Source organism: Pan troglodytes, chromosome 20, assembly GCF_028858775.2.
Source record: "Pan troglodytes isolate AG18354 chromosome 20, NHGRI_mPanTro3-v2.0_pri, whole genome shotgun sequence".
Classification (NCBI taxonomy): Eukaryota; Metazoa; Chordata; class Mammalia; order Primates; family Hominidae; genus Pan; species Pan troglodytes.
This window is the reverse complement of record NC_072418.2, coordinates 26,388,910-26,533,088: the sequence shown is the minus strand read 5'-3', so window position 1 is coordinate 26,533,088 and position 144,179 is coordinate 26,388,910. Positions and strand designations below refer to the sequence as shown.

Below are 144,179 nucleotides of genomic sequence, written 5' to 3'. Positions count from 1 at the left end.
GGCCATTGAGGTCCAGGAGGCTAACTGTCTCTTGGACACTTGTGTGGACTTCTCAGTCTTATTCTCCTGTCCTGGACAACTGTCCTCCAGATGTGTCACTATCCAAGGGGTCCTAGGACAGACAGTCACTGGATACTTCTCCCAGCCACTAAGTTGTGACTGGGGAACTTGACTCTTTTCACAAGCCTTTTTAATTATGCCTGAAAGCCCCACACCTTTGTTAGGGAGAGACATCCTAGCAAAAGCAGGAGCCATTATACACTAGAATTAAGAGAATGAAAAAGGGTAAATATATATACAAACTTTATGCTTAGCTAGACCTCCATGCCCACACAGCAATATGGAAAGGGAATTCCTAACTTCCAAAGGAACACCTATCAAACATCAGGAAGCCATTAGGCCCCAAAATTCTCCTTACCTCTGAGTCTACTTCCTCCGATCCCTGCCTAAAGATAATTTTATGGGGAAGGGGATTTGGTTGTGTCTCTCTAGGTGACAATCAGGTGCCTATGTGGGTGCCCACCAAATATCTGAAGATCTATCATAAGCCACAGCATCTAGTGGACCCACATGTACAGTGAGAATTGAAGGTTTGAAAAGTCTCGATTTGCTTTCTCTATACCTTCTGTTAATCAGAAAAAGCCTGTTTCTCATTATCAGTGGCCTCCTGGCTATAGCCACAAAATTTTTGCTTCTGTTTCAGTAGATTTACTAACATGGGGGTGAGGGTATGCTTTTGTTTTTGCAGGAGATGAACAAACCATGTGGACACCCTCAAGATGTGTACGACCATGGAATGGGAGACTGGAGGGACACATGGATACCAACCATGGAACGGGTTTCCCCAGTACGAGCCATGAGACAATCGAATCTGAATGAGAAGATGGAATGAGGACCGACCAGAGTCATGATGCTTAATGGACCAATGCTTTCTGACTCAGCTCCTCTCTGTCGTGAATACAAGAAATGCTAATAGTTAGGCAGGAATATCATCACCTCTATTCAGCATGAAGTTACAGAAGATGGACCTTCATCCTTCTGCAACCCCTAGGATTAAGGGTCCTTTTGTAAAAGGGAAAGGGGAGCTATATGGCAAGCATTCAAACCAGAGCGACTCCAGTTTGAATAAAGGCTAAGAAAAATAAAGCTGGATCACCCACCGTCAATTAAGGACTGCAAAGCCTGCAATCGCCTTGCTCAATTAAAAGAGGGCACTTTTTATGCTAGTAATAATGATAGCTAGTAATAATGATACCTTCTCTTTTACAAAAAAGATAAGGGGGCATGTTGGGAAAAAGCTGTGTTGGGAGGGAAACTGAGACAGGGCTTGCATAATGTCCTCTGGAATGTGTCTAGACTTGCTGGCTCCTTGCTTCTAGCCTTCCTAGGCCCCTATTCCCATTATCTCAAGTAGCAGAACATGTTCCATATAAATGCTAAACCGTCACAGCTGTAGATCATGTGCCTGCTCTTTTGACCCCCACATTCTCACCATCTGTTTCTTTGCTGGATTACCAAAAAATACCATGGGCTCCCAGAGCTCAGGGCCTTTGCAGCCTCCATGATAATGATGGCCCCCTGGTGTCCCACTTTTTTCTCTTTGTCTTTTTCTCAATCCTTTGACTCCCCCGGACTTTGTCACCCCGACGATGTGGTGTTGGGTCTGATCACCCCAACATAAAGTTTGGCCTTTTTGTATGGGAGAGGAATGGAGGATGCCGGGATGCAGGTTCAGGAAGGTGACCCATGGAAGTGATATTTGAGCTAATATCTGAAGGATGAGTGACAGGAGGAAAAAGAATGCTTCAGAGAACAGCGTGGATGCTGGTGCCTCAGTGAGATTGGAATGCTGGATTAAGCAATGCATATGAACAGGGAATGTTTCCTACTCTTTAAAGAGTTATGTATATGCTTTCCATGATTTTAGCTATTTCTCTACTTGTAATGTGTTTTAGTTGGTTAAAAATTATGTATGGCATGGATGAAGCAAGAAAAGTACTTATGTAACTAGAAACCAATGTTACATTTTTACCTATGAAAATAATTAAATGGCTTTCTCCTATTTTCCTTCTTTCCTTTTATTGATACTAAAATGCAAAGGAAAGATTTCTTGTAGATGGCTTGAGCTTTTGAATGATTTTCAGATGAGATGTACACCTACATGTTAAGAGCGTTGAAGTTTGTGTTTGATTTACGGATGCTTTATCTGTTTGACCAGTAAGCCTAGGATTCATGAGAAGAGACTTTGGGTAGGAACAAAGCTAGGACTGTCACAATGGCTTAAGCACATCAGAGCAGTTCTGATGCTACTTAGGAGCATCGAAACTCCTTTCATGGCCAGATTTTTCACCTCATTTCTTAATTGAAACCCCATAAAGAACATGAGTGGTCTTGTGATACCCTTCATGTCTTAGAGTTATATCAATATTTTGCTTCACCAGTAATCCGTGAAAATAAAGTTTAGTAAACAGAAGTTGCTGTTTATCTACTGTATACTAGGATCTTGGCTAGATCTGTCAGTGCCCAAGAAAAAGATTTATTTTACCCCTCTCACAAAGAGTTAAATTTATTTCCACAGAGTGTTTGTCTAGCCAGTATTTAAATACTTCTGATGACAGACATGCTCCCTACCCCTAGGTAGTTCTTGGCTTTCTACTATATTAATTAACTTTTTTAAAATGGCAAAGCATTTTTGAAACAAAATAGACAGTGATGTGTTTTCTGCTGAGTTGGTTCATTCTAGAAGCTGGAGTGCAGGCATGCTGTTCTGTGCTTTATGCAACTCGGGGAGACAGTGTGAAATCTGACCCCCAGAGAGTTCCATCAGGGCATTCCTCAACTACTCAGTGAGTGGCCATCTCCTACATTAAGATTTCTGCTCCTGAGAAAAAATATCAGTCTCTCTTGGATGCACTGCCGTCCTCTTCTGTGTGAGTTGGGCCACCATCTTCTAAGACAATCTCACATGAAAGTCTTATTGGGATGCTCATTTTGTGTAATGCTTGTCTCTGATGTCATCCACATGACTCACCAAAATCTCAGGTGAGCCCCACTGTTCTCCAAAGATGGTTGTCTTGCATGGTATCAATTCTGACAGATGTAACCTGAACATCTCTTTGGGCCCCAGGTAGCACTGGTTTCTCTATTTTGGGGAAACCATAATTTTTCATTTCTTGCTTGGAAGCATAGATATTTCTGTATTACCACAACCATAAATATCATTAGGACAGACATCACACTTTATTCCTTTTCTGTATGGGATAAGATAAACTGAACAGAAAGAAATAAAACTTTTAAAAGCCCTCCCTACTCCTCACTTTTTAAAATTGAAATAGCTTGGTGAAGAGATGCTGGGTGGAATACTTGTAAAACTAAGCTTAAGAATGTTTTTTGGAAATTTAAATCTTAAGGTACTCTACAAATAACTCAGAGTTTTTTTCACCTCACTGTGACAGAAGTATATGTGTGCATTTAGGAATCTAATTACAAGTTATTGTAAATATATCTTACCAGATAATTACCTTGTTGTGAATATCCAAAATTGGAATAGTATGTTCAGAACCAATTTGTGGTGACAAGTATATATAAGCCAACTTTTGAATAAGCTATTCATAGCTACTTATTTTGGAGAGTGCTGGGTAGTGGTGACCATACATGATCTTTGTTGGGTGATGTAGGTTTTCTTAAATATTTGTATATTTGCACTGTTGTAGTGTTGCTTCCTCAAGGCCCTGTTGTGTTAAGTTTTCTATGCTTTGGGGTATGAGCATGTCTTACATATGGCTGTCTTCTGGATATGTTACACCATCTATTGTGGTAAGATTAAGTGAATGAAAGTTGAATATACTTTCTGTGAAGTCCCTGTGGAAATTAATGAAATAAGTTAATAAAGAAATACATGTCTGAAATTTGAGTTTACTTCAGAGAAATTAAAAATTGTATCAGGTAAGCCAGGCCATGTGATGTGTCTTAAGGGTGTCTATAATATGCCTGTTCTTTGTGTGCTCAAAGCCAGTGTCATCTTGCTAATAATGTGAGATTGAGATATATGCTGTAAAGTTACTTTTTCCTCAGGAAAGTGGATGCTCTGCCTTAGAATGAGACAGTGTGTGGGCATGTTTTCTTTTCTTGTGACAATAAGTGCTGAAAATAGGGTAGTCACTCATCTTCTCAGTTTCTCATTGACTTTGTTTTAAGCAGTGCTAGATATAGATGTGGTGAACATGGCTGACTGTGTTCTGAAGCTTGCTTATGCCTTTGTTCCTCTGTTCCGCACTGGAGAGCAGATGGTGTGTAGTCATGTATCTGTTTTGTGTTATGCTAAGAAAAAGGGAGAAGTATCAGTGTACTGGAGAAGTGGAGTGGTTAACACTAGTCAAATTCTTATGTTCAGAGATTATTATTTGTTGGGAACAGGCCTCCCAAAATCTGGCCATAAACTCGCCCCAAAACTGGCCATAAATAAAATCTTTGCAGCACTGTGACATGTACATGATGGCCATAATGCCCATGCTGGGAGGTTGTGCATTTACCAGAATGAGGGCAAGGAACACCTGGCCCACCCAGGGTGGAAAACCATTTAAAGCCATCCACAGAGACTAGGAGGAGGGAGAAGAAGCTGGAAAACTGCCTTCTAACTAACTGGCTGATCCCATAATGCATCGTTAAGTGGCCATCTTAAGCCTCATCCTACATCTGGCAGATTCTGTAGCTGGTTCTGTAAAGGTTGGTGGAATGGCAGGTCAGTCTATCATGCTACCCTGCCACTACAATGGAGCTGTCACATCCATGTGCTGGAATAGAGGCGCATGTTCTTTATTCACATGCCGAAATAGCATTGTCTGGACCAATGGAACCCACGTCACCTATCGGAAGGACACACACTATAAGCTATTGGGGGACCTTTCAAGGGATGTCCCTTTGACTATAGAAAATACAGCTGTGTCTGACAGTGGCTTATATTGTTGCCATGTTGAGCACAGTGGGTGGTTCAATGACATGAAAATCACTCTATCATTGGAGATTGTGCCACCCAGGGTCACAACTACACCAATTGTCACAACTGTTCCAACCACCACTACTGTTTGAACGAGCATCACTGTTCCAATGACAAGAACTGTTCCAACGACAATGAGTGTTCCAACAACTAGTGTTCCAACGACAACAACGGTTCCAACGACAAAGACTGTTCCAACAACAACGAGCGTTTCAATGAAAACAAGTGTTCCAATGACAACAATGGTCTCTACCTTTGTTCCTCCAACGCCATTGCCCACGCAGAACCATGAATCAGTAGCCACTTCACCATCTTCATCTCAGCCAGCAGAAACCCACCCTATGACACTTCAGGGAGAAATAAGGACACAACCCACCAGCTCACCATTGCACTCTTTCACAACAGATGGGAATGACACCATGACAGAGTCTTCAGATGGCCTTTGGAATAACAATCAAACTCAACTGTCCCCAGCATATAGTCCACAGGTGGTCAACACCACTAAAGGAATCTGTGCTGGAGTCAGTATTTCTGTCTTGGTGCTTCTTGCTCTTTTGGGTGTCATCATTGCCAAAAAGTATTTCTTCAAAAAGGAGATTCAACAACTAAGTGTTTCATTTAGCAGTCTTCAAATTAAAGCTTTGCAAAATGCAGTTAAAAAGGAAGTCCAAGCAGAAGACAATATCTACATTGAGAATAATGTTTATGCCATGGACTAAGACCCAGTGGTGCTCTTTGAGAGTTTACGCCCATGACTGCAGAAGACTGAACAGGTATCAGCACATCAGATGTCTTTTAGACTCCAAGACAATTTTTCTGTTTCAGTTTCATCTGGCATTCCAACATGTCAGTGATACTGGGTAGAGTAACTCTCCCACTCCAAACTGTGTATAGTCAACCTCATCATTAATGTAGTCCTAATTTGTTTTGCTAAAACTGGCTCAGTCCTTCTGATCATTGCAGAGTTTTCTCTCAAACATGAACACTTTAGAATTGTATGTTCTCTTTAGACCCCATAAATCCTCTATCCATCAAAGAGAATAGTCCCTGGAAACATAGCAAATGAACTTCTATCTTGGCCATCAAAGCTGTCCAGAAGAGGGGAATCTGTCTCCAAAATCAGCAAATCCAATGTGAGACTTCATTTGGAAGCATTGCATGATTATCTCTTGTTTCTATATACTTCCAAATGTTGCATTTCCTATGTTTTCCAAAGGTTTCAAATCGTGGGTTTTTATTTCCTCTATGGGGAAACAAAGTGAGTATAATTCACTCTAACAGGTTTAGCTGTTTTCTCATGACTCTGGAAATGTGATGCATTAAGTACTGGATCTCTGAATTGGGGTAGTTATTTTACCAGTTAAAAGAGGCTACAATAGTATGGAACACATAGACACCAGGGGAAGAAAATCATTTGCCAGGTGATTCAACATATTTATGCATTATTATTTTTTTTTGAGATGGAGCTTTGCTCTTGTTGCCCAGGCTGGATTGCAATGGTGAAATCTCATCTCACTGTAACCTCCACCTCCCGGGTTCAAGCGATTCTCCTGCCTCAGCCTCACGAGCTGGGATTACAGGTGTCTGCCACTATGCTCAGCTAATTTTTTGTATTTTTTTGGTAGAGACAGGGTTTCACCATGTTGGACAGAATGATCTCGAACCCCTGACCTCAGGTGATCCAGTTGCCTTGGCCTTCCAGGGTGCTGGGATTACAGGCATGAGCCACCACGCCCTGTCCATTTATGCAATTTGTATTACATGTGTGTCATGGTGCTAAGCATTTAAACAACCATCAGTATTTCTGAACAAATTTTTAGAACCAAGAAGGTCAGAAATAAAAGAGAGGGAAAAAAAAGGCTGCAGTAGGGAAAAGGCTGCCTTTTCTGACTTATAAGTTACATTGCAGATATAAGTGTTTGAAACTCACTAGTTTTGACCCAAATTCTAAATCGTCTCCAAACCACTTTTATGTTTAAAATTGATTTGGAGGCTAGTGCCGTGACTCATGCCTGTAATCCCAGCACTTTGGGAAGCCAAGGTGGGCAGATAGCTTGAGCCCAGAAATTTGAGACCAGCCTGGGCAACTTGGCAAGACCCCATCTCTATTAAGAAAAAAATTTAAGAAAAAAAAAGAAAGATAAAATTGTTTTGGAAAGGCAAATTGTCCTTCTCATATCTAGTCAATTCCTGTAATTTTTTTTATAATTCAATTAGACTTATTGTAAGGATATCTTTAATCAGTACAAAAATATATAAAAAACAATTATACTAAACCAGCATAATTGTTTAGAAGTATATATTTGCCAGCCAGGCATGGTGGCTTATGCTCTAATCCCAGCACTTTGGAAGGCTGAGGCGGGTGGATCACTAGAGGTCAGGAGTTTGAGACCAGCCTGACCAACATGGAGAAACCCCGTCTCTACTAAGCATAGATTTGCAAGAGCTAGATTTGTCAGAAAAGAAATATTTCTACATGAACAGTTAAGGCTGGGTATTAATTTCAATTTCAGTTTGAAAAAACTCTGAAATAATTCATGGTTGAGGTTCAGAGCTACCCATACCATAGTTGTCTGGGGTAACAGGATGCTTGCTTTCAGAGGAAAACGTTTGTTTTCATTTTTGTTTTTTTGAGATGTAGTTTTGCTCTTGTCAGGCTGAAATGCAATGGCACAATCTTGGCTCACTGCAACCTCCGCCTCCTGGGTTCAAGTGATTCTCCTGCCTCAGCCTCCTGAGTAGCTGGGATTACAGATGCCCACCACCACACCCAGCTTATTTTTTATTTTTAGTGGAGACGGGGTTTCACCATGTTGGCCAGGCTGGGGTCCAACTCCTGACCTCAGGAGAGCCACCTGCCTTGACCTCCCAAAAGTGTTGGGATTACAGGCATGAGCCACTGCACCCAGCCAGAGGCAACATTTTTTAACACCGTTATCATTCTAGGAAATTTATAGGTCCTTTGAAGGAAAATTCTGTGGGCAAATGAGATTATGATACATGGTATTTCAGTTTTCCCAAATGTGGCTGGCCCGATCTGGTCAAAAATTTTATTTGTTTTAAACTATAGTGTCTTTTTTTCTTAAATTTGAGGCAACACGCACAAAACTGGAGATTTGAAATTAAAGCCAAGATTTATAGCTTCTCTGGAAAGACCCAGCAAGATTGGGCTGGATTGCTATGTGACCAGGCTTCCATTAGATGGGGATGCATCCTCTAATCCCCAAGTCCTTACTTTCCCTTGCATGCTCACCTTTGTTACCTGCTTGAAACTTGTGGGACTTTTAACTTTATGGCACCTGCTCTATACTCTGGATCCTTCCTGGGGATTTATGATGCATAATAAAGACTCTGGGAATCTGGTTAGCTTTGCTTAACACAACATATCCAAAACTTGTTTGAATGCATGAGCACAGTCACTAGTAGCATTCTGTGAAGTACAATGTATGGGGGCTTAGGAGTTTAGGGTAGTATACAGGATTGGGAATAGGACTTGAGTCTAATACTAACTCTTAGCAGTTACACTGGATGACATTAGAGCGAATGGTTCTTTATGTCTACATTTTCTTCATCTGTTAGATGTAATAATTTCCATATCAACTATGATGTAAAGTGGTAATTCCAATGAAATGTTACATGTGGGAAGTCTTTGAAATGTAAAAAAACACTGCAGATACTGAAGCAGTTCAGAGAATTAAAAAACACTATGAAAACACAGCTTGGTAAATAATTTTTTTTTCTTTTGAGACAGAGTCTGGTTCTGTCATCCAGGCTAGAATGTAGTGGCACAACCTTGGCTCACTGCAACCTCCGCCTCCCGGGCTCAAGCAGTTCTCCTGCCTCAGCCTCCTGAGTAGCTGGGATAGCCACCATGTCCACTTACTTTTTGTATTTTTAGTAGAGACAGGGTTCCACCATGTTGCCCAGGGTGGTCTTGAACTCCTGACCTCAAGTGATCTGCCTGCCTCAACCTCCCAAAGTATTGGAATTGCAGGTGTAAGCCACCATGCCCGGCCAGGGCTTAGTAAATAATTTCAGTGGTGTTACACCTATAAGTCTCTTGCTGTATGGTATCTTCTAAAATAACATTTCTTTTTTGAAACAGTTGATATTGGGTAATTTGTCCATCATCATATACTGTAGAAAAAAATTGGCAAGTGAAAGGGAGAATAGGTAAGAAGGAAGAAAGGGGAGGAATTTAGTGAATATGAATTATTTTCCTTTAAATATATTAGTCTTGTAGATCACACTGAGTTTTTTAAATTATTATTTAAGATTTTGTTGAGATTCCATTACCTACAATCAGTCTTGGGACATTAGAACACTGGTATAATTAAGACTGTATGTTTAAATTGAGAAATTTTGCACAACTTTAACAAGTAGCAGAACTAATCGTTCACTGATGGCTTTAGAGATGAAATAATATTGTGAATACATGAAACTGTGAGGGACTCTTCGTGGTTGTCTAGGTTTATTTGTATGCATACTCATTAATAAAATTTTTCTGTCTCTTAAAAAAAACCCCACAAACAACAGCATGAGCAATCTGTGCCTTAAGGACATGCTCCTGCTGCAGATAACTAGCCCAACCCATCTCTTTATTTTGACCCATCCCTTCATTTCCCATAAGGGATACTTTTAGTTAATCTAATATCTATAGAAACAATGCTAATGATTGGCTTGCTGTTAATAAATATGTGGGTAAATCTCTGTTCGAGGCTTTCAGCTCTGAAGGCTGTGAGACCCCTGATTTCCCACTTCACACCTTCTGTTTGTGTGTCTTTAATTCCTCTAGCACTGCTGGGTTAGGGTCTCCCTGACAGAGCTGGTCTCAGTAATTATTTATTTCATTATTATCTTTACCATAAATGGAATTTTGTAAGGGCTCATTTGCCCAACTTGTCTCTAGGAATTCCGATAGCAGCTTGGGCTGTCTCTTGTGTCTCTTCAGAAAACTAAATAAACATAAATCCAGTCCTAAACACCAGAAACTATGACATGCTTATATTACAAATGAATCTGTCTAGAGTACTTTTAAATTAGTTTAACCTACAGCATTCAAGTTGCAGACAAACTTTGGTGAAAAGCATTTCTTATCCAGGTTTTCCTGTATTTGCATTAAATCAAATAAACCAGAAGTTAAGTATTTCTTTCTCTTCTACCTGTGCTAGACCTGTTAATCCATAGGACTCCAGTCTGACAAGTCAACAATCAAGTTTTACTTTAATTTTCACCCTTTGTTGGTTGTTAGTTTTTATACATAGAAACACACTCAGCTTGTTGGTTGTTAGCTTTTATACATAGAAACACACTCAGCTTGATAGCAGTAGGAGCAAATGTCATCAGATCTAACAATTACTGAGAGCTAGCTACCAGCATCCTAATTTTTCCTTATGCATCATCTTTTTCATTCATCACAATTCTTTGACAGAGAGGTGTAGATGTAATTATTATCCTCAGGATTCAGATGAGGATATAAAGACCCAGAGAGGCAACCAGCTATTAGAACTCAAACTATTAAGTTTGTCTCCAGGGCTGTGCTCCTGACCCGTGCCAGACTACCTACCATAGAGACATGATCCATTCACCAAACAAATACTAACTGAAAAACTCCTGTGTTCAGAGTCCTCCCTATTAGGCACATCAAGGGAAGATTGGCACACCAAGGAAAAAGTGTAAGTAAGTGTGCCAGGACAGGGGTCTGGTTTCCAGAATTAAATTACAGCTTACCTATTGAACAACTCATTTTAGCTAATATTTGACCACATAAGTTAGACCTTCCCTTCTGTGATGGTCAGGAATGGTGTTTTGTAGAGTGAGGGGCTTGCAGAGGTCATATTAGTACACGAACTGACTGATGGGGATTTCTGTGCCCTTAAAGAAGGGGAGTTCAAAAAGACACTAAAGCAGAAAGCTGGCAGACTGAGACCCAGTGGGAAAGTAGAGTGAAACCCTGAACAAATCCTGCTGAGGATGAAATGTTTACCATGTTCTCATTGAAAAGGATAGCATGTGGAAGAGAGGTGGTCTTTCACATGGTGGGAGATATTCTAGAAGCGAAAAAGGGTGGGCATGGACTCTATGATTCTGCTAGTCCTCTGTGTGGTGAGTAATGGGGGGCTTTCTTATCTCTTGAAACCTTCCTTGTGGACACCCACTTTTAACCTCACTGAAAGTGCTGAGCCCTGTTCAAAGACTCATATGAAGCCTATTTTTGAAGAGATTTTGAAACTAAACTCATAACTGTTTGGGAAATTAAGTTGTGCTTTGGGCAGGGTCAATGCCTTAAGAACAGCTCTACTGTTGTTTCATAACAGGTTACTGTTATTTTACATAATATGGAAACTCAAGGTTTTGCCTCAGAATTTGCATAGAGTGATCCTAAGAGGTTCATAATATGTGATATGAGCCAAGTAAGGGCAAAAATTGAATTGACTTGATTACTAATCGAATCTAAAAACTTGAAGATCAGGCCAGGAACAGTGGCTCACGTCCGTAATCCCAGCACTTTGGGAGGCTGAGGCAGGTGGATCACGAGGTCAGGAGATCAAGACCATCCTGGCTAACACGGTGAAACCTGGTCTCTACTAAAAATACTAAAAAATTAGCCAGGCGTTATGGCAGGCGCCTGTAGTCCCAGCTATTCAGGAGGCTAAGGCAGGAGAATTGGCGTGGGCGAACCTTGCAGTGAGCCAAGATCGCACCACTGCACTCCAGCCTGGGCAACAAAGCGAGATTCCATCTTAAAAAAAAAACAACAACAAAAAAAACACTTGTCCAAGTTCAAGTGTCATACCCTCTGGGAGGTATTATTTCTTTGTTGTTTTGCTTTTTAAGAAGGAGGAGCCACATGTACTGGAGGACAGTGAGAGGAAGACCTTCTGTCTCCTTTGAGTGTGGGTGAGATGGGGTCACCAGTGTGCCTAGTTTCTTTTATGAGGGTGGCTGAGCAAGTTATGAAATTGGCAGGTCTTGCATTGTGATAGACACTTGAGGGTCTGTTTCCTGTTTCTTCCAATTTGTGGATAAGGAATATTTTGAAACCAGTAATAAATACAGAATTGAAGTTATGCATGCTACCAGCTCAATTTTAACTGACTTATCTTCTGTATTTGCTACTAGTATTATTATCATTGTTATTTTTCTCATGACATTGGAGAGTTTCAGCAAAACAATAGTGGAAAGTAATCTGGATTAGTAGATCAGCATTCTGGCTCCTTTCTTGTCTCATCTGTTGAAGATCACTATCAGCAAGCTTCCATTGGGAACCATTTCTTGACACCTACACCTGATACCAGGCTCTAGAACTGCAAAGATGGATATAATATGGTTCCAGTTCTAAAATTCACCAGTGCCTTACAACCAGCAAGAACAAGTGGAGAACTGGCAAGTGAGAAGTTGTAGTAGAGAGTAAAGGTGATACTCACAAATGTGCAGGTTTTCCATGTGGAGAAGAAGAATGTGGGAAAAGAAAAATGTACATCTAGGCAAAAAAGCAGTTTAAGTACAGGACATGAAGTATAAAAATATGAGGCTTATTTGAGGACAGGGTAGGACAAGAAGTGGAGTTTGACAAAAGAATATACTTTGGGAGTGTCGTATAGATTTGGGATGTTAAGAGATGTTGGCCTTAGAAACATGGATGGGGGCTCAGCTTTGCAGGCTGTTATGAACGACCAAATGTTTTGGAGCAGGGCTGCAATGTGAGCAGCTCTGTGTTTCACAGAGAATACTGCTAACCTTTTAGAAAGTTTAAGCTTGAAAAAATACAAGGTGTTCAGCAAAGTGCAGTGCAAACTTGGAATTTGGTACCCTCTTTGATAGAATACATTTTCTCTTTTTAAAAAGAGACTTTTCACCCCAGAATGTATAGGCTGCCTTCCTACACATGGTTAAATAATAATGGAAAGGTGAGAACATTTATTTTCCCCAAATCAAATTTAATTAGACAGTGTTTAAACTTCCCTAATTGTGTATTACTAATTGGTACATATTTAAACTAAGAGTAGACATCTTTAGAAGGGAGGAACTCCTTTTCTGTCAAAAGCATTGAAGATGGACTCTGGGAGCTGAATGAAGATACATGTAAAATAATTTTAGACAACTTATTACTATAATGTGGATAGCAAAAGCTTATATAAATCAGTAAAGAGTTAAATAATTTAATAGCAAAATAAGCAGAAGGCATGACTAGGCAATTCAAAAAGTAGTACACTAAACATATATAAAAACAAGTTACCTAATACTTACTGAAATTCATATTAAAATAATGAGATGTCGCCAAGCGCGGTGGCTCATACCTGTAATCCCAGTACTTTGGGAGGCCAAGGTCAGGAATTTGAGACTACCCTGGCCAACATGATGTAAACCTGTCTCTACTAGAAATACAAAAATTGGCCAGGCGTGGTGGCACACACCTATAATCACAGCTACTAGGGATGCTGAGACAGGAGAATTGCTTGAGCCCGGGAGACAGAGGTTTCAGTGAGCCGAGATCATGCCACTACACTCCAGCCTGGCCAACAGAGCGAGACTCTATCTCAAAAATAAATAAATAAATAAATAAATAAATAAATAAATAATGAGATGCCATTTTTTCACATACCAAAATGGAAAATATTCTTTAAAACAGCATATTCCATTAAACTATTCATAAATAGTTAGTGTAGGGTAACAAGACCTTTCCTAACACTGTTACTGGAAGTATAATTTGATGTCATATTCATATATGGCAGTTTTTGCACTGTGCATCAGTGGTCTTTAAAATGTGCTATATTGAGGGAGGAGCCAAGATGGCCGAATAGGAACAGCTCTGGTCTACAGCTCCCAGCGTGAGCGACGCAGAAGACGGGTGATTTCTGCATTTCCATCTGAGGTACCGGGTTCATCTCACTAGGGAGTGCCAGACAGTGGGCGCAGGTCAGTGGGTGCGCGTACCGTGCGCGAGCCGAAGCAGGGCGAGGCATTGCCTCACCTGGGAAGCGCAACGGGTCAGGGAGTTCCCTTTCCGAGTCAAAGAAAGGGGTGACGGACGCACCTGGAAAACTCGGGTCACTCCCACCCGAATATTGCGCGTTTCAGACCGGCTTAAAAAACGGCGCACCACGAGACTATATCCCACACCTGGCTCGGAGGGTCCTACGCCCTCGGAATCTCGCTGATTGCTAGCACAGCAGTCTGAGATCAAACTGCAAGGCGGCAGCGAGGCTGGGGGAGGGGCGCCCGCCATTGCCCAGGCTTGATTAGGTAAACAAAGCAGCCAGGAAGCTCGAACTGGGTGGAGCCCACCACAGCTCAAGGAGGCCTGCCTGCCTCTGTAGGCTCCACCTCTGGGGGCAGGGCACAGACAAACAAAAAGACAGCAGTAACCTCTGCAGACTTAAATGTCCCTGTCTGACAGCTTTGAAGAGAGCAGTGGTTCTCCCAGCACGCAGCTGGAGATCTGAGAACGGGCAGACTGCCTCCTCAAGTGGGTCCCTAACCCCTGACCCCCGAGCAGCCTAACTGGGAGGCACCCCCCAGCAGGGGCACACTGACACCTCACACGGCAGGGTATTCCAACAGACCTGCAGCTGAGGGTCCTGTCTGTTAGAAGGAAAACTAACAAACAGAAAGGACATCCACACCGAAAACCCATCTGTACATCACCATCATCAAAGACCAAAAGTAGATAAAACCACAAAGATGGGGAGAAAACAGAACAGAAAAACAGGAAACTCTAAAATGCAGAGCGCCTCTCCTCCTCCAAAGGAACGCAGTTCCTCACCAGCAACGGAACAAAGCTGGATGGAGAATGATTTTGACGAGCTGAGAGAAGAAGGCTTCAGACGATCAAATTACTCTGAGCTACGGGAGGACATTCAAACCAAAGGCAAAGAAGTTGAAAACTTTGAAAAAAATTTAGAAGAATGTATAACTAGAATAACCAATACAGAGAAGTGCTTAAAGGAGCTGATGGAGCTGAAAACCAAGGCTCGAGAACTACGTGAAGAATGCAGAAGCCTCAGGAGCCGATGCGATCAACTGGAAGAAAGGGTATCAGCAATGGAAGATGAAATGAATGAAACGAAGCGAGAAGGGAAGTCTAGAGAAAAAAGAATAAAAAGAAATGAGCAAAGCCTCCAAGAAATATGGGACTATGTGAAAAGACCAAATCTACGTCTGATTGGTGTACCTGAAAGTGATGCGGAGAATGAAACCAAGTTGGAAAACACTCTGCAGGATATTATCCAGGAGAACTTCCCCAATCTAGCAAGGCAGGCCAACGTTCAGATTCAGGAAATACAGAGAACGCCACAAAGATACTCCTCGAGAAGAGCAACTCCAAGACACATAATTGTCAGATTCACCAAAGTTGAAATGAAGGAAAAAATGTTAAGGGCAGCCAGACAGAAAGGTCGGGTTACCCTCAAAGGGAAGCCCATCAGACTAACAGCGGATCTCTCGGCAGAAACCCTACAAGCCAGAAGAGAGTGGGGGCCAATATTCAACATTCTTAAAGAAAAGAATTTTCAACCCAGAATTTCATATCCAGCCAAACTAAGCTTCATAAGTGAAGGAGAAATAAAACACTTTACAGACAAGCAAATGCTGAGAGATTTTGTCACCACCAGGCCTGCCCTAAAAGAGCTCCTGAAGGAAGCGCTAAATATGGAAAGGAACAACCGGTACCAGCCACTGCAAAATCATGCCAAAATGTAAAGACCATCAAGACTAGGAAGAAACTGCATCAACTAACGAGCAAAATCACCAGCTAACATCATAATGACAGGATCAAATTCACACATAACAATATTAACTTTAAATGTAAATGGACTAAATTCTCCAATTAAAAGACACAGACTGGCAAGTTGGATAAAGAGTCAAGACCCATCAGTGTGCTGTATTCAGGAAACCCATCTCACGTGCAGAGACACACATAGGCTCAAAATAAAAGGATGGAGGAAGATCTACCAAGAAAATGGAAAACAAAAAAAGGCAGGGGTTGCAATCCTAGTCTCTGATAAAACAGACTTTAAACCAACAAAGATCAAAAGAGACAAAGAAGGCCATTACATAATGGTAAAGGGATCAATTCAACAAGAGGAGCTAACTATCCTAAATATTTATGCACCCAATACAGGAGCACCCAGATTCATAAAGCAAGTCCTGAGTGACCTACAAAGAGACTTAGACTCCCACACATTAATAATGAGAGACTTTAACACCCCACTGTCAACATTAGACAGATCAACGAGACAGAAAGTCAACAAGGATACCCAGGAATTGAACTCAGCTCTGCACCAAGCGGACCTAATAGACATCTACAGAACTCTCCACCCCAAATCAACAGAATATACATTTTTTTCAGCACCACACCACACCTATTCCAAAATTGACCACATAGTTGGAAGTAAAGCTCTCCTCAGCAAATGTAAAAGAACAGAAATTATAACAAACTATCTCTCAGACCACAGTGCAATCAAACTAGAACTCAGGATTAAGAATCTCACTCAAAGCCGCTCAACTACATGGAAACTGAACAACCTGCTCCTGAATGACTGCTGGGTACATAACGAAATGAAGGCAGAAATAAAGATGTTCTTTGAAACCAACGAGAACAAAGACACAACATACCAGAATCTCTGGGACGCATTCAAAGCAGTGTGCAGAGGGAAATTTATAGCACTAAATGCCCACAAGAGAAAGCAGGAAAGATCCAAAATTGACACCCTAACATCACAATTAAAAGAACTAGAAAAGCAAGAGCAAACACATTCAAAAGCTAGCAGAAGGCAAGAAATAACTAAAATCAGAGCAGAACTGAAGGAAATACAGACACAAAAAACCCTTCAAAAAATTAATGAATCCAGGAGCTGGTTTTTTGAAAGGATCAACAAAATTGATAGACCACTAGCAAGACTAATAAAGAAAAAAAGAGAGAAGAATCAAATAGACGCAATAAAAAATGATAAAGGGGATATCACCACCGATCCCACAGAAATACAAACTACCATCAGAGAATACTACAAACACCTCTACGCAAATAAACTAGAAAATCTAGAAGAAATGGATACATTCCTCGACACATACACTCTCCCAAGACTAAACCAGGAAGAAGTTGAATCTCTGAATAGACCAATAACAGGAGCTGAAATTGTGGCAATAATCAATAGTTTACCAACCAAAAAGAGTCCAGGACCAGATGGATTCACAGCCGAATTCTACCAGAGGTACAAGGAGGAACTGGTACCATTCCTTCTGAAACTATTCCAATCAATAGAAAAAGAGGGAATCGTCCCTAACTCATTTTATGAGGCCAGCATCATTCTGATACCAAAGCCTGGCAGAGACACAACCAAAAAAGAGAATTTTAGACCAATATCCTTGATGAACATTGATGCAAAAATCCTCAATAAAATACTGGCAAACCAAATCCAGCAGCACATCAAAAAGCTTATCCACCATGATCAAGTGGGCTTCATCCCCGGGATGCAAGGCTGGTTCAACATACGCAAATCAATAAATGTAATCCAGCATATAAACAGAGCCAAAGACAAAAACCACATGATTATCTCAATAGATGCAGAAAAAGCCTTTGACAAAATTCAACAACCCTTCATGCTAAAAACTCTCAATAAATTAGGTATTGATGGGACATATTTCAAAATAATAAGAGCTATCTATGACAAACCCACAGCCAATATCATACTGAATGGGCAAAAACTGGAAGCATTCCCTTTGAAAACTGGCACAAGACAGGGATGCCCTCTCTCACCGCTCCTATTCAACATAGTGTTGGAAGTTCTGGCCAGGGCAATCAGGCAGGAGAAGGAAATAAAGGGTATTCAATTAGGAAAAGAGGAAGTCAAATTGTCCCTGTTTGCAGACGACATGATTGTTTATCTAGAAAACCCCATCGTCCCAGCCCAAAATCTCCTTAAGCTGATAAGCAACTTCAGCAAAGTCTCAGGATACAAAATCAATGTACAAAAATCACAAGCATTCTTATACACCAACAACAGACAGAGAGCCAAATCATGAGTGAACTCCCATTCACAATTGCTTCAAAGAGAATAAAATACCTAGGAATCCAACTTACAAGGGATGTGAAGCACCTCTTCAAGGAGAACTACAAACCACTGCACAAGGAAATAAAAGAGGATACAAACAAATGGAAGAACATTCCTTGCTCATGGGTAGGAAGAATCAATATCGTGAAAATGGCCATACTGCCCAAGGTAATTTACAGATTCAATGCCATCCCCATCAAGCTACCAATGACTTTCTTCACAGAATTGGAAAAAACTACTTCAAAGTTCATATGGAAACAAAAGAGAGCCCGCATCGCCAAGTCAATCCTAAGCCAAAAGAACAAAGCTGGAGGCATCACACTACCTGACTTCAAACTATACTACAAGGCTACAGTAACCAAAACAGCATGGTACTGGTACCAAAACAGAAATATAGATCAATGGAACAGAACAGAGCCCTCGGAAATAACGCCGCTTACCTACAACTATCTGATCTTTGACAAACCTGAGAAAAACAAGCAATGGGGAAAGGATTCCCTATTTAATAAATGGTGCTGGGAAAACTGGCTAGCCATATGTAGAAAGCTGAAACTGGATCCCTTCCTTACACCTTATACAAAAATCAATTCAAGATGGATTAAAGATTTAAACGTTAGACCTAAAACCATAAAAACCCTAGAAGAAAACCTAGGCATTACCATTCAGGACATAGGCATGGGCAAGGACTTCATGTCCAAAACACCAAAAGCAATGGCAACAAAAGACAAAATTGACAAATGGGATCTAATTAAACTAAAGAGCTTCTGCACAGCAAAAGAAACTACCATCAGAGTGAATAGGCAACCTACAACATGGGAGAAAATTTTCGCAACCTACTCATCTGACAAAGGGCTAATATCCAGAATCTACAGTGAACTCAAACAAATTTACAAGAAAAAAACAAACAACCCCATCAAAAATTGGGCGAAGGACATGAACAGGCACTTCTCAAAAGAAGACATTTATGCAGGCAAAAAACACATGAAAAAATGCTCATCATCACTGGCCATCAGAGAAATGCAAATCAAAACCACTATGAGATATCATCTCACCCCAGTTAGAATGGTGATCATTAAAAAGTCAGGAAACAACAGGTGCTGGAGAGGATGTGGAGAAATAGGAACACTTTTACACTGTTGGTGGGACTGTAAACTAGTTCAACCATTGTGGAAGTCAGTGTGGCGATTCCTCAGGGATCTAGAACTAGAAATACCATTTGACCCAGCCATCCCATTACTGGGTATATACCCAAATGACTATAAATCATGCTGCTATAAAGACACATGCACACGTATGTTTATTGCGGCATTATTCACAATAGCAAAGACTTGGAACCAACCCAAATGTCCAACAATGATAGACTGGATTAAGAAAATGTGGCACATATACACCATGGAATACTATGCAGCCATAAAAAATGATGAGTTCATATCCTTTGTAGGGACATGGATGAAATTGGAAACCATCATTCTCAGTAAACTATCGCAAGAACCAAAAAGCAAACACCGCATATTCTCACTCATAGGTGGGAATTGAACAATGAGATCACATGGACACAGGAAGGGGAATATCATACTCTGGGGACTGTGGTGGGGAGGGGGGAGGGGGGAGGGATAGCATTGGGAGATATACCTAATGCTAGATGACGAGTTAGTGGGTGCAGCGCACCAGCATGGCACATGTATACATATGTAACTAACCTGCACAATGTGCACATATACCCTAAAACTTAAAGTATAATAAAAAATAAAAATAAAAAAAAAAAAATAAAAAATAAAAAAAAATAAAAATAAAATAAATAAATAAATAAATAATAAAAAATAAAATGTGCTATATTTTGCCATGCACGGTGTCTCCCGCCTGCAATCCCAGCACTTTGGGAGGTCAAGTCAGGTGGATTACAAGGTCAGGAGATCAAGACCATCCTGGCTAACACGATGAAACCGTGTCTCTACTAAAAATAGAAAACATTAGCCAGACGTGGCGGCACGCGCCTGTACTCCCAGCTACTCAGGAGGCAGAGACAGTAGAATCGCTTGAACCAGGGAGGTGGAGGTTGCAGTAAGCTGAGATCACGCCACTGCACTCCAGCCTGGGTGACAGAGTGAGACTCCATCTCAAAAAAAAAGTGCTATATTTATTAATAAAGCAATTTTAATAAATTAATGAGTTTTAACATACTGAAGTGGCATCACCTGTGTGGGGTAAAGACCCGAGGTTCGTCATCTCATGCCAAGGAAATCAGTGCATGGACACACAAGAAGGTGGTTTAAGAGCAGTGGTTTAATAGGCAAAAGAAAGAGAAAGGAGAATAGCCTTCTCTTCTGAGAAAGAGCAGTGCCTCTCAGTGGGACTTCCAGCCTGCAGCGAAGCACAATGGATTTTACACACTGGCTTCAGGAGCAGGTGGCTGCTTTACATAGGGCCCAAACATTGGTTGGATCAGGTTTGAAAGTTTACACAGCCGAGGCGGGCAGCTGAGAAGGTCAAATAGGAAAAGCTCTGGACTACAGCTCCCAGCATGAGTGACACAGAAGACAGGTGATTTCTGCATTTCCATCTGAGGTACTGGGTTCACCTCACTAGAGAGTGCCAGACAGTGGGCGCAGGACAGTGGGTTCAGCGCGCCATGTGCAATCTGAAGCAGGGCAAGGCATTGCCTCACTCAGGAAGCACAAGGGGTCAGGGACTTCCCTTTCCAAGTCAAAGAAAGGGGTGACAGATGGCACCTGGAAAGTCGGGTCACTCCCACCCTAACACTGCGCTTTTCCAACAGGCTTAAAAATGGCAAACCAGCAGATTATATCCTGCACCTGGCTCGGAGGGTCCTACGCCCACGGAGTCTCGCTGATTGCTAGCACAGCAGTCTGAGATCAAACTGCAAGGTGGCAGCGAGGCTGGGGGAGGGGCGCCCGCCATTGCCCAGGCTTGCTTAGGTAAACAAAGCAGACGGGAAGATCCAACTGGGTGGAGCCCACCAAAGCTCAAGGAGGCCTGCCTGCCTCTGTAGACTCCACCTCTAGGGGCAGGGCACAGACAAACAAAAAGACAGCAGTAACTTCTGCAGACTTAAATATCCCGGTCTGACAGCTTTGAAGAGAGCAGTGGTTCTCCTAGCATGCAGCTGGAGATCTGAGAACAGGCAGACTGCCTCCTCAAGTGGGTCCCTGACCCCTGAACCCCAAGCAGCCTAACTGGGAGGCACCTCCCAGTAGGGGCAGACTCACACCTCACACAGCCGGGTACTCCTCCGAGACAAAATTTCCAGAAGAATGATCAGACAGTAGCATTCGCAGTTCACAAAAATCAGCTGTTCTGCAGCCATCGCTGCTGATACCCAGGCAAAAAGAGTCTGGAGTGAACCTCTAGAAAACTCCAACAGATCTGCAGCTGAGGGTCCTGCCTGTTAGAAGGAAAACTAACAAACAGAAAGGACATACACACCAAAAACCCATCTGTACAACACCATTATCAAAGACCAAAAGAAGATAAAACCACAAAGATGCGAAAAAAAACAGAGCAGAAAAACTGGAAACTCTAAAAAGCAGAGGGCCTCTCCTCCTCCAAAGGAACGCAGTTCCTCACCAGCAATGAAACAAAGCTGGACAGAGAATGACTCTCATGAGTTGAGAGAAGAAGGCTTCAGATGATCAAACTACTCCGAGCTACAGGAGGAAATTCAAACCAAAGGCAAAGAAGTTAAAAACTTTGAAAAAAATTTAGATGAATGTACAACTAGAATAACCGATACAGAGAAGTGCTTAAAGGAGCTAATGGAGCTGAAAGCCAAGGCTCGAGAACTACGTGAAGAATGCAGAAGCCTCAGGAACCGATGCAATCAACTGGAAGAAAGGGTATCAGTGATGGAAGATGAAATGAATGAAATGAAGCGAGAAGGGAAGTTGAGAGAAAAAAGAATAAAAAGAAATGAAAAAAGCCTCCAAGAAATATGGGACTATGTGAAAAGACCAAATCTGCGTCTGATTGGTGTACCTGAAAGTGATGGGGAGAATGGAACCAAGTTGGAAAACACTCTGCAGGATATTATCCAGGAGAACTTCCCCAATCAAGTAAGGCAGGCCAACATTCAGATTCAGGAAATACAGAGAACGCCACAAAGATACTCCTCGAGAAGAGCAACTCCAAGACACATACTTGTCAGATTCACCAAAGTTGAAATGAAGGAAAAAATGTTAAGGACAGCCAGAGAGAAAGGTCAGATTAGCCACAAAGGGAAGCCCATCAGACTAACAGCGGACCTGTCGGCAGAAACTCTACAAGCCAGAAGAGAGTGGGGGCCAATATTCAACATTCTTAAAGAAAAGAATTTTCAACCCAGAATTTCATATCCAGCCAAACTAAGCTTCATAAGTGAAGGAGAAATAAAACACTTTACAGACAAGCAAATGCTGAGAGATTTGGTCACCACCAGGCCAGCCCCAAAAGAGCTCCTGAAGGAAGCACTAAACATGGAAAGGAACAACCGGTATCAGCCACTGCAAAATCACACCAAATTGTAAAGACTGTCAAAGCTACAAAGACACTGCATCAACTAACGAGCAAAATAACCAGCTAACATCATAATCACAGGATCAAATTCACACATAAAAACATTAATTTTAAATGTAAACGGACTAAATGCTCCAATTAAAAGACACAGACTGGCAAATTGGATAAAGAGTCAAGACCCATCAGTGTGCTGTATTCAGGAAACCCATCTCATGTGCAGAGACACACATAGGCTCAAAATAAAAGGATGGAGGAAGATCTACCAAGAAAATGGAAAACAAAAAAAGGCAGGAGTTGCAATCCTAGTCTCTGATAAAACAGACTTTAAACCAACAAAGATCAAAAGAGACAAAGAAGGCCATTACATAATGGGAAAGGAATCAATTCAACAAGAAGAGCTAACTATCCTAAATATATATGCACCCAATACAGGAGCACCCAGATTCATAAAACAAGTCTGGAGAGACCTACAAAGAGACTTTGACTCCCACAATATAATAATGGGAGACGTTAACACCCCATTGTCAACATTAGACAGATCAATGAGACAGAAAGTTAACAAGGATACCCAGGAATTGAACTCAGCTCTGCACCAAGTGTATCTAATAGACATCTACAGAACTCTCCACCCCAAATCAACAGAATATACATTTTTTTCAGCACCACACCACACCTATCCCAAAATTGGCCACATAGTTGGAAGTAAAGCTCTCTTCAGCAAATGTAAAAGAACGGAAATTATAACAAACTGTCTCTCAGACCACAGTGCAATCAAACTAGAACTCAGGATTAAGAAACTCACTCAAAACCACTCAACTACATGGAAACCGAACAACCTGCTCCTGAATGACTACTGGGTACATAACGAAATGAAGGCAGAAATAAAGATGTTCTTTGAAACCAACGAGAACAACGACACAACATACCAGAATCTCTGGGACACATTCAAAGCAGTGTGTAGAGGGAAATTTATAGCACTAAATGCCCACAAGAAAAAGCAAGAAATATCAAAAATTGACGGCCTAATATCACAATGGAAAGAACTAGAAAAGCAAGAGCAAACACATTCAAAAGCTAGCAGAAGGCAAGAAATAACTAAAATCAGAGCAGAACTGAAGGAAATAGAGATACAAAAAACCCTTCAAAAAAATTAAAGAATCCAGGAGCTGGTTTTTTTGAAAGGATCAACAAAATTGATAGACCGCTAGCAAGACTACTAAAGAAGAAAAGAGAGAAGAATCAAATAGATGCAATAAAAAATGATAAAGGGGATATCAACACCGATTCCACAGAAATACAAACTACCATCAGAGAATACTACAAACACCTCTATGCAAATAAACTAGAAATCTAGAAGAAATGGATAAATGTAGAAGAAAATCTAGAAGAAATGGATAAATTCCTCGACACATACACCCTCCCAAGACTAAACCAGGAAGAAGTTGAATCTCTGAATAGACCAATAACAGGCTCTGAAATTGTGGCAATAATCAACAGCTTACCAACAAAAAGAGTCCAGGACCACATGGATTCACAGCCGAATTCTACCACAGGTACAAGGAAGAACTGGTACCATTCTTTCTGAAACTATTCCAATCAATAGAAAAAGAGGGAATCCTCCCTAACTCATTTTATGAGGCCAGCATCATCCTGATACCAAAGCCGGGCAGAGACACAACCAAAAAAGAGAATTTTAGACAAATATTCTTGATGAACATAAATGAAAAAATCCTCAATAAAATACTGGCAAACCGAATCCAGCAGCACATCAAAAAGCTTATCCACCATGATCAAGTGGGCTTCATCCCCGGAATGCAAGGCTGGCTCAATATACACAAATCAATAAATGTAATCCAGCATATAAACAGAACCAAAGACAAAAACCACATGATTATCTCAATAGCTGCAGACAAGGCCTTTGACAAAATTCAACAACACTTCATGCTAAAAACTCTCAATAAATTAGGTATTGATGGGACATATCTCAAAATAATAAGAGCTATCTATGACAAACCCACAGCCAATATCATACTGAATGGGCAAAAACTGGAAGCATTCCCTTTGAAAACTGGCACAAGACAGGGATGCCCTCTCTCAACACTCCTATTCAACATAGTGTTGGAAGTTCTGGCCAGGGCAATTAGGCAGGAGAAGGAAATAAAGGGTATTCAATTAGGAAAAGAGGAAGTCAAATTGTCCCTGTTTGCAGATGACATGATTGTATATCTAGAAAACCCCATTGTCTCAGCCCAAAATCTCCTTACGCTGATAAGCAACTTCAGCAATGTCTCAGGATACAAAATCAATGTACAAAAATCACAAGCATTCTTATACACCAACAACAGACAGAGAGCCAAATCATGAGTGAACTCCCATTCACAATTGCTTCAAAGAGAATAAAATACCTAGGAATCCAACTTACAAGGGACGTGAAGGACCTCTTCAAGGAGAACTACAAACCACTGCTCAATGAAATAAAGGAGGATACAAAGAAAGGGAAGAACATTCCATGCTCATGGGTAGGAAGAATCAATATCATGAAAATGGCCATACTGCCCAAGGCAATTTATAGATTCAATGCCAACCCCATCAAGCTACCAATGACTTTCTTCACAGAATTGGAAAAAACGACTTTAAAGTTCATATGGAACCAAAAAAGAGCCCACATCGCCAAGTCAATCCTAAGCCAAAAGAACAAAGCTGGAGGCATCATGCTACCTGACTTCATACTATACTACAAGGCTACAGTAACCAAAACAGCATTGTACTGGTACCAAAACAGAGATATAAATCAATGGAACAGAACAGAGCCCTCAGAAATAATGTCACATAGCTACAACTATCTGATCTTTGGCAAACCTGAGAAAAATAAGCAATGGGGAAAGGATTCCCTGTTTAATAAATGGTGCTGGGAAAACTGGCTAGCCATATGTAGAAAGCTGAAACTGGATCCCTTCCTTACACCTTGTACAAAAATCAATTCAAGATGGATTAAAGACTTTAACGTTAGACCTAAAACCATAAAAACCCTAGAAGAAAACCTAGGCATTACCATTCAGGACATAGGCATGGGCAAGGACTTCATGTCTAAAACACCAAAAGCAATGGCAATAAAAGACAAAATTGAGAAATGGGATCTAATGAAACTAAAGAGCTTCTGCACAGCTAAAGAAATTACCATCAGAGTCAACAAGCAACCTACAAAATGGGAGAAAATTTTCGCAACCTACTCATCTGACAAAAGGCTAATATCCAGAATCTACAATGAACTCAAACAAATTTACAAGAAAAAAACAACCCCATCAAAAAGTGGGCAAAGGACGTGAACAGACACTTCTCAAAAGAAGACATTTATGCAGCCAAAAGACACATGAAAAAATGCTCACCATCACTGGCCATCAGAGAAATGCAAATCAAAACCACAGTGAGATACCATCTCACACCAGTTAGAATGGTGATCATTAAAAAGTCAGGAAACAACAGGTGCTGGAGAGGATGTGGAGAAATAGGAACACTTTTACACTGTTGGTGGGACTGTAAACTAGTTCAACCATTGTGGAAGTCAGTGTGGCGATTCCTCAGGGATCTAGAACTAGAAATACCATTTGACCCAGCCATCCCATTACTGGGTATATACCCAAAGGACTATAAATCATGCTGCTATAAAGACACATGCACACGTATGTTTATTGTGGCACTATTCACAATAGCAACGACTTGGAACCAGCCCAAATGTCCAACAATGATAGACTGGATTAAGAAAATGTGGCACATATACACCATGGAATACTATGCAGCCATCAAAAATGATGAGTTCATGTCCTTTGTAGGGACATGGATGAAATTGGAAATCATCATTCTCAGTAAACTATCGCAAGAACAAAAAACCAAACACCACATGTTCTCATTCATAGGTGGAAATTGAACAATGAGAACACATGGACACAAGAAGGGGAACATCAAACTCTGGGGACTGTTGTGGCTTGGGGGAGGGGGAAGGGATAGCATTAGGAGATATACCTAATGCTAAATAACAAGTTAATGGGTGCAGCACACCAGCATGGCACATGTATACATATGTAACTAACCTGCACATTGTGCACATGTACCCTAAAAGTTAAAGTATAATAATAAAATAAAATAAAATAAAGTTTACACAGCACACAAGGAAGCTGGCTGCTCCACCCTAATCTTCTATTAAGCAAATGGAGCATTTGCCAGCACCCTGTTGCCTGCTTCTTACTGTACATGTGGTTAACAAGGAAATGGGAAGAGGGAGTCACCATTTTAAACATGTGCCGTCCCCATTTAGCCCCTTTTCCTATTGGCACAGCTGCCGACATTTATTCATGCAAGCTTTCAGCTTGCTTATCGATGTTTGGAGCTTGATTTTACAGGCTGTTCTTTGTTAAAAAAAGAAATAATTTGTGGGCTGCTTTTTATTAAAAGGAAAGCTTTACGAAGGACTTTCTTGCCCTCACTCACTATCTGCCTAAATAATTTCTTTTTAACTGCTGTATCAATAATAATGTCATGGGAAACATTTATGATGTATTTGTATGTATGAATAAGCAAGATAGCAAACTCTAGTTGTTCTTTTTAATTTATTTTTACAAAAGTGTTGTGTACAAATGTAATTTAGTTACATGCATAGACTGCATAGTGGCGAAGTCAGGGCTTTTAGGGTATCCATCACTCAAATAATTTACATTATAACCCTTAAGTAATTTCTCATTATCCAGCACCCACCCTACCTTCTCACCCTTTTACTTCAGGTTTGCTGGGCCTCAATGACAAATAAAACAAAGATAAATTAATTGTTTTCTGGGAGTTAGAATTAAAAATCAACCTAAGAGGAAAGATGACTCCTAAGCCAAAATTTGTGATATATATATATATATATATATATATGTGTGTGTGTGTATATATACACACACACACACAGAAACATGTTTGTGTGTGTGTGTGTGTGTGTGTGTGTGTGTTTGCTTATACTCAAGAAACTTATCCAGTCTTTCCCTCTGCACAAACCCAAAATTAAAGCCAAATGGCTCTATGCGATAAACATCATGGTAATAACTTCAAAAAAAAAAAAAAAGCTTCCTCCAGTGAATGTAAATTCAAAAAAAGAAACAACTGTTTCTCCAGATGTGCAGAAATCAATATAAAGACACATAAAGACAGAGAAAACACAGAAAAGCAAGGTTTATGACACTTTCAAAGGAACACAATAATTCTCCAGTATTCCAAGAAAAAAAAAATCATTGAAAGGACTTTAAAAGACTTTTAAAAGGCTTCAAAATATAGATTTTAAAGAAGCTCAGAGATGCAAAAGAAATCTAAAAACCAATACAAAAATAAATAAATAAATTTAGAGTATGAATGGGAAATGTGCCAAGGAGATAAATATTTTTTAAAAGAAACCAAAACAAAATTATGGAACTGAAAGATTTACTGAAGGAAAAAGAAAATACATTCAATGATCCAATAGTAGACTGAAAAGGCATAATCAGAATTTTCAGACATTTAAATGGGTCTTTTAAAATAATCTATTCAGACAAAACTAAGAAGAATTTTTAAAAACGAACGAAAACTTTGAGATGTTTCTGACTACAGAAAGTGACTAAACATAAAAATTATCAGTGTTTCTTAGAAAGAAAAAAACATGAAAAAGTTTAGAAAACCTATTTAAGAAAATAAATGATGAAAACTTTCCAAGTCTAGCAATAGAATTAGACATACATATACAGGAAGCTCAGCAATCACCAGTAAAATAAATTGCAAAACAGACTTCATCATGGCACATGATAATCAGAATTTCTAAAGTCGAAATGAAATAACTAATTATAAAATCAGCAAAAGAAAAGCATCTAGTCATTTATAAAGAAAACCACATCAGACTAAAAGCACACTTCTCAACAGAAACTTTACTGGCCAGAAGATAATGGAATGGCACTTAGAGAGTGTTGAAATAAAAGTGCCAGCCAAAAATTTTACATCAAGGTAAATTAACCTTCACAAATGAAGAAGAAATAGTCTTACCCTGACAAGTAAATGCTGGGGAAACTAATTACCACTAGACTGGGTCTATAAAAGATGTCAGGGATTTCTTTTTTTTTTTTTTTTTTTTTTTCTGAGACTGTTTTGCTCTTGTTGCCCAGGCTGGAGTGCAATGGCACAATCTCGGCTCACTGCAACCTCTGCCTTCCAGGTTCAAGTGATTCTCCTGCCTCAGCCTCCCAAGTAGCTGAAAGTACAGGCACCCGCCACCTCACCCAGCTAATTTTTGTATTTTTAGTAGAGACGGAGTTTCACCATGTTGGCCAGGCTAGTCTCAAACTCCTGACCTCAGGTGATCAACCCACCTCAGTCTCCCAAAGTGCTGAGATTTCAGGCATGAGCCATTGTGCCAGGCCGGTACTTCTAATAGAAAAACAAAAGATTGATATTCACCATCATTAAAACATATAAAAGTATAAAACTAACAGGTCTTATAAAACAAAAGAGAAAAAGAAATAAATCAAATCACAACATGACAGAATTTTATTAAACCAGGAAGATAGATGAAAAAAAAACAAAATAATTAACATTATGATAGTAACAAAACCTACATGTTAATATTAATATTAACCATGGCCGGGTGAGGTGGCTCACACCTTTTGGAGGCCGAGGGTGGATCACCTGAGATCAGGAGTTTGAGACCAGCCTGGCCAACACTGTGAAAACCCATCGCTACTAAAAATACAAAAAATTAGCTGGGCATGGTGGTGGGCACTTGTAATCACCGCTACTCAATAGGCTGAGGCAGGAGAATCACTTGAACTTGGGAGGCAGAGGTGGCAGTGAGCCAAGATCGCACCATTGCACTCCAACCTGAGCAACAAGAACGAGACTCCATCTCAAAAAATAAAAAGAAAAAGAAAGAAAAAATTAACCTTGAATATAAATTAATTAAATCCTTCATCAAAATGTATAGATTTATGATATGAATAAGAAAAAATGGTCCAACTCTATGGTGCCTACAAGAATCTCATCTTACTTGTAAGACACATATAGATTAAAAATAAGGGAGGAAAGATATCAACAGAAACAGAAACCAAAAGCAAAGAGGAGTATCTGTATGTATATCAAACACTTTAAATAAAAAGTGACAACAAAAAGGGTAAAGAAGGTAATCATCCAATAATAAAGAAATCTTTTCAGCAAAAGGATATAACAATTCTAAATATCTATGCACCCAACATCAAAGCACCCAGATTTTAAATAGAAATATTATTAAACCTATAGAAAGAGATAGTAACACAATGATAGTGGAGAAATTCAACATTCTACTCACAGCATCAGAGAGACCGTTGAGATAGGAAATTGGCAAATCAACAAAGTACCCCCATAAATCACAATTGTATCAACTACCTACTTAGATCACAGGAGAATAAAACTACAAATCAATATCAAGAGAAATTTCAGAAACTATAAATTTACAAAGAATTTAAACAACATACTCCTGAACAGTCACGGTGTAAATGAAGTAATTAAGATGTCCGGCCAGGGGTGGTGGCTCACAGCTGCAATCCCAGCACTTTGGGAGGCTGAGGCAGGTGGATCACCTGAGGTCAGGAGTTTGAGACTAGCCTGGGCAACATGGCAAGCCCCATCTCTACAAAAAATACATATTAAAAAAGCTAGATGTGGTGGTGCACACCTACACTCTTAGCCACTCGGGAGGCTGAAATAAAAAGATCGCTTTAGCCTGGAAGGCAGAGGTTGCAGTGAGCCAAGATTGTGCTACTACACTCCAGCCTGGGTGACAGAGTAAAACCCATCTCAAAAAGAAAATTAAAATGAAAATTTTAAAATTGTGGGAAAAAAGATGGAAATAGAAACGCAATATAATAAAACCTGTGAGATATGCAAATATAGTACAAAGAGAGCAGTTTATAGCCTAAATGCCTGCATCAAAATAGTAGAAAGCTTACATATTAAGGACTTGACATCACACTTCAAGGAACTAGAAAATTAATAACAAACCAAATTCCAAGTTACAAGAAAAAAAAAACAAAAATCAGAACAGAACCAAATGAATTTAAGACCAAAACCAATAAAAACGATCAACAGAATAGTTGATTTTTCAAAAAGACAAAATTGATAAATTGCTAGCTAGCTTAATCAAAAACAGAAGACAGATCTAAATAAACAATCAGAAGTGAAAGAACAGACATTTCAATGGATACAACAGTAACACAAACCAATAATGAGTAGCATGATTGAGGCAGTAATAAAAAGTCTTGAAAAAGAAAAGCTCGGGAGTAGATAAACGGACAGCCAAATTCTACCAAATGCACTAAGAATAATAATCCTCCTGAAACTCTTCCCAAAAATTCAGGATAATGAAATTCTTCCTAAGTCACTCTGAGGTATCACCTTGATACCAAAACTAGTCAAGAACACACACAAAAAAAACTATTATTATGTTATTATTATAAAAAATAGATAAATGGGATTCAAACTAAAATGTTTAGGCACAGCAAGAAAAATAATCAACAGGGTAAATAGGCAACCTACAGAATAAAAGAACATATTTGCGAACTATGTGCCAACATGTAACTAATATTCAGAATTTACAAATAATTCAAACAACTCAAAAATGTCATAATAAAAAAAGGATTCCATTGAAAATAGGCAAATAACATTACTAAGCATTTTTCAATAAAGAATACAAATAGCCAACATGCATATGAAAAAAAAACTCAATCTCAACTAAAAATAGAGCTACCATTTGATTCAGAGATCTCATCATTGGGTATCTACCCAAGAAAAATCATTTATTATATGAAAATGATATCTGGGCCAGGTGCGGTGGTTCACGCCTGTAATCCCAGCACTTTGGGAGGCCAAGGTGGGCGGATCACGAGCTCAGGAGATCGAGACCACCCGGGCCAACACGGTGAAACCCCATCTCTACTAAAAATACAAAACATTAGCCGGGCATGGTGGCGGGCGTCTGTAGTCCCAGCTACTCGGGAGGCTGAGGCAAGAGAATGGCGTGAACCTGGGAGTTGGAGCCTGCAGCGAGCCGAGATCGAGCCACTGCACTCCAGCCTGGGCGACAGAACAAGACTCCGACTCAAAAAAAAAAAAAAATGCTACTATACTTGCATGTTTACTGCAGCATGCTCACAATAGCAAACAATATATACAAGAAAAGTTTAATATTAAAAATATATAGGAAATTCAAAGTAGAGGCAAGTATAATAAAAACAATTATAATCCACCTGAAAAATGGTCAAAAGACTGAAAAAATATTTTGCCAACAAATATATACAAATGACCAATAGATATATAAAAACGTGCTCAATATCACCTACCAACAGGCAATTGCAAATGAAAACAATGAGGAACTACCATTTCAAATCTGTTAGGATTGCTAATATCAAAATGAAAAAATAGAAAAATAACAAGTAACATCTGTCATTAATGTTCCTAAGATTTCTGAAACAAATCTTAATATCACCACTGCTCTCACACATTTCAGACATGATGGGAAAAGAAAACTTAAGAAATAATCTTATATGCAGCTCCTCAAAAATAATCAAGAGGCGTTCTTATATCCCCCCAAAGCAATGGAACAACAGGAATAACATGTGATACCTCATAAGCCATAAAGAGGACCTTAGCTCTCACAAGACCCTCAAAGGAAAATCACTAAGTAGGAAGTGGAGCCCTTAGAGAATTTAAGGGTATGGAACAAAAGATGCTCCTATTTGAGAGCTAGAGAAAAAAATGACTTTCTAGGAAATATTTCCATTGAAGCAGAGCAACACATACCACATTTTAAGGTCTGGAATTCTTTGACCTTTGTACCTCTTGTCTTTGTTATCTGCCTCATTCATGCTTAGCTATCTGAGTATTTGACTACTGTCTCATATCTCTTCACATTCCAGGGCTCTTTTATTTGCTTAAAGCAGGAGATCAGATCAATGTTAGAGACATCAAGGCCTGTTTTGTTAGAAAAAAAGTAATATGACTTGCTGGGATTCTCCAGTTACCAACCTAGTACTCTGTTCAGTAGAGAGGAGAGAATATTATGAAGGATTCTAGAATTTTAATTCCAAAATACTGTTTTCTGACAGAAACTTTAGAATATTTAGGTTAAAATATTTAATATGTATTTTAGTTTTCTGGATCCTTAGTTCTACTATTCAATACTATTGAATTTAAAATTGGTGATGAATATTGGATTTTAATACTTGGGGAAAATACTTTATGCCACTGAATGTCTAGAATTATCATTAATCTAGAGTGAAAGATACAGTTTAGCTCAAGAAAGGGGAAGTTTCCTGTTAAGATATAACATCTTGAAAATTTTCTTTTCTATTCCAATAACTTCAAGTTTTCCTTAATTTTATTGATCTAAAAATAATTTATGCATAGCAAAAACTCCCAAAATCATTCTACAAAGGGATAAAATAGAAGCTTTAAGGTATATTAGGAAAACTGGGGAAAAATTATTCTCACCTAAAGAAAGCAGGTTTCTGTAGTTCTCTAACACCGCATCTCTATATAAATTTCACTGAGCAGGATTCAGACACACCCACTCCTCCTGAGAGAATTCTATGGCCACAGCCTTGAATATTAACATCTTCTAAAAAACCCCAAACACCCACACATATTTAGAAAGTGGCCATAGGCAGAATTGTTAATTTTACTCTAGGTGTTTGAGAGTTAAGAGAACTGGCTCTGTTTTACATGAGACTGAAATTATCCAGTAAAATATTATTTAATAGAGAAAGCTTCTCTAATGTATTCCGTCATTCTGAGGAAAGAGAATAAGATCCACAAAACCAGGGTAGGTACTATACTTTTCTGATGATACAGCATAAAATGTATGGCACAAACACAAGCATATACAGTTTTGAGTGCCATATTTACATTATACAGAGTAAACTGTGTATAGTTCCCATATGGAGAAGTCACAGGACATTAGAAATTACCTCTCAAATTTTAATGCATACATCAATAAACTAGAGATTTTGTTAAAATATGTATTCTAACTCAACAGATCTGGGATGAGACCTGAGTTACTGCATTGCTAACAAACTGACCAATGATGTCAATGATTCTAGCTTAAGGAAAATACTTTTTAAAACATATAGTAAGTGACTGAACCTGGGTTTTATCCCACTGTATATGACCAGTAAAAAAAAGATGACACCCTTCATTTTCCAAAGCAACGTATAAACAAAGATAAACTATTAAGAAAAGGAATGTAAGAAAAATGGATGTGCTGTGGTCAAGAATAGGCCGAGGTAAACATCTGGTTCAGCATGACTCAGTGAGTTTGGAGCACACATGCACAATTCTACTCATTATGTAACCTGGTTGTGTAAGATCATACTTGGCTCTCAGCCACTATTATGTGTTAGGAGTACACAGAAAGGTGGACAGGAGAGGGAGAGAGAGTAAAGCTGCTGACCCTGTACACAGGGCTCATGACCAGGCTTGTGACCATAGAGAGAATAAAGCCATGCCAAAACTCCCCACCAATCCTCGATTGTTTTTCCAGCAACCCACCACTCACCCACAGACTCCCGTCAGACCTCAGCTTGGACTGGAACCTGATACTTGGTGTAACAGGGGAGCTTTCAGATTAAATGTGATTGTTTATTCACATTAGTCAGAAAGTCTCTCCAAAGTAATTGTGAATAATACAGTTTTTATGAAGTAACTTTAGAGTGAAGAAATCCTGGCTGGGAGTGGTGGCTCACACCTGTAATGCCTGCACATTGGGAGGCCAAGGCAGAGGGATCATGATGTCAAAAGTTCAAGACCAGCCTGGCCAACATGGTGAACCCCATCTTTACTAAAAAATACAATAATTAGCTGAGCGTGGTGTCTCATGCCTGTAATCCCAGCTACTCAGGAGGCTGAGGCAGGAGAACCACTTGAACCCAGGAGGCAGAGGTTGCAGTGAGCTGAGACCGTGCCATTGCACTCCAGCTCTGGATGACAGAGCAAGACTCCATCTCGGGGAAGGGGGAAGAAGTCTTTCAGAAAACACATTAACCAAGTGAATAAAATTAATGGGACAGATTGGTATCATGTGCTGATACATATAGGATGATGCAACATGACTTCGGTGAAATTACTGGCCAAAAAACGTAAATCATAATCAGAATCTAATTATGAAAACATGTTTTATGTAAAGTTCAAGCCACATGTTGCCCATGTTTTGTAATTTCTAATAGTGTATTTAAATACTCTCTGTAGCATTCTAGAAGTCACATTTCTTTGAATTACTTCCTTTGCATATCTTTCTAATTATTCCAGGCTACCCATTCTTTTTCTTTTCTGGGGGGGGATGGAGTCTACTCTGTCACACAGGCTGGTGTGTAATGGCACAATCTTGGCTCACGGCAACTTCCGCCTCCTGGGTTCAAGTAATTCTCCTGCCTGTCTCCCAAGTAGCTAGGACTACAGGTACACACCACCTTGCCCAGCTAATTTTGTGTGTGTGTGTGTTTTTTTTTTTTATTGGAAAATGTTTTCCAGATTTATTGCTTGTGTGTGTGTTTTTAGTAGATACAGGGTTTCACCATGCTGCTCAAGCTGGTCTTGAACTCCTGACATCATGATCCACCCACTTCGGCCACCCAAAGTGCTGGGATTACAAGTGTGAGCCACCGTGCCCAGCCTAATTCTATCCTTTTGTTGTTTTGTTTTGAGATGGAGTCTTGCTCTGTCACCAGGCTGGAGTGCAGTGGCGTGATCTCATCTTCTCATCTCACTGCAACCTCTGTCTTTCAGTTTCAAGTGATACTCCTGCCTCAGTCTTTTGAGTAGCTGGAGTTACAGGTACATGCCAACAAGCCCAGCTAATTTTTTATTTTTAGCAGAAATGGGGTTTCACCATGTTGGCCAGGATGGTCTCGATCTCCTGACCTCGTGATCCACCCGCCTCGGCCTCCCAAACTGCTAGGATTACAGGCATGAGCCACCGCACCCGGCCAATTCCATCCTTTTTAAGTGTGCATTTAAAAATTATATTCTTCATAGAGCTGATGGAGCATTCAGATGGAACCTAAACAGTGCACTTTTCTCCCTCACTGATATCTGAGGACCCAGCACCATACCCAATAAGAATGTTTTATATTCCCACCTGCCCAGGCTGACCTGTCAACATAGGGAATACTTCCAATATTTCAGCATATAAACTCAAGATGAGTATTATTTGTGATATGTAAGAAGCCTGGATGGAGAGAATAAAGACAAGTCTCTGATATATAGGGGAGAATTATTTTAAAGAAGTCCTTTCACTGTCATGAGAAGAAAAGGGAAAAGGTAGTTGAAATAATCTTCTTAGGCAAAAGCATCAGAAGTAGAAATGTAAATGACTGCAATTCTAAACACATGACATTCTAAAAGAAAATGTGGACACTGTTTTTACCTGGGACACACTTATCTGAGAATCTTGAGAATGTGTCTTTAAAGGCATCAGGACAGACCCTCTGAAGGAAGCAGACTGCTACTGCAGGACCCTGGAGACACTCCAAATACTGTGAGTGCCCCAAATGCAGAAGTGAGAAAGGGAGACCCTCCTCTCCCAAACACGCACCCCCACTGGAGAAGCTGAAAGTCTGTTTGTGGGATAATTTCCTGACTACCTGGAGCTGCATCAAATTAGAGCCAAGCTGAGTGAAATACAGGGGTGGAGCAGGCAGCAGGGAGGCCCTGGGGGCTTGATAAATCCCCAAGCAGCCCATTCCTGCCTGGCACCACAGGGATCCTTCAGGAGGGAGGACAGAGGAGCAGGGGTAAAATTCCAAGTGGAAAAAGACTTCCTTAGCTGAACTTTGTAACAATTTGAACGGGCCAAGAAGCCTCCTGCCCAGAACTCAGGGAAAGGCGCGAATCTGACTTGCAGACTTCACAGGCGGGGAAGAACTAAAGCCCTTTTTTTTCCTGCAACTGGAAGGCAGAAAGCCTTGAGCAATTTTCAAGCCCAACTAGCCTTCCACCTGGAAACAGACTTGGGGTTGTTGTGGGGTACACAGTGGGAGTGAGAATGGCCCTCTGGTTTGCATGGGAGCTGAGTGAGGCCTGTGACTACTCGCTTTCCTCCACTTCCTTGACACTCTGTGTGGCTCAGCAGAGACAGCTATAATTCTCCTAGGTACACAACTCCAGTGACCTGGGACTCTCACCTGCATCCCCTACACCAACCACAGCAAGACCTGCCCAAGGAGAGTCTGAACTCAGACACGACCAGTGCCCCCTGCACCCAATGGTCCTTCCCTATCTGCCCTGGTAGGGGAAAACAAAGGACATATAATGTTGGGAGTCCTAAGGCCCCACCCACCACCAGTCCCTCTGCACACTACTACAGCTGATGCTTTCTAGAAGTGCTACCTCCTGGCAGGAGGCCCACTAGCAAAAATAAATACATACATAAAGCATTAAACGATCAAAACTAAGGACTCCCACAGAGGCCACTGCACCCTTCACCACCTCCACTGGAACAGGCACTGGTATCCATGGCTGAGAGATCCACAGTCGATTTACATCACAGGACTCTGCAGACAACCCCAAGTATCAGCCTGGAGCAGGGAAGACTCACTGGGTGGCTAGACCCAGAAGAGAGACACCAATCACTACAGTTCAGCTCACGGAAAGCCACATCCACAGAAAAAGGGAACACCCTGTGGGTCAAAAAATCTAAACAGCTTTCAGCCATAGACCTTCCCTCTGACAAAGCCTACCCAAATGAGAAGGAACAGAAAAGCAAACCTGGTAATATGACAAAACAACGTTCATCAACACCCCCCAAAAAAATTACACTAGTTCACCAGCAACAGAACCAAACCAAGAAGAAATCCCTGATTTATCTGAAAAAAAGAAGTCAGGAGGTTAGTTATTAAGCTAATCAGGGAGAGATGGGAGAAAGGCAAAGCCCAACACAAGGAAATACAAAAAATCATACAAGAAGTGAAGGGCAAAATATTCAATGAAATAGATAGCTTAAAAAAAAAAATTCAGGAAACATTGGACACACTTTTAGAAATGTGAAATGATCAGGAAATTCTCAGCAATAAAAATTAACAAGTAGAAGAAGAAATTCTGAGCTCAAAGACAAGGTATTTGAATTAACCCAATCCAACAAAGACAAAACAGAATAAGAAAATATAAACAAAGCCTCCAGGGAGTCTGGAATTATGTTAAATGACCAAACCTAAGAATAATTGGTGTTCCTGAGGAAGAAAACAATTCTAAAAGCTTGGAAAACATATTTGAGGGAATAATCAAGTAAAACTTCTCTGGCCTTACCTAGACATACAAATATAAGAAGCACGAAGAACACCTGGGAAATTCATAGCAAAAAGATCTTCACCTTAGCACATTGTGATCAGGTTATCCAAAGTTAAGACAAAAACATCTTAAGAGCTGTGAGACAGAAGAACCAGGTAACCTATAAAGGAACACCTATCAGATTAACAGCAGATTTCTCAGCAGAAACCTTACAAGTTAGAAGGGATTGGGGCCCCACCTACAGCCTCCTCAAACAAAACAATTATCAGTCAAGAATTTTGCATCCAGTGAAACTAAGCATTATATATAAGGAAAGATACAGTCATTTTCAGACAAACAAATGCTGAGAGAATTCACCATTAACAAGCCCCTAATACAAAAATGCCAAAAGAAACCTTAAATCATAAAACAAATCCTGAAAACACAACCAAACAGAATCTCTTTACAGCATAAATCAAACAGGATTTATAAAACACAAATACAAGATAAAAAACAAAAATGAAAAACCAAAAAAAAAGGCCAGGTGTGGTGGCTCATACCTGTAATCTCAGCACTTTGGGAGGCCAAGGCGGGCAGATCACAAGGTCAGGAGTTCAAGACCAGCCTGGTCAATATGGTGCATCCCCGTCTCTACTAAATACACAAAAATTAGCCACGCGTGGTGGTGGGCACCTCTACTCCCAGCTACCTGGGAGGCTGAGGCAGGAGAATCGCTTGAACCTGGAAGGGGGAGGTTGCAGTGAACCAAGATGGCGCCACTGCACTCCAGCCTGGGTGACAGAGTGAGATTCCATCTCAAAAACAAACAAACAAAAAAAAACAGAAAAAAAAAACCACAAAACAAAAAAAAACACCAAAGTATGCAGGCAACAAAGAGCATAATGAATGCAATGGCACCTCACATTTCAATAGTAACATTGAAAGTAAATGGCCTAAATGCTCCACTTAAAAGACACAGAACTGCAGAATGGATAAGAACTAACCAATCAACTATCTGCTATCTTCAGGAGACTCACCTAACACATAAGGACTCACATAAACTTAAAGTAAAGGGGTGGAAAAAGGAGTTTCATGCAAATGGACACCAAAAACAAGCAGGGGTACCTATTCTTATATCAGACAAAACAAACTTTAAAGCAACGGTGGTTAAAAGAGACAAAGAGGGACATTATATAACGGTAAATGGCTGGTCCAACAGGAAAACATCCCAACCCTAAAGATATATCCACCTAATACTGGAGGACCCAAATTTATAAAAACAATTGCTAATAGACCTAAGAAATGAGATAGACAGCAACACTATAATAGTGGGGAACTTCAACTCCACTGACAGCACTAGACAGGCCATCAAGACAGAAAGTCGACAAAGAAAGAGTGGATTTAAACCATACCTTGGAAAAAAATGGACTTAACAGATATATACAAAACATTTCATTCAACAACTGCAGAACACACATTCTCCTCAACAGCACATGGAACTTTCTCCAAGACAGATCATATGATAGGTCATAATACGAGCCTCAAAACATTTAAGAAAACTGAAACTATATCAAGCACTCTCTCAGACCACAGTGGAATAAAACTGGACATCAACTCCCAAAGAAAACTTCAAAGCCGTGCAAATATATGGAAATTAAATAAGCTGCTCCTGAATAAGCATTGGGGCAAAAACCAAATCAATATGAAAATTAAAAAATTCTTCAAACAGAATGACAATAATGACACAACCTATCAAAACCTCTGGCATACAGCTAAGGTGGTGCTAACAGGAAAGTTCATAGCCCTAAATGCCTACATCAAAAAGTCTGAAAGAGTACAAACAGAAAATCTAAGGTCACACCACAAGAAACTAGAGAAACAAGAACAAACCAAACCCAAACCCAGCAAAAAAAGAAAATAACCAAGATCAGAGCAGAACTAACTGAAATTGAAACAAAAAAATACAAGAGATAAATGAAACAAAAAGCTGCTTCTTTGAAAATATAAATAAAATTTATAGACCATTAGCAAGATTAACCAAGAAAAGAGAGAAAATCCAAATAACCTCACTGAGAAATGAAACAGGAAATATTACAACTGACACCACTGAAATACAAAAAAATCATTCAAGGCTACTATGAACACCTTTACACACATAAACTAGAAAACCTAGAAGAGAAGAATAAATTCCTGTAAAAATACAACCCTCCTAGCTTAAATCAGGAAGAATTAGATACCCTGAACAGACCAATAACAAGCAGTGAGATTAAAATGGTAATTTAAAAAATTACCAATAAAATGTCCAGGACCAGACGGATTCACAGAATTCTACCAGACATTCAAAGAACTGGTACCAATCTTTTTGACACTATTCCACCAGATAGAGAAAGAAGGAGCCCTCCCTAATTCATTCTATGAAGCCAGCATCACCCTAGAATCAAAATCAGGAAAAGACACAACTAAGAAAGAAAACTGCAGGCAAATATCCTTGACAAACATTGATGCTAAAATCCTTAAAAAAATACTAGCTAACTGAATCCAGCAACATGTCAAAAAGATAATCCACTATGATAAAGTGGGTTTCATACCAGGGATGCAGGGATGGTTTGACACACAAGTCAACAAATGTGATACACCACATAAATCGAATTGAAAACAAAAATCACATGATCATCTCAATAGACACAGAAAAAGCATTTGACAAAATCCAGCATCCCTTTGAAAGTAAAACTCTCAGCTTGGCCGGGCACTCGGTGGCTCACGCCTGTAATCCCAGCACTTTGGGAGGCTAAGTCAGGCAGATCACCTGAGGTCAGGAGTTCAAGACCAGTCTGACCAATATGATGAAACCTCATCTCTACTAAAAGTACAAAAATTAGCCAGGCATGGTGACATGTGCCTGTAATCTCAGCTACTTGGGAGGCTGACACAGGAGAATCGTTTGAACCCGGGAGGCGGAGGTTGTGGTGAGCCAAGATCCTGCCATTGCACTCCAGCCTGGGCAACAAGAGCAAAACTCTGTAAAAAAAAAAAAAAAAAAAAAAAAAAAAAAAAAAAAAAAAAAAAAAAAAAAAAAAAACACCTCTCAGCAAAGTTGGCATACAAGGAACAGCTTAATTTAATAAAAGCTGTCTACAACAAACCCACAGCCAACATAATACTGAATGAGGAAAAGTTGAAAGCATTCTCTCTGAGAATGGGAAAAAGACTAGGATGCCAACTCTCACCACTCCTCCCCAAAATATTCCTGGACGTCCTCCAGAGCTATCAGAACAGAGAAAGAAATAAAGGGCATCCAAGTCAGTAAACAAGAAGTCAAACTGTCCCTGTTTGCTGATGATATGATAATTTACCTTGAAAACCCTACGGACTCCTCCAGAAGGCTCCTACAACCAATCAAAGAATTCAGCAGTTTCTGGATACAAGATTAATGTACACAAATCAGTAGCTCTTTTATTCACCAACAGCAACCAAATGGAGAATTAAATCAAGAACTCCCCTTTTACAATAGCTGGAAAAAAACAAAAAAAAGTTAGGAATACACCTAATGAAGGAGTCAAAAGACCTCTAAAAGGAAAACTACAAAACACTACTGAAAGAAATCATAGATGACACAAACAAATGGAAACACATCCCATGCTCAAGGATGGGTAGAATCAATATTGTGAAAATGACCCTACTGCCAAAAGCAATCTACAAATTCAGCACAATTCCCATCAAAATACTACCATCACTCTTCACAGAGTTAGAAAAAAAAATTCTAAAAACCATATGGAACCAAAAAAGAGCCCACAGAGCCAAAGAAAGACTAAGCAAAAAGAACAAGTCTGGAGGCACCACACTACCTGATTTCAAACTATACTATAAAACCATAGTCACCAAAACAGCGTGGTACTGGTATAAAAATAGACACATAGACCAATGGCAGAGAACCCAGAAATAAACTGAAATAATTACAGCCAAGTGATCTTCAAAAAAGTAAACAAAAACATAAAGTGGGGAAAAGACACCCTTTTCAACAATTGGTACTGGGATGGTAGCCACATGTAGGAGAATAAAACCAGATCCTCATCTCTCACCTTATAAAAAAAATCAACTCAAGATGGATTAAGGACTTAAACCTAAGACCTGAAACTCTAAAAATTCTGGAAGATAACAATGGAAAAACCCTTCCAGGCACTGGCTAGGCAAAAATTTCATGACCAAAAACCCAAAAGCAAATGCAGTATAAACAAAGATAAATAGCTGGGACCTAATTAAAGAGCTTTTGCATGGCAAAAGGAACAGTAAGCAGAGTAAACAGACAACTCACAGAGTGGGAGGAAATCTTCACAATCTATACATCTGATAAAGGACTAATATCCAGAATCTACAAGGAACTCAAACAAATCAGTAAGAAAAAAAAAAAAAACATCAAAAACTGTGCTAAGGACATGAATAGACAATTTTCTAAAGAAGATATACAAATGGACAATAAACATAAGAAAAATGCTCAACATCACTAATGATCGGGGAAATGAAAATCAAAACCACAATGCAATACCACCTTATTCTTGCAAGAAAGGTCATAATCAAAAGATCAAAAAACTGTAGATGTTGTCATGGATGTGGTGATTAGGGAACACTTTGTAAAAAGTAAAGTAGAGGTTCCTCTTCAAAGATTTCCCCCCCACCCCCATCTAGTTAGGAATAAATTGTAACTTTTCTTAGAGACAAAATTTATTCAAAGACCTGTGCTCCTAAATATTTGCCCTGGCATGCTTATACTGGTCCAAGCAAGCATTAGGTCATAGCCTGTTCCTCTTCCTTATTTAAAAGTGGTTTTACCTTTCTCAGCATTCCACAAGTTACTTACTCCTTTCTCTGTTCTTCTTTACCTTTGCCTCTTTTAAAAAGTTCTAAGATGCTAGCCAATTGGGATAAATACAGAATGTGAGGTCCCATTCTAGCCAATGGAAACCAGACACAGCAGTAGGGTGGATGCATCAGGTTATAAATGACCCTGTCTCCTTTATTCATTGTACTCCCGTGGCAAAACTGCTGATGAGTGTATACTTTCTGCAGGAAGTAAAAATGGCCTTACTAAATAAATTAAATTTATGTTCAAGTGCTATTTCTTTATGGCACTGAGGAACAAACATTTCGAACAACTTCTACACTGCTGGTGGGAATGTAAACTAGTACAGCTGCTATGAAAAACAGTGTGGATATTCCTTAAAGAACTAAAAGTAGAACTACCATTTGATCCAGCAATCCCACTACTGGGTATCTATCCAAGAAAAACTAGTAATTATTTGAAAAAGATACTTGCACATGCATGTTTCTAGCAGCACAATTCACAACTAAAAAGTCATAGAACCAAGTGAAATGCCCATCAATCAACGAGTGGATACACACACACACACACACACACAGGAATACTACTCAGCCACAAAAAGGAATGAATTAACAGCATTTGCAATGACCTGGATGAGACTGGAGACTGTTATTCTAAGTGAAGTAACTCAGGAATAGAAAACCAAACATCATATGTTCTCACTGATATGTGGGAAATACGCTATGAGGACACAAAAGCACAAGAATTATACAATGAACTTTGGGGACTTGAGGGGAAGAGTGGGAGTGGGGAGGGATAAAAGACAACTTATATGGTGAAGTGTATCCTGCTTGGATGATGGGTGCACCAGGATCTCACAGGTCACCACTTAAGAACTTACTCATCTAACCAAACACCACGTGTACCCCAATAGCTTATGGAACAATAAAATTAAAAAAAAATATTCTTATAATTACAGACCAGCTCACATAATGAATACTTCAAAGACTATTACACAGGCTGGGCGTGGTGGCTCACGCCTGTAATCCCAGCACTTTCAGAGGCCAAGGTGGGTGGATCACCTAAGGTCAGTTGAAGACCAGCCTGACCAACATGGTGAAACCTCATCTCTACTAAAAATACAAAAATTAGCTGGGTGTGGTGGTGGGCACCTGTAATCCCAGCTACTTGGGAGGCTGAGGCAGGAGAATTGCTTGAACCTAAAAGGCAGAGGTTACAGTGAGCCAAGATCACACTATTGAACTTCAGCCTGGGTGACAGAGCAGGACTCCATCTCAAAAATAAATAAATAAATAAATAAACAAACAAATAATTAACAAACAAAAAAAGAAAGTTATGAGTCTAGCATGAGTACCAGTCAAGTTAAAACACAGAATTTGCATGTGGAGATTCTGAATCATAAGCACAAAGACTGTACAGTAATAAATTCAATACAAAGCAAATAGCATAGATTTGGTTTCAGCATTTTTGAAAATTTTTGTTTTCTAGTAAATTAGACACCTTATTAAAATAATTTATTTTGTTCGAGTATTTCTTTTTGCTGCTAAAAATAGTTTCAAACTTATACTCACACAAACATACTCCATAATTTATTTACACCTAAGGTTTATCTTTAATAGAAGTATATATTTAATTTTATGTAAATCAATTCTAAGAGTCCATATGTGCTTGCAGGCAAAGGTCACATATTCAAAGAAAAATATATTAAAATTTTTAAAAATATTTATTCAGAACTCAGAAATGTATGGATTTTACATGTTTGTATAAAATTTTTTATTATGACCATAAAAATGACCCTGTAATAACATTGTAAATTTAAAAATAACTAAAAGTGTACAATTGAATTGCTTGTAATAAAAAGAATAAATGCTAGAGGTAATGGATATCTCATTTCCTCTAATGTGATTATTATATAGAGTATGCCTGCATCAAAATATACCATATATGGCATACATATATACACATATTATGTATCCACAAAAATTAAGAAAAATAAATTTAAATGTGAAAATAAGAATAAAAATTTAACCTATAGGAACAATATTCTTTAACTTATTGGCAATTTAAAGCCACTGGCAAAAAAGATTGCTAGAGATGTCAGTCCATTATCTTACCAAATAGTGTATTGTTACCATCTTTTACCTACATCCTTGAGTAAGGGAATAGGTTAAAGTTAGTGGCATAAGAACACTTCATTGAATTCACAATAGTATTTAATATGTTAAAAATGTTGAATTGAAAAGCTAAGTTCACGCATAATTTATAATTTAAAAATAGACTGCATATTATTTCATAGAAGTTCAATTAATAAAATAACATATGACTAACTTAATTTTAACTAAAATTAAGAATGCTTTTCATTCATAATAATGCAGAGGAATATTATTCTGAACACCTACCTCATGCATCACTCAATATTACAAGTTAACCACAAAGAGCCTCTCTACCTAAATTTTCCTCATGCATCTTACATTTTAATGTCCTTATCTTTTCATAGAAAAGGTCATAAATAATGCCTAACTAATAAAAAAGAATCTCATGTCTTTTATGCAGCAACAATTAGTCACATGCTTTCACATATGAATACACAGCAATGATGAAACAGCATGAATTTAAGAGTTGAACACATTATTCTTTTTTAAAAATCTGTATTTTCAAAAAAAAGTACTTCGAATGTAATTATAACCCTCCAAAAAATATGCTACTTTTTAAAGTTATATACAAATGTTTAGACAAATTTTAGTTTGTATTATTTTCTATACTCAGCACTCTGATTTAGTGTAATGTCTAAAGCTTGAGTGCCCTAGATATTTCTACTGTGAATTATTCCCTGATATTTACATAGACTTAATTTTGGATTGAATATCTTTCATATTTAATGTATCTGCAAAAATATATTTTAGTATGAACACTTCGGTGTTTTATAATTTGTAGTTTTTGAAAAAATGTTTTTCCAAATTCATTATACTTGCAGGGTTTTCTTAAACTCCCTGATGTTCAACAAAATTTTAACAACTGCCTGAGGGTTTTTCTCTAGTATAAAATGTGTACAATAAGATCTGTGGTACAAGTAAAGATATTACAATCCTCTTCATATGTGTAATGTTTTTTCAAAATAAATGCTCTTCTATACTTTAAAGACATACTTTCTGACAGATCTTCTGAGAGTAATTAGAATTTTAATGCTTTTATTTACTATGAACTCTACAATTTTGAGTAAGATGTGAGCAGGTATTCAGGTATTAACGGCTTTTTTACTTTGCCTATATTTGTACATTTCTTCTCAAGTATAAATGCTTTCCTGTGCAATAGGGTGTGAGCATTGTCGAAGCTTGGCCGCACTGTTCACACTGGTAGTTTTCTCCAGTATGAATTATCTTACCTACAATCAAGTGTGACAATCCTTTAAAGGCTTTTTCACATTCTTCACATTTCTAGGATTTTTCAGCAGAATGATTTTCTTTAAAGTTTTAGGTACTGTCAAAAGCATTAGTGCCTCTCTCAGGTTTGTAGTTTCTCTCCAGTAGGAATAATCTTATATCTATTAAGAATTGAGGGTTTTCTTAGGCTTTGGCACATTATTCATACTTGTAGGATTTCTCTCCAATGAGTTATCTTATCTGTGGTGAGGTGCGAGGACCGATTAAAGGCTTTGCCAAATTTTTCCCATTTGTAGGGTTGCTCTCCAGTATGAATTCTCTTATGTTTAGTTAGGGTTGAGGACCAGAAAAATGCTTTGCCACATTCTTCACATTTGTAGGGTTTTACTCCAGTATGAATTACCTTATGTTTAGTAAAAGTTGAAGACCGGTTAAAAGATTTGCCACATTCTTCACATTTATAGGGTTTCTCTCCAGTATGAATTCTCTTATGGTTAGTAAGGATTGAAGACTGCTTAAAGGCTTTGCCACATTTTTCACATTTGTAGGGTTTCTCTTCAGTATGAATTATCTTATGTTTAGTAAGAGTTGAGGACCAGTTAAAGGCTTTGCCACATTCTTCACATTTGTAGGGTTTCTCTCCAGTATGAATTATCTTATGTGTAGTAAGGGTTGAGGATTGGCTAAAAGATTTGCCACATTCTTCACATTTGTAGGGTTTCTCTCCAGTGTGCATCCTCTTATGTCTAGTTAGGGTTGAGGACCATATAAATGCCTTGCCACATTCTTCACATTTGTAGGGTTTCTCTCTAGTATGAATTCTCTTATGTTTAGTAAGGGTTGAGGACCAGATAAATGCTTTGCCACATTCTTCACACTTGTAAGGTTTCTCTCCAGTATGAATTATCTTATGTGTAGTAAGATTTGAAGATCGATTAAAACCTTTGCCGCATTCTTCACATTTGTAGAGTTTCTCTCCAACATGAATTATTTTATGTGTAGTAAGAGTTGAGAGTTGCTTAAAAGCTTTGCCACATTCTAAGCATTTGTAGCGTTTCTCTCCAGTATGAATTATCTTATGTGTAGTAAGGGTTGAGGACTGGCTAAAAGCTTTGCCACATTCTTCACATTTGTAGGGTCTCTCTCCAGTGTGCATCCTCTTATGTCTAGTTAGTGTTGAGGACCATATAAATGCTTTGCCACATTCTTCACACTTGTAGGGTTTCTTTCTAGTATGAATTTTCTTATGCTCAGTAAGGGTTGAGGACCAGATAAATGCTTTGCCACATTCTTCACACTTGTAATGTTTCTCTCCAGCATGAATTATCTTATGTGTAGTAAGATTTGAGGATCGATTAAAAGCTTCACCACATTCTTCACATTTGTAGAGTTTCTCTCCAGCATGAATTATTTCATGTGTAGTAAGGGTTGAGAGTTGTTTAGGAGATTTGTTATATTCTTCACATTTGTAAGGTCTCTCTTCAGTATAAATTTTCCTATGATTAGTAAGGGTTGAGGACCAATTAAAGGTTTTTCCACATTCTTTACATTTGTAGGACTTCTCTCTATGATAAATGCTTTTGTGTTGGGTTTTATGTGAAAGCATGCAAAATAATTTGACACATTTTTTACATTTGAAAGATTTCTTTTCAGTATGTCTTATCTTAGGTCTGTTTGAATTTAAAAATTTATAGAAGACTTTCAAATATTTATCACATTGAAATACTTTGCTCTGGGCAGTTGTGAAACACTGGTTAAGTCCATTATAACCTTCTTTGTTCACCTTATACTCATCCACACTTTTACAGCCTTTTCTTAACTGTAAATTCTCATGTCCATATTTTCCATATCTTCTCAGTGTTGCTTTTTGAAAAGAATCTTCCATGCCCTGCTCTGGCCAAAGGTCTTGAGCAAAATGAGGACACATATCTGAAAAAAAAAATAAAAATAAATAAATTACTCCACTTACTAGACTCACATGAATATAGTTTAAAAATCTTACCTATAAAATTATACAAACTACATAGACAAGATGGCATTGCAAAATACCACAGGCTCTAATTCTTTCATAGACATAAATGTAACAAAAACATACAGACCAAAATACATCTGTGGAAGATTCATAAATGATTTAAGTGTGTGCAGTGTCCCAGGTGAGCACAATGCAAAAAAACACACAGAAGAAAAAGAAAAGTCTGTTAAATTTACTCAGTACGTCTTTTCCTGTTTCCCACTATACCATAGTGTCTTTACAAGTAAATTGCCAACTCTTGGTTTCTGTTTTAAAAGAAAGGTAAAATACTGGCACAATCATTGCCATTTCTGGCTTTTAGGGTTTTTTCCTGACACTGGTTTCTGTCTCTCATGACATAAAGTACTGAAAGAAATGGTGGTATATTTTGGAATGAGAGTTTGAGTCTGCTGAGACCAAAGAAAAATGTTACAGCAGCAGAGAGACTGCAGTACCACAGAAATGGAAAAGGTGTAGCAAGTGATGATGCTACAAATTAACATGAGTAATCTCTCTTAACTAAATAATAAAAATAAAATTTCAGACAACACATATCCTAAGAACATGTTTAAGAAACTCTCATAATCACCAGTAAAGACAATTGTTTTCAGAATATGCCATGACAAAGCTACATTATAAGATTTTGACAAGTAGCTTTTTTTAATGTCTAAATCTCAATCAAGGATTATAATATATACAAAATAGGGCAATACAATCCCACCAAAAATATCACAAAATTTTCTGAAAGAAACCATAAAAAAGATGTATACATTAATTTTAATAATTGGTAATAAACTGAATAATACTGATTAAAATGGGAACAGAAACAACTATGGAAAATCAGAAAAATGACAAGAATAAAAAATATTTAAGATATCAAAAAACAGAAATTGTGGAGATAAAATATACACAAAAAAACTGACAGATCCTAAAAGTAAAAAAAAAAAAAAAAAAGATGTAAAAATAAAAAAGCTCAACAAACAAACTAGAATAACAAAAAGATATTTATAACAAACACATACATAAGCACAATTTCAAAAGTCACAGACAAAAAGATTACCTTTGAAGCTGCCAGATAAAACTGATGTGCCAGGTCAGGCACAGTGGCTCACACCTGTAATCCAGGCACTTTGGGAGGCCAAGGTGGGCCGATCACCTGAGGTCAGGAGTTCAAGACCAACCTGACCAACATGGCGAAACCCCATCTCTACTAAAACTATAAAAATTAGCCAGGCATGGTGGTGCATGCCTGTAATCCCAGCTACTCAGGAGGCTGAGGCTGAAGAACCACTTGAACCCAGGAAGTGGAGCTTGCAGTGAGCTCAGGTCACACCACTATACTCAAGCCTGGCTGGAGGATACAGTGACACTCTTGTTTCCAAAAAAAAAGAAAAAGAAAAAGAAAAAAAGTGATGTGCCATTTACAAACATAATCTTATGAGATAGTCAGTGAACTGTTAACAGAAATTTTGCAGGCCATAAGGGAACTGTGTGATGTAGTCATGAAAAAAATTGTGAAAAAAAAAAGGTTTAATTAATTGAGAATAATACCATCAGCGAATCTGTCCTGCCAAATAAAAAAAGTAAAAACCTTCCAAAGTAACCAAATTCTAAAAAAGTATATTGGAAATGCATATGCCCTACATATAAAAGGTGCTGAAAACAGTTCCTTCTACTGAAAATAACATGATTCCAATAAAAACACAGAATCATATAAAAATACATGATTTTCTGGGAAAAATATGCAAATACACAAAAGTCAAATTTCTTAGCATTACCCTAGTGGTGCAGAAAACATTTTTAATTATTCTCTGAAATTTGAAGGATAAAAGCATAGAAAACATTTTAAATATTCATTAATGAATATACAATATAAAAAGATATAATTAACAACATCAATGACAAATTTGAGGGAAGGTATAATAAGAACAAATTTTTGTATGCAACTTAAGTTTATTTACCAGATTAAAATATGCTGTTGTATCTTTTAGAGGTTATATGTAACCCCCAATGTACCACAAAAATATTTGTATAAATACACAAAACAAAATAAGTCAAAGCCTATCAATACAAATATCAAAAAGACACAAAGAAAGATGGAAAGAGAATAAAAGACAAAGATGCAAGAATCAAATAAAATACTTAATAAAATAACAGTAAGTCTTTCTATTTCAGAAAATTATTTAAATACATATAAAATTAACTTTTAAATTGAGACATACTTTCAATAAATAGTTTTATTAAAATATTTTAAAAACTGAGATTCATCTTGCCTTTCTACAAGAGTCAGTTGAAATCTAATGATAAAAAAAGACTGGAAGAGGCAGGAAGAAAGTAGACATTCCATGCAAATATTAATCAAATGAGAGCAGAAACAGTCAAAATAATCTTACACAAGCTACATCTTAAGTCAAAAATTATAATATTTTATAAAATGTACTTTAAATTTAAACTCCAAAGAAACAAAGGACATCAAAAAATAATAGATTCATTCACTGGGAACCTATGAAAAATTTGTGTATATTTGTGTGTGTGTATGTGTTTGTGCACGCACGCAGGTGTGTGTGTGTGTGTCTCACATTAGGGTTCCAAATATATAAAACAAATATTGACAGAATGGAAGAAACACATACAAAGCAATACAATTATAGCAAGATATTTTAATACCACACTTTCTGTAATAAAAATAAAACAAGAAAGAATGTTAATAAGGGAACAGACTACTTAAAGGCAGTATAAAACAATTATTCCAAACAGAGTTATGGAGAACACTCCTCAACAACATCAGAATACACCTCTTTCTCAATAGCTCATACATTTTACTTGATAAACCACATCTTAAGCCAAAAAGGAAGTCTTACCAAAATTTTTAAAAGTAAACTTCTATGAACTACTTTCTATGAGTAAAATGGAGTACGAGTATAAAACAATAAGACAGAAAAACTGAAAAATTTACAAATACATAGAAATTAAACAACACACCCTTGAGTGTGCTTTTAAACAAAGGTTGAAATAATTAATATTGTGAAAAGGTCCATCCAGCTCAATGCAACAGACAGACTTAATGCAATGTTTTTCAAATTCCTCACTGCATTTTTGAAGAAACAGGAACAGCAACCACAAAAGTATATAGAATCTCAAGAGACAATAAAGTACCCAACAATCTTCAAAAAATAAAAGGAACAATGCTGGAGGCATTAAAGTTCTTGATTAAATCACATTACAAAGCTACAGAATTAAAACAATTTGGTATGAGTATAAAGGTGAAAAAGTAGACTAATAAAATAGAATGCAGCACATATATAAACTTTCACATACATGGTCATATAAGGAGTCATTTACATAGTGATAATTATTCCAGCATTGTTACTGTAAGCCAATAGGTAAAAGCAAGGCAGATTTCTTTCACCAAATCATTCAGTAGATATAATTTGAAATATAAAAATTCTGAAATATCACTCGGTCTTCAAAAAGCAGGAAATATTGTACGAACTATAAAGATAAGTGTTGATGGCATTATGTAAAATGAAATGAGCCAGCCACAAAACGACAGATTGTATGAAATATATGAAGGAGTTACACTCTTAGAAACAAAGAACAGACTGGTGTTTGCAAAGTGCCATAAAACAGAAAAAATTGGGGCCAGGCATGGTGGTTCACACCTGTAATCTGAGCACTTTGAGAGACCCAAGCGGGTGGATCACCTAAGGTCAGGAGTTTAAAACCAGCCTGGCCAACATGGTGAAACCCCATCTCTAATAAAAATACAAAAATTAGCCAGGCATGATGGCGGGCACCTGTAATCTGAGCTACTAAGGAGGCTGAGGCATGAGAATCAATTGAACCTAGGAGGTGGAGGTTGCACTGTGCTGAGATGGTGCCACTGCACTTCAGCCTGGGTGACAGAGCAAGACTCCACCTCAAAAAAGAAAAAAAACAAGAAAAAAGTGGTAGTCAGTATGTATTAAGATTTAGCTTTGCAAGATAAAAACATTCTAGCAATATGTTGCATGACAATGTCAAGATAATTAGTGTGACTTAACCGAATATTTAAAAATATTTTGTGGTAAATTTGTTATTTTTTTGACAAGTAAAAATAATAATACCCAAAAGAGATACAGAGTTATGAGAGTTTTAAATTATATTCAAATCCAAAAGTGTTTCTCCCACACAAAAATCATATAGATTCATAAATAGGATGTTGAAATTACAAGAATTTTATAACTACTCATCTACACAGGATTAGAAAACCATTCACAACAAACTTATACAACAAATATACAAAAAACAAACAAAAAAAAACCAAGGGTAGCCTGGTGCGGTGGCTCACACCTTTAATCCCAGCACTTTGGGAGGCTGAAGAGGGTGGATCATGAGGTCAGGAGTTCGAGACCAGCCCGGCCAACATGGTAAACTCTGTCTCTACTAAAAATACAAGAATTATCCAGGCGTGGTAGTGGGCACCTGTAATCCCAGCTAATTGGAAGGCTGAGGCAGGAAAATCACTTGAACCTGGAAGGCGGAGGTTGCAGTGAGCCGAGATCGTGCCACTGCACTCCAGCCTGGTCAAGAAGAGCAAAACTCTGTCTCAAAAAAAAAAATTAAAAAAAGATAACATTTATACAGGCAAACAAACATAGATATAATTCTACTGGAAAAAGACATATGGCTGATTCATATTTGATTTTGCTCCACAGGGTCTTAAATTGTACAAAGTTAAATATTGTCGTGCACAATTATGATATATACTAAAAAATCAAAACACAAATATCAGATGTATGGTGGCATACGCTAGAATATATAACACAAAAATATAAAATTGCAAAACAAAATTAAAACATGGAATGTAAAACTTATTAGATACCATCAAGTAGATCAATATATCCATTAAGGGAATCTTAGAAGAAGAATATGGGGAAAAAAAAACAATACAGTGGTTACTTGAAGATAAAAGGTGAGAACTTCCCAAATTTTGATGTAGTAAAACAAAAAAAAAAAATTGTAACCAAGAATATTTGATTTAAATTTATTTCCCTTTAAAAATAGGATGAAAACTAAAAATCTCCAAAATACAAGTTGAGGGACTTCATCACCACTAGCACAGTTCTACAAAAAAATGCTACATGATGGCCAGGCACTGTGGCTCATGCCTGCAGTTTTAAGAGGCCAAAGCTTGTCACAACACTAAAGACCAGGAGATTCAGATCAGCCTGAATAATACAGCGAGACTCTGCATATAAAAAAAAGAAATGGGAGGTCAGGAGATTGAGACCATCCTGGTTAACATGGAGAAACCCCGTCTCTACTAAAAATACACAAAAAAACAAAATTAGCCGGGCATGGTGGCAGCCGCGTATAGTTCCAGCTACTCGGGAGGCTGAGGCAGGAAAATGGCGTGAACCCGGGAGGCAGAGCTTGCAGTGAGCTGAGATTGTGCCACTGCACTCCAGCCTGGGTGACAGAGCAAGACTCCATCTCAACAACAACAACAACAACAAAGAAATGCTAAAATGAGTCAATTTTATTTAAAAATAAAATAATACTGGACAGCATCATAAAACCATATATAAAAATAAAGCTCTCTATTGAATGTAAATATACAAATGTAGAAATCTTTACTATCATAATGATGATGCATAAAACCCTTAAAGCTCTTCTGTAGAATATTTAAAACAATAAAAATCTGCATAAATGTTAATACACAAAATAATTTTTATATTAATAAACTGAAAAATACAGAGGTATAATTTTTATATTCAACTGAAGTTGTCATGAGATTAAAATATATTTTTAAGTTTTAGATGTTTTATGTAAACTCCATTTTTAAGATGATGTGGTTTGGCCATGTCCCAACCCAAGTCTCATCTTTAATTCCCATATGTTGTGGGAGGGATGCAGTAGGAGGTAATTGAATCATGGGGGCAGATGTTTTCTGTGCTGTTCTCATGATAGAGAATAAGTCTCATGAAAGCAGAAGGCTTTATAAGGCAGTTTTCCTGCGCAAGCTCTTTCGTCTGCCACCATGTGAGACATGCCTTTTACTTTCCACCATGATTGTGATGACTCCTCAGTCACATGAAACTGTGACCAATAAACCTCTTTCTTTTGTAAATTGCCCAGTCTCAGGTATGTCTTTATCAGCAGCATGAAAACAGACTAATATACAAGAGGATTATGACGATAATATTTATAGAAAGTATGCAAAACAAAATTTAAAAAATAATTGAAGCATGTCACTACACAATTAAAATAAGGCAATAAAACAGTAAATAATAAAAAACATACGACTCAAACACATAAAACAATAGCAATAAAACTAGTAATTTCATTTTAAGAAATAATTTTAAATATAAATTAAACTACTTAATAAAAAGAAATGTAATCTCAGGACTTTGGGAGGTTAAAGTGGGGTGATCACTGTATCTCAGAAGTTTGAGACCAACCTCAGCAATGCGGCAAAATCTTGTCTCAACCAAAAATACAAAAAAACTGGGAGGACATGAAGCTACACACTTGTAACCCAGCTACCTGAGAGGCTGCAATCAGAGAATCTTCTAAGTTTGGGAGGTTGAGGCTGCAGTGAGCCATGATCACAACACTGCAAACCAGCCTGGTTGAGAGAGTGAGACCCTATCTCAAGAACAAACAAATAAGGCCGGGAATGGTGGCTCACACATGTAATCCCAGCACTTTGGGAGGCTTAGGCAGGTGGATCACCTGAGGTCAGGGTTTTGAGACCAGCCTAGCCAATATGGTGAAACCCCTTCTCTACTAAAAATGCAAAAATTCGCCAGGCATGGTCGCATACACCTGTAGTCCCAGCTGCTTGGGAGGCTGAGACAGGAGAATCGCTTGAACCTAGGAGGCAGAGGTTGCAATGAGCCGAGATTGTGTCACTGCACTCTGGCCTGGGTGACAGAGTGAGACTTCATCTCAAAAAAAATAAAAAATAAAATAATAAAGTTTATTTCCTTAAACCATATGTGGAAAAATCTTTTAATTAGACATAAGAAGATAACTTTTTTTGTTTTTGGAGTCAGAGTCTCGTTCCGTTGCCAAGGATGGAGTGCGGTGGCATGCTCTCCAATCACTCCAATCTCTTGTCTCCTGGATTTAAGTTATTCTCCTTCCTCAGCCTCCCGAGTAGCCTGGGTTTACACGCACCCACCACCATGCCTGGCTAATTTTTTGTATTTTTAGTAGAAATGAGGTTTCACCATATTGGTCAGGCTGGTCTCAAACTTCTGACCTCATGATCCACCCCACTCAGCCCCCCAAAGTGCTAGGATTATAGGTGTGAGGTGCCATTCCAGGCCAGATAACTTCTTCATCATTTAAAAATATATAGGGGAAACACATGACAATAATCTTGGCGCCATTTTCTTAGCTACAACATTAAATGCATAAGCACCAAAGAAAAAAGCAAAAATTTAACTATACTACACTTCCAAATTTCTGCATATGTAAGTAAACATTTAATAGAGGGATAAGGCCTCCTAGAAAATGGGTGAAAATATTTACAAATCACATGTGATAGGAGTCAATATTCAAAAAATAGAAACGACTTTTAAAACTAAATAAATTTGAATGAATTTATTTACAAATAGGAAAATAATTGAAATACATTTTCATCGAAAAACACAAACAAAAAATTTGAAAGGACATAAAAAATTTCTAATTTATACAGAAATGCATAAAAATCACAATGAAAAAGAAAATCCGTCACATCCATTTAAATGACCACTATCAATTTTTTAAAAACACCTAATCTGTTGATAATGCAGTAAAACCCTTGGCCAAGTGAGGTGGCTCACGCCTGTAATCCCAGCACTTTGGGAGGCTGATGCGGGCAGATTTCGAGGTCAGGAGTTCAAGACCAGCCTGACCAACATGGTGAAACCCCATCTGTACTAAAAATACAAAAATTAGCCAGATGTGGTGGCACGTGCCTGTAATCCCAGTTACTAAGGAGGCTGAGACAGGAGAATCGCTTGAAACCCAGGAGGCAGAGGTTGCAGTGAGTCAAGATTGTGCCACTGAGCTCCAGCCTGGGTGACAAAGGGAGACTCCATTTCAAAAAAAAAAAAAGAAAAGAAAAAAAAGAAACCCATGTGCATTGTTGGTAGAAAACAAGGATGCACATATTATTTTATAATGTTATAAATGTACTTCAAATAACTAAAAATAAAATTATCAAATACAGCAATTACATTTATGAATCTATATCTAAAATATGCAACAAAAGACCTTGAAGACATGTATGATAGAATGGAATATTATTCAGCTTTAAAAAAAATCTTGAGCAGCCCAGATGGCCAAATAGGAACAGCTCCGGTCTACAGCTCCCAGCGTGAGTGATGCAGAAGATGGGTGATTTCTGCATTTCCATCCGAGGTACCAGGTTCATCTCACTAGGGAGTGCCAGACAGTGGGTGCAGGACAGTGGGGGCAGCAAAGCGTGGAAGAGCCGAAGCAGGGCTAGGCATTACCTCACTCAGGAAATGCAAGGGGTCAGGGAGTTCCCTTTCCTAGTCAAAGAAAGGGGTGACAGACGGCATCTGGAAAGTCAGGTCACTCCCACCCTAATACTGTGCTTTTCCGACGGGCTTAAATAACAGCACAACAGCAGATTATATCCTGCACCTGGCTTGGAGGGTCCTACGCCCACGGAGTCTCGCTGATTGCTAGCACAGCAGTCTGAGATCAAACTGCAAGGTGGCAGCGAGGCTGGGGGAGGGGCGCCTGCCATTGCCCAGGCTTGCTTAGGTAAACAAAGCAGCCAGGAAGCTCCAACTGGGTGGAGGCCACCACAGCTCAAGGAGGCCTGCCTGCCTCTGTAGGCTCCACCTCTGGGGGCAGGGCATAGACAAACAAAAAGACAGCAGTAACCTCTGCAGACTTAAATATCCCTGTCTAACAGCTTTGAAGAGAGCAGTGGTTCTCCCAACACACAGCTGGAGATCTGAGAACAGGCAGACAGAATACTGGCAAACTGAATCCAGCAGCACATCAAAAAGCTTATCCACCATGATCAAGTGGGTTTCATCCCTGGGATGCAAGGCTGGCTCAACATACACAAATAAATAAATGTAATCCAACATATAAACAGAACCAAAGACAAAAACCACCTGATTATATAATAGATGCAGAAAAGGCCTTTGACAAAATTCAACAACCATTCATGCTAAAAACTCTCAATGAATTAGGTATTGATGGGATGTATCTCAAAATACTAAGAGCTATCTATGCCAAACCCACAGCCAATATCATACTGAATGGGCAAAAACTGGAAGCATTCCCTTTGAAAACTGGCACAAGACAGGGATGCCCTCTCTCAACACTCCTATTCAACATAGTGTTGGAAGTTCTGGCCAGGGCAATTAGGCCGGAGAAGGAAATAAAGGGTATTCAATTAGGAAAAGAGGAACCCAAATTGTCCCTGTTTGCAGATGACATGATTGTATATCTAGAAAACCCCATTGTCTCAGCCCAAAATCTCCTTCAGCTGATTAGAAACTTCAGCAATGTCTCAGGATACAAAATCAATGTACAACAATCACAAGCATTCTTATACACCAATAACAGACAGAGAGCCAAATCATGAGTGAACTCCCATTCATAATTGCTTCAAAGAGAATAAAATACCTAGGAATCCAACTTACAACGGACATGAAGGACCTCTTCAAGGAGAACTACAAACCACTGCTCAATGAAATAAAAGAGGATACAAACAAATGGAAGAACATTCCATGCTCATGGGTAGGAAGAATCAATATCGTGAAAAATGGCCATACTGCCCAAGGTAATTTATAGATTCAATGCCATCCCCATCAAGCTACCAATGACTTTCTTCACAGAACTGGAAAAAACTACTTTAAAGTTCATATGGAACCAAAAAAGAGCCCGCATCACCAAGTCAATCCTAAGCCAAAAGAACAAAGCTGGAGGCATCATGCTACCTGACTTCAAACTACACTACAAGGCTACAGTAACCAAAACAGCATGGTACTGGTACCAAAACAGAGATATAGATCAATGGAACAGAACAGAGCCCTCAGAAAGAACGCCACATATCTACAACTATCTGATCTTTGACAAACCTGAGAAAAACAAGCAATGGGGAAAGGATTCCCTATTTAATAAATGGTGCTGGGAAAGCTGGCTAGCCATATGTAGAAAGCTGAAACTGGATCCCTTCCTTACACCTTGTACAAAAATCAATTCAAGATGCATTAAAGACTTTAACGTTAGACCTAAAACCATAAAAACCCTAGAAGAAAACCTAGGCATTACCATTCCGGACATAGGCATGGGCAAGGACTTTATGTCTAAAACACCAAAAGCAATGGGAACAAAAGCCAAAATTGAGAAATGGGATCTAATTAAACTAAAGAGCTTCTGCACAGCAAAAGAAACTACCATCAGAGTCAACAGGCAACCTACAAAATGGGAGAAAATTTTCGCAACCTACTCATCTGACAAAGGGCTAATATCCAGAATCTACAATGAACTCAAACAAATTTACAAGAAAAAAACAACCCCATCAAAAAGTGGGCAAAGGACATGAACAGACACTTCTCAAAACAAGACATTTATGCAGGCAAAAAACACATGAAAAAATGCTCACCATCACTGGCCATCAGAGAAATGCAAATCAAAACCACAATGAGATACCGTTTCACACCAGTTAGAATGGCGATCATTAAAAAGTCAGGAAACAACAGGTGCTGGAGAGGATGTGGAGAAATAGGAGCACTTTTACACTGTTGGTGGGACTGTAAACTAGTTCAACCATTGTGGAAGTCAGTGTGGCGATTCCTCAGGGATCTAGAACTAGAAATTCCATTTGACCCAGCCATGCCATTACTGGGTATATACCCAAAAGACTATAAATCATGCTGCTATAAAGACACACGCACAAGTATGTTTATTGTGGCAGTATTCACAATAGCAAAGACTTGGAACCAACCCAAATGTCCAACAATGATAGACTGGATTAAGAAAATGTGGCACATATACACCATGGAATACTATGCAGCCATCAATAATGATGAGTTCATGTCCTTTGTAGGGATATGGGTGAAACTGGAAATCATCATTCTCAGTAAACTATCACAAGAACAAAAAACCAAACACTGCATATTCTCACTCATAGGTGGAAATTGAACAATGAGAACACATGGACACAGGAAGGGGAACATCACACTCTGGGGACTGTTGTGGGGTGGGGGGAGGGGGAAGGGATAGCATTAGGAGATATACCTAATGGTAAATGATGAGCTAATGGGTGCAGCACACCAGCATGGCACATGTATACATATGTAACTAACCTGCACATTGTGCACATGTACCCTAAAACTTAAAGTATAATAATAATAAAATATAAAATTAAAAAAGGAAATATAAATTCACCCTCCATGTTAAGCTATTTACTAAAATGGAAAATAAAGAAGAATATTTAACAGTGAAAAAAAAAAATCTTGTCGCTTTTAAAGATACACTTTGAGAATATTATGTCCACTGAAATAAACCAGTAATGAAATGATGGATGTTATGATTTTACTTATATGAAATATTTAAAATAATTACACTCATAAAAACAGAAGGTGGAAGGGTGTTTGTCAAGTACTGGAGAGAGCATAAAATAGGTAAATGTTATTTAAGGGATATTGAGTTTTAGTTTTAGAAGATGTAAAATTTCTAGAAGTCTTTTGCATAACGATGTGAATATAGTTAACATGCCTGAAATATACACTTTTTTTTTTTTTTTTTGAAACAGGGTCTCAATCTGTCACCGAAGCTTGCATGCAATGGCACAATTATGGCTCACTGCAGCCTCACAATCCCAGGCTCAACTAATCCTGCCCCTCAGTCTCTCAAGTAGCTGGGACCACAGGTGTACGCCACCATGCCTGGCTATTTCTTAGAAAAAAAATGTTTGTAGAGAGGGTGTCTCCATATTTTGCCCAGGCTTGTATCAAACTTTTGGGCTCAAGCAATCCTCCTGTCCTGGCCTCTCAAAATCCTGGTTTTAAAGATGTGAGCTACCACCATGCCTGGCGCTGACATGTACATTTAAATAGATTTAAGAAGGTAAATTATATGTTAAGTGTTTTTACGACAAATATTTTTTTTTAAACTGGAAAAAATACAGAATTATACATCTTTTTAAAAATTACCTTCAAATCACAAAAGTGTTTTTCTCACACAAAGAAAATACATATTTATCATTAAACACATGGTGAAAATAAGACTATTTCCAAGGCTACTCACTTAGACAAGATAAAACCAACACTGAAAATGAGTTAAGAGGCCGGGTACGGTGGCTCATGCCTGTAATCCCAGCACTTTGGGAGACCAAGGCAAGCAGATCACCCAAGGTCAGGAGTTTGAGACCTGCCTGACCAACATGGCAAACCCCGTCTCTACTAAAAAAAAAAAAAATACAAAATTAGCCTGGGATGGTGGCACATGCCTGTAATCCCAGCTACTCAGGAGGCTAAGGCTAGAGAATCACTTAAACCCAAGAGGTGGAGGAAGTTGCAGTGAGCCAAGATCACATGCACTGTACTCCAGACTCAGCAACAAGAGCAAAACTCTGTCTCAAAAAAAAAAAAAAAAAAAGAAAAGAAAAAAGAAAAAAGAAAAAGAAAATTAGCTAAGAAAGAATATATACAAGTAAACTATAACCAAATTTGGGTCATATTTGTAGACATAAACACACACATATAGATAATCTGACTATGACAGACATATGGCTCATTTATCTTTTAATTAAACCAGACATTGACTTAAAGTATACAAACATAATTGCCGATTGTCTAAAATTATAATGCACGAAATCAATAGACACAATAAACTGATATTAAGAAACCTGCACTTAAAAAACACACTAATATAGAACAGGAAGATAATAATGAAAGAAATGTTTACTCATAAAATCTAGTTGGCAACATTAATGTACATTAACAAACAATTTGTCTACATAACTGCAATGTTTGACTGTAACTGTGCATTCAGGGAAGGCAGGTGTTTTAAATTAATGGCATCTATTATGTAGCAATAAAATTTCAGAGTAAATGCAGTAAAATCATAATTAGGAGATGTTAATGAGAAACTTTTAATAGATAAGCATTTAAAAGAAACTAGTCTCAATTTTTATGTTTTAAATACATGTTATTTTACACAAAATAAAACTACTGTAATCCAAGTTTAGAAGCAAAGTGGCATGATTTTGGCTCACTGCAACCCCACCTCCCAGGTTCAAGCGATTCTCCTGCCTCAGCCTCCCTAGTAGCTCAGACTACAGGCGCATGCCGCCACGCCCGGCTAATTTTTTGTACTTTTAGTAGGGACGGGGTTTCATCGTGTTAGCCAGGATGGTCTCAATCTCCTGACCTCGTGATCCACACACCTCAGCCTCCCAAAGTGCAGGGATTAGAGGCGTGAGCCACCGCGCCTGGCTCTATAATTCCTTTTTGCCTGCCTGCATACTAATTATCTAATTTAATTCAGGCACGACATGTATATTCTATTATATTGCCCTAAATGTCTGAATCTAAAATTGCAGACAAATTTGAAGTAGAAAACAGTTAAAATTTATATGGAGAGTTGCATTAATAAGATAAAAAATTAAAGGTGCCTTATTTGCTTATCCTCTGTCAGCAAGAAAATTTGTCAGCCATTGCTGACAAAAATGCCTTTATGAGAGAACCAGGCATCATGGTTCACACCTGTAATGACAGCTACATGGTACATGAAAGTTGGAGAATTGCTTTTGATCAAAATATTAAGACCTGCCTGGGTTATGTTACAATACCCCAGATCAAAAATAAATGCCTTTAAAAGAACTCTGAGATCCAGGAAAGGAGTTGTGAAACTCTGCTAAAGCCCAAGACTGAAGGTAACCCTCTTCAGAAGGCAGGTCCTCATTCAGGTGGCAAACTACAGAACTACTGTTTTTGGCTAAAGACAAGAAATTGTTCCACCTAACTTGGTTCCCCTGAGAATTTTAAACTTACTCTGTAAACATCCCAAACTCTTCCCAGTCACAGTCTGGGGGGGGTCCTGCCTTTCCAGAGGCCTGGAGAAAGACACCCATTTATAGCCATGCTGGCAGGCCTGCAGACCTTGACCTTTACTGTGGTCCCTGAAGCAGTTCCATGACTCAGTTCCAGCTCCCTGAGCCATAGTTCATGGCCGGTTTTGCCTATGTAGAAACCCAAAGTTACCTCGGAAAATCCTCTCCTGTACTCAGTGAAAGCCATGCTCATCCACATCCTGATATAAAACTCACCATATGCAGGCCTGAGTGCAGAAACCTGCCCTTGGGTCTGCCCTGCACAGCAAAGTCCTGAAGGATATTCAATCTGTCCAAAAATTAAATGAGAATTACAACTATCCAAGCTCCTTTTAACAAGACAACTGAAGGTGGACCCTTGTGCAAACCCAGCAGCCTTAAGGCCAAGCTACAACCCCTCTTCACTACAAACCCAGAGGACATTCTATCACTCTGGGGGCCCAACAAAAACACATTTTTACTTTCTGAAACCAGTTTATAGAAACTTGAAGAGGTGTTTGCTCCTTCAAATTTACAGACACTAATGCAAAACTAGCTTCTATTTTAACATAGCACTGAAAGCATGTGGAAGACAAAATAGTCAAAAGAAAAATTTAAAGTCATTGAAATTGAAGACCAATAAGTAAAATGTTGCTGTTTGTAGATCATGTAATCATATATATATGTATATATAGAGAGAGAGTACATTAAAACCTGTTTAAATTAATGAATACACTCAGTTAATTAGCAAAATATAAAATTAATATACAAGATATGGTTCCATACACTTAAACTATCTGATAAAATAGAGGAAAAAAAAAACTTATGTACAATAGCAATGAAATACTCAATTTTAGAACAAATTTAAACAAGGAGCTCATAAATCTTTTAAGTGAAAGATATATCAATGAAAAAAATTAGAGAGGACACTAATCAATTTTAAAATGTTTTATTTCTATTGAAAGAATAAGTATTATGAAACTGCCATATTATCCAAAGTGACCTGTAGATTTAATAAACTCCTTATCAAAATTCCAGTGTTTTTCTTCACAGTAATGAAAAATCCAATCCTAAAATGGACATGAAACTACAATAAACTTTGAATAGTCAAAGCAATCTTGAGGAAAAAGAACAAAGCAGGACATCCTACTTTGTACTTTCAAACTATATTTCAAGACTACAGTAATGAAAACAGGATGAAATGTGCAGAAAAATAAACCAAAAAGAAAAAGCCCAATATAACAGAAACTACTACTCTCACACATTTCAGACATGATGCAAAAAGAGAACTTAAAAAACAGTTTAACATAGAGTATCTCAAAATTATGGAGACAGATCTGTCTGTCCACAAAACAAGAAAAAAGAAGTCAGATTGTACACTCTTTTGTATGCCATGAACAGTACTTTGGCTGTCACTGTAAACTTGAAGGAAGATCATTGAAGGGAAAGTAGAATTCTTAGATTTTATAGGCATAAGCAGAAGATGCCCCTATGTGAGAGTATAATTAAAAAAAAAAATTTAGGCTTCCCAGAAACTATTTCCTTTGGAACACAGCTTCTTAAATCACTTTAAAGAGTGGTTTTCTTCTTGACTTTGGACCTCTCATCCATGTCATCTGTTGTATTCACTCTCACCTACCTGGGGGTTCATCCACCATCTCATGTCGCTTCATATTCCAGGGCTCTTTCCCTTGCTCCAGACAAGTGATCAGGTCTGGCTTAGAGACAGCAATACCTGTTTTATTAAAAATAACTAAATGAATCTTGCTTATATTCTCCAATTACCAACTTAGTAATGTGCTCAGTAAGGAGGATATAATAGAATATGCTAACAAAGTTATTCTAATACACTAATTTATAACAGAAATTTTTAAATATTTAGGAAATATTTTAATTTTTTAGGTTCTTAATTTCACTGCCTGGTACTACTGAATCAAAAATTGGTGATGCCAAATGGATTTTAAGATGTAACAATATTTTATGCCACTAAACTTCTGAAATTAGCCTTAATCTAAAGTGCAGGACACAGATTAGCTCAGGAATGCGGAAAGTTCAGGTCAAGATGAAACATCTTGAAGAAATTCCTTTCTCAACAGACAAATCCCCAGTATTTTCTTGAAAACAGAAATCTGAATGCGTAAATTACCAGAAAACATTCTAAAGAAAAATAAAAGCTTTAGTTTATGTGAGGAATTTTGTATTAAAGTTATCCTCACCCAGGAAGGCCAGGTTTCTGTAGTTCTCTAACATCACATTTCTATATAAATTCTGCTGTGCAATGTCCAGGTGTTGCCACTCCTCCAGAGAGAATTCTATGGCCACATCCCTAAATGTCAACAGTCCCTGGAAAACACACATGAACACACATATTTACAAAGTGGCTATCGGCAGAATTTTTCATTTGACTCAAGGTAAAATTAGAGTAAATAGAACTGGTTCTGACTTATAAGAGTGATTGAAATTATCCAATAAAATAATTGTCAACACATGAACATTTTCTAATGTATTCTCTAACTCTGAGAAAATAGAGTGGCAAAATATCCACAACATCAGTGTATATGTGATACTTGTCTGGATGATAACATGTAAAATTGAAGGCATAAACACTAATATACATTTTTGAGTGCTACATTTACATAACGCAGAATGAGTTATGTATATTTTTCAGATGAAAAAGACATAGTTGTTTATATTTTTCAGACAAAATAGACATCTTGAGTTAGAAGGTACCACTCAAATTTTAATGTGTACAATAAACTGGACATCTTGTTAATGCAGATTATTTTTTGGGGAGATCTGAAATAAAGTCTGAGTTACTGAATCTCTACCAAGCTCACCAGTAATGCCAATGTTTTGGCCCCAAAAGACTATTTTGTCAAACATCCAGTAAGTGGAAGAGCCTGTTGTTTTTGTTTTTTTTTTTTTTAGTTTTTCTAGCCTGTAAACAAAGATGAGAGCTTTCATTTACCAAAGAAAAATAAATGTAAAGAAAACCTAAAAAAAAAGAAAAAGACAAAAAACAAAAGGCAGCCAGATTAAACATGATGGTTTATGCACATCAGCTCCATAAAGATATCTAATGATGAAGAGAAAAATAATTCTATAGTGAAAAAATCTGTAAGAGAGCTTATTGAGTTATTAGCATCAACATCAACTGCACTAGGACAAGTTTTTATAGTGTGCTGATGCACCCAGAAGGACACGACATTACTACTGAGATATTGTACCCACTAAAGTAAATTACAGTCTGAATTTAATCATAAGAAAACATCAGTTTTATGGGAAGTTCAAGATACAGATATCTTTCATGTTCTGTAATTTGTAATAGTGATTTTAAGTAGTCTTTCTATAGCACCCTAATAAGGAGGTATCTCTTGATAATTTTTTCAGAGCTTTCTGGGTAATAAATGCCATCCTGTTTAAATGAGTATTTTCTTAATTGTGTAATGCATACAGATAATAAAGAACACAGATAGAACCTCAACATTACATGTTCTATGTCTTTACTAAGAACCCCAGGTTTTCCCCACAGAAATATTGAGTATCCACCCCTCTCCATGTTCATCAGCCACAAGGAGAACATTTTTAATATTGCAGATCACAAATTCATGGTGAGAATCTTACATAGCATATAAAAAGCCATGATGTAGAGAAGATTCTTGTATATAGAAAAATTTTTCAGACACCCTCGACTATCATAAGCATTTTTAAAAGTAGTTAAGACAAACTTATTAGGGAGAAAAAACACAGGTATAGAAGTGAAGATTTGCAAGTACTAAATGCAAGGCATTCCAGAAAGCAGAGTAGACACAGCTCTTGATCTGGGACACGTTTAGCTGAAAAAAAAAGTCACTTTTTCTCTCTCCTCCTCCTCTAGAATTCTTTCTCAGATGAGATATTCTGGACTAATTACACCTGCATCTTGACAATATGCCTTTAAAAATTTGAGCACCACATGTTCACCTGTTACCACCACACTCAAAGTCAGAAGGCTCAAGACACAAAAACTCTACCCATTTCTGTCCTTTACAACAAAAAAGATTCAGGAACAATGAGCTGCTCCACAGAGAGAAAAATATAAGTTTCTCTTCTTTTTGTCGCCAGGCGCCCTCCCCTGTTACAAACACCAGGAATTTCTGCTACAGTAATAGAAATATCAAATCCCAGCACTTTGGGAGGCCAAGGCAGGTGGATCACGAAGTCTGGAGTTCAACAGCAGCCTGGCCAACAGGGTGAAACCCCATCTCTACTAAAAATACAAAAGTTGGCTGGGTGTGGTGTCTCACGCCTGTGATCCCAACACTTTCGGAGGCCAAGGCAGGTGGATCACCTTAAGTCAGGAGTTCAAGATCAGCCTGGCCAACAGAGTGAAACCCCACCTCTACCAAACATACAAAACTTAGCTGGGAATGGTGGCAGGCACCTGTAATCGCAGCTACTCGGGAGGCTGAGGCAGGAGAATCGCTTGAACCCGGGAGGCAGAGGTTGCAGTGAGCCGAGATTGTGCCATTGACTCCAGCCTGGATGACAGAGCGAGACTCCATCTCAAAAAAAAAAAGAAAGAAAAAGAAAAGGAAAGAAATATTGGCCACACTGTCCTGTCCTTACCAAACTCAAACAGAACAGATTCCTAGAACATTCTTTAGTGCAAAAGTGGAACTTAACTCGATGAATGTATCTTGAACTCCTCATATTTGATGCTGGCACCTGAGAGTCACATGAGGCACTTAATTAAAACAAATAGATGCTTTCACCCAGAACAGAAACTGTGAAAAGGGCACAAGTAAAGAGAGGTCTGCATATTGGCCATGTGATTCTAATTAGAAGCCTGATCTTATAACCACTTACCTAAGCATTATCACTCAAGCTTTAATGAGCTTATGAATCGCTTGGTAAAATTGGCCCCACTCTATGTAATGCGATTCTGCAGGTTTGAAAATGGTCCATAAATGGGTGTTCTAAACAAGTCTTCTGTCAATGCTGGTGTCACTCTCTCTGGGCTCATTGTTAGCATTAGTTAGAAAAATGAGGTACAGCACAGAGCCCCTTACACTCAGCACTTTTGTAAAAACACAAATACTTCTGATGCAAATGAAGACAACCATTCTCTATCTTAAAGTATCATATTATTTTCTGGCTCTTTAAAGTTTACAGAGAAAACAGAAAGCAGCAATTTTCTGAGTAAGTCTGCATTTGGAAAACAACATGTGCACATGTATTAATGCAATGTTTATTAAGCAGGTACTATGTGATCAATAGGATGTTACAGAGCACTGTGATAGCACATTATTTGATTCTAATAATACCCTGTGAGTTGATACTAAGTGTCCAATAAATCCAAGGATTTAGAATAAAGACCCAGCATTTTTATTTCCTCTTCTGTTTATCATTGAGTTTTTTAAAATGCGTAGAATAAAATCTAAATACAGACAGATGAGAAGGACACAGATAGAGTTTAATGAAATGTAGATGAATTTTTATTGTATTTATATTTGTTATTTTGTGACTTGTGAATCAACTACTATATCTGCAGGAACAGAAAACAAGTTGCTAAATGGAATGTCTCTGTAAACACTGGTTTTAATATAAAATAATTAAATTAAGACCCTATAATACATGTTATTTTTCCATTTATCTGCTATTGGGTTTCAGAAAATTGTGAGCACCAACTCTAAAAAGGCAACAGGATTCATCACCCAACTCTGATCTCTTCTAGTTAGTTCCGTGAGGCAAACAAAACTCCAGGGTAGGGCAAGACTTAAATAAGGCCTTCAAAAAGGGTGAATCTAAACAGGGCTGAAGCAGGGTGTAGAGTTGATGTAAAATTCTGTTCTTTACACCACTGGGGAGTATTTTTATTTATGTTTCTTTTTTTAAGCTTACCTAAAAGAAAAAAAAAAACTTAAATCTCAGAGTTTGTGTAATTTTAATCTTTTTTAGCCCCATTGCCCTCTAATTTCATATCACATACTAATAAGCAATTTAAACAAATCCCTTAAGGTTTTCTAGAATAATTTAGAAGATAAATAAGTTTTCTTAGCAAGGCAAAAAAAAAAAACAACTTTTGTTTATTAATATATGTTCAGGTATAGACAACTGAAGTCACAATATAAAGAAAATGGCCCAAATAAAGCCCATATTTTTGCACACATCTATTTATTGTACCCACCATATGATGCATAATTAAATCATTTATCCAGTTGCTAGTCTAGACTAAAAGTTCCTGCATGGTAGGGACCATGACTGCTTCATCTATTTTTCTAATGACTATATGAAATAGAAGCAATTAGTTTATCTCTTTGAGTCTGCAGACCTCCTCCTTGTTTTTACCCAAGTACCAGGGAACTGGAGAAACTCTCATCTGGGTGCCAACCGAAGACATCTCTTGCATGAGGGGAGGAACAATCACAGGATGACTCATTTCATTTACACTAAGACAGAAGCAAAATTACCCATTCTTGTCAGCCTGACACAATTCTGTTCTGGAGATTCTCAAATGTCTCAAAGACACCTAGGTGATTGTGAGAGCATTTCCAGTGACCCTGGACTGATGGTTCAATAGCAAGCCAGCAGGAGAGACTCAGGCTGATTCTAAATAGAAAATGGAAGTACCCTAGTGGAGCTGCAGAACCTGGATCACCTGTCTTGATTAGCTAGCTTTTGGGTATGTAGAAGTGCAAGAATACTCTAATATCATATTTTCCAGGTAGGTATACTTGTGCTCAGGGCTCTGGCTACTTCGTGGCCTTGATCTCTCACTCCTAAGATGCTTCTTTACACTTAAGAGATTCTGCCATCAGATTCTATTTACACCTGGAGCCTCTCACATAACTGTAGCAGGTGAAAACACAAGATGTGAAAAGGTCAAAGAGCCACACTCTCAAAGGGGGGATCTAAAATGTCTATGTTGACATCTCACAATGCAGAAAATGCCTCCTATTGGTTTTCTGTACATTCTCAGTCTAAAGTAGGACCCTGTTTTATAAATTCCAGGCAGAGGCCAGACCTTATTTGCAGATTCTAGATAAAATAAACATCATTCTGCATTTCTGGCTGTTACAGCAAGTAGAGTACAATCAAAAGATCTACTCATAGAGGCTGCTCTAGAAAATTCTAAATAATATTTTACCTAAAAAAAGGCTGATACGGGCTGGGTGCCATGGCTCATGCCTGTAATTCCAGCACTTTGGGAGTCCAAGGCAGGCGGATCCCCTGAGGTTGAAGGATCACCTGAGGTTGGGAGTTCGAGACCAGCCTGACCAACATGAAGAAACCCTATCTCTACTAAAAATACAAAATTAGCCGGGCATGGTGGCCCATGCCTGTAATCCCAGCTACTCAGAAAGCTGAGGCAGGAGAATCACTTGAACTTGGGAAGCGGAGGTTGCAGTGAGCCAAGATCAAGCCATTGCACTCCAGCCTGAGCAACAAGAGCAAAACTACATCTAAAAAAAAAAAAAGCTGACACAACATAAATATAAGTAGACAGTTTATTTGGGCCAAGCTTAAGTATTGTAACTTGAGAAGAAATATTCAAGATGCCTGGAATTTGCACTTTGATTAGCAGCAGTTACAAGTGGATTTGTGAAGGCAAAAAAAAAAAAAAAAAGGAGAGAGAGACACACAAACTTCTTTGTCAGAAATTCTGTTTAAATAAATAACTTTAATTATTGATTGACTGTACATTAAGGGTAAGGGTATAGAATATAGTGTCCAGTGTGACATTATTAGTTTAACTTACACCTACCTGTGGCAATAGAGAACAATGTCAAGAGATGAATACATAGTTGAAGGAAGGGAGAAAGATGTAATTGTGCTTTTATTTTAATGTCTCTCTGAGTTTTATAAGTAAAAAGACTTTCATTCCTCAAATAAAAGTTTTGGATTTTTTTTTTTTTTTTTCAAATTTCAAGACCTAGATTTAGAATTCAGAGCTGCAGATTTAGGTCCCGGATGGGTGGAGTAGCAGCAGTGGTTACCTGCAATTGTGAGCATTTTAGCGAGAGAAGGGAAAGAGAAGTGGAGATTCTCATGTCTCCATGTCTACTCAATGCACACTGTTACTCTGATTAGGTTTCTGGGCTCCATGGTCTCTGAATCAGTTTCAGTTCTGAAGATAAAAGAGTCATGGAATGAAGTAAAATGATTAATATCTGCCCTATAAAGTTTGTAGAAATCTGGTCTAGCCCCTCTAGAAGTGACTATAGAGGACTATAGACACCAAATAGACAGAGACACAATTCTGCCTGCATATTTAGGTGACAGCATGCACTTTAGAGCATAATTGTGAGTTGACTGGAAGACTAAGAGGGAAAGTCCCCTTTACAATAAAGCTTGGTTGGCACCTTATGTGTTTATGTCTGGTAATTCTAGACACTGTTTGGAAAATATAATTTTTTAAAAATTCTCTTCAGCCCCAGAGAAACCACAATAATGTAACAGACAGAAAATTGTTTCATTACACACTTAAATCTGAATGTCACATGTATTACAGTCAGTCTACTTAAGAGACTGAAAAGACAGAAAGACAGTTACCATAATTAGTTCACAAGTAGAAGAATTTACAGCACCATGCCATAGTTCATCCTAAATTCACCTGGTCATTGGGGAGGCCATCCATGTATGCTAACTGGTTATATTCAATTACAAAATAAGCTTTTCACATCTTCATGACAGAAGGTAGTTTGCAACTTGAAGCCAGGTAACTGCTTAAGGTAGACTTTCACTCTTCTACAAAAGTGATTGAAAAGGGTGCTGTCTTTTTGGCTACTTGCATTTTAAATCAGTGGCTCTCTACTCCCTGAAGACTGTGCTAGAGCACTCTTGCTTCCCCTCTTCTGGTGGCCAGTGTCCTCTTTTGTTTCGTACCACCTGCCACTGACATACAGCCCACAGCGCAGGGCTCACAGCTGGCAGCTCACATCTTAGGTGAATGCCAATTCCCACAGCAGCACTTTAGTGTCACATCAAAGAGTGAAGCCTGGCCAGGCATGGTGGCTCATGCCTGTTATCCTAGCACTTTGGGAGGCTGAGGCTGGCGGATCATGAGGTCAGGAGTTCGAGACCAGCCTGGCCAACATGGTGAAACCCCATCTCTACTAAAAATACAAAAAAAAAAAAAAAAATAGCTGGGCGTGGTGGAGGGCACCTGTAATTTCAGCTACTCGGAGGCTGAGGCAGAAGAATTGCTTCAACCCAGGAGGCAGAGGTTGCAGTGAGCTGAGATCGTGTCACTGCACTCCAGCCTGGGAGACAGGGCAAGACTGTCTCAAAAAAAAAAAAAAAAAAGAGCGAAGCCTGAGCTGCAGAAGGAGAGCCTGCAGGCCTCTTGGGTAGAATTGCACCTTCACAATAATGGTAAAGAGAGCATTGTTTAAGCCACAGTTTCTATTTATAATGGTTACATGGAAAAAATACTGCTGGATTTCCAGCATGCATCCAGATAAAGCTAGCTCCAAGAGTTCTCACTGTAATAGCCTGTCTTTCAGAGATATTATGGGATACCAATAGGGCTTCTAAAACAGATATACAAAGCATTCAAAAGAAAAACAGCTCTCACTCCAAGAAAGATTATATTGAGAAAAAAGGAAGTTAAAAGCCTCTTTAAAAAACCTGAGATTAGATATAAGATTGCTCAAGTCAGTCAGAAAATATTCCTCTAAAAAGAATTTCTCTCTAAATACCCAAAGTGCATAGCTACTCTCAGCATGAGTAACATGAGTACTATGAAGAAAGGGGGCATATCATCAGTGGAATTTTAAAAGTTTTTATTCATCTCTGCTGCGCTCATCTAGCCATTGAAGGCAAAATCTATATTGAAATGTATTTGACAACTTCCACCAGTACTTTTGATAAAAAATTAAAATATGACTGTGATAATATAATGGAATATATGTGAGCCTACAACATAGCTTACTAGAGAGGTATTACAGTTTTGGGATGGCCACATCACTTGCCTTTATTTGTCCTGTAATAGCAGCATTCCAATTTGTGAAATGAAAGACACTAACATTATGCTTACTTATAATTATCCCTATTGGTTAAATTAATAAGCCTATCAGACTAACATCTACTGTAACAATTTGGTAGTAAATTTTCTTTGGATATTAGACATAAATATGTAAGTATGAATAATTTTAATGTACTACTCATAATGTATGTGGAATTTTTAAACATTTTCTTTAACTATAATTCAGCTCAAAAACTACATTTCAAAAGTATGAATCACAATATTAAAATAGCTATTTAAGGAATTCATTTAAAGTAAATATTATGGCTTTATTCATACTATTGTAGAAAATACTAGTGAATGTGTTTGAATGAGGTTGTCTACAAACACTGCATAACTATGCTAATTGTACTGAAGTAATAAATAGAAACCAAGGTATGACAACAGACTCCACTGTTCAGTTTATAAACTGAATTTTTTTTTGTTGTTTGTTTGCTTGTATATTTTATTTTATTTTATTTTTGAGATAGAGTTTTGCTTTTTTTGCCCAGGCTGGAGTGCAATGACATGATCTCAGCTTACCACAACCTCCGCCTCCCAGGTTCAAGCAACTATCCTGCCTCAGCCTCCCAAATACCTGGGATTACAGGCATGCACCACCACACCCTTCTAATTTTGTATTTTTAATAGAGATGGGGTTTCTCCATGTTGGTCAGGATGGACTCGAACTCCCAACCTCAGGTGATCTGCCCACCTCAACCTCCCAAAATCCTGGGATTACAGGCATGAGCCACCACGTCTGGCCATAAACTGAACTCTTTTTGCTTTTGTAGTATAAATACTTCAGCCTGCAAACGATCACCATGGATAATCAGGTTTCTGTCAAACAACTTACTCAGTATCTTTTAATCTTTATAATTCAGCCTGCAAACGATCACCATGGATAATTAGGTTTCTGTCAAACAACTTACTCAGTATCTTTTAATCTTTATAATTCTGTACTGCTAAATTTTGTCTATTTTTATGCTCAACTTTTGTGTGCTCTTGGAATGAGCTTTACTCTGAACAAATCTGTGTCAACTTTAAAAGACTATCATAAGAATAATCTTTTGCCAAAGCAAAAAAAGAGCAATTAATCTCAGGTCCCAGATAAAGACAATCCTGAGTCAAAAAAAATGACAAAAGTTTTATTTTGCTGTTAATATGATTTACATATATCTCAAAAAAACAGGGATAAAAATCTACACACAATCTAAATGTTTTAAGAGAAGAGATTTTAGTAAGATATTTTCTCTTATCTTAATGTGGACCAAGCCTCTTATTTCTAATTTATATTTTGTTTTACAACAGACAGGTCCATCACGTGTGCTTGAACTCTTGGACATCTGAATTTTGCACACTGCGTGCACACGTAAGAATGCTTGTGGGAGAAAAAGCAGAAGAGAGAAAGGTGTTGTATAAAATTCATGGGTTCACATGAATAAAGCAAGTTCTTAGAGACCTATAAAGAGTTTTAGATTATGACACAATAATAGTGGGAGACTACAACATCCCACAGGCACTAACAGACAGATAACTGAAGAAGCCAATTAACAAAACATTAGGAACTAAAGTCTACACTTGACCAAATAGTCCTAATAGACATCTACAGAAGTCTTCATCTAAAAATAACATAACACACATTGTTCTCATCACCATGTGGCACATACTCAAAAACTGACCACACAATCAGAAATAGAATAATCCTCAGCAAATTCAAAAAACTCAAAATTATACAAAACAAACACATAGACCACAGCTGAACAGAAATATAGTTCAATAAAAATAAAACAACTGATACAATTACATAAAAATTAAACAACCTGCACTTGAATAACTTTTTGGTAAATAATGAAATTAAGGCAGAAACCAAGAAGTTATTTTAAACAAATAAGAACAAAAAAAACAGGCCAGGCATGGTGGCTCATACGTGTAATCCCAGCACTCTGGGAGGCTGAGGCAGGCAGATCACATGAGGTCAGGAGTTTGAGACCAGCCTGGCCAACATGGTGAAATCCTGTCTCTACTAAAATCACAAAAATTAGGCGGGCATGGTGGCACATGCCTGTAATCCCAACTACTTGAAAGGCTGAGGAAGGAGAATGCTTGAACCCAAGAGGCGGAGGTTGCTGTGAATTGAGACTGTGCCATTGCATTCAGCCTGGACAACAAGAGTAAAACTCCATCTTAAAAAAAAAAAAAAAAAAAAAAAGTAAAAAACAACACATCAGAATCTCTGCAATATAGCTAAGATAACGTTAAAGGGAAATTTATAGCATTTAATGCTCAAATTAAAAAGTTAGAAAGATCTTCATTTTACAACCTGATATAATCAATAAAAGAATGAAAGAAGCAAGAGAAAATCAATCCCTAAGCTAGCAGCAGACAAGAAATAACCAAAATCAGAACTAAACTGAGATTTAGACATAAAAACTTTACAAAATATCAAAAAATCCAGGAATTAAATCTATGAAAAAATAAATAAACCACTAACTAGATAAGGAAGAAGGACCCAAATAAACACAATTAGAAATAACAAAAGAGACATTACCACTGACCCCACAAAAATATCTTGAAATGTACTATGAACACCTCTGTGCACACAAACAAGACAATCTAGAAAAAATGAAAAAAGTATTGAATGCATCCTTCCAAGAATTAACAAAAAAGAAATGAAACCCCTAAATAGATGAATAAGAAGCTCAAAAATTGAATTAGTAATAAATAGCCTACCAACCAAACAAAGCCAAGGACCAGACAGATTCACCGCTGAATTCTATCAGATGTACAAAAAAGTGCTGATTATTATTTCTACAGAAACTATTTTAAGCAATTAAGAAAAAGTAACTTGTTTTCAACTCATTATATAAGAACAGCACTATTCTGATACCAAAACCTGGCAAAGATAAAACAAACAAAAAAAAATTCAGGCCAATATCTTTGAACATTGATGCAAAAATCTTCAACAAAATACTGACAAACCAAATCCAGCAGCATATCAAAAAGCTAACCCAGTATGATCAAGTAGAATTTATTCTGGGAGTGTAAGGTTGGTTCAACATACACAAATCAATAAATGTGATTCATCATATAAACAAAACTAGACAGAAACCACAAGATTATCACAATAGATGCAGAAAAAGCTTTTGATAAAATTTAACATCTTTCATGTTAAAAACCCTCAACAACCTAGCCATTGAAGGTACATACTTTAAAATAATAAGTTATCTATATGACAAACCATCAGCCAACATACTGAATGGACAAAACCTGGAAGTGGACGGGTGCAGTGGCTCATGCCTGTAATTCCAGCAACTTGGGAGGCCAAGGCAGGTGGATCCCCTGAGGTCAGGATTTTGAGATCAACCTGGCTAACATGGCAAAACCCTGTCTCCACTAAAAATATAAAAATTAGCCAGGTGTGATGGCAGGTGCCTGTAATCCCAGCTACTTGAGAGGCTGAGCAAAGAGAATCACTTGAACCCAGAAGGTGGAGGCTGCAGAGCGCCGAGATTGTGCCACTGCACTCCAGCCTGGGAGACAAAGTGAGACTCTATCTCAAAAAGAAAAAAAAAAAACAAAACCCGAAGCATTCCTCTTTGGAAACTGGCACAAGGCAAAGATGCCTTCTCTCAACACTACTATTCAACATAAAATTGGAAGTACTTGTCAGAGTAATTAGGCAAAAGATAAAAATAAAAGGCATTTGGCCAGGTAAGGTGACTCACGCCTGTAATCCCAGCACTTTGGGAGGCCAAGGTGGGTGGCTCACGAGATCAGAAGTTCGAGACCAGCCTGGCCAATATGGTGAAACCCCACCTCTACTAAAAATACAAAAATTAACCAGGCGCAGTGGCGGATGCCTGTAATCCCAGCTACTCAGGAGGCTGAGGCAAGAGAATCACTTGAACCTGGGAGGTGGAGTTTGTGGTGAGCCAAGACTGCCACTTCACTCCAGCCTGGGCAAAGAGCAAGACTCCATCTCAAAAAAATAAAAATAAAAATAAATAAAAGGCATTTAAACAGGAAGAGAGGAAGTCAAACTATCCCTGTTTGCAGACAACATAATTCTCCATCTGGAAAACCATATAGTCTTCATAGAAAAGCTCTTTAACTTACAAACAACTGCAGTATCATTTCAGGATACGAAATAAGTGTACAAAAATTAGTAGCGTCCCTGTAAATCAACAACATCCAAGCCAAATACGAATCATAAACACAATCCCTTCACAACTGCCACAAAAAGAATAAAATATCTACGAATACCAGGAAGGTGAAAGATCTCTATAAGAATTGCAAAACAATGCTTAAAGAAGTCAGAAATGGCACAAATGGAAAACAACTTTATGCTCATAAATAGAAAAGATCAATATCCTAAAAATGATCATACTGCCCCCAAAAATTTACAGATTTAATGCTATTCTAATCAAATGACCAAAATATTTTTAAAAGAACTAAAAAAAAAAAAAATTGTAAAATTCATATAAAACCAAAGAGTCTGAATAGCCAAGGTAATCTCATAAGCAAAAACAGCAAAGCTGAAGGCATTATATTACCTGTCTTCAAATTATACTACAGAGCTGCAGTAAACAAAGCAACATGGAACTGGTACAAAAACAAACTCATAGACCAATGCAACAGAATAGACAGTCCAGAAATAATGTCACACACCTACAACCATCTGATCTTTAACAAAGGTGACAATAGAAATGTGGAAACAATTCCCTATGTAATAAATGGTGGTGGAATAACTAGCAAGCACTATGTAGAAGATTGAAACTGGACCCCTTTATTACACCATATACAAAAATCAACTCAAGATTAAAGACTGAAATGTTTGTTTTAACATTATAAAAAACCCTGGAAGATAACTTAGGAAATGTCATTCTAGACAGAGAATCTAGCAGAGAATTCATAATGAAGATACAAAAAGCAACTGCAAAAAAAACAAAAATTGACAAATTGGACCTAATTAAACTAAAGAGCTTCTTCACAGCAAAGGAAACTATCAACACAGAAAACAGACAACCAACAGAATAATAGGAAATATTTACAAACTATGCTTCTAACAAAGGTCTAATGTCCAGAATCCATGAAAATCTTAAACAAGTTTACAAGAAAAAAAAGACCTCACTAAAAAGCAGACAAAAAACTTGAAAAAGATGCTTTTCAAAAGAAGACAAACATGTGGCTAACACACATATAATAAAATGCCTATCAATAATTATTGGAGAAATGCAAAGAAAAACCACGAGATACCATCTCATGCCAGTGAGAACGGCTATTAAAAAGCAAAAAAAAAATGATGTCAAGGTTGCAGAGAAAAGGGAACGCTTATACACTGCTGTTAAAGTGTACATTAATTCAACCATTGTAAAAAGCAGTGTGGCAATTTCTCACAGAACTAAAAACAGAATTACCATTTCATCAAGCAACCTAATAATTGGGTATATACCCAAAGAAATATAAATTATTCTGTCATAAACACACATGCACAAGGGTGTTCACTACAGCACTATTCACAATAGCAAAGACATGGAATCAACTTGAATGCCTATCAATGGTAGACTGAATAAAGAAAATATGGTATGATCAGGCACAATGGCTCATGCCTGTAATCCCAGCACTCTGAGAGGCCAAGGCAGGTGGATTGCCTGAGCTCAGGAGTTTGAGACCAGCCTGAGCAACATGGAAAAATCCCATCTCTAAAAAAATACAAAAACAAAAATTACCTAGGTGTGGTGGTGCATGCCTGTAGTCCCAGGTACGTGGAAGGCTGAGGTACAAGAGGATTGCTTGGCCCAGCGTGATGGCTCACACCTGTAATCCCAGCACTTTGGGAGGCCGAGGGGGGGGGGGTGGATCACCTGAGGTCAGGAGTTCAAGACCAGCCTGGCCAACATGATAAAACCCCATCTCTACTAAAAATACAAAAATTAGCTGGGCATGGTGGTGGTGGGTGCCTGTAATCCCAGCTATTCGAGAGGCTAAGGCAGGAGAATTGCTTGAACCCAGGAGGTGTAGGTTGAGGTGAGCCGAGATCGCCCACTGCACTCCACTCAGGGCAACAACATCAAAATTCCATTTAAAAAAAAAAAAAAGGCCAGGCACAGTGGCTCATGCCTGTAATCCCAGCACTTTGGGAGGCCGAGGTGGGTGGATCACGAGGTCAAGAGATCGAGACCATCCTGGCCAACATGGTGAAATCCTGTTTCTACTAAAAATACAAAAAATTAGCTGGGCGTGGTAGCGGGCACCTGTAGTTCCAGCTGCTCGAGAGGCTGAGAATGGCGTGAACCCGGGAGACAGAGCTTGCAGTGAGCTGAGATTGCGCCTCTGCACTCCAGCTTGGCCAACAGAGCGAGACTCCATCTCAAAAAAAAAAAAAAATTAATCACATAGGAACACTTCTAGGAGGTACCAAGTTTCATCACATAAAATTTAGCATTAAACTCAAAAATCAAAATAACAGGATATAGGGCTGGGCGCAGTGGCTCACACCTGTAATCCCAGCACTATGGGAGGCTGAGGTGGGCAGATCACTTGAGGTCAGGAGTTCGAGACCAGCCTGGCCAACATGGTGAAACCCCATCTCTACTAAAAATACAAAAACTAGCCAGGTGTGGTAGCACAGGCCTGCAGTCTCAGCTACTCCAGAGGCTGAGGAAGGAGAATCACTTGAACCTGGGAATTGGAGGTTGCAGTGAGCTAAGATTGCACCATTGCACTCCAGCCTGGGTGTCGCAGTGCAACTCTTTATCTCAAAAAACAATCAAACACACAAAAAAACACAGGATATAGAACAAAGATGTTCACTACCAAGAATTTACCCTGCTAAAAAAAGGAATTGAAGTTTTCAGGAATCTATTTAACTCATCAATTATCTATCACATTGTTTTGTGGAAATGTATTCATTGTCTACAGCTGAAATTGAAGAGAGATTTTTTTTTTTCTTTATTTTTTTCCTTGGTAGCTACCATTCCAAAAGCTAGATGGAATTCTGTTTGAAATCACTCAGCCATAGGCCAAGCACGGTGGTTGATGCCTGTAATCCCAGCACTTTGGGAGGCCCAGGCGGGCGGATCACCCGAGGTCAGGAGTTTAAGACCAGCCTAACATGGTGAAACCCTGTCTCTACTAAAAATACAAAAATTAGCTAGGTGTGGTGGTGTGTGCCTGAAATCCCAGCTACGCAGGAGGCTGAGGCAGGAGAATTGCTTGAACCCGGGAGGCAGAAGTTGCAGTGAGCCAAAGTGGCGCCATTGCACTCCAGCCTGGGTGACAGAGTGAGACTCTGTCTCAAAAGAAAAAAAAAAAAAAAAATCACTCCTCCATAAAAAAAAACATGTCCGAGAAACTTCCTAAACTCACTCTGAGAAAGAAAAAGGTAAATGAAAATGTTCAACAAATAAAATATATTATTAGATATTAATGTTTTTGAAACTCACCTCTTTTATGCCCTTTGTAAATATTTTCTTACCTTTCAAGCTCTACTAATAAAATGCAATACACAGTTAAAAAACTGAGGTGAGCTGGGCACAATGGCTCACGCCTGTAATCTCAGCACTTTGGAAGGCTCAGGCAGGTGAGTCACTTGAGGCCAGAAGTTTGAGAACAGCCTAGCTAACATGGTGAAACTCTGTCTCTACTAAAACTACAGAAACTAGCTGAGTGTGGTGGTGCACACCTGTAGTCCCAGCTACTTGGGAGGCTGAGGCATGAGAATCACCTGAACTCAAGACCTGGAGGTTGCAGGGGACCGAGATGGTACCACTGCGCTCCAGCCTGGGTGACAGAGGGAAACTGTCTCAAGACAACGAAAACAAGCCTTAGGTCAAAATAAGTGAAAAAACCTTTTCAAGACACAGATTTGTCTTAATCATGTGTCAAGTCAGGCCATCCAATTACTTGAGAGACTGTCCCACCCCATCCTACTCACTAAAGTGCTCAATAACCCCCTCTCAGGAGACTCTGAACTATGCCCCAGTGAGTGCCTCAGGCGCATTTTACTCTGCAAGTTCTTACACCATCTCACTGGGGTCAGTTTTTTGCGGTTTGTTTTTGTTTTTGAAATGGAGTCTCACTCTGTCACCCAAGCTGGAGTGCAGTGGCGTGATATCCACTCACTGCAACCTCCGCCTCTGAGGTTCAACTGATTCTCCTGCCTTAGCCTCCTGAGTAGCTGCGATTACAGGCCTGTACCACTACACCCAGCTTTTTTTTTTTTTCGTATTTTTAGTAGAGATGGGGTTTCACCATGTTGGCCAGCTGGTCTCAAACTCCTGACTTCGTGATCCACCCTCCTTGGCCTCCCAAAGTGTAGGGATTACAGGCATGAGCCACCATGCCTGGCCCTGGTTTTTGTTTTGTTTTGTTTTCTAGAAATTTTTTACTATTTTTCTGTTCTCTAAAGGAAACCAGGAGGCAGAAATTATTTGTTTTCTCCTCAATACTAGTATCTGATTGACTGACCAGCAATGTGTCTTTAAGAAATGAAAGCTGGGTTGGGTGAAGACAATATTAATGTCTCATAAAATTAGCTTTAAAAAAAAAGTGCACTAGGAAATGCCTTTTAGACTCAGGGCATCCACCTGCGCACTTGGGATGCTACACTCAATACCTCAGATTTTCCTATGAGAGAATATGACCCAGAAGCTGATATTTACTAGACACTCTAAGCAGACATAGCCATGGTGGGTATCTTAGTTTATCCCAATACAGTACTGAAACCCAGGTCCAAGAAAACCGAATGGTGACTGAAGACACATCACACTATAGTTTCCAAAAGGAAAACTTGACCCAAAAACATTCTGATAAGATATCTGTGACTAGGGAAGATAGAATAAAAAAAAACGCAGAGATATTTCACAATACAGTGTCAGGAGATTATTCTTTGCTTTCTTCTCATAGGAAATATTTACAAAAAGAAAACAAATCTTTTTAAATGTGCCATCAAATGCTTTGTCAAAAAATGATTGATTGGCCGGGTGCAGTGGCTCACGCCTGTAATCCCAGCTCTTTCGGAGGCCAAGGCGGGCGTATCACCCGAGGTCGGGAGTTTGAGACCAGCCTGACCAACATGGAGAAACCCTGTCTTTACTAAAAACACAAAGTTAGCCAGGCATGGTGGCACATGCCTATAATCCCAGTTACTAGGGAGGCTGAGGCAGGAGAATCGCTTAAACCTGGGAGGCGGAGGTTGCGGTGAGCCGAGATCGTGCCATTGCACTCCAGCCTGGGCAACAAGAGTGAAACTGTCTCAAAAAAAAAAAAAAAAAAAGATTAATTGGCCACGCGAGATGGCTCACGTCTGTAATACCAGCTCTTGGGGAGGCTGATGCAGGCGGATCGCTTGAGGCTAGGAGTTTGAAACCAGCCTGGACAACGTAGTGAAGCCCGGTCTCTACTAAAAATACAAAAATTAGCCAGGCGTGGGGGCGGGCGCCTATAATTCCAGCTACTTGGGCGACTGAGACAAGAGAATAATTTGATCCCATAAGGCAGAGGTTGCAGTGAGCCTAAATCACACCACTGCACCACTGCACTCCATCCGGGGTGACCGAGCAAGCCTCTGTCTCAAAAATTAAAATAAATAAATAAATAAAAATTAAAACAGGTATCAAAATCTACCCTAAAGGACAAATAGATGATAAAGTGAATTAGGGAGGGGACATTGGCATTTGGGAACGTCAGACAAAACGGGAAATTTAGTATTTTCCTGCAAGCCAGAGTTAGGCTGGAGGAATAGGGGATGAGGGGTGGACTTGAGGTCCTGCTTGGGATACATGTGAAAATTTCAGGAAAAAAGCAGTCCCCTGCGGAGTGTGAAAATAATTAAGTGGCAGGCAATTAGATTGAGGTGGCTCTAGTCCCCGGATTTCTACTTCTAAAAACAAAATCTAAACTCAAGAGCATTTTTTGGTAAATTACTACATTAGCGGGAACAAAATTCTTGCTTAACTAAGAATAAGCTGACAATTAAGCTCTGATTACATAACCAGGATATTCCCAACTTGAATGTAAAAATTAAGAAACGAGGCTGGGCACGGTGGCTCACGCCTGTAATCCTAGCACTTTCGGAGGCCAAGGTGGGTGGATCACCTGAGGTCAGGAGTTGGAGACCAGCCTGGCCAACATGGTAAAACCCCGTCTCTACTAAAAATAAAAAAATTGTGGTGGCGGGCGCCTGTAGTCCCAGCTACTAGGGAGGCTGAGGCAGGAGAACCGCTTGAACCCAAGAGGCGGAGGTTGCAGTGAGTCGAGATCACACCACTGCACTCCAGCCTGAGCAAAAAAGTGAGACTCTGTCTCAAAAAAAAGAAAAAAAAAAAGACAACCTAGATTACTGTACCTAGCCAATTATTGAATTTGGTTTTCTTTATCATGAACCTTGTAACAATCTTTTCTTCAGGCCCCTTCCATGGACCACAAAAGTACAAACCACAGCTGGGTGTGGTACAATTTTTGAATCATTCTTTTATTAAAGTATTTAATATTTTTGCAGTGACGCCCATAAATTTTTAATGGGAAAAAAGAGGGCCTGGGAACCCCACAGACCAAAGCTCTTCCCGTTCATGAACCCGCAACCCGAGTCAGGATTCTCCCCTGACGACCCTCCCCGGGTCCCTGAACAATCTGGGAGAGACGCGGGGCTGCGGGTCCACAGCTGCCCAGAGAGGGCTCCAGGCCAGGGCACAGTCACTGCGCAGGGAAGAAACAGGACTCCTTGGGGTCTGGCTGTCAGTGCAGCCGCCATCTTATTTCTGAAGGGGACTGAGGTCGAGCTGGGCGCAGATTGTGGAGCTGACTGGGGGGAGGCCTGAGTCCCGCCACAGCCGCTTCCCACCAGTTCCAACCAGCCCCCTCCCCTCTCTCGGGATGTCAGACTGGCATTCTCACCATTTCTAGGCTTCTAGGGGGTCCTGGCATCTTAGCTGTGGATCTCCAATACCTGCTGGTAACAGCGCCACAGAGGCTGGGCCTCTAGGAGCAGAGGACACAGAGCAGTGAAGACAGACCTGGGACTCCGGCGACAGCGAGAGACAAAGGCCCCGCCATATCCCGGAAGCCGCTTTGTCCAGTCCAGCTGTGTGCCTGATTGGACAGTTCCCAGCTCAACGTCCCTAGTTGGATAACGTTTAAGGCCCCGCCTACTCAGACCCTGAGTGATAGAAGATGTGATCACACCCTAGGCTGAAGAAAGAGTGACAGCCTAAGCTGCAGCCTTATCGGGCAGGGCTTCCTCCCTGAGCTGAGCCAGGCCCACCCCAGAGCATGGGAAAATTCTATATCTTTTTTGCTCTCTCTCTTTTTCAATGTATTCAAAATGTGAACAAACATATTTTATGTATATTAATAATACATATAATTTTTGTTCAAGAGAAAATCAACTTTTACTTTAGTAATAATGTATTATCAGCACTAAAGCTAATTTGATAAACTGTTATAAGTAAATCCATCAGCTGGGCGCGGTGGCTCACGCCTGTAATCCCAGCACTTTCGATGGCCAAGGCGGGCGGATCACATTAGGTCATGTGTTCGAGACCAGCCTGACTATCATGGTGAAACCTCATCTCTACTAAAAATACAAAATTAGCTGGGCGTAGTGGCACGTGCCTGTAATACCAGCTTCTCGGGAGGCTGAGGCAGGAGAACTGCTTGAACCTGGGAGGTGGAGGCTGCAGTGAGCGTGGATCGCGTCATTACACTCCAGCCTGGACAACAAGAGTAAAATTCCGTCTCAAAAAAATAAAAGAAAAAAAAATTAGCTGGGCATGGTGGCGCACGCCTGTAACCCCAGCTTCTCGGGTGGCTGAGGCAGCAGAATTCCTTGAACCCGGGGGGCTGAGGTTGCAGTGAGTCAAGATCCTGCCACTGCACCCTAGCCTGGGCGACAGAGCGAGACTTTGTCTCAAAAAATAAAATAAAATAACAAAAATAAAGTCCATCAAATTTGTCTTTTTGACCATTCTAGATTTTTATACATATTTTATGATCTCTTATACTTTTTTTTTTTTTTTTTTTTTGTCTAGACGAAGTCTAGCTCTGTCGCCCAAGCTGGAGTGCAGTGGCGCCATCTTGGCTAACTGCAACCTCTGCCTCCTGGGTTCAAGCGATTCTCCTGCCTCAGCCTCCCGAGTAGCTGGGATCACAGGCATGCATCACCAAACCTGGCTAATTTTTTGCATTTTTAGTAGAGACGGGGTTTCACTATGTTGCCAGGCTGGTCACGAACTCTTGGCCTCAGGTAATCCACCCGCCTCAGCCTCCCAAATTACTGGGATTACAGGCGTGAGCCATCGTGCCTGGCCATTTTTTAAATTTTTATGTTGTATTTTAATCTACATTATTTTTATATTTTCAATTTGAAACAACCTTTAAATAATTTCAAAGTAGACAAAATGTTTCTAACTTTCTTCATCAAAAGCATATTTTGCTTTTGTTTATACACTGTTTTTTTATTTCCAGGAGAGGCTTGCTCTTTCGCCCAGGCTGAAGTGCAGTGGCGCAATCTTGGCTCACTGCAACCTCCGCCTCCCAAGTTCAAGCGATTCTCCAGCCTCAGCCTCTGGAGTAGCTGGGACTACAGGTGTAAGCCATCATGCCCGGTTTATTTCCGTATTTTAAGTAGGGACTGGAATTTGCCTTGTTGTTCAGGCTGGTCTCAAACTCCTAAGCTCGAAATGATCCACCTGCCTTGGCCTCCCAAAGTGTTGGGATTACAGACGTGACCCACTGCACCTGGCCTTTGTTTATACACTCTCTATAAAAAATTGGTTTTTTTACACCTAGAAATCTTAGTTTTATATATATATATATATATACCCTTAACAAACTAATTTTTAGTGAAACCCCTAGGAAGTAATTTTGAACTGTTTTGTATCAATATTTGTAGATAAAAAATTTTATGTTTTTTAATAAAAGACGTTTATTCAAATTTTCTGTTAAGTAACAGATCTAAATGTAGTTAGCTTTTCTATATCATGTTAAAAAAAATTCTGGGCTGGGTGCAGTGGCTCACGCCTGTATTCCCAGCACTTTGGGAGGCCGAGGTGGGTGGATCACGAGGTCAGGAGTTCGAGACCAGCCTGGCCAATATGGTGAAACCCCCATCTCCACTATTAAATACAAAAATTAGCTGGGCGTGGTGGCGCGTGCCTGTAGTCCCAGCTACTCAGAGGCTGAGGCAGGAGAATCGCTTGAACCTGACAGGAGGAGGTTGCAGTGAGCCAAGATCAGGTCACTGCACTCCAGCCTGGGTGACAGAGTGAGGCTCTGTCTCAAAAAAAAAAAAAAGATTGTGGTCACTCATGATGGCTCATGTTTATAATCCCAGCACTTTGGGAGGCCAAGAAATGAAGACTGCTTAAGCCCAGGAATTTGAGATCAGCCTGGGCAACATGGCAAAAACATGTATCTAAAAAAATACAAAAGTTAACTGAGCATGGTGGCCTGCACCTTTAGTACCAGCTATTCAGGAGGCGGAGGGAGGAGGATTGCCTGAACCAAGGAGGTCGAGGCTGCAATGAGCCCTGATTAAGCCATTGCACTCTATTCTGGGTGACAGAGTGAGACCCTTTCTAAAAAATGAAAAATAAACCAAAAACAGCCAAAGCATAGAAAGTTAAACTTACGGGGTTTGGGATTATTTTTTGTTTATTATTATTATTATTTCCAAAGTTTTTAAGGTACAGAAGATGTTTGGTTACATGGATAAGTTCTTTTGTAGTGATTTCTAATATTTAGGAGCACCCATCTCCCAAGCAGTGTGCACTGTACCCAATATGTAGTCTTTTATCCGTCACTCTTCTCCCACCCTTGCCACTGAGTACCCACAGTCCATTATATAATTCTTATGCCATTGCATTCTCATAGCTTAGTTCCCACTTATAAGTGAGAACATACAATATTTGTTTTTTTTATTTTTTAGTTACTTCACTTAGAATAATGTTCTTCAACTCCATTGAGGTTGCTGCAAGTGCTATTATTTTATTCCTTGTTATGATTGAGTAGCATTCATTGGTGTATATATATTATTATAAATATATTATATATTATTTATATATATTATATATATAAAGAAAATGTGGTATATGCCACATTTTCTTTTTCCACTCATTAGTTGATGGGCATTAATTAGGCTGCTTCCATTCTTTTGCAATTGCAAATTGTGCTGCTATAAACATGCATGTGCAAGTGTCTTACTCATATAATGACTTATTTTTCACCGTGTAGATACCCAGTAGTGGAATTGCTGAATCAAACGGTAGTTCTACTTTTAATTTTTTAATGAATCTCCGTACTGTTTTCCATAGTGTTGTACTAGTATACATTCCCACCAGCAATGTAAAAGTATTCCCTTTTCACCAAAACCATGCGAACATGCATTATTTTTGATGTTTTAATTATGGTCATTTTTGCAGGAATAAGGTGGTATCACATTGTGGTTTTGATTTGCATTTTCCTGATCATTAATCATTAGTAATGTTGAGCATTTTTATCTATGTTAGTTGGCCATTTGTATATCTTCTTTTGAGAATTAATTAAGTCTCATCTGTCTTTGTTTCATGTTGCATGTGCTTTTGGGTTCTTGGTCATCTACGCTTTGCCAAAGCCAATGTCTAGAAGAGTTTTTCCAGTATTACCTTCTACAATTTTTATAGTTTCAGGTCTTAACATTTTGATCCATCTTGAGTTTATTTTTGTTTTGCTTAGTCTTGCTTTGTCTATGCAGGTTCTTTTTTGTTTCATATGAATTTTAGAGTTTTTTAGTTATGTGAGGAAATTATGATGTTATTTTCATAGGAATTGCATTGAATTTGTAGCTTGCTTTTGGTAATATGATCATTTTTACAATACTAACCCTACCCATCTATAAGCATGGGATGTGTTTTTATTTGTATGTGTCATCTATGATACCTTTCAGACATATTTTATAGTTTTTCTTGTAGAGATCTTTCATGGCCTTCATTAGGGATAATCCTAATTATTAGTATTATTTTTTTGCAGCTGCTTTAAAAGGGGTTGAGTTCTTGATTTAAATATCAGTTTGGTCACTGTTGGTGTATACCAATGCCACTAATATGTGCACATTAATTTTGTATCCTAAAACTTTACTGAACTGATCAGATCTAGATGCTTTTTTATGAGTATTTAGGGTTTCCTAATTATATGATTGTAACATCAGTGAACAGTGACAATTTGACTACCTCTTTACCAACTTGGAGGCTCGCTATTTATTTCTTTTCTCTAATTGCTCTGGCTGGGACTTCCAAGTACTATGTTGAATAGAAGTGATGAAAATGGGCACTATTGTCTTGTTCCATTTCTCAGAGAAAATGTTTCCAACTTTTTCCTGTTCAGTTTAATGTTTGCTGTGAGTTTGTCACAGATGGTTTAAAAAAAAATTGAAGAGATTGATTCTGAGCCATATATGAGTGACAATGGCCTGTGACACAGCTCTCAGGAGGTTCTGAGAACATGTGCCCAAGGTGGTCGGGGCAAAGCTTGCTTTTATACATTTTGTAATGAGACATCAATCAAATAGTTTTTTGTTTTATTTTTTTTTTTTTTTTGAGATGGAGTCTCACTCTGTTGCCCAGACTGGAGTGCATTGGCGCGATCTGGGCTCACTGCAACCTCCGCCTCCCAGGTTCAAGAGATTCTTCTGCCTCAGCCTCCCGAGTAGCTGGGACTACAGGCACATGCCACCATGCCCGGCTAATTTTTTTCTATTTTTAGTAGAGACGGAGTTTCACCGTGTTAGCCATGATGGTCTCAATCTCCTGACCTCGTGATCCGCCCGCCTCGGCCTCCCAAAGTGCTGGAATTACAGGCGTGAGCCACTGCATCTGTCCACCAATGCATGCAGTGGCTCACCCCTGTAATTCCAGCACTTTGGGAGGCCGAGGTGGGCGGATCACGAGGTCAGAAGTTCGAGACCAGCCTGGCTAAGATGGGGAAACCCCGTCTCTACTAAAAATACAAAAATTAATCAGGAGTGGTGGCAGGCGCCTGTAATCCCAGCTACTCAGGAGGCTAAGGCAGGAGAATCGCTTGAACCTGGGAGGCAGAGGTTGCAGTGAGCCAAGATCACGGCACTGCACTCTAGCCTGAGCGACAGACCAACACTCTGCCTTAAAAAAAAAAAAAAAAAAATACATTGGTTTGATTCAGAATGGTGGGACAACTCAAAGCGGGGGGCTTCCAGGTAAATTTAAGTATTTTCTGGTTGACAATTGGTGGAATTTATCTGAAGACTGGGGAGCAATAAAAGGGAATTTTTAGGTTAAGGTAAAGAATTGTGGAGACCAAGTTTTACTGTGCAGAGAAATCTCTCAGATTGCTGACTTCAGAGAGAGAATAGGTTGTAAAATGTTTCTTATCAGACCTAAAAGGGCGCCGGGCTCTTAGTTGATTATCTCCTGGATCTGCACAGGAAGAAAGGAAAACAAAAGGGGAAGGAGATTCTCTACAGAATGTGAATTTTTCCCACAAGAGACTTGGCGGGGCAATTTCCAGATATGGCAATGAAATATATTTTGGGTTTAAATACTTTTTTCTTGTCTCATAATGTTATGCCAGAGTTAGACTGAAAAGTAAGTCATGACATATAGGGTCAAATAAACTGCATCTGATGAGAATTTATGGTTTGTAGGGCATGACTCCCTAGATCCCCTAGGTTCAAATTTGGGCAAGATAAAAAATCAGAAGTCAGTCCTCAGTCCTCCTCTTGGCCAAAAAGCATTCCACAGAATGCATATGCAAGCTAACAGCAGTAGGTCCCATGGTACTAGGAAGGGTACTTCCTAGAGTTGTCTGATCTGGTCATTAGGTGAGCTCCCACAATGCTAGGAAGGCTCACTTCTAGAGTAGTCTGGTTGGTAGTAGTTTTAAATATTAGCAATTTGGATAACGCTATGAGGACATGGTCTGACCTGATGTAACAGCCAATTGTTTAAGGGGTGAGATGGAGTCAGGCCCAGGTTTAGTCTAAAATAAAAAATCTTAGAAAAAATCTATTTTCTGAGGTATCATGATGCAGGGTCTTTAATTGTGCCTTTCCTTCTGCTGCATCCGGCATAACATTTTAAAAAATATATAAGAAGATAGCAAGGATTAGGCACCCAAAAGGTTATAGGTAGAGTCAGAGGGCAGTAAACAGCCTAACCAGCCAAAAAACCACTGCATGCATCATCGTACTTCTTGATCAGACTCACAATGTGTTTATCCTCCTTATCAAGGGTTATTTGGACCTTGTGATAAATCTTATTTGAGAACTGTGGGACCAACATTAAATTAGAATTTAATAAATTTAATTTTTTTCCAGCCAATTTATCTCCATAGGTATAGTATCCTGAGGAGTGTGTAAATTCGATGCAAGAAATTCCTGGTCCTCAGTGTCTATATTGTTATAGACTTGTTAACAGTAGACAAATCTATTTTTCCTCCGATTTTTGTATTGCACCATATACTGGTATTTGGGAGAGAAAAGGTTTTGTCACAGGAGAAGTCATGTAATTGTACAGTGTCAGTTGTCCCATGGCAGGATTCCCTATGGCTGAGGGCCTTAAGAGTCAAAAGACTTAGAGCCAATTAATTGTCCCAGGCCAGACAGGAATGGATGTGAACAGGAATTTGTTATTTCTCTTTTTTTTTTCGTTTTTTTTTTTTTGAAATGGAGTCTCCCTCTGTCACCAGGCTGGAGTGCAGTGGCGTGACCTTGGCTCACTGCAACCTCCACCTCCCAGGTTCAAGCGATTCTCCTGCCTCAGCCGCCTGAGTAGCTGGGACTACAGGTGAGTGCCACCACATCCGGCTAATTTTTTGTATTTTTAGTAGAGACAGGGTTGCACTATGTTGGCCAGGATGGTCTCGATCTCTTGACCTCGTGATCCGCCCGCCTTGGCCTCCCAAAGTGCTTGGATTACAGGCATGAGCCACCATGCCCAGGCTGTTTGTTACTTTTTAAAATTATTTTAAGTAAAAAGGCCGACAGAAAACCAAAAGGAAAAGTTACAAGACGGATTTATTTTTAACTTCTGTGTTGAGCTGCTGTGAGCTTGGTTTTTGTTAAAGATTTTTTTTTTTTTTTTTTTTTTTTTGAGATGGAATCTCGCCCTGTCACCCAGGCTGGAGTGCAGTGGCGCAATCTCAGCTCACTGAAAGCTCTGCCTCCCAGGTTCACGCCATTCTCCTGCCTCAGCCTCCCTAATAGGTGGGACTACAGGCACGCGCCACCACGCCCGGCTAATTTTTTTGTTTTTTTTGTTTTTTTTTTTTTAGTATAGATGGGGTTGCACCGTGTTAGCCAGGACAGTCTCGATCTCCTGACCTCGTGATCCGCCCGCCTCGGCCTCCCAAAGTGCTGGGATTACAGGCATGACCCACTGTGTCTGGCCCAGTTTTTGTTAAAGAATTACAGCAATTAGCTATACAAAACATAAGCATTGTTCTGAAAAATTAAATAATTTTGAATAAGTTTCATAATTAATTTACTATTGAGGAACACATTTACCATAGTTACAATGTTTTTACCTATGAGGAGATGTGCTGTGCCACAAGGGTTTGTGATAAAGAATCTTCTTAATTACTATATTTTGCGAGACTCGATATTATCTTTTTTTTTTTTTTCTTTTGAGGCAGAGTTTCACTCTTGTTGCCCAGGCTGGAGTGCAATGGCAAAATCTTGGTTCACTGCAACCTCTGCCTCCAAGGTTCAAGTGATTCTCATGCCTCATCCTCCAGAGTAGCTAGGACTACAGGTGCACACCACCACACCCAGCTAATTTTTGTATTTTTAGTAGAGACGGGGTTTCACCATGTTAGCCAGGCTGGTCTCGAACTCCTGACCTCAGGTGATCCACCTGCCTTGGCCTCCCAATGTGCAGGGATTACAGGCGTGAGACACTGTACCCATCGGAATTATTTCTTTTAGCAGTTTAGAAACCTTGATTGCCTTTTCAGACTTGGTAGGAAAAGCCTCAATCCAAACGGTAAAGGTGTCAATGAATACTAATCAATATTTAAACCCTTTACACGGGGGCATCTGAGTATAGTCTATTTGCCAGTCTTCACCAGGGTATGCTCCTCTATGCTGAACAGGCCTTACTAAAGGAGGAGGTAAACATTGGTCATTTGGGTTGTTCCGGGCATATAGTTCACAGGCCTGGGTTACCTGGTTTACTCTTTTAAGTAATTATTTTTCTATAAAAAGCCGAGATATTAAACAGGGAATTTATTCCCAAATGAGTAGAGTCATGCAAATGTTTAACTATTTTTTATTGATTAGCACCTCATATCAGGTTTATTGGAGTGTCTAGCAAAATGTCTGCTATTTCAATAAGTGTCCCCTGTCATCCACTGGTGTCTTTTGGCTTATAGAACTCCTCATACTTGGTGTGGGCTTAAACCTCAGAATGTTGTTCTAAAGCCAGTTTATTGGCTTTATCTACTGAAAGAGAAGTTGCTACGACTTCCCTGAGGCATCCGGGCATGATAAGGAAGTTATGTAAGAAAACCGAAGTCACTGAAAAACAGCTTAGAGATTAGGTAAAATGGCATCTATGGGCTTGTCAATCTATCCCCGTGACCATACAGTTTGGGGGTGAAACAGACCCATTATAATGGGTCAAAACAGAGTAAGCAGTCCAGAAGAAAGTTAATATTCTTTTTTTTTTTTTTGAGAAGGAGTCTCACTCTGTCACCCAGGCTGGAGTGCAGTGGCATGATCTCAGCTCACTGCAACTTCGGCCTCCCGGGTTTATGTGATTCTCTTGCCTCAGCCTCCTGAGTAGCTGGGATTATAAGCATGTGCCACCACACCCGGCTAATTTTGTATTTTTAGTAGAGATGGGGTTTCTCCTTGTTGCTCAGGCTGGTCTCGAACTCCCGACCACCTCAGCCTCCCAAAGTGCTGGGATTACAGGCATGAGGCAACTCGCAACTCATCTAGCTTCCTTTTTTTTTTTTTTTTTTTTGAGACGGAGTCTCTGTTTCCCAGGCTGGAGTGCAGTGGCACGATCTCAGCTCACTGCAACCTCCGCCTCTCAGGTTCAAGCAATTTCTGGCTAATTTTTTGTATTTTTAGTAGACATGGGGTTTCACCATGTTGGCCAGACTAGTCTCGAACTCCTGACCTCAAGTCATCCACCCACCTCGGCCTTCCAAAGTGCTAGGATTACAGGTGTGAGCCACCGCACCTGGTGAAACTTCATATTCTTACCTGCCATGGCAAAAAAATACTGAGGCTTTTCCAGATATATGGCTAGTTGTCTGATGGAAACCGTGGTGGAAGGTCTCAGTCCCCGTCACTCTTGGGTGCTTGCCTGGCTGTTTTACCCATCATTAGTTCACGTGCTGATGGCTCTCTTCAGAACACTGGACAAACCCTCTTCCAGTGGTCAGTTTTCTTACAGTGTGCACCCTGATTTATGCCCAAGGCACAGTGACTCGGACACCCAGGTTTGGGCTTCCCACCTTTCAGCTTCCCTTGTTCAACCCAAGACCCAGGAGGGCAACCCCATGTGGGAGGTAAGCTTAAGGTTGCAACCAAGAGCTGCAACTTGTGGGAGGTCCTTCTTCCTCTTTCCGCTTCCTCCGCTTTGTCCCTGTTATTAAAAACTAAAAATGCCATATCCAAAGCTGTTCCAGAGAAGTTTGGGGACCCATAGCTGCTTTTAGTAGTTTTCTATGGATATCAGGGGCAGACTGGGTTATAAAATGTACTCCCAGAAGGGTCTATCTTTTCCTTGAGGCAAGATCAGTGTTAGTGTATTTCCTGATTGCCTCAACTAAACACTATTAAAACAAAGCTGGATTGTCATCTTTGCCCTGAGAAAGTTGCTTAACCTTTTCATTGTTAACAGGTTTTTTCATACATTTCTTCATCTCTTTCAACAAACAAGTGACCATATGATCTCTTCTTCCAAGTCCTCACACCCCCTTTGATAGTTCCACTCTAGATCTTGATCTGGAACTGCTATACCTCCTGTCTGATATATATTATGGTTCGGGTTGCAAGCCAATACCTCATCTGCATGAGTCCTAGCTGTCCCCAAAATGCATTGTTTTTCTTCCACTGTATAACATAGAGACAACAAAATGTACAGATCCTGCCATGTTAAACTGTAGGTCAGAGTTAACTTCTCAAACTCACCTATGAATTTTCCTGCATCTTCAGAGAAATGACCAAACTTGTCTTATTATAGAGCCAAACCAGACAGAGAAAAGGGACACCTCCTCTCACAGGCCTTCTTCCCCATTTGCAACCTCTGTAGGTGGACAAAGATTTCCCCTTGGAGGTTGATAGGCAGCTCCACTATGAGTAGTACTCACTGGGCTAAGTTCTTCAGGGAGTGGTGGGTATAGAGTGGGACTAGAAGGGTAGGGAGGAGGGACAAATGGTTCTCAATAGAACTTTCAGGTGTATTAGTGGGAAAAAAGACCAACACCTCTGAACCTTCAGACCTGACAGAAAGAGGTTCTGCTTCACCCAAAAATGCCCGCTGAACCAAGTGGCAGGGGAGCTTGAAATAAGGATCATCTTGTATGTCCAACTCTTTTTCTTCTATTTCTCTCATGAAACATGGACATGCCTGCTGCAGGGTTTCATTCTGACTGAGCAGCAAAAATGCTTGAACATATGGTATTTTATCCCATTTTCCCTACCACTTACAGAATAAATTGAGTTGAAGTATAAATATCCATTAGAGGCAATTTTTCCTGTATCTTTCTGAAACTGCTTGCTGCTTTTCCATGCGTACCATCCTTAAGAAAGGGCACACTCTTAACCCAATCAGTAATCTCTGTTCCTGAGGTTTTAGTAACCTGATACTTCTGTTTTGTTGTAGACAGCCCTGACGATGAGTTTTCACCCCAGAGAACAGAATGACAAAAGGTCAAGATGTGCTTGAAAAAGCTGATGGGGGGCACTGGGTCAGGAAAGGCCAGGCTGTCTAAGCATTCAGAGACACCTGTGCAACTGTCCTTGCAATTAGGAGCCAGGCCCCAAAAAGCTTCCCACTGCTTGTGTCTTTGACCTATGCTAGGCCCTGCTGTTGATTAATTTCCTCTACTGAGCAGGTAGCTTATAGTTGGAGTATTTATACCAAGGAGAATGTTCCAGGCCAGCCCTCAGTCAACTTAAAATAATAAAAAAGGTTAAAATGTAACCTGAAATACATTTACTCAAGGTCAGATATTGAGGATAGCCAAGAGGAGGACAGATTTAAGTTGCCCTGAATATATATTTTAATTAGCAGCCATTGAAAGTGAGTCTTTTTGAAAAAGTGAGAAGGCAGTTCCTAAGTTATTTACCAAGAATTCATATTTAAATGCATAAGCTATTGATTGGCTGCATATATTCTTTTATTTTCCAAATTCCTAATGAAACAATGGGTGAGACTGCTAGTCAGAAAGTAAATGTCTTTAAACAATTGCCCCTAATCCCAGCACTTTGGGAGGCCGAAGTGGGCAAATCAGGTGAGATCAGCAGTTGGAGACCAGCCTGGCCAACATGGTGAAACCCGATCTCTACTAAAAATACAAAAATCAGCCGTGTGTGGTGGCATGTGCCTGTAATTCCAACTATGTGGGAGGCTGAAGCAGGAGAATCACTTGAACTCAAGAGGCAGAGGTTGCAGCATGCCAAGATCATGCCACTGCACTCCAGCCTGGGTGACAGAGTGAGACTTCATCTCAAAACAAACAAACAACAACAACAACAAAAAATGCCCCTGGGTGAAGTTCCACACTCTCATCTCTCTGGGCTTGATAAATTGTGCAGACCTCACAGAGCTGAGACTGCTCCAAGCTATTTTTTTTTATTTTCACCTCCTTGCTGAGGACACATGAACTATTAACAAGAAACAAATTCAAACAAGAAACTTGGCAATCCACAAGAATAATGCCAGGAGGTGACCTCCAGGAACCTGCCTGTCACCTCCTTTCCCCACCCTGCCCTCCACTCCTTTAGACACACACACCCTGTATCACAAGACCAAAAAAACCACTCCATCAGCCACTGAGAAGCCACAGAAGAACCCAGAACCATGGCATGGCCACCTTGGGTCACCCTACAATGAACAGCCATTGTTAGCATTCAGGAGCTGTTTATTCCCATCTTCACACTACATTAAATAACTTTCAACAGTCATAAGATAGACTGGCTGAAAGCTGATGCTTGGAACATCCCACATCACCCAGGAGCTCAGTGTTGCATTCTCAGGTACACACCTGTCCATCTTCCATTGAAGTGAAACAATTGCTATCAAGAAACCAGAGTCCCTGCAATGGTGGTGGATAAGTCTGGGGTGCAGTAGTGACCAGCTAGCAGTGCCTTGGCTGTGTAAAACAAAAGGTACCTGAGACAAGTGTCAATAAATTTGGAAAGTTTATTCTGCCAAGGTTAAGTAGGAGCCTGTGACACAGCCTCAGGAGGTCCTGATGACAGGTGCCCAAGGTGGTTGGGGTACAGTCTTCTAATACATTTTAGAAAGTCATGAGACATCAATAACATATTTAAGATGTATATTGGTGTGGTCAGGTAAGACAGGAAAACTTGAGGTTGGGGCTTCCACGTCATAAGTAGATAAGAGAAAAAATAATAAATTTATTTGAGTCCTTGATAAGTCTCCCACTGAATACACAATTTAGCCTGGCTCAGTGAATCTGCATTTTAAAATTAACAATAGAGCAGAGGAAACAAACAGATCTGCATTTGTCTCAGGTGAGCCTCAGAGAGATAACTTTGAGTTCTGTCTGTCATCTATTCACTAGGAATTTCCTTCTGAGCAAATTGTGAGGTAGGTATGTAGCTTTTTATCTGTGTAGCCATCTTATTTAAGAATAAAATAGGAAACAGGTTTGCCTGATGTAGTCTCCAGCTTGACTTTTCTATTGGATTAGTAATTTTGGCATCAGGAGATTTATTTTTCTTTCACAGTGGGAACTCCTTGTATTATCAAGCATATCTATTTAAACTTGACAATGTATCTATTCAGAAGTATTAATGGAAAACTTAAATTTTGACAAATACAAATATTGCTAAATCTTTCAGAATAGCCCATCCTAGGTCTTCCATTTCTTATTCACTGCAATTCAAATAAAATTTTTTCATAATTTTACAATGGATCTGTATGTCAGAGGCATTCAAACCAGAGCGACTCCATCTTGAATAGTGTTGAGGTGAAATGAGGCTGAGACCTACTGGGCTGCAACCCCAGGTTAGGCATTCTTAGTCACAGAATAAAATAGGAGATCAGCACAAGATACACTTTACTTAGCAAAATGTCATAATCTTCCCTGTAAGCTGGGTGCAGCCAGAATAGAGGAGTCACATATTTAGGTCATGGATGCAGAGATATGTTGCAGGAAGTCAGGGACCCCAAACGGAGGGACTGGCTGAAGCTGCAGCAGAATATAAATTGTGAAGATTTCATGGACATTTATTAGTTCCCCAAATTCATACTTTTATAATTTCTTGTGCCTGTCTTTACTGCGATCTCTGAACAGAAATTGTGAAGATTTCATGGACATTTATCACTTCCCCAATCAATATTCTTATAATTTCCTATGCCTGTCTTTAATCTCTTAATCCTGTCATCTTCATAAACTGAGGACGTATGCCACCTCAAGACCCTGTGATGATTGCGTTATCTGTTCAAATTGTTTGTAAAACATGTGTGTTTGAACAATATGAAATCTGGGCATCCTAAAAGAACACGATAACAGTGATTTTCAGGGAACAAGGGAGGTAACCCTGACTGCCTGTAGGGCTGGGCAGAACAGAGTCATACTTCTCTTTTTGCAAAAGTGAATAGGAGAAATATCACTGCATTCTTTTTCTCAGCAAGGAACAGTCCTGGCAAAATAATGCATTCCCAGGGTGAGGCCTCTAAAATAACCACTCTGGGAGTGTCTGTCTTATGCAGTTGAAGATAAGGGATAAAATACACCCTGGTCTCCTGCAGCGCCCCCAGGCTTGCTAGGATTAGGAAATTACAGCCTGGTGAATTCTAGTCAGACCAGTTCTCTGCTTTTGAACTCTATTTCCTGTTAAGATGTTTATCAATGACAATGCATGCACAGCGGGACATGGAACCTCATTAGTAATTCTAATTTCACCCTGGCCTTGTGATCTTGCTCTGCCCCCATTTGCCTTGTGATATTTTATCGCCTTTGAAGCATGTGATCTCTGTGACCCACACCCTATTCGTACACTCCCTCCCCTTCGAAAATCGCTAATAAAAACTTGCTGGTTTTGCGGCTCGGGGGCATCATGGAACCTGCTGACATGTGATGTCACCCCCGGAGACCCAGCTGTAAAATTTATTTCTTTTGTACTCTTTCTCTTTATTTCTCAGACTGGCCAACACTTAGGGAAAACAGAAAAGAACCTACATTGAAATATTGGGTGCTGGTTCCCCTGATAGAGATATGTCACAAAGCCCCCATGAGCAGGGTCAAGAAAGGAGCAGTCTGTTCCCTAGGTGTTGGGCCCAGCAATACTCAAAATATGTGAGACCCCCTCCCCCAAAAAAAGAGAATCACATCACTTAGGTGCTGGGTCAAGTGATATGTTGCAATTGCCCTTTGTGGCAGGTTCCAGTCATAAGAAGAGAGTCACAACACCTAACTGATAAATAAAATGATATTTCATAATACCCTCCTGAAAAGAGTCCATGCAGAAGACTCATATTATGCAGGTGCTGGTTCCAGCCATACATCACAATACATGTATGCAGAGATCAGTCACAAAAATGAGTCATATTTTGGGCAGAGCCCAAGCAATAGAAGAGTCACATCATTTAGGTTCTGGGTCCAGAAATGTCACAATACCCTCTGGGAAAACAGCCCTAGCAGAAAATTCACATCATCTAAGTGAGAGGCTCAGAGATATGTCACAATGTCCCCTGTGGGTAGGGCTCACAGAGAAAAGATAGATTGCATAACCTAAGAGCTGGACCCAGCTACATATCACAATCACTCCAGTGGGCAGAGCCAAAGCATGAGAAGAGTCACATCACATAAGTGCTGGGCCAAGTGATACATCACAATCCTCACTGTGGACAGGCCCCAGAAAGAAGAGCAGAGTCACATCATCTAGGTAATGGGCCCAGAGATATGTCACAATAACCCCTGTGGACAGGGGCCAGATAGAAGAATGACATAGCCTGTGTGCTTATCCCAGGGATAAGTCACGCTGTTTCATGGAAGCATGGCCGTGGGAGGAAAGAATAGTCACATAATCTAAGTGCTGGTCCCAGAGATATGTCACAATCTCTCCTATAGGCCAAACCCAAGTAAGAGTCACAGCACAAAGATGATGGATTCACAGATATGTCACTGTGCTTGCTGTGGGCAGGGTTTGGACAGAGGGCTCACATCACCTTGTTTAGCCCAGCAGTATGTCACAATCTACATTGAGAGCAGAACCTACTTAGAAGAGAAGAGTCACTTCAGCTCGATGCTGGGCCCAGTAATAGAAAAAATTATTTATGTGTGCAGGGACCTGGTAGAATAAGAGAGTCACATTATCTTGGTGATTGGTACAGAGATAGGTTGTAATGCTTCCTGTAGGCAGAACCCAGCAAAGAGAGTTACATCACCTGGATGCTGGACATAGCAATATGTCACAATGACCCATAATGGCAGGGCACAGGAATGAGAGTCACATAACCAAGGTGTGGGGCTCAGCCATATGTCACAATGCCTCCCGGTGGGCAGTGCTGAGGCAAATGTAGTCACACCACCTAGGTGATGGGTCTAGTGATATGTCATGATCTAATATGTGGGCTGGGCACCAGGGAGGAGAATCAAATTACTCAGGTGCTGGTCAGAGGTGTATGTTGCAATCACAGTTGCAGGAAAATGTAGGGATAAAATTAACAATCCTGCACATGTCCCATTTCTAGGTATTAGAGTCAACACTTTTTGTATGTTGAGTCTGAGTACATCAGTTACAATCTCAAAGGTGGACTGAATACATGCATAAGAGCCTCAATCTATGCTGTGGACTGTGTCCCCTTAGTGGAGTCACAGCCTCAGCGGTATGTTGAATCTTGGTCTGAGAGTCATCAACCCACATATAGCCCAAATCCATGTATGAGAGTCAATTTTCCAGCTTTTGGCTACCTCCAGATACGAGAATCAGAACTTCAACAGTGAGCTGTATTCATGTGGAAAGATGACAATCTTTACTGTCGGCTGGGTGTGCATGTAAGTGTCACAATGTCACCTGTGTTCTGGGCCTCATTATAAAACTCTCTGTACCATCTGAGGTCTTTATACAGTATTCATGAAAGTCACAATTTTCTCTGAAACTTTCTTCCTGGTATGGATTCATAATCATACCTGTGAACCTAAGTCCATGTATTTGAGTCAACATCTCTCCAAATGGCTGGGTCCCAAGAAGAGACTCTTCACCTGCCTATGAGCTGGATTTTGAAATGAGTCGCCATGTTAACTGTAGTGGCATGATCACATGTAACAGAATTTTTACTGTGGACTGCATACACCTGTGAAATTCAGGATCTCTCCAGTGGGCACTGTCCATGGGTCAGGGTGACAATGCTAACATTTGGTAGGTTGTGCATATGAGAAACACAGTCTCACCTGTGTGCTTGGTCTTGTGATGACACTCTCTGTACCATCCAAAGACTTTATATAAAATGTGAAAGAAAAGTAATCCTTTATGACATTATCTAGAGAAGACCCAGGAATTTACCCATTTCTCCAAGTATAGTTACAAGTGCCAGTAACTCTCCTTTTGGCTGGTTTGCGGTATTAGTGTCATCACCACAACTGTGAGCTTGGCTAAGGTATATGTCACAACCCAAACTGTGAGTAGAAAGAAAACAGGAGAGTAACATCAGCTGGGTGCTGGGTCAGAAATATGTCACAATTTTTCCAGGGTAGGGATCAGACAGAGAGTCGTATCACCTGGTTGCCTGACCAGGGTTATGTTACAATTCTCTCCTGAAAGCAAGGCACAGACAACAAAGTCACATTACTTGGGTACTGGGCCAAGCTATATGTCACAGTTTTCTCTGCAGGTAAGACCTGGGTACACACCTGGTTGCTGAACCCAGAGGTATGTCACAATTTTCTGTGTGGTCATGGTGCAGATGGAAGAGGAGAGTCACACCTCCAAAGCAGTGGATGCAGAGATGTGTCACAAGGCCTCTTGTGGGCAGGGCCCAGGCAAGAGCCTTTCACCCATTTGGTTTGACCCAGAAATATGTCTTAATACCCAAAATACACAGGGCTGATTTGAAAGAGGAGGGTAATAAGGCGTGGCACAGTGGCTCACACCTGTAATATCAGCACTTTGGGAGGCCGAGGCAGGTAGATCGCTTGAGGTCAGGAGTTCGAGACCAGCCTGGCCAACATGGCGAAACCCCATCTCTACGAAAAATACAAAAATTAGCCAGGTGTGGTGGTGCATGCCTCTAACCCCAGCTACTAGGGAGGCTGAGGCAGGAGAATTGCTTGAACCCAGGAGGTGGCTGTTGCAGTGAGCCGAGATCATGCCACTGCACTCCAGCCTGGGTGACAGAGTGAGACTACATCTCAGAAGAAAAAAAAAAAAATGAAAAAGAAAAACAGAAAGAGACTGGTACCACCAGATGCTGGGTCCAGTGATATGTCACAATCCCCCCTTTATACAGAGCTCAAGTAGAAAAGGACAGTTACATCACTTAGGTTATAAACAAAATGATTATGTCATAATTTCCCTATTAGAAGGGCTCAAGCAGGAGAATCACATCATCTACCTGTTGGACCCAGCCATATTTCAATATATACAATTTTTAATAAACACAATATACAATTTGCATATTGAAATATGGCTGAGTCCAACACCTAGGTGATGTGACTCTCCTGCATGAGCCCTGCTAATAGGGGAATTATGACATATCATTTTGTTTATCACCTAAGTGATGTAACTCTCCTTTCCGTCCTGAACCCTGTAGAAGCAGAGGAGAGTCACATCACCAAGGTGCTGGGCCCAGCAATACATCATAATCCCTCCTTGGGCAGAGCCCAAGCATTAGAAGAGAGGTAGTCTCGCTCTGTCACCCAGGCTGGAGTGCAGTGGCATTAGAAGCATTATAGCTAGGTCAAAAAAATATGGCACAATACTTCCTGAAAAATGAAGGGTCCATGCAGCAGTCTACCTAAATTAGAGCTTCAGAGGTATGTCAAAATGCCCTATGTGGGTGAGGCTCATGTAGAAGAGAAAAGTCACATAACCTAGGCCCTTCACCTAGTTATACGCCACAATCACCCCAGTGGGAAGCACCCAGGCATGGGGAAAAATTATGTAGGTGCTGAGACAAGTGATCTGTCACAATCCCCACTGTTGACAGGTCTCAGAGACAAAAAATAGTCATATCATCTTGTTTAGTAGGCCAGGGACATTCACTATGTCTCCTGTGGACAGGGAACAGGCAGAAATATTACATCACCTGTGTGCTGTGCCTAGGGATTAGTCACTCCCCCTTCTTGGTCAGGGCCCAGGAAGGAGCAAAGAGTAACATCACGTAGGTGCTTGGCCCAGATATGTTACAATGTCTCTTAGGGAAAAGCCTATGTAAAAGTCGAGAGTAGGGGGCCTTCTCTTTTGGCTTTGGAGCTCCCCTCCCTCTGTCTCTGCACAGGGGAGCTTCTTCTTTCTGTCTTCTCCCTTCCTTCTTGCCTATTAAACTCTCCACTCCTTAAAACCAAGAAAAAAAAAAAGTGGAGAGTAACATCAAATAGATGACGGGTTCAGAAATATGGCAAAATTGGCCCCTGTAGTCAGCATATAGGTAGGAGATTCATATTACCTGGGTGTTAGACCCAGCAATATGTTACAATAGCCCATGTGGGCAGGGCATAAAAAAGACAAACAAATTACCCGGGTGCAGGGACCAGTGATATGTCACAATGTACTCTGTGACAGGAACAAGGAAAGAGTATAGGGTCACATCATCTAAATACTGCTTCAAACAATATGTCCCAATCCCATCTGTGTGCCAGGCCCAGGCAGGAGAGTCAAATTCCTCAGGTTCTGAGCAGAGATGTGTGTCACAATCACACATGCAGAAAGGCTCAGGAATAACATGAATAATTCCTCACATATTCCCATTCTAGGTATGACAGGCAAGACCATTTGGAGGTTGGGTCTAAGTGCAGAAATCACAATCTCAATATGGATGAATTCATGAAAAAGAGCCTCAATCTCTCCTTTAGACTCTGTCTTCTCAGTAAAATCATAGCCTCACAGGTGCACTGAATCTTGGTCTGAGTCACCAGCCCAGCTGTGGAGCAGATCCACACATGGGAGTCAACTTTGCAACTTTCCACTGCCTCCAGGGTTGAGATTCAGAACTTCAGAAGTAGGTTGTGTTTTTCTAAAAGGATGACATATTTACTGTTGACTGGTTGTGAAAACCAGCATCACAATGTCACCTGTGTGCTGGGCCATGTAAGGGCATTCAATGCATTACTTGAGGACTTTATGCAATATGCATGTGAGTCGCAATCCACTCTAAGACATTTGTGATGGTATGGACCCTTGATAGTACATGCTGCTCTAATCCCAGAAATGAGAGTCAACATCTCTCCAATTGGCTGATCAATATAGGAGAGTCCTCATCTGCCTATGAACTACATTTAGAAGTGAGTCATCATTTGTAGCTTTAGAAATGAGACATTCCTGGCTCGATGTTTGCATATCACAGTCACAATTCCAACTGTGGACTGCATCTGCATATGAGATTCAGGACCTCACCAGTGGGCTCTGTCTATTTTGAGGTTACAATTGTAACGAGCGGCAGGATGTTTTTATTTCTTTTTCCTTTTGAGACAAAGTCTCACTCTGCTGCCCAGGCTGGAGTGTAGTGGCACGATCTCGGCTCACTACAACCTCCGCCTCCTGGGTTCAAGTGATTCTCCTGCCTCAGCCTCCTGAGTAGCTGGGACTACAGGCATGTGCCACCACATCTGGCTAATTTTTTGTATTTTTAGTAGAGATGGGGTTTTACCATGTTAGTCAGGATGGTCTCAATCTCCTAACCTTGTGATCCGCCCACCTCGGCCTCCCAAAGTGCTGAGATTACAGGCGTGAGCCGGCCTCCCAAAGTGCTGAGATTACAGGCGTGAGCTGGCCTCCCAAAGTGCTAAGATTACAGGTGTGAGCCACCACACCTGGCAGAATATTCTTTTTTTTTTTTTTTTTTTTTTTTTGAGATGGAGTCTCACTCTGTTACCAAGGCTGAACGGCAGTGGCGTGATCTTGGCTCACTGCAACCTCTGCCTCCTGGGTTCAAGCAATTCTCCTGCCTCAGCCTCCTGAGTAGCTGGGATTACAGACACCCGCCACCACGCCTGGAGAGTTCTTATATTTTTAGTAGAGATGGGGTTTCACCATGTTGGCCAGGCTGGTCTTGAACTCCTGACCTCGTGATCCACCTGCCTCGGCCTCCCAAAGTGCTGGGATTACAGGCTTGAGCCTGGCCAGGATGTTCTTTTAAGAAACACAATCTTGGGCTGGGAGCAGTGGCTCACACCTACAATCCCAGCATTTTGGGAGGCCAAGGTGGGCAGATCACCTGAGGTCAGGAGTTCAAGACCAGCCTGGCCAACATGGTGAAAACTCATCTGTAATAAAAATACAAAAATTGGCACACATCTGTAGTCCCAGCTACTCGGGAGGCTGAGGCAGGAGAATCACTTGAACTCAGGAGGCAGAGGTTACAGTGAGCTGAGATCATGCCACTGCACTTTAGCCTGGGTGACAAAGTGAGACTCCATCTCCAAGAAAGAAAAGAAAAGAAACACAATATCATCAGTGTTTTTGTCCCTTGATGACACTCTCTGTGCCACCCGAGGGCTTTATAAAATATTTGAGAGAGTGTTAATTCTCTATGACCTTGGCAAAAAGAGGAGACTAAGGATTATGTTTGTTTTCCTAAGCCTAGCTAGGAGAGACTATAACTCTTTTATTGCCTGGTTCAAGGTATAAGAATCATCACAGCAATTGCAAGCTGAAGCAAGATATATGTCCCAATGACACTGGTGGGTAGGAAGTGAGCAGAAGAGTGACATCACCTGGGTCTCATCTAAAGGTATGTCACAATCTTTTTTGAAGGCAAGGACCAGACAGGAGAGTCATATCACATCATCTAGGTTCTTGGCTGGGGATGGATTAAAATCTAATTCTATAAGATGGCTGCAGGTAGACTGGGTGCAGTGGCTCATGCTGGTAGTCCCAGCACTTTGGGAGGCCAAGGCAAGTGGATCACCTGAGGTCAGGAGTTAGAAACCAGCCTGGCCAACATGGTGAAACTCCACCTCTACTAAAAATACAAAAATTAGAACGGTGTGGTAATGCATGCCTGTAATCCCAGCTACTTGGGAGGCTAAGGCAGGAGAACTGCTTGAACCCAGGAGGCAGATTTTGCAGTAAGCCAAGATCACATCACTGCACTCCAACCTGGGCAACAGAGTGAGACTCTGCCTCAAAAAAAAAAAAAAAAAAAAAAGGCTAGATAGGCACAGGCCACAAGTCACATCACCTGCGTGCTGGGCCCAGTGATATGTTACAACGCTCTCTGTGAGCAACACCCTGAGAGGATAGACACATACCTGGTGGCTGATCCCAGTGATATGCCACAATCTTTTCTTTGTGCATGGTGCATGTAGGTGAGGAGAGCCACATTTCTTAGGTGATGGATGCCAAAATATGTCACGAGGCCATCTGTGGGCAGGGCCCAGGCAGAAGCCTCTCATCCCCTAATGTCAGATGCAGTGATATGTAACAATATGTAAAATATGAAAGGTCCAGCCAAAAGATGAGTTACATCATCTAGGTGCTGGACCCACTGACACAACACAATTCCCTTGTGGCAGGGTACAGGCTGATGAAGAGTCACATCACTACCTAGGTGATGAATAAAAAGTTATTTCATAATACTCTTGTGGCCAGGGCTTATGTGGAAGACTCACATTAGCTGGGTGGCAGACCCAGCTACACGTCACAATGCAAAATGTTTGTAGGGTCCAGGCAAGAGAAAAGAGTCCCATTACGTAGGTGCTGGGCCCAGTGATGCATCACAATCCCTTTGTGGTCAGAGTCCAAGCAGTAGAGGAAGGGTCGCATCACCTAAATGCTGCATTCAGCAACATGTCACAATACCCTCTGAGAGGACAAGCCAGAAAGAAAAGTCACATCACCTAGGTAAAAGACCCAGAAATATTTAATAATGCTATCTTTTCATAGGGCTCAGGAAGAAAACAGGAGTCAGATAACGTAGGAGCTGGGCCCAGCTATATGGCACAATCACTACAGTAGGCAAGGCCTTGGCATGAGAGAAGAGTCACATCGGATATGTGCTGGGCCCAGCGATATGTCAAATTTCCTACTGTGGACTGCTCCAGAAAGATAAAAAGAGTCCTCTCATTTAGCCAACTGACCCAGAGATATATCACAATGACCATTTCGGCAGGAACCAAGCAGAAGAATCACATCCCCTGTGTGCTGGGCCCAACAATAAGTCACTCTTGCTTCTGTTAGCATGACCCAGGCCCAAAGGTATATTAAAAGCTAACCTATGGACAAAGTGAAGATAAGAGAGGAGAGTCACATAAAATAGTTGACGGGCAGAAAACTCACATCATCTAGGTGTAGGGCCCAGCAATATGTCACAAGGTCTTACGTGGGCAGGTCCAAGAAAAAAAATATATCCCTTTGGTGCTTAGTTCAGTAATATTTCACAATCTTTCCTGCAGGAGAAAAACTAAGAAATAAAAGAAAAAAAATAGCTATACGCTGTGAAAGGTCACAATTCTTCCTGGGAGCAGAGACCAGGTAACGCAAGAGAGTCACATCACCTGTAGGATTGGTGCAAAGACATTTGTATTTTTGTTTTATTTTATTTTATTTTTTGGAGATGGAGTCTCACTCTGTTGCCCAGGATGGAGCGCAGTGGTGCGATCTCAGCTCACTGCAACCTACACCTCCTGGACTTAAGCGATTATCCTGCCTCAGCCTCCTGAGTAGCTGGAACTACAGGCACCAATCACCACACCTGGCTGATTTTTGTGTTTTTGTTTTGTTTTGTTTTGTTTAGTAGAGACAGGTTTTCACCATGTTGACCAAGCTGGTCTCGAACTCCTGACTTTGTGATCTGCCCACCTTGGCCTCCCCAAGCGCTGGGATTACAGACATGAGCCACCATGCCCAGCCACAAAGACATTTCAAAATGCCTCCTGTAAGCAAGGCCTAGGCATAAAAGTTACATCACCGGAGTGTTAAACCCAGCAATATGTCACAATGCCCCAAGTGGGCAAATCACAGGCAGAAGAGTCACAAATTGTCAGTGCAGGGCCCAGCAATATGTCACAATGTTCCCTGAAGGCAAACCTAAAAGAAGAATCACATAAGCTAGGTGTTGGGTGTAGCAATATGCTACAGTTTCCCTGTAAGCAAGGACCAACAGAAGAAGAGAGTCACATCATCTGGATGCTGGGCCCAGTAATATGTCAATCATCTTTCCTGTAATAAAGACCCAGGCAGGAGAAATATATCATCTGGTTGCTGACCACAGCAATATGCCACAACTTTCTGTGTAGGCAGGGTGTAGGCAGAAAAGGAGAGTCACATCTCCTGGATGAGGAATGCAGAGACATGTCACAATGTCCCCTGTAGGAAGGGCCTAGGTAGGAGACTCCCATCCCTTAGGTGTTGAGTTCAGCAATATGTCACAATACCCAAATATGCAGAGCCTGAAAAAAAGAGGAGAGTCACATCACCTAGATGCTAGGCCAGTGATGTGTCACAATTTCTCTGTGAGCAGAGATCAGGCAGGAGAAGAGAGTAACATTACCATGGTGATGGGCATTGAGTTATGTCACAAGGTCCCCTGTAGGCAGGCCCAGAAAAAAAGTTACATCCATCACCCAGGTGTTGAACCCAACAATATTTAACAATGTCTAATGTGATATATTGTGCCACAACAGGTAAGGCACATTTGGGAGAGTCATAACATGGGTACAGGATTCAGCAATAATTGACAATACCCAAAATTTGCAGGATCCCTCCCACAAAAAAAGAGGAGAGTCAAATCACCGAGGTGCTGGATTCAGTGATAAATCACAATCTTACATTTGGACTGAGACCAGGCAGCAAAATCAAATCACTTGGGTGCTGAACATAGGCATATGTAACAATCACACCCACAGGAATGTCCAGTAATGAATTAACAATCCCACACAGGTCCCAGTTCTAGGTATGAGAGTCACCACACCATTACATCTGTGTGCTTGGCCAAGTTATATGTCACAATTCCACCTGTGGGTAGAGAACAAGCACAAGAGTCACATCAACTGTGTGCTGAGCCAGGGTTATGTCACAATTTTCCCTGACAGCATGCACCAGCAAGGAGAGTCACATCACAGAGTTCTCAACCAGAGATGTTATAATCCTCTCCTGAAAGCAGGGCATAGGAAGAAGAGTATGATCACCTGGGTGCTGGGCTCAGCTAAACGTGTCACAAGGCTCACTGTAGGCAAAGCCCAGAAAAGATAGACAAAACACCTGGTTCCTGGGCCCAGCAATATATCACAATCTTCTCTATGGGAAGAAGGCAGGTAGAAGTAGAGGGTTTCATCTCCCAGGTAATGGATAAAAAAATATATTCCAAGGCCCTCTGTGGGAGGGGCTCAGGCAGAAGCCTTCCAACCCCTAGGTGTTTGTTTCAGTGATATGTCACAATAACCAAAATATGCAGGTCTCAGGCAAGTGAGAAGAGCCACAGCACCTAGGTGCTAGGTCCAGTGATCTGCCACAAATTTTTCTTTTGGCAGTGCTCAAGTGGAACAGAAAAGTCAAATCGCCAAGATAATGAATGAAAAGATGTGTTAGAATAGTTCTGTGTGAGAGCCCACACAGGAAAGTCTCATCATCATGTTGCTGGACCCAGAGACATGTTGAAATACATGATGCCAGCCAGGTGCGGTGGCTCACACCGGTAATCCCAGCACTTTAGGAGGCTGAGGTCGGTGGATCACCTGAGGTTGGGAGTTCGAGACCAGCCTGACCAACATGAAGAAACCCCATCTCTACTACAATTAGAAAAATTAACCGGGCTTGGTGGCACATGCCTGTAATCCCAGATACTCAGGGGGCTGAGGCTGAAGAATTGCTTGAACCTGGGAGATGAAGGTTGTGGTGAGCTGAGATTGCACCATTGCAATCCAGCCTGGGCAAAAGGAGCAAAACTCCATCTCAAAAACAAACAAAAAACACAAAAACACATATTGCATGCAGGTCTCAGGCACAAGAGGAGAGTTAACATCACTTAGGTGCTGGATGCGCCCAAATGCACATCACAATTTCCTCTTAATCACACCCCAAGCAGTAGCAGAGACTCCTATCATCTAGCATGTTGGTCCAGCAGTATTTCACAATACCCCTGAGGGGTGGGCCTAGGTAAAAAAGTAATATTACCTAGGTGAGAAGCCTAGAGATATGTCACAATGTCCTTTGTGGGTAGGGCTTAGAAAGGAGAGACACAGCCTAGGAGCTGGGCTCAGCTTTATGTTCCAGTAACCCCAGTGGAAAGAGGCCAAGAATGAGAAAGAGTCACATCACATAGGAGCTATGTCACGTGGCATATCACAATTCCCACTGTGGACAAACTCCAGAAGAAAAGAGTCACATCATCTAGGTGGGAGGCCCAAACATATATCACAGTGACTCCTGTGTACAGGGACCAGGCAGAATAATTACACCACTGTTTTGCTTGCCCCACCAATACGTCACTCTATTCTGTGGGCATGGCCCAGGCAGAAGAGCAATGTCACATCACGTAGGTAAAACGGGCATTTACCTCAGCTTTGCCCGTAGAAGAGATTGTAATGGGTCAAGAAATGTGTCACAATGCTCCCTGTGGTCAGGCTTCAGGCAGAGGACTCACATCTTCTTAGTGCTGAGCCCAGCCATGTCTCAATGCCTTCTAAGGGCAGAGTCAAAGCAAAAAAAAAAAAAGTAACATCACCTTAGTGTTAGGCACAATCACATGTCATAATCTCTTTTGTGAGCAGAACCCCAAAAAAAATTGTCACATCAGCTACGTGCTGGGCCCAACAATATGTCCCAGTACCCCCTGTGATTAGGGACAGGCAGGAAAAGTAAGTCACATTTCCAGGGTGATTGGTGAAGACATATATTACAATCCCCTCTGTAGACAGGTCCAGGATGAAGTGTTACACCACCTGGTCGTTGGACTCAGGCTATGTGTTTAGGGCACAAGCAAAAGATAAACATAACATAGGCCCAGCAATATGTCACAATATATCTGTGGGCAGCACCAAGGCAGAAGAGCCGATTCACACCACCTGGGTGCAACACCAAGCAACGTCACAATGACCACTGTGGGCTTTATCAAAGCAGAATAGAATCACATTACCAAGGGTATGGGCCCGGTGATATGGTACTGTGGACTGGTCCCAGGAAAAGACAAATAACTCAGATGCTGGGCTAAGATGTATGTCACATGACACTTGTAGAAAGGTCTTGTGATGACATTAACAATTACACTCATGTCCTGAGTTAAGGAATGACAGTCAACACTTCCTGCATGTTGGGTCTAAGTACAGGGGTCACAGTCTCAATGGTGGACTGGATTTGTGCATAAGAGCCTCAATTTCTTTTGCAAATTATGTGCCTTAGTCTAGGCAAGGAGGCTCACACCTGTAATCCCAGCACTTTGGGAGGCCGAGGTAAGCGGATCACTTGAGGTCAGGAGTTCAAGACCAGCCTGACCAACATGGTGAAACCCCAGTTCTACTAAAAATACAAAAAATTAGCTGGCATAGTGGTGGGCACCTGTAATCCCAGCTACTCAGGAGGCTGAGGCAGGAGAATCACTTGAACCCAGGAAGCAGAGTTTGCAGTGAGCCAACTCTGCCACTGCTCTCTAGCCTAGGTAACAAGAGCAAAACTCCATCTCAAAATCAATAAATTATGCTCCTTAGTGAAGTTGCAGTCACAAAGGTGTGCTGAATTTTGGTTAACGAGTCACTAACCCAACTGTGGACAAAAATCCACAAATGAGAGTCAATTTTCCAACACTCAACTGCCTCCAAAAGTGAGATTCAGAACCTCAAAAGAAGAGTGTGTTTAAGTGGATGGCAATCTTTGGTATTGACTGGGTGTGAATATAAATTTCACAGCCTCACCTGTGTGCTTCTCTCTGACAGGGCACTCTCTTGTGGACTGTATATGGTGTGCCTGAGAGTTGCAACCTGCTCTGAACACATGATCTAATGTGGTCCGAAGTCTAGGTATGACATTTAACATCTCTCCAATTAGCTGGGTCCAGAGAGGAGAGTCCTCACCACTATGAGCTGGGTTTAGAAATGATTCACCATCTCAAGTGTGGCCACATGTTCACATAAGATAGTCACAATTTTAAGTATGGACTGCATCTATCCTTGAGAATTATGACCTCATCAGTCAGTGGGCTCTTTCACGTGTGAGGATGACAATCCTAAAAACTGGCAGGGTGTGCTTACATGAAACATGATCTAACCTGTTTGCTGGGTCCTATGGTACAGAAGACATGCTCTGTACCATCCAAGTGCTTTACACAATATACAAGAGAGTGGTAACTCTCTATAACCTTCATACAGAGAGACCAGGATTTTACTCCTTTTTCTTTTTTTTTTTTTTTTGTGTGAGACAGAGTTTCACTCCTGTTGCCCAGACTGGAGTGCAACGGTGTGATCTCAGCTCACCACAACCTCCACCTCCTGGGTTCAAGCGATTCTCCTGCCTCAGCCTCCCGAGTAGCTGGGATTACAGGCACGTGCCACTATACCTGGCCAATTTTTTGTATTTTTAGTAGAGACAGGGTTTTTCCATGTTGGTCAGGCTGGTCTTGAACTCCTGACATCAGGTGATCCGTCCACCTCTACCTCTCGAAGTGCTGGGATTATAGGCGTGAGCCGCCAGACCCAGCCAGGAATTTTACTCCTCTTTCTAAGCCTACCTGTGAGAGACAGTATCTCTTCTATTGGCTGGTAGGAGGTATTAGAGTCACCATCAAACCTGTGAGCTGGGCCGAGATATATGTTACCAACCAACTTGTTGGCACAAACCACCCAGGAGAGTGACATTACCTGGATGCTGGGCAAATGATATGTAATTTTTTTTCCCTGAGGGCTGTGAAAAGGCAGGAGAGTCACATCATCTGGGTTTTCAACCAGTGGCATGTTACAATTTTCTCCTGAAAGTTATGCACACGCAGGAGAGACATATCACCTGGTGGCTGGGCCCTGCAGTGTGTTACAACCTTTCCTGTGGGCAGGGTGCAGGTAGAAAAGGCATCACATCTTTTATGTAATGGATGCAGATATATGTCACAAGAACCCCTGTGGACAGGGCTGAGGTGTTTGGCCCAGTGAAATGTCACAATAACCAAAATATGTGGTTGTTAGACAGAAGAGTCACATCACCTAAGTTCTGGTTCCAGTGATATGTCACAATCTTTCCTTTTGACAGGGATCAGAGAGGAGTCACATCACTTAGGTGATGAACAAAAATAAATGTCTCAATAACCCCATGCTCACGGTCCATGTGAGAGAGTTGAATCACCCATGTGTTGAACCTAGTGAAATGTCAAAATATACAATTTATGCAGGGCCCAGGCAGGAGAAGACAGTACCTTCACCTAGGTGTCAGCCCCAGTGATACATCACAATACCTTCTGTGACAGAGTCCAAGCAGTGGAGAAGAATCACATTACCTAGGTGCTGAGTCAAAAACTATGTCACAAAAATCACTGAGAGTAGGGCCCAGGCAGGAGTCAAATTACCTAAATTAGGGGCTCAGGGATATGTTGCAATGACCTCTGTGGTTAGGACTCAGGAGAAACAGGAGAGTCACATAATCAAGGTGCTGAGTAAAGCTATATGACACAATCACCCAAACTGATAGGCCCAGGCAAAAGAAAGGAGTCATATCACATAGGTGCTGGGCCAAGTGATGTGTCACAATCTTCATTATGGACAGTTCCCAGGAAGGAGAGTCATATCATCTAGATGATGAACCTAGAGATGTCACAATAAGCCATGTGGGCTGGGATCATGCAGAAGAATAGAATCATTTGTGTGTTGATCCTAGTATAAGTCACTCTCTTTTTTGTGTGCATGGACCAGGCGGGAGAGTCATAACATCTAGGTGCTGGGTCCAGAGATAGGTCACAAGCTCTACTATTGGCAAAGCCCAGGTAAGAAAGTAGAGTCACATCAAATAGTTGATGGGCCAAGAGATATGTCACAATGCCCCCAGTAGGCAGGGTTTAGGCAGGAGACAAATTACATTGATGCTGGGCACTGTAGTATGTCACAATGTCTTTTAAGGGCAGGGCCAGGCAAAATAATTTCGCTGATGGGCCTAGTGATGTGTTAGTTTTTCTGTGAGCAGAATCTGTGAAGAAGAGGCAAGTAACATCAGCTTGGTGCTGAAACCAGCAATAGATATCATTATCCCCTAGTGAACAAGGACTAGGCAGGTGAAAAGATTCACATCACCTTGGTGATTGGCACAAAGGTATGTAACAATATCCCTGGAAGGCAGTGGCCTGGCAGGAATGTTACATCACCTGGGTATTGAAACCAGCTTCACAATAGCCTAAGTAGACAGGGCACAGGTGGCAGAGTTCCATCACCTGGGTGCTGAGCCCAAGGATATGTCACAATATTCCTGTGGGCAAGGCTCAGGCAGGAGAGAAACATTTTCTACTTGCTGGATCCAGTGATATCACAATCTTCTCTGTGGGAAGAATGCAGGTAGAAGAGAAGAGTCACATCTTTCTAGGTAATGAGGCCAGAGACATGCCACAAAGCCTCCTGTGGGCAGGGCCAAGGCAGGAACCTCTCATCCCCTAGGTGTCAGTCCCAGAGATACGTCCAATATTCATAATATGCCATGCCCTGGCAATAAAGGCAAGTTACATCACCTAAGTGCTAGGGCCAGGGATATGTCACAATTCCTCTTTCATCAAGACCCAGGCATAAGTGGAGAGTCACACCACTTGGGTGATGAAAGAAAAGATATATCATCATACCCCTGTAGGCAAAGCCCATGCAGGAGAGTTACATCACCTAGGTTGTGGCCCCAGTGATGTGCCAAAATACATAATGTATGCAGGGTTTAGGCAGGAGAAAAGAGTAACATCACCTAGGATCCTGGCTAAGCAATATATCAAACTCTCTTTTTGGGAATATTCCAAGCAGTAGAGGAGAGTCACATCACCTAAGTTCTCAGTCTAGCAATATGTCACAATGCCCCCTGTGAAAATGACTGAAGAATAAGAGCAGAGTAACATAACTTAGGGGCTAGGCCAAGCTGTGTGTCACAATCACACCTGTGAGCAGGGCCTAGTCATGAGAGGAGAGTCGCATCAAGTAAGTTCTGGGCCACACAATATATCACAATCCCCATATGGACAGGTCTCAGGAAGACATCACCTAGGTGCTGGGCCCAGGAACATGTGACAATGTCTCTTATAGGCAAACACAGGGTAGGAAATGGGAGGAGATAATATTAAACATCTGATGGGCCAAGAGATATGTCATAATGCCCTCTGTGGGCAGGATCCAGGCTGGAGACACACATCACCTTGGCGCTGGGGCCATGAATATTTTATAGTGCCTTCTGAGGGCAGGCCCAAGGCAAAAGAATAACGTCATTATGCTGTTGGGCCCAGCGGTATGTTACAATCTTTGCTGCAGGTGGAACCTAGAAAGAAGAGAGGAGTCACACCAGCCAGGTACTGGGCCTAGCAGTATGCCACAAGATGTTTTGTGAGAAGGAACTAGGCAGTAAAAGGCAGTCACATCACCTGGGTGGTGAGCACAGAGATGTGTGACAATGGCTCCTGCAGGCAGAACCTAAATAAGGGAGTTACATTTTCTGGGTTTTAGACCCAGTAATATGTCACAATGAACCACGTGGGCAAAGCAGAGGAGAGTTAACATAATCTAGGGGTGATGGCAGCAATATTTTACAATGTTCACTGTGGTCAGCACCAAAGCAGGAGAGAAAACTCCCGTCACTGGCCGGGCACGGTGGCTCACAACTGTAATCCCAGCACTTTGGGAGGCCAAGGCAGGTGGATCACCTGAGGTCAGGAGTTCGAGACCAGCCTGACCAACATGGAGAAACCCTGTCTCTACTAAAAATACAAAAATTAGCCAGGCGTGGTGGCGCATGCCTGTAATCTAAGCTACTTGGGAGGCTGAGACAGAATTGTTTAAACCCAGGAGGCGAAGGTTGCCTTGAGCCAAGATTGCACCATTACACTCCAGCCTGGGTAACAAGAGCGAAATTCTGTCTCAAAAAAAAAAAAAAAAAAAAAAGAAAGAAAGAAAAAAAAAAGAAAACTCCCATCACCTGGATGCAAGGCCCAGTGATATGTCCCAATGCCTAATGTGGAAAGCACAGAGGCAAGAAAATGGAGTCACATCACCTAGTTTCTGGTGCAGCGATATGTCACGATTCCATCTGTGGGTTAAATCCAAACAGGAGAAAAAACTCACTTGGGTTCTACACAGAGGCATGTGTCACAATCATAGGTGCAGGGAGGTCCAAATGAGATTAACAATCCTGTACATAACCCGCTTCTGTGTGCAGCAGCAAGGCAGGAGAGGAGACTCACATTACCTGGGTGCAAGGCTCTGAGATATGTTAATGTCTTTTTTGAGTAGCAACAAGGCAGGAGAATAGTTACATCATCTAGGTGCTGGGTCCAGCAGTGTGGCACAATCCTATTTGTAGGCTGGGCCAATTCTGAAGAATCACAATACTCAGCTGCTGGGCAGAAGTGTGTCAAAACTGCACCTGAAGGAAAGATCAAGGATGAGACTAACAATCCTGTATATACCCCAATTCTTGGTATGAGAGTCAACACCTCCTGTATGTTAAATCCAAGTACACAAGTCACATTTTTAGAATGAATTGAATCATTGAATGAGAGACACAATCCCTCTTACTGGCTGTTTCACCTTAGTGGAATCACAGACTAACAGTGTGTTCAATCTTGGTCTGAAAGTCACCAACTTAACTTTGGACTGGATTCACTTATAAGAGTAAATTTTCCAACTTGCAACTGTCTCTGGATATGAGATTCAGAACATCCAGTGGATTGTATTCATGTGAAAAGAGGACAATCTTTACTGTCGGCTGGGTGTGCATGAGTGTCAAAACCTCAACTGTACAATGAGCCTAGTTAGAACATTCCCTGTACCAACCGAGGAATTTATAAGGTTCCCATGAGAGTCGCAATCTTTTGTGACTGGGAGACAATTGTAATGGTATCGACCCACGATCGTACCTGTGGCTCTATGCCCAGATATGAGAGTTAACACCTCTATAATGACTGGTCCAGATATGAGAGTTGTTACCTGCCTATAAGCTAGGCTTACTAATGAGTCACCACCTCAGCTGTTGCCTGATGTTCACATATGACAGTCACAATTTCAACTCTGCACTGCATCCACATGTAAGATTTAAGACCTCTCCAGTAGGCTTTGTCCATGGATGAGGGTGACAATCTTAACAACTGGCAAAGTGTGCATACATAAATCACAATCCCATCTGTTTTCTAGAGCCGTTATGACACTCTGTGTACCACTTGAGGACTTTATACAATATGTGAGAGAGTGTAATTTTCTCTGACCTTCCTAAAAAGAGGAGAGTGAGAATCTTACCCATGTACCTAAGCCCACATATGAGAGATAGTATGTCTCCTATTGACTGGTTTCAGATATGACAGCCAACATTGCGCCTATGATCTGAAAAAAGATGTACGTCACAATCTCCACTGTGGATAGGGAGTGAGCAGGAGACTTATATCATCTGGGTAATAGGCCAGGGATATGTCACAAACTTCTCTGAGAGAAGGCACCAGGCAGAAGAATTAAAACCTGGGTGCTTGGTCAGGGATATGTTAAATTTCCTCCTGAAACCAGGGCACAGACAGTACAGTCACATCACCTGGGAGCTGAGACGAGTGATATGTCACAATGCTCCCTATGAGCAAAGCTCAGGCAGGAGAAACACATCACCTGATTTCTGGGCCAGAAGATACGTCACAATCTCTCATTGTGGGGAAACCTTGGTAGAAAAGGAGAGTCACATCAAATAGTTGATGCTCTTAAAGATATGTCACAATGCTCTGTTGTCATGGTCCATACAGGAGACTCATGTCACCATGTTGCTGGGCCCAGCAATATGTCACAATGCCTTTTGAGGTCCAGGCCAAAGCAAAACAGTAATGTCACATTGGCATAGAGCTCCACAATATGTCTCAATCTCCCTTGCCAGCAGAACTTATGGAAGAAGAACCACACTTGTTGGTACTGAGCCAAGGGATATGTCAAAATTCCCTCTGTGAGCAGGGACCAGGCAGGAGAAGAGAGTCATACCACTTGGGTAATGAATGGAAATATATGTCATAATGCTCCTTTTTGGCAGTAGAGTTACATTACCAGGGTGTCAAACCCAGCCATATGTCACAATTGCTTATGTGGTCGGGGAACAGGCAGGAGAGTCACATAACCTGGGTGCAGGGCTCAGAGACATGTCCCAATGCCTTCCGTAGGCAGTGCCAAGGCAGGGGAGGAGACTCAAATCACTTAAGTGTAAGGTCCAGCGATATGTCACAATGTCCCCTGTGAGCAGCACCAATGCAGAAAAATAGAATCACATCCCCTCAGTTCTGGGTTCAGCTATATGTCACTATTCCATCTGTGGGCTGGTCTTAGGCAAAAGAGTCAGATCACTCAGGTGCTGGGCAGAGAAAAATGTTACAATTAAACCTGTGGGAAGGTGCAGAGATGAAATTAACAATCCCACACATGTTCCGGTTTTAGGTAAAGGAGGTTAACCCTTCCTATATGTTGTGTCTAAGAACAGGAGTTACAATGTCAACAGTGAACTAAATTTGTACCTGACAGCCTATGCTCCTCCTGTGGACTTTGTCTAATTAGTGAAGTCACAGCCTCATACGTGTGCTGAATCTTGCTCTGAGTGTCACCAACTCATCTATGGACTGGATCCATATATAAGAGTCAATTTTTCCACCTTTGACTTCCTCTAGGTGTGATCCAGAACTTCAAAAGTGGGCTGTGTTTATGTGAGAATATGATGATGTATACTTTTTGATGGGTGTTCATATAACAGTGAAAATCTCCAGGCCGGCTGCAGTGGCTCACGCCTGTAATCCCAGCACTTTGGGAGGCTGATGCAGGCGGATCACGAGGTCAGGAGATTGAGACCATCCTGGCCAGCAGATTGAGACCATCCTGGCCAGCATGGTGAAACCCTGTTTCTACTAAAAGTACAAAAATTAGCCGGGCATGGTGGTATATGCCTGTAATCCCAGCTACTCAGGAGGCTGAGGCAGGAGAATCACTTGAACCCGGAGGCGGAGGTTGCAGTAAGCTGAGATCGCGCCACTGCACTCCAGCTGGGGTGACAGAGCAAGACTTCATCTCAAAAGAAAAAAAGAGAAAGAAAATCTCCTCTGTGTGCTGGGTCTTGTTAGTATACTCTTTTTTTTTTTTTTTTTTTGGTGAGACAGAGTCTCGCACTATCACCCAGGCTGGAGTACAGTGGCATGATCTCAATTCAATGCAACCTCCACCTCCCGGGTTGAAGCGATTCTCCTGCCTCAGGCTCCCAAGTAGCTGGGATTACAGGTGCCCACCACCATGCCCAGCTAATTTTTTGTATTTTTTAGTAGAGACGGGGTTTCAACATGTTGGTCAGGCTGGTCTTGAACTCCTGACCTCGTTTCACCCACCTCAGCCTCCCAAAGTGCTGGGATTACAGGCGTGAGCCACTGCGCCTGGTTAGCACACTATACTACTCAAAGGCTTTATCCAGTATAAATGAGAGGCACAATTTACTCTAAAATCATGTTTGTAAGCACCCATGACCATACTTGTGGCCCTAAGCCCAGGTATTAGTCAACATTTCTCTTAGTTTGTTGGGTTTAAGAGAGTAGAGTCCTCATCTGCTATGTTCTGAGTTTAGAAATGTGTCACCATCTCAACTGTGGTTGGAGGCTCATATATGAGTCACAATTCCAACTGTGGACAGTGTTTGCATTTGAGATTCTGTTTGCATTTGAGATTCAAGACTTCAGCCATAGGCTCTTTCCCTGTGTGAGGGTGATAATCCTAATAATTGGTGAGGTGTGCATATAAGAAACAATCTCACCTTTGTGCTGTGTGCCCTGGGATAACACGTTTGTAACACTCGAGGGCATTATACAATATGTTAGAGTGCGGCAATTCTTTATGATCTTCATAAAAAGAGAAGACCAAGGAAGTGACTCATTTATCTAAGTCGAGCTATGAGAGACAGTGTTTCTTCCAATAGCTGACTAGAGGTATGAGAGTCATCATTCCACTTATAAGCTGACTACAGTATATGTCACCATTTAACCTGTAGGTAGGGAGTTAGCAAGAGAGTCACATCACCTGGGATTTCAGCCAAGGTATCTCACAATCTTCCCCGAGGGAAGGAAACAAGCAGGAGTGTCATATCACCTGGGTGCTCAGCCAGGGATATGTTACAATTCTCTCCTGAAAGCACAGCACAGGCAACAGAGTCATATCACCTGGGTGCTGAGCTAAGCACTATGTCACAATGCTCCCTGGGGGCAAGACAGGGGCAGAAGAGTCATATCACCTGGTGTCTGGTTCCAGGGATATGTCACAATCTTTCCTGTTCAGGGCATGGTGCAGGCAAGAAGTGTCACCTTTTAGGTCATGGACGCAGATATATGTCACAAGGTCCCTGTGGGCAGAGCCCAGGCAGGAGCATGCAATCCCATAGGTAGTGGGCCTAGTAATATTTTACAATATCCAAAATATTTGAGGCCCAGGGAAAACAGGAGAATCACATCACCTTGGTGCTGGGTCCAGTGATATGCCGCAATCCTCCCTTTTGGCAGGGCCCAGACAGAAAAGAGTTACATCATCTAGGTGATGAATAAAAAGATATAATACCTCTGTGGACAGGGCCCATGCAGGAGATTCACATCACCGAGGTGTTAGAACAAGCCACATGTCACAATACACAATGTACAAGAGGAACCAGGCAGCACAGGAGAGTCACACGACCTAGGTTCTGACCCAGCAATATATTACAATCCCTTCTTAGGAAAAGCCTAGGAAGTAGAGGAAAGTCATATCACCTGGGCACTAGGCCCTGTGATATGTCCAGTGTTCTCTGTGGAAAGCACTAAGACAAGAGAATAGACTCACATCACCTAAATGCTGGGTCCAGAAATATGGCACAATCCCATCTGTACGTTGGGCCCAGGCAGGAGAGTCAAATTACTTAGGTGCTTAAAAAAGGTGTATGTCACAAACACACCTGAATTAAGGTCGAGGTATGAGATTAACAATTTCACACATTTCTTAGTTCTAGGTATGAGACAAAATACCCTCTGTATGTTGGGTGTAAGTACCTGAGTGACAGTCTCAGTGATGGTCTGGATTTGTGCATGAGAACTTCAATCCTTCCTGCAAATTCTGTCATTTTAATGAAGTCACTGACTCACATGTGTGCTGAATCTTGGTCTCAGAGACACTAACCTCTCTATGGATCGAATTAACATGAGATTTAATTTTCTAACTTTCAACTTCATCTGGGTATGAGATTCAGAACCTCAACAGTGAGCTGTGTTTATGTGGAAGGATGACAGTCTTTACTGTTGGCAGGCTATGCATATGAGTGTCACAACCTCCCCTGTGTGCTGAGTTCTGTTAGGACATTCCCTGTACCTCTTGACGACTTTACACAGTATGTGACAGAGTGTTAATTCTTTATGACCTTCATACAAAGAAGAAACCCAAGACATTACTCATTTTCCTGACCCTGGCTATGAGAGCTAGTGTATCTGCTATTGGTTGTTTAGAGGTATGAGAGTCATATTGCCCCTATAAGTTTGGATAAGATATGTATCACAATCCCACCAGTGAATAGGGATTGACCAGAAGACTCACATCACCTGCCTTTTGGGGCAATATGTCACAATCATCTCTAAGGGCAGGGATAGGGCGGAAGTGTCACACCACCTGGGTGCTCGATTAGGGATACGTTACAATCTCCTCTTGAAAGCAGTATACAGTCAGCAGAGTCACATCACCTGGATGCTAGGCCCAGTGATATGTTACAATGATCTGTGGGCAAGGACCAGGCAGGAAAAACACATCACTTGATTGCTGAGACTGGTGATTTGCCACAATCCTTCCCAGTGGTCAGGGTACAGGCAAAAAGGGCAGTTAAATCTCCTAGATAATGAATGCAAAGATATGTCACAAGGCCACTTATGTGCTGGGCTCAGGCAGAAGCCTCCCATTTCATGGGTGTTGAACTCAATGATATGTCACTATACCCAAAATATGCCAGAAACAGGAAAAATAAAAGAATCACATCACCTAAGTGATGGAAAGATGATACAATACTTCTGTGGGTGGTTCCCCTGCCATAAAGTTGTATCACCTAGGTGTTGAATCCAGGCATGTCACAACACACAATGCATGCAGGGCTTAGGCAGAAGAGGAGAGTCACAACACATAGGTGGTGAGTCCAGCAACACATCACAATCCCTGCTTGGGCAAAGCCCAAACCATAGAGAAGAGTCACATCACCTACTGGGCTCAGCAATATGTCACACTACCCCTTATGAGGAGGGCCCATGCAAGAGAGTCACATCACCTATATAATGAGCTCAGCAATATGTCACAATACCCATTCCTGGGAGGGCCCATCCAAGAGGGTCACATCATCTAAATTACGGGCCCAAAAACATGTCAAAATGCTCTCTGTGAGTACAGCTCAGGAAAATAAAAGAATCACACGACCTAGGGTTTTGGCCCAACTATATGTAAAAAACACCCCAGTTCGCAGAGCCCATGCATGAGAAAAGAGTCACACCACCTATGTGCTGGGCCCAGTGATATGTACCAATACTTGTTTTGGCAGTTCCCAGGTAGAAGAGGAGTGTCGCATCACCTAGGTGATTAACAGAAAGATATTTCATAATACCCCTATGGGCAGGGCCCATGCAGGAGAGTTGCATTACCTAGGTGTTAGACTCAGTGATATGTCTTAGCACACAATGTGTGCAGGTCCCAGGCTGGAGAGGAGAGTCACCTCATCTAGGTTCTTGACCCAGTGGTATGTCACAATCCCTTTTTGTGCAGAGATGAAACAGCAGAGTCATATCACCTGGATTCTGGGCCCAGCAATATATCACAATACCCCAAGAAGACAGTCCAAACAAAAGAGTTACATTGGCCAGGTGTGGTGGCGCATGCCTGTAATCCCAGCTGAGCCAAGATCATGGTATTGCACTCCAGCCTGGGCAACAAGAGCAAAACTCTGTCTTAAAAAAATAAATAAATAAAAAGTCACACAATGTAGGTGCTCGGCCAAGCAATATGTCACAATCCCTACTGTGGACAGGTCCCAGGGAGAAGAGAGTCACACAACCTCAGCAATGGGCCCAGATATATGTTACAGTGACTTCTGGGAGTCAGCAGAAGAATCGTATCATCTGTATGCTAAATTCAGCAGTAAGTCACTCTCTTCTATGGGCAAGGCCCAGGCAGGAGACGAGAGTCATATCACCTTGGTGCTGGGCCCATTTGGTCAATGTCCAGGTAAGAGAGAAGAGTCACATAAAATAGTCAAAGGGTGCCAAGAGCAATGGTTCACACCTGTAATCTCAGCACATTGGGAGGTCATGGCGGGTGGACTGGCTGAGGTCAGGAGTTTGATATCAGCCTGGCCAACAGGGTGATATCTTGTCTCTACTAAAAACACAAAAATCAGCCAGACGTGGCGGCACACACCTGTAGTCTCAGCTACTCAGGAGGCTGAGGCAGGAGAATCACTTGAACCCAGGAGGCAAAGGTTGAAGTGAGCAGAGATCACGCCACTGCACTCCATCCTAGGTGACAGAGTGAGATTCTGTCTCAAAAATAAAATTAAAATAAATAAAATATAATACAATGAATAAAATAAAATAGTCAAAGGGCCCCAGATATGTTACAATGCACCTTGTAGGCAGGGTCCAGGCAGGAGACTCATATCACATTTGTTCTGGGCCCAGTAATATATCACCACACCTTCTGAGGGCAGTGCCATGACAAAAGAGTACTGTCACCCTAGTATTAGGCCCAGTGACATGTCACAATATCCCCTGTGGGCAAAAACCTAGAAGAGGAGAAAAGTCATGTTAGCTAGGTGCTGAGCCCTGTGATACATCACAATCCTTTCTGTGAGTAGGGGCCAAGCAGAAGAGAGCTGCATTACCTGTGTGATGGATGCAGGGATATGTCACAATGTCCTCTGTAGGCAGGGCCTAAGCAGTAGAGTTACATCACCTAGGTTTGGGACCCAACGGTATGTCACAATGGGCCACATGGGCAGGGCACAGGCAGAAGAGTCACATAACCTATGTGTGGGGCCCAGCGATATGACACAATGCCCCCTGTGAAAGAGCCAAGGCAGGAGAGAAGATTCACACCACCTGGGTACAAGACCCAGCAATATGTCACAATGTCTTCTGTGGGCAGTGCCAAGGCAGTGGAATAGTTACATTACCTCAATTCTGGGTCCAACGATATGTCACAATCCTTTCTGGGGGCTGGGTTCAGGCGGGAGAAACAACTCACTCTGTTGCCAGATAAAGTCACATGTCATAATCACACCATCAGAAATGTTCAGGGATGAGATTATACATCTGGACTGGAAAGAATCAACACATCAAAAATATGACCAGATTGTGCATGGTGGTGCATGCCTGTAATCCCAGAACTTTGGGAGGTCAAGGCGGGAGGATACTTTGAGCCCAGGAGTTTGAGACTATCCTGGGGGCCACATGGTGAGACAACCCCTATATTAAAAAATAATAAATAAATTAAAAAAAAAAAAATATATATATATATATATATAAAACCAGAGCCTGAAAAACATAGCAAGACCAAGTCTCTTCTTAAAAAAAAAAAAAGGAGAGATAGATGATAGATTGATTACAGGTAGGTAGGTAGTTAGGTAGGTAGACAGACAGATAGAGATAGAACCAGGCATGGTGGCTCACGCCTGTAAGCTCAGTACCTTGAGAGGCTGAGGCCAGCAGATCGCTTGACCGTGGGAGTTTGAGATCAGCCTGGAAAACATGATGGAACCCCATCTCTACAAAAATAAAAAGCAAGATATGCAAAATAATGTGCCAGTGTGGTGCCGTATACCTTTAGTCCCAGTTACTAAGGAAGCAGGGTGTCTGAGACAGAAGAATCACCTGAGCCCAGGGAGGTCAAGACTGTAGTTAGCTGTGATCAAGTAACTGCACTTAAGCCTAGGTGAAAGAAATCTAAAACAACAGCAACTTCAGTGTACAAGAAGGAACATGAGAGAGAGAGGAAAAAAAAACCCAAAAAACAAAAACCAACAAAACTCAATGTACTGTGGAAACAAACTCAAAGTGGGGCTAGAAAAAAACAAACAAACAAAACACAGAACTATCCCCAGATCCCCAGCTATTTGGGAGGCCAAATTGGGAGGATCACCTGGATGAGCCCAGGAAGGTGGAGGGCACAGTGAGCCATCATTGAACTTTTCTGGTGGACCTAAGCGGTACTGCACCGGCGAGAGCCATCTGGTCCCCCTTAAACATTTTAAGCTGGCGACCAAGTCCTACGCTTGTGGCCGACATCCTGTAGACCTGGCAGCCAGAAGGAGAAGCCAGCTGATGGCGAAGGCAGAAGCCCACCAGTTCCACCCTGGGCCACGTGTGGCACTTGCGGCCTGAAGCTGTCCCCGTTGGAAACTTATTCCCCCCAAGGTGGCCCATCTCAGTGGCCGGCCTCTAAGTCTGCTGACCTTCCTTCCTAAGCTTTGAATCTCTGATCAACCCAAACGTGAGGCCAGTGGCCACAAGTACTGGCCACAGCTCACAGCCCACATCTGGTCACCTGACGGCATGACCAGGAAGCCACTGGGTCCACCCTGCAGGCCACTTATGGCGCTCGCGCCCAAAGCTGTCCCTCTGGCGACTAAGTCTGAGAGCTTCCCACCTACCTCTGGGTGACAGAGCGAGACTCTATCGCAAAAAAAAAAAAAAAGAAGAAGAAAAGAAAAAAAGAGCTGGGTGCAGTGGCTCACACCTGTAATCCCAGCACTTTGGGAGGCTAAGGTGGGCAGATCACCTGACGTCAGGAGTTCAAGACCAGCCTGACCAACATGGAGAAACCCCATCTCTACTAAAAATACAAAATTACCTGGGCGTGGCGGTACATGTCTATAATCCCAGCTATTTGGGAGGCTGAGGCAGGAGAATTACTTGAACCAGGGAGGTAGAGGTTGTGGTGAGCCAAGATCATGCCATTGCACTCCAGGCTGGGCAACAAGAGTGAAACTCCATCTCCAAAAAAAAGAAAAAAGAAAAAAAGAAAAATGTAGAATAAAGAAAGAAATGAAGGAAAGAAGCAAGCAAGCAAGAGAGAGAGCAAAAAAAAAAAAAGGAAGAATGAAAAAGAAAATAAAAAGAGGGCAAAACATGGTGGCTCAAACCTATAATCCCAACACTTGGGGAAACTGAAATGGAAGAACTAGTTGAGCATAGGAGCTTGACGCCAGCCCTGGGAACATAGCGAGTCCTCGTCTCTACTACAAGAAATAAAAAATTTAGCCAGGCATGATGGCATGCTCATGTAGTAGGAAAGAAAACAGGCAGGAGGAAAGGAGGGAAGAAAAGAAGAAAGAAAGGTAGGAAGGAAGGAAAAAATAAACCAAGTTCTACAAGGAAAAAAAAATTAAAAAGAAACAAAGGGAAAGAGAGAAGGAGGAAGAGAGAAATACAAAACAAAAAAAAGGAAGAGAGAAACAGAGGGAAAGACACATAGAAAGAGAGAGACAGAAAGGGAGAAAAAAATAGGAAAATAGGAAAGGAGGCCAGGCACAGTGGCTCACACCTGTAATTCCAGCACTTTGGGAAGCTGAGGCACGAGGATCACTTGAGGTCAGGAGTTCGAGACCAGACTGGCCAACATGGCAAAACCCTGTCTCTACTAAAAAAAATACAAAGAATTAGCCAGGCATCGTGGCGCACAACTGTAATCCCAGCTATTCAGAGGCTGAAGGATGAGAATCACTTGAACTCAGGATTCAGAGGTTGCAGTGAGCCGAGATTGCACCATTGCACTCCAGCCTGGGCAACAGAGCAAGACTCTATCTCAAGGAAAAAAAAAAAAAGATGAAAGATGAAAAAAATAGAACCTAAAAAAGGAGAGGCAGAGAAGAAATCAGCACTGGGTGAAGCCTCCAGGAGGCCACACCAGCTGTTTGCCCACCTGCTGTGCAATGACCTTATGTTCAGAAGCCACTCCCTCTACACTGAAGAGCTATGAGATATGCGAAATAATTGCTGTTCACATTGTGACTCTCAGGCAAACAAAATACACGGTTTCATTGTTTGAATCCTGTGGTTTCTTTCAGCCCACTTTTATTGACTTAACCTAGTTAATGTATATTTTGAATTGTGTGTATGGCTTCAGAACTGAAGTTGATAATGAAATCTCAAGTTTTGATAGCCCAGGAAGTACATAAATATCTAATTTCACCTGAATTGATTTGAGGGAAAATTACCAGTGGAATGCCTTGGTCTGATTATCTGATAGAATCAATTGTTGCACATAAAACAGATCTGCACATATATATATATATATATATATATATATATATATATATATATAAAATAATAAAATAATGGAAGACAAAAGAAAATCTGGCTTATTGACCTTTGAACCTCTCACCCAGGCCACCTACCATCTTTACTCCCACTTACCTGGCTGTGCAGCTATGGTCTCCTCACTCTTCACAGTCCAGGGCTCTTTCTTTCCCTCCAAAAAGGTCACCAGGTCCAGCTTAGAGATGGCAAGACCTGTTTTTTAATAAAAAGTCAGATGATTAATGCTGGAGGATATGTAATTGCCAGCTCAGTACTGTGCTCAGTGGAGAAAAGGGGACATTATATAAGATTTTTAAAAATTATTCCCCAAAATACTGTTTCCTACCAGCTTCTTTAGAATATGTAGGAAGTATTTTACGTTTAGAAATTCTGTGCTTCATTTTCAAGTTTGAATGAATCAAAACTAAGGGGGAGGGCTGGAAACACTAGGAAGATTTTTTTCTACATCAACAAACTTAGATTTTTTTTTTCCTGAAAGCAAAACTCTGAAATTCATTCAGACAAAGCACTACCTCCCAAGGAGACATTCTAAAAAGGAAAGAAATAAAGCCCTTGTTATGTTGCAACCCAGCGAGTTGTAGAGAAACGCCACACTCTGAGACTAATTCAGGAGTCCTTTATTGCCAGCGACCGAGAGATGGCTAGCGCTCAAAATTCTCTCGGCCCCGAAGAAGGGGCTAGATTTCCTTTTTTTTTTTTTTTTTTTTTGAGACAGAGTCTTGCTGTGTCACCCAGGCTGGAGTGCAGTGGCGCGATCTCAGCTCACTGCAAGCTCCGCGTCCCGGGGTCATGCCATTCTCCTGCCTCAGCCTCCCAAGTAGCTGGGACTACAGACGCCGCCACCACGCCCAGCTAATTTTTTGTATTTTTAGTAGAGACAGGGTTTCACCATGTTAGCCAGGATGATCTCGATCTCCCGACCTCGTGATTCGCCCACCTCGGCCTCCCAAAGTGCTGGGATTACAGATGTGAGCCACCGCGCCCGGCCAGATTTCCTTTTATACCTCAGTCTACAAGGGGAGGGGGGAGCCTAGCTGAAGCAATTTTACAGAAGCAGAACAGGCAAAAAGTTAAAAAGATAAATGGTTACAGAAACAGTTACAGAAAAAATAAACAGTTCCAGGTGCAGGGGCTTAAACTATCACAAAGTGATAAACGCAGGGGCTTTGAGCGCATTCCCAGGAGCTGCTGGTATAGCTTGCCTCAGTATCTTATCAATAAGTGTATTCCTGGATGTGCTTGGAGTCAGCTTGCACTGGTTATGCCCTTAAGGGAGAGGGGTAAGGGGGCTGCAAGTAAAGAAACTAAAATGGAGTCTGTCCGGCTCTCTCAGCTAAGAGAGACAATCAGGTTAAAACAAGGTACGGTATCATAGTTATTAGACATTAGATATTCTGAAGGTAAGTTATTCCGACTCAGAGACAACGTATGTATAGTTCTCTAACATCAAATCTCTATACATATTCTGCTGAGAAGGGTTCAGGTATTTTTACTCCTCCAGAGAGAATTCTATGACCACATCCCTGAATGTCAACAGTTTCTCTAATAAAAATAAATAACACACTGATCATGCAGTCAAGGGCAGAGTTCCTAATTTGACCCAAGATGAAATAAGAAAGTTAAGACAACTGGTTCTGACTTATGAGTGACCTGAGTTACTAAATAAGATACTTTTAAACACAGTAATATTTCGAATATATTCTCTAATTCTGTGGAAATAGAATATAAGATCCACAAAACTAGCATAAATATGCACATATAAAACAAAATATAAACACGAATCAATATAAGAATATACATTTTTGAGTGCTATTTTTGTTTTTTGTTTTTTTGTTTTTTTTTGAGACTGAGTCTCGCTCTGTCACCCAGGCTGGGGTGCAGTGGCGCGATCTCGGCTCCCTGCAAGCTCTGCCTCCCGGGTTCATGCCATTCTCTTGCCTCAGCCTCCCAAGTAGCTGGGACTACAGGTGCCTGCCACCATGCCCGGCTAATTTTTTGTATTTTTAGTAAAGACGGGGTTTCACCATGTTAGCCAGGATGGTCTCAATCTCCTGACCTCGTGATCCACCCACCTCGGCCTCCCAAAGTGCTGGGATTATAGGCGTGAGCCACCGCGCCCAGCCTGTATTTTTTTTTTTTTTTTTTTTTTTTTTTTTTTTTGGAAACGGAGTCTTGCTCTGTCGCCAGGATGGAGTGCAGTAGTGTAATCTTGGCTCAGTGCAACCTCCGCCTCCCGGGTTCAAGCAATTCTCCTGCCTCTGCCTCTGCCTCCTGAGTAGCTAGGATTACAGGCGCCCGCCAGCACGCCCAGCTAAGTTTTTTGTATTTTCAGTAGAGATGGGGTTTCACCATGTTGGCCAGGCTGGTCTCGGAATCCTGACCTCGTGATTTGCGCGCCTCACCCTCCCAAAGGGCTGAGATTACAGGCGTGAGCCACCACGCCCAGCTGAGCTTTGCGTTTTACCCCTATTTATCTGACTTGAAATTTATCTCAAAAGGACTTATGAGCCAATATACAGAGATAACTGTAAAACAACATCCAGAGCAGTTTTCATAACTGAGAAGATTAATATAAACAAGGCAACAGAAAATTGATCAAATGATGCTTACATTTTATGCACACACCCACAGAAATGGTAAGTATGTACACATGAAAAGTTGGAGAGTAGAACATTTCTGTTTAAATGAAGAAATATTTTAAATTATATAAAAATTATAAGCCTCTTTGTGCATGCTTTTTTGTGTTTCCTAAAACAAGGATGAAGATCAAAACATTTAATGATATAAACTAAATTAAGAACTATTGTTACTGAATCGGGTGTTTCTTAAAATTTTTTGCTTTCACCGGGCACAGTGGCTCATGCCTGTAATCCCAGCACTTTAGGAGGCCAAGGTAGGTAGATCACCTGAGGTCAGGAGTTTGAGACCAGCCTGACCAATATAGTGAAACGCCGTCTCTAGTAAAAATACAAAAATTAGCCAGGCATGGTGGCATGCACCTGTCGTACCAGCTACTCGGGAGGCTGAGACAGGAGAATTGCTTGAACCCAGGAGGTTAAGGTTGCAGTGAGCTCAGATCGTGCCACTGCACTATAGCCTGGGTGACAAAGTAAGATTCTGTCTCAAAAAAAAAAAAAAATTTTTTTTTGGCTTTATGTGCCATGTTATATTTTAGATTTTTAAGATGATATATTAGCTATATATTAATTTTTGTTCTCTTTCTCTGAAAATACAGAAAATGAAATGTATGCTTGTCAAATAAAGATGAAATAAAATAAAAACCTACAAAACTGATACCTTTTTTAGAACTTCCAGTTTCAAAAGCTGATATCTACAGTCAACAAAAATGAGATTTGTTCTCCAAAGCAAGCTATAAGCAAAAAACAAACAAAAAATCCTAAAAAGAAAAAGAAACAGAGTTTTTCAATTAAATGTGACAATTTATAAACCTCACTTGGGAAATCCATCCCTCCAAGATACTCATTCATAATAAAGAGAAAAATAACTTTATAGTGAAGAAACTTGGCAGAAAACACCTTAGCCAGATGAATAAAGTTAGTGTCAGCTGTAATTAGACAAATTGGATCCAGAGGCCAATGCACAGATGGGCCCATAATTACTGCCGTGATATTGGTGGAGAGAAAAGTAAATACTAATCTGAATCTAATCATGAAAAAACATAACCTGTAGGGAAGACACAGGTACTGGTTTGTCCGGAATTGGTGGGTTCTTGGTCTCACTGACTTCAAGAATGAAGCCGCGGACCCTCGCAGTGAGTGTTACAGCTCTTAAGGTGGCGCGTCTGGAGTCTGTACCTTCTGATGTTCAGATGTGTTCGGAGTTTCTTCCTTCTGGTGGGTTCGTGGTCTCGCTGGCTCAGGAGTGAAGCTGCAGATCTTCGCAGTGAGTGTTACAGCTCTTAAAAGCAGCGTGGACCCAAAGAGTGAGCAGTAGCAAGATTTATTGCAAAGAGTTAAAGAACAAAGTTTCCACAGTGTGGAAGGGGACCTGAGCAGGTTGCCAATGCTGGCTCGTGCAGCCTGCTTTTATTCTCTTATCTGGCCCCACCCACATCCTGCTGATTGGTAGAGCCGAGTGGCCTGTTTTCTCAGGGCGCTGATTGGTGCCTTTACAATCCCTGAGCAAGATACAAAGGTTCTCCACCTCCCCATCAGATTAGTTAGATATAGAGTTTCGACACACAGGTTCTCCAAGGCCCCACCAGAGCAGCTAGATACAGAGTGTCGACTGGTGCATTCACAAACCTTGAGCTAAACACAGGGTGCTGATTGGTGTGTTTACAAACCTTGAGCTAGATACAGAGTGCCGATTGGTGTATTTACAATCCTTGAGCTGGACATAAATGTTCTCCACGCCCTCACCAGAGCAGCTAGATACAGAGTGTCAACTGGTGCACTCACAAACCTTGAGCTAAACACAGGGTGCTGATTGGTGTATTTACAATCCCTGAGCTAGATATAAAGACTCTCCACGTCCCCACCAGACTCAGGAGCCCAGCTGGCTTCACCTAGTGGATCCCGCACCGGGGCTGCAGGTGAAGCTGCCTGCCAGTCCTGCGCCGTGCGCTCGCATTCCTCAGCCCTTGGGTAGTCGATGGGACTGGGCGCCGTGGAGCAGGGGGTGGTGCTCGTCGGGGAGGCTCGGGCCGCACAGGAGCCCATGGAGTGGGTGGGAGGCTCAGGCATGGCGGGCTGCAGGTCCCGAGCCCTGCCCCGCAGGAAGGCAGGTAAGGCCCGGCGAGAAATCGAGGGTAGCGCCAGTGGGCCAGCACTGCTGGGGGACTCAGTATACCCTCCGCAGCCACTAGCCCGGGTGCTAAGTCCCCCATTGCCCGGGGCCAGCAGGGCTGGCTGGCTGCTCCTAGTGCGGGGCCCACCAAGCCCACGCCCACCCGGAACTCCAGCTGGCCCGCAAGCGCCGCACGCAGCCCCGGTTCCCGCTCATGCCTCTCCCTCCACACCTCCCTGCAAGCTGAGGGAGTGGGCTCCGGCCTTGGCCAGCCCAGAAAGGGGTTCCCACAGTGCAGTGGGGGGCCTGAAGGGCTCCTCAAATGCCACAAAGTGGGAGCCCAGGCAGGGGAGGTGCCGAGAGCAAGCGAGGGCTCTGAGGACTGCCAGCACGCTGTCACCTCTCACTGGTATTTCTTCAAACTTATCATGTATCCTAACTGGAAGCCTGGGCTAAGAACCACTTAGCTGACCATTGCTTCTCAAGCTTCGATGTGCATATAGCTCATTTGGTATTCTAAGCCACTCTCTAACTAATGTGATTCTGCAGGTTTTGGAGGGGTCCAGAAATTGGCTTGTTTATCGAAAGTTCCCTGTTAATGCTGATGTTGCTCTCCAGCACTCAGAGAAAGTATAGCACACAGAGTCCCTTACATCTAATACCCTTATTGCAACACAAATACTTTTTGTTACAGTGAAGACCACAAGTCACTGTCTCAGAGGATCACATGCTTTGCCAGCTTTTTAAAGTTTACAGAAGGCTGGAGAATGTAGTAATGTCTACATCTGCATTTGAACAACATGTACACATACATTAATACAGTGTTTATTGAGCTTGTACTATGTGGTCACCAAGTATGTTGTAATGTGCTGTGCTGGGAAACTCGCATTGTGTCAGTTAAGCCTCAAAAAATTTTGAAAGGTGGATACTAAGTGTCTCATAATTCCCAGTAGGATTTAGATGATGGCTTAGGCTATTTCTTCTGGTTTCCCTATCACTATAAAAGCTAAATACAGACAGATGGGAGGGATATAGAAAGGAAGGGGTAAGTAGAGAGACTTTTAATTGTTGTGTTTCTATTTACTTTCTCATGACTGTGGAACAATTATTGGATCTGCAGAAGTGTAAAACAGGTTGCTGTGTAAAATGTAAGCACTGGTTTCATTGAGAAAGAAAGACATTAAGATTCCAAATGTATACTCCTTTGCTCTCATTTATTTGCTTTTAGGTTTGGAAAAATTGTGAGCTCCAGCTCTGAAGAAACACCAAGGGTAGACACCCGTTTTACACTTCTGCAGATCCAATAGTTGTTCCAAACAGGAGTCTGATCTCCTGTAATTAGTTCTAATTAGTTCTGTGAGGGGAGATTTCAGGGTGGGGCCAGACCTGGACAAGGCTCAAAGAGCATAGGTCTGGATAGGGCTGGGGCAGGGAATTGGCCCTCAGCTTCTCTTCTCTGTGCTGCTGGCTTATTTTGTGTTCTATCTTTTCTAAGCTGGACCAACAAGAACTTGACTCCCAGAATTTTTCTGATTTTAATGGTTTAAGCCTCTTCTCTATTTTGCATGACACACTAACAACCGACTTAACCAAAACATGTAGTACTTTCTAGAAAAACTATATTAGAAACGATTCTTAACAAGGGAAAAGCAACAGAAATAATTGTAACAACTCTTCTGTCTATGATGTCCCTTCAGGTGGTGACATCAGAACTCACAACAACATAAGAGCAGTGTCCCAAATAAAGCCCAAGTCTTCTATGCAACTCCCTTCTTCGTTCTGATCACATTACTCTTAATTCAACCATGTATTTATTGGCTCTAGAATAATAATTCCTGAATAGTAGAGTCCATGACTGTTTCACCTGTTTTTCTAACGGCAAATAATAATAATAAAAGCAATTTGTTTACCTATCAGTTTGAGCCTCCAGACCTCCTACTTGTTCTTCACCCAAGTATCAAGAAATGAGAGCCTGTAATCCCAGCTACTTGGGAGGCTAAGGCAGGAGAATCACTTGAACCAGCGAGGCAGAGGTTGCAGTGAGCCAAGGTCACGCCACTGCACTCCAGCCTGGCAACAGACAGAGACTCTGTCTCATAAAAAAATAAATAAATAAATAAAAAACAACAACAACAAAAAACTTTCTCCAGTAATACAACTCACACATAGGAGATGGGGTTGCATTCATGCATTCATGGCTCTGGACAGTTGTGGCCCTACCTTCCCTTGGCTAACATGCTTCTTTACACTTAGAGATTCTGCCACCAGATTCAGTTTATACCAGGAGCTCCTCACACAATCTCAAAATTTTACTGGACAAGATCCAAAGCCTGGCCCTGTCTTGTTAATCCCAGGTGGATTTCAGCCCTTATGTGTGGATTATAGGTACCATTAACTTGGCTCCATATTGTGTTACAGTGAGGAGAGGAAAACTAGAGGAGAAATCCCCACATGAAGACTGCTCCAACACAGAATGGAGAACCCTATTAGCTGGACTCAAAATGTGGAACTGCAGATTTAGGTTTAGGAGGGCAGAAAAGCAAGCCAAAGGCACCCTTGCCACATGCATAGGCATTTGGACAAGAGAATAAGCAAAATGTTTAGATTCTCAGGCTTACTCAATGCAAATGTGTGAACCTGGTTGAGTTTTCAGGCCAAATGGTATTTGAAAGAGTTTCGCATCTGAAGATGCCAGGGGGATAGAAAGACAGAGCTGGAATAGTTAATTGTTGCCCTATAGTAATTTTTGTAGAAATCTGGTAAAAGTGTGCTGTTAATGATTGCAGATCCCAAATACGAAGAAAGACCATTCTGTCTGCAGACTTTGAGGGCAGTGTGCACTTTACTGCACAATTGTGTGTTGTGAATGGAAGCCCAATTGCACAATTGTATGTTGTGACTGGTCCATACAGAATGAAGCATGGTGGGCACAGTATGTGTTCATATCCTGTTTAGTAATTCTGGACAAACTTAGAGAAACATAATTATAAACAGAATTATCTGAAGCCTCAGAAAAATTATACACAACTGGAGAAGAGAAAAAAAAATTATTACAGAATTACTCCAGAATGTGAAGGCCATTATAAGCAAACTGCTAAGAGATTGCAAAGACACCCAATTGCAAATAGCCACCATAATTAGTTCTCAAGTAGAAGAACTGACAGCACCATTGGTCACATACAGTTTATCTTAAATTAACCTAAAAATTGGAGGTCGTCTTTGGTTGCTAATTGGCTATAATTAAAGGAAAAATAAACTTATGTCTTCATGAGAGGTAGTTTTGAAACTTGGAACCAGGACTGTGCTGAAGGTAAACTCCTATCTTCCAACAGAAAATGGAATAAAGTTCTATTTTCTTTGCTATTTACATTTTAAATAAATGATTCCTAGGTTCTAAAAACAGTCCTGAGTCAAAAATACTGACAAAAAGCCTATTTAGCAGTTAGAATAATTTGTATCTATTTCAAGTAGGCAGAAAAGAATTATATAAAAGTTTTCTGACCAGGTACAGTGGCTCACGCTTGTAATCCCAGGACTTTTGGAGTCCGAGGCAGGTGCATTACCTGAGGTCAGGAGTTCGAAACCAGCCCAGTCAACATGGTGAAATTCCATCTCTACTAAAAGTACAAAAAATTAGGGCCAGGCGTGATGTCTCACGCCTATAATCCCAGCACTCTGGGAGGCCAAGGCAGGTGGATCACCTGAGGTCGGGAGCTCGAGACCAGCCTGACCAACATGGAGAAACCCCATCTCTATGAAAAATACAAAATTAGCTGGGCGTGGTGGCACATGCCTGTAATCCCAGCTACTCAGGAGGTTAAGGCAGGAGAATCGCTTGAACCTGCGAGGTGGAGGTTGCGGTGAGCCGAGATCACACCACTGCACTTCAGCCTGGGGGACAAGAGCGAAACTACATCTCAAAAAAAATAAAAAATAAAAAAAACAATTAGCCGGGCATTGTAGCGCCCGCCTGTTATCTCAGCTACTTGGGAGGATAAGGCAGGAAAACTGCTTGAGCCCAGGAGGTGGAGGTTGCAGTAAGCCGAGATTGTGCCACTGCACTCCAGCCTGGGTGACAGAGCAAGACTCGGTCTCAAAAAAAAAACATAAAAATAAATAAATATAAAAGTTTTCTAAAGTAAACGCTGTAAGAAAAGGAAAGAGAAAAATCTTTTATTTTCAAGGATGAAGCCTGTATTTCTAATTTTTATCTGTTCTTATGACAGCCAGGTCTAGGGCTATAATCTTGAACTCATGGACATCTGACTCCCAGTAGGTGCTGGATTCAGGCACCTCAGGCACACTGTGCACATCAGAAAGGGTTTGTAGAAAAGCAAAAGACAGAAGAGGGAAAGGTGCTATCAAGGACCCGTGAGTGGGGGACAGTGCATGGTAGCTGGAAAGACTGGTTTATGCTACAGATACTGATTCAGGCAGGGCTATGTTCTGACATATTCCTGTGTCCATGCAGGTGGATGAGATTATGATTGGTAGTCCACAAGCCCAGGGTGATAGAGAGACCAGGTTGCTGCTTCAGGTTCAGGGTTTGTGGTAGGGATAATCCAGGAGTCCTCTAGGCACTTGTGTAATTCTTTGGTGAGAAATTTTAGAGGTAAAGCCACTATAGAGTAATTCCTCAGGTCAAGTCCTCTTGTTTTGTGAAGGTTCTGGCCACACCCATTCCTAGTGGGTATGTTCATTAGTAGGCGGAAATCATTGGTGGTAGCAGGTTGAGGGCAGGGAGTCTGTTTTCAGAACTCCTTTCTTCCAAGCCCTCAGTCCCCTTTCACCCTGGGAAGAGATCTGGAATCACAGGACAATGTGCATTGTGACAGCCTGTGGTGCAGAACAGAGTTCCCCTTCCCAGAGAAACCAAGGGTCTCCCTCCAGTTCAAATATCTGTGATATTCTTTTTCTGACAACAAATGTGTGGAGTTTGCTGAACAGCAACCAATTCTCCAACACCAACTGGTTGTCCAATAACTCAATTCTGATACCTCCTTGAGTCAGCGTAGACCCTACAAGTTCAGGGCTCAGTCCCACAACACTGCCACCACTGCAGATCCCAGTCACAATTCCTAGGGTCTCATCTATACTTCTGAGCCAGTTCCTATAAATTGGGGGCTCTCATAATCTTCTCAAGTTAAATAATGATACAGCTACTCACAGAACTTAGCAAAACATTATAGTTGCAGCCAGGCGCGGTGGCTCACACTTGTAATCCCAGCACTTTGGGAGGCCGAGGCGGGTGGATCACAAGGTCAGGAGATCAAGACCACGGTGAAACCGCGTCTCTACTAAAAATACAAAAAAAAAAAATTTAGCCGAGCATGGTGGCAGGCGCCTATAGTCCCAGCTACTCGGAGAGGCTGAGGCAGGAGAAAGGTGTGAACCCAGGAGGCGGAGCTCGCAGTGAGCCAAGATCGCGCCACTGCACTCCAGCCTGGGCGACAGAGCGAGCCTCCATCTCAAAAAAACAAAACGAAACAAAACAAAAGCATTATACTTGCATTTACCAGTTTGTTATAAAACACACAAGTCAGGAAAAGCTAAATGTAAGAAACACACAGGGCAAGGAAAACTCATGGTGGAAGATGAAGTGGGCAGGTAAGAGCAGTGATTAAAGAAATTCCTGAACTTTTGTGTTTTCAAGAGCATCTTATTGCAAAGAAACAAACACCCTTCCTATTTTTGATATTATGAAGCCACAGACTGTCTAAATTGCTATTTTTTTGCCTTATAAACAATTAATACATTCGTCTTTAGTAGTTAGAACAAAATACCTGTTAATCAAACTTTGCTTAGGTTTCTTTCTTTCCTCAGGCTCCCAAATTTTGACCCAACCACAACCCCTCTTTATGTTCCTCTTTTTTCTTTGAGACCGAGTCTCGCTCTGTCACCAGGCTAGAGTGCAGTGGTGCAATCTCGGCTCACTGCAACCTCCACCTCCCAGATTCAAGTTATTCTCCTGCCTCAGCTTCCCGAATAGCTGGGAATACAGCGTGCCACCAAGCCCGGCTAATTTTTTGTATTTTTATATTAAAAATACCGCACTCGGCCTATGTTCCTCAAAAACAGGCTGACTTGGCCAGGTGTGGTGGCTCATGCCTATAATCCCAGCACTTTGGGAGGCTGAGGAGGGTGGATCACCTGAGGTCAGGAGTTTTGGACCAGCCTGGCCAACATGGTGAAACCCCGCCTATACTAAAAATACAAAAAATTAGCCAGGCATGGTGGTGCGCCTGTAATCCCAGCTACCTGAGAGGCTGAGGTGGGAGAATTGTTCCAACCTGGGAGGCGGAGGCTGCAGTGAGCGGAGATCACGCCAGTGCCTGCCTGCCTAGGCAACAGAGCGAGACCCCATCTCACAAAAAACAAACAACAACAAAAAAACCAGGCTGACTTCTGGGTAAAATATTCCCTAATCTAGCATCTGCTTTCACCATGTTCTATCCCTCCCTCCCCTTCCCACTTTTTTTCTGACCTTCTTTTCTTCTTATGAAAGAAAGTCCTTTTCTCTCTAACCTTTAAAATTCTCCAATATCTTATAGCTGGTGCTTTCCCCTTGCTGCAATACTCCTTTAAAATTAAGTAACTTCATTAGCTGCGCATGACGGCAGGTGCCTGTAATCCCAGCTACTCGGGAGGCTGAGGCAAGAGAATCGCTTGAACCTGGGAGGCGGAGGCTGCAGTGAGCCAAGATCGCACCACTGCACTCCAGCCTGGGCGACTGAGGGCAACTCCGTCTCAAAAAAAAAAAAAAAAAAAAAAAAAAGTAACTTCTTGCCAGGCACAGTGGCTCACACCTGTAATTCCAGCACTTTGGAAGGCCGAGGTGGGTGGATCACCTCTTGTCCAGAGTTGGAGAACAGCCTGGCCAAAATGGTGAAACCCCGCAAAAATTAGCTGGGCGTCGGGTCGCCTGCTTGTAGTCCCAGGTACTAGGGAGCCTGGAGGATCGCTTGAATCTGGGAGACAGAGGTTGCAGTGGGCCGAGATCGTGCCGCTGTACTACAGCCTGGGTGACAGAATGAGACTCTGGCACAAAAAAACAAAAAACAAAAAACAAAAAACCCCACTTACCTAAATCTAAATTTGTCATATATCACAAAATCTAGAAATAACCTCAGAACAATAACTCTATTTCCAGAAAAAGCCTCCCAACCCCATTTTTGTGCCAATCCCAACTGCATCTGCCTGTGGATGTATATTTTCAGGGCTCTGCAGCTTCTCTAAGCATAAAGGTTCTGTACATGGCTACTGTGAGCAGGCTAGGACATCTGCAGGAGAGGCTCCGCAGGCAGAACTAAACTATCCTTAGCTTGGAGTCACGGAGTTCAGGCTTCTATTTCCCGGTCAGGCCGAGGCGGGCGGATCACTTGAGGCCAGGAGTTCCAGACCAGCTTCCACCATGGCAAAACCACTTCTCTACTAGAAATACAAAACTAGCCAGGCGTGGTGGCGCAGGTATGTAATCCCAGCTTTTCGGAGGGCTGAGGCACGAGAATCGCTTGAGTCTGGGAGGCGAAGGTTGCAGTGATCGTGCCACTGCACTCCAGCCTGGGCGACAGGGCAAGACTCCGTCTCAAACAAACAAAATGTTTAAGAAAAGAGACTCGGGAGCCCCACCTGCCGCAGCTCCTGCCACGCACACACCAAGTCAGGATTCCGCCCTGATGATCCGCCTGGCATCCCTGAACAATCTGGGAAATACTCGGGGCTGCGTGCAGAGCTGCCCAGGGAGCTCCAGAGTGGGCGCCGCAGGGACGGGGCTGAACGCGGGGATCCCGGCTGCGGGCCCAGCCGCCATCTTGCGGCCAGAGGGGCCTGGGGCTAAACTGCGCCAGCAGGGACTCAGGTCGGAAACCCGGGAGCGGTGACGAAGCCAGTCCCGCCGGTTTCACAGCCCGCTCTCTCCTTTCGGGATGCCCAACCCCGCACACTCACCCTTTCCCAGCTTCCAGGATGTCCTGACATCTTAGCTGTGCGTCTCTCCGGACCTGCAGATCACAGGGCAACAGAGGCCGTCACAGAGTCCCCAGGGGCTCCGGAGGTGGAGAATGCAGAAGAGCAGAGACGGATTCCAAGCTCTGGTGGGAGCGAGAGACAAAGGCCCAGCCAAATGCCGGAAACCATGCACTCCTCTTCAACTGTGCGCTTGATTGGGCGGTTCCCGCTCCAGCGCCAATGATTGGATAAAGCACCGGCACTCTCCCCCTACCACTCCCACCCCCCCCCCCCCACCCCGTTCAGCATTAGTGCGTTTTATGAACAGAAAAACAGGCTAAAGTAGGTAGGGTAAAATGCACAGGAAATTACAGCTAATTAAGAAGTGAGCTGAGACTTGAAATGCACTTGCTCTTTCCCTTACCTGGGTCTGCTTGTATAATGCATCTTATTTGCTACTTAAGGGTAAGAAAAGATCATTTGTATTTTTTTTTTTTTTTTTTTTGAGACCGAGTTTCACTCTTATTGCCCAGGCTTGAGTGCAATGGTGCGATCTTGGCTTACTGCAACCTCCGCCTCCCGGGTTCAAATGATTCTCCTGCCTCAACTTCCCGAGTAGCTGGGATTACAGGCGTATGCCACCACGCCCGACTACTTTTGTATTTTTAGTAGAGACAGGGTTTCACCATGTTGCCCAGGCTGGTCTCGAACTCCTGACGCCACACTGGTCTGAACTCCTGACCGCCCGCCAGAGCCTCCCAAAGTGCTGAGATTACAGGCGTGAGCCACCGCGACCCGCCCATTTGGACATTTTTTTTAACAACTTTTCAATCATTTTGATAATACAGGAAAGACCTTCATCCCATCCCTGAGCCCCTTTCTCACCATGCTGTACCACACTGCTGACCATATCGTGGGATGTCCATTTGGAATGGGGCTGGGGTCGGGGGCAGCAGAGGCTGAGAATGGTTAAGCAAGAATTATGTTACCCAAATTTGTTCATCTTAGACAGGCTCCTCTATTGTTCCGTGTGAAGTGGCTATTCCAGGGTAATCATGCCCTGACTGCACTGCATCTCAGTCTGACTTCTCTTTTTTAATATTACTGGATTACTCTCACTAACGGGGTATTTCATCTTCCATTTGAAAATGGCCAACAGTCCTTTGTGGGTGTCCTGATTTGATTTGCTAGTTTAGACCCTGGAGGTAGAGGTTAGGAAATATTGGGCCACATCAGAATACCTTATTCTCACTTAGAGGATATATAGGAATTTCTTAATATCTAACAGTTTTCTCAATAGCCATTATATTTAACAATGATAGCTTACAGGGCAGAAAGGGGACACAGATGACACAACCTCAGAAATTTAATTTGGTCATAAGTTTTTTTGTTTTGCTTTGTTTTTGGAGACAAGGTCTCACTCTGGTGCCCAGGCCAGAGTGCAGTGGTACAACCATAGCTCATAATTTGGTTGTAATGGTTCTTTTAAAAATGTTTTTGGCTGGGTTTGATGGCAAACACCTGTAATCCAAACACTTTGGAAAGCCATGGTGGAATGATTGCTTAAGCCCAGGAGCTCAAGACCAGTCTGGGCAGCATAGTGAGGCTCAGTTTCTAGAATAATTTTAAAAATTGGCCTTGTGTGATGTTGCATGCCTACAGTCCCAGCTACTTGAGAGGCTGAGGTGGAAGGATCACTGGAGATTGAGGCTGCAGTGACCCATCCTTCAGCCACTGCACTCCAGCCTGGGTGACAGAGTGAGACCTCTATGTGTACACACACACACAAACATATACATACATACACCCACAGACACATATTCATATGTGTGTGTGTCCATATATATATATATATATATATACTCAAAATAATATGTATGTTGAAAGAAATTCAAGCACAGAAGAAAAGTGAAGGACCATGGTGGGGAATGTGATAAAAGGTGAGTGTGGCTGCTACAGCTCGGTGAGATTTGGTTTCCATCTTAAGGAACTGCCCTCCCACACTGAAACCACAACCCAGCACATGCCAATTCTCACACTATTTATACTTTGCCCAAAGGCAACAGAAGGAGGTCAACATCATCATTTGTGCCATGGAAGTCTATTCCCCACTGAGACCTTTTAAAAATGTTACTGTCTTAAGTCCTCTTCCTTCCAATAAAGCCTATACAAATACATACATACAAGCCTGAAAGTACTATAAATAAAATATCAGGGGTTTTTTTTGGCCAGAAGCTGTGGCTCATGCCTGCAATCTCGGCACTTTGGGAGGCCGAGGCGGGCACATCACCTGAGATCGGGAGTTCGAGACCAGCCTGGCCAACATGGAGAAACTCCTTCTCTACTAAAAATACAAAATTGGCTGGGCATGGTGGCACATGCCTATAATCCCAGCTATTCAGGAGGCTGAGGTAGGAGAATTGCTCGAGCTCAGGAGACAGAGGTTGCAGTGAACTGAGATTGTGCCACTGCACTCCAGCCTGGGTAACAAGAGCAAAACTCTGTCTCAAAAAAAAAAATCAGGTTTTTAAAATCCCATAAATAAACGAGTAAACACAAAAACAGCCATTTTGATTGAGGAGAGAGTGGGATGGAGGGGGTCAGGAGGCTGCTCGCATCACCTCTGGGCCCCATGTGGAGGAAGGGATGGAGTCTAGGAAGACCCTGGCTAGTCACTTGTTCTGACTGGGCTTTCCCCTAGCTCCACACTTTGTTAACCATTTCCTGGGAAGAGCTTAGGAACCTCTTGTGCCCTAGTGAGGAAAGGCCTCCCCTCACAGGGTATTGGCAAGGAGGCAATCTGAGACTCTGTGAGAAGCTAGCACAGTGCTTGACAAGTACCTGTGGAAACTGTCATCCTCTGTAACTATCATGTGGCCTTGGAGTGTTCATATGGCCTGGCCTGGGGCTTGGCGGAGATGTTTGAGGGTCAGCTGCTTTAGGCTCCCACTTTCTCCTCCATCAAAGTGGCTGTTTTTGTGTTTGTTTGTTTATTTTTGGTTTTTAAAATCCTGATATATAAATAGAAATTGCAGCCGGAGGTGCCGAGGCTCAGGGTCTAGAGCTGTGCACTTGGACTTGCTTGCTGGCCTGTGGCCAGGTGAACTCTGGGTGTGAGATGGTTCCCACCATGGATCTACAATCCCCCCCACCTCTCCCCAGGCCCTGAGTAACCAACACAAGGCAGTGCTAAAAGAGCAGGTGAGTGATGGGCATCAACGCCATCCAGGAAGATTTGAATGCTATCTGGGCTGGGGCTGAGCCTGTCGTACCATGCCTGCTTCCTCATGCTGTTCATGTTTAAAAAAAAAAAATTCCTGAGATGGCGCTGCTGGATATGAGTGCTGGAAAGGGGGAGGCACCTTTGTCCTAGGGAATTAGGAGCTGACCAGATCCCTCCTGAGTGCCCCCCAGAACAAGTGGGGAGTGGTGTTGCACTGAATGGTGCCCCCCAAATATGTATTTGCACTGGCTCACTGAATACACAATACAGAGGCCTAAATGAAAACACGTGAATGGTGTATGTGGACATCAGCCTGCAGCTGGGAAACAGGTGCCTCTCATTCTCCCCAGCAAGTGTGGAATGTGTCCATGCCCATGAGTATATAGATCTGCCCTTCTTAACTTGTATACAACTCCAGGTCTGTTCTGAGTGAATGATGTGCAGATGAGATTTCTCAGGTCATTGGTATATTTGACATTGTGGCTGCTGCTTTTGCTGCCACTACCCCCAGGCCCAACCTGGCTTAAAGTCCAGGCTTTAGGTCAAAAAGATGGAGGGCTTCCTGTGTTCTGAGATGGGAAGTTGCAGATCTGTGGTAGGACTGGGGGTTGGGATACACTTTAGTTTTATGCAGGATGTGAGCTGCAGTGGTTTTATTAATTGTGATTGTCCTGGCCTGGTTGTAGCTCCGGGTGGGGAGAAGGAATTAGCAGTGGTGTTTCCCCAGATATCCATGTGCCCAGCCCTGGCCTTCCTGCCCTCGGGCCCAGAAGTAAGCACCACCACAGACTTTGACTTGCCTCTCTACTCCCTGTACCCCAGATGGGATACCTTGAAGGCTACAATCTGAATGTATTATTCTCCCCATTTTAACCAGACCTGCCTAACACACAATGAGGGAGTGACGGTAGGATGGGTGGGGGACCTGGGGAGAACCAGAGTGGAATCATAAATCCTCGGGAAAAGTTAAAGGTGCAGAAGTGGTGGTAACCTCTCCATGAAGCCCAGCTCCCTACCTGATTCTTGCCACACAGTCCCTCCTACAGACACCGGCTCTGGGGGTGGTTGGGGATCCCTATAGACCCGGGCTGCTCTCTGTCCCCACCTGCCTGTGCTCCTTCTCTGTTTTTGTTGTTGCTGTTGTTGTTGTTGTTTGTTTTGGTTTGTTTTTCAGATGGCAGTTTCATTCTTGTTGCCCTGGCTGGAGTGCAATGGCACGATTTCAGCTCACTGCAACTTCTACTTCCTGGGTTCAAATGATTCTCCTGCCTCAGCCTCCCAAGTAGCTGGGATTACAGGTGCTCACCACCACACATGGCTAATTTTTGTGTTTTTAGTAGAGAAGGGGTTTCGCCTTGACCAGGCTCGTCTCAAACTCCTGACCTCGGTTGATATGCCTGGTTCAGCCTCCCAAAGTGCTGAGATTACAGCCATGAGCCACCACACCCGGCCCCTGTGCTCCTTCTCTTTGCCAGCTGTCAGGGCCCTAACATGGAGGAGGAGGCAGGTCCTCAGCCTCAGGTATAGCTGAATGTCTTTTGGAGTGTTTGAAGCATGCTTTATGTCTTAGAAATTCTAAAGTAAAATGAATTCCAATAGTAATGTCTGTTAGTTTTCCTGAGCCAACTGGAAGAAAAGGATTTTTCACCTGAAACTTTTAAATGACACCCAAGGATAGCCACCAGTGTCTTGGCCATGGAAACCTCCTATGTGCTTCCCGCCCCCAGTTTGATTTGCAGCCTCATGATTGTGTTGCCCTGAACATACTTTCCTCTGATGAGTATGGTTCACACAGTTAACACCACTTCATGAGTTGGGGGCATCATGTAGAGATGAGAATGGATTGTCTTTAGTTACCATTGTGCCTCTTTGTTACCCGAGAGGCCCATTTTTCCTGGCTGATTGCATAAGCGTGTTAGTGTTGTCAGACACCTCTGGACAACTCAAATGACAAGGGGCAGTTGTTTTATAAAGGAAACAAAGGCTTTAGATGTGAAATGTGAAATCATTTTCTTTTTCCCTTCTTTTAGGTGAAATACTTCAGTTTTTTTTAAGGGTAAACAGTGGTATCTCAGCAGGTTTAGTGTGCTAATTGGCATGTGCTAGGTTGTGGTTTCAGTGTGGATGGGCAGTTCCCAAGATGGAGAACCAGGTCTCACTGAATTGCAGGAGCCACACTTTCTCTTTTTCACATCCCCCACCATGTGCACGTGTGTGTGTGTGTGTTTACACATACAGGTCTCACTCTGTCACCCAAGCTGGAGTCCAGTGGCTGAATGCTGGGTTACTGCAGCTTCAAACTTTTAGTCTTAAGTGATCCT

The 144,179-nt window shown here is 41.2% G+C and overlaps 1 protein-coding gene and 1 pseudogene across 34 annotated transcripts; one reads left to right on the top strand and one right to left on the bottom strand.

Annotated features, from left to right (window-relative positions):
* Positions 1–4,656: 4,656 nt before the first annotated feature.
* Positions 4,657–5,715, top strand: LOC468809 (hepatitis A virus cellular receptor 1-like; annotated as a pseudogene).
* A 39,592-nt stretch (positions 5,716–45,307) lies between these two features.
* ZNF254 (zinc finger protein 254) lies at positions 45,308–138,877 on the bottom strand. 34 transcript variants are annotated; one of them, XM_063801456.1, is made up of 9 exons: positions 138,636–138,856; positions 126,036–126,131; positions 122,795–122,938; positions 114,830–115,006; positions 108,990–109,115; positions 105,773–105,896; positions 64,343–64,469; positions 63,766–63,861; positions 45,308–47,985 (listed from the first exon to the last, which is right to left on the bottom strand). In XM_063801456.1, the coding sequence occupies exons 7-9, from the start codon at positions 64,374–64,376 to the stop codon at positions 46,259–46,261; spliced, it is 1,857 nt and encodes a 618-aa protein (XP_063657526.1). In that variant the 5' UTR covers positions 64,377–64,469; positions 105,773–105,896; positions 108,990–109,115; positions 114,830–115,006; positions 122,795–122,938; positions 126,036–126,131; positions 138,636–138,856; the 3' UTR covers positions 45,308–46,258. The 34 variants fall into 34 exon arrangements, 21 of the variants coding, with proteins under 21 accessions (XP_063657526.1, XP_054528854.1, XP_063657529.1 ...); XR_010153802.1 differs by lacking the exons at positions 45,308–47,985; positions 63,766–63,861; positions 64,343–64,469; positions 105,773–105,896 and adding exons at positions 107,227–107,449; positions 122,504–122,681; positions 135,856–135,985 and having other exon boundaries at positions 138,636–138,842; XM_054672879.2 differs by lacking the exons at positions 105,773–105,896; positions 108,990–109,115.
* Between the last annotated feature and the right edge of the window lie 5,302 nt (positions 138,878–144,179).

Excerpts from the sequence above, each read along its gene's own strand:
- ZNF254 (XM_001149923.6), bottom strand. The coding sequence starts at position 83,043 with ATGCCAGGACCCCCTAGAAGCCTAGAAATG. Across the intron at positions 63,862-64,342 it reads CAGAAACCTGGCCTTCCTGG|GTATTGCTGTCTCTAAGCCA; the intron begins GTGAGGATAACT and ends TTAATAAAACAG. Across the intron at positions 47,986-63,765 it reads GATGGTGGATGAACCCCCAG|ATATGTGTCCTCATTTTGCT; the intron begins GTAGGTGAGAGT and ends TTTTTTTTTCAG.